The sequence below is a fragment of the Manis javanica genome, chromosome 17 (genome assembly GCF_040802235.1).
Source record: "Manis javanica isolate MJ-LG chromosome 17, MJ_LKY, whole genome shotgun sequence".
In the NCBI taxonomy this organism is placed as follows: Eukaryota; Metazoa; Chordata; class Mammalia; order Pholidota; family Manidae; genus Manis; species Manis javanica.
Window position 1 is genome coordinate 29,504,596 of NC_133172.1, and position 142,845 is coordinate 29,647,440.

The window sequence follows — 142,845 nt, forward strand, 5'->3', positions numbered from 1 at the left end:
CCCTTTTTTTTTTCCTTTTCTGCGAGTGCTTTTTGGAAGCCTAAAAGGGACAGGGACCCCGGTGCTAGGGAGGCAGGGCGGCGGGACTGGTGAGCGGGTGCCTGGGACCGGCACCTGAGGACAAAGAATATCCCGCGTTTTTCCCTGTGGGACCGGTGGGTGGGTGCCTGAGACCGGCACCTGAGGACGGAAGAAATTGCGTGTTTTTCCCCTTTTTTTCTCTCTTTTTGGCGAGTGCTTTATGGAAGCCTTGAAGGGACAGGGACCCCGGTGCTAGGGAGGCAGGGCGGCGGGACTGGTGAGCAGGTGCCTGGGACCAGTGCCTGAGGACAAAGAGTATCGAGCGTTGCTTCCCTGCGGGACCGGTGGGTGGGTGCTTTTTGGAAACCTTGAAAGGACAGGGACCCTGGTGCTAGGGAGACAGGGAGCAGGACCAGTGAGCGGGTGCCTGGGACCGGCAACTGAGGAAAAAAAAAAAATCGCTTGTTTTTTCCTTTTTTTTTTCTTTCTTTCTGTTCCCTCTCTCATTGTTTCTGTTGTTGTTTTGGTTTGGAGAGTGCTTTTTGGAAGTCTTAAAGGGGCAGGACAGGTCACTTAGACCAGAGGCAGGGAATCTGGGGATCTCTGGGCACTCTAACCCCCTGGGCAGCAGGGAGCACAGAGGCCCCTTACGGAGATAAATAGCCTCCTGGCCGCTCCCCATCCAACGGGGCTCCACCATTTTGGAGGAACAGCCTCAGCCAGGCCAAGCCCACAGCAACAGCGGAGATAAACCCCAAAGCAACTGGGCGGGAAACAGAAGCCCTGTCTGCGCACAGCTGCCCAGCACAAGCAACTAGAGGTTGCTAGTCTCCCAGGAAAAGGCTACAAACCAACAAGAAGGGAAGCTCTTCCAGCAGTCACTTGTACCAGCTCTGCAAACTATCTCTATCACCATGAAAAGGCAAAACTACAGGCAGACAAAGATCACAGAGACAACACCTGAGAAGGAGACAGACTTAACTAGTCCTCCTGAAAAAGAATTCAAAATAAAAATCATGAACATGCTGACAGAGATGCAGAGAAAAATGCAAGAGCAATGGGATGAGATGCAGAGAAAAATGCAAGAGCAGTGGGATGAGATGCAGAGAAAAATGCAAGAGCAGTGGGATGAAGTCCGGAAGGAGATCACAGATGTCAGGAAAGAGATCACAGAAGTGAAACAATCCCTGGAAGGATTTATAAGCAGAATGGATAAGATGCAAGAGGCCATTGAAGGAATAGAAGCCAGAGAACAGGAACGTATAGAAGCTGACATAGAGAGAGATAAAAGGATCTCCAGGAATGAAACAACACTAAGAGAAATATGTGACCAACACAAAAGGAATAACATTTGTATTATAGGGATACCAGAAGAGGAAGAAAGAGGAAAAGGGATAGAAAGTGTCTTTGAAGAAATAATTGCTGAAAACTTCCCCAAACTGGGGGAGGAAATAATCGAACAGACCATGGAATTACACAGAACACCCAACAGAAAGGATCCAAGGAGGACAACACCAAGACACATAATAATTAAAATGGCAAGGATCAAGGACAAGGAAAGAGTTTTAAAGGCAGCTAGAGAGAAAAAGGTCACCTATAAAGGAAAACCAATCAGGCTAACATCAGACTTCTCAACAGAAACCCTACAGGCCAGAAGAGAATGGCATGATATACTTAATGCAATGAAACAGAAGGGCCTTGAACCAAGGATACTGTATCCAGCACGACTATCATTTAAATATGATGGTGGGATTAAACAATTCCCAGACAAGCAAAAGCTGAGGGAATTTGCTTCCCACAAACCACCTCTACAGGGCATCCTACAGTGACTGCTCTAGATGGGAGCACCCCTAAAAAGAGCACAGAACAAAACACACAACATATGAAGAATGGAGGAGGAGGAATAAGAAGGGAGAGAAGAAAAGAATCTCCAGACAGTGTATATAACAGCTCAATAAGCGAGCTAAGTTAGGCAGTAAGATACTAAAGAAGCTAACCTTGAACCTTTGGTAACCACGAATCTAAAGCCTGAAATGGCAATAAGTACATATCTCTCACTAGTCACCCTAAATGTAAATGGACTTAATGCACCAATCAAAAGACATAGAGTAATAGAATGGATAAAAAAGCAAGACCCATCTATATGCTGCTTACAAGAAACTCACATTAAACCCAAAGATAAGCATAGACTAAAAGTCAAGGGATGGAAAAACATATTTCAGGCAAACAACAGTGAGAAGAAAGCAGGGGTTGCAGTACTAATATCAGACAAAATAGACTTCAAAACAAAGAAAGTAACAAGAGATAAAGAAGGACACTACATAATGATAAAGGGCTCAGTCCAACAAGAGGATATAACCATTCTAAATATATATGCACCCAATACAGGAGCACCAGCATATGTGAAGCAAATACTAACAGAACTAAAGAGGGAAATAGACTGCAATGCATTCATTGTAGGAGACTTCAACACACCACTCACCCCAAAGGATAGATCCACCGGGCAGAAAATAAGTAAAGACACACAGGCACTGAACAACACACTAGAACAGATGGACCTAATAGACATCTATAGAACTCTACATCCAAAAGCAACAGGATATACATTCTTCTCAAGTGCACATGGAACATTCTCCAGAATAGACCACATACTAGCTCACAAAAAGAGCCTCAGTAAATTCCAAAATATTGAAATTCTACCAACCAATTTCTCAGACTACAAAGGTATGAAAGTAGAAATAAATTCTACAAAGAAAACAAAAAGGCTCACAAACACATGGAGGCTTAACAACATGCTACTAAATAATCAATGGATCAATGAACAAATCAAAATAGAGATCAAGGAATATATAGAAACAAATGACAACAAAAACACTAAGCCCCAACTTCTGTGGGATGCAGCGAAAGCAGTCTTAAGAGGAAAGTATATAGCAATCCAGGCACACTTGAAGAAGGAAGAACAATCCCAAATGAATAGTCTAACATCACAATTATTAAAACTGGAAAAAGAAGAACAAATGAGGCCTAAAGTCAGCAGAAGGAGGGACATAATAAAGATCAGAGAAGAAATAAACAAAATTGAGAAGAATAAAACAATAGCAAAAATCAATGAAACCAAGAGCTGGTTCTTTGAGAAAATAAACAAAATAGATAAGCCTCTAGCCCAACTTATTAAGAGAAAAAGAGAGTCAACACAAATCAACATAATCAGAAATGAGAATGGAAAAATCACGACAGACTCCACAGAAATACAAAGAATTATTAAAGACTACTATGAAAACCTATATGCCAACAAGCTGGAAAACCTAGAAGAAATGGACAACTTCCTAGAAAAATACAACCTCCCAAGACTGACCAAGGAAGAAACACAAAAGTTAAACAAACCAATTACAAGCAAAGAAATTGAAACAGTAATCAAAAAACTACCCAAGAACAAAACCCCGGGGCCGGACGGATTTACCTCGGAATTTTATCAGACACACAGAGAAGACATAATACCCATTCTCCTTAAAGTGTTCCACAAAATAGAAGAAGAGGGAATACTCCCAAACTCATTCTATGAAGCCAACATCACCCTAATACCAAAACCAGGAAAAGACCCCACCAAAAAAGAAAATTACAGACCAATATCCCTGATGAATGTAGATGCAAAAATACTCAATAAAATATTAGCAAACAGAATTCAACAGTATATCAAAAGGATCATACACCATGACCAACTGGGGTTCATCCCAGGGATGCAAGGATGGTACAACATTCGAAAATCCATCAACATCATCCACCACATCAACAAAAAGAAAGACAAAAACCACATGATCATCTCCATAGATGCTGAAAAAGCATTTGACAAAATTCAACATCCATTCATGATAAAAACTCTCAGCAAAATGGGAATAGAGGGCAAGTACCTCAACATAATAAAGGCCATATATGATAAACCCACAGCCAGCATTATACTGAACAGCGAGAAGCTGAAAGCATTTCCACTGAGATCGGGAACCAGACAGGGATGCCCACTCTCCCCACTGTTATTTAACATAGTACTGGAGGTCCTAGCCACGGCAATCAGCCAAAACAAAGAAATACAAGGAATCCAGATTGGTAAAGAAGAAGTTAAACTGTCACTATTTGCAGATGATATGATACTGTACATAAAAAACCCTAAAGACTCCACTCCAAAACTACTAGAACTGATATCGGAATACAGCAAAGTTGCAGGATACAAAATTAACACACAGAAATCTGTAGCTTTCCTATACACTAACAATGAATCAATAGAAAGAGAAATCAGGAAAACAATTCCATTCACCATTGCATCAAAAAGAATAAACTACCTAGGAATAAACCTAACCAAAGAAGTGAAAGACTTATACTCTGAAAACTACAAGTCACTCTTAAGAGAAATTAAAGGGGACACTAATAAATGGAAACTCATCCCATGCTCATGGCTAGGAAGAATTAATATCGTCAAAATGGCCATCCTGCCCAAAGCAATATAGAGATTCGATGCAATCCCTCTCAAATTACCAGCAACATTCTTCAATGAATTGGAACAAATAATTCAAAAATTCATATGGAAACACCAAAGACCCCGAATAGCCAAAGCAATCCTGAAAAAGAAGAATAAAGTAGGGGGGATCTCACTCCCCAACTTCAAGCTCTACTACAAAGCCATAGTAATCAAGACAATTTGGTACTGGCACAAGAACAGAGCCACAGACCAGTGGAACAGATTAGAGACCCCAGAAATTAACCCAAACATATATGGTCAATTAATATTTGATAAAGGAGCCATGGACATACAATGGCAAAATGACAGTCTCTTCAACAGATGGTGCTGGCAAAACTGGACAGCTACATGTAGGAGAATGAAACTGGACCATTGTCTAACCCCATATACAAAGGTAAACTCAAAATGGATCAAAGACCTGAATGTAAGTCATGAAACCATTAAACTCTTGGAAAAAAACATAGGCAAAAACCTCTTAGACATAAACATGAGTGATCTCTTCTTGAACATATCTCCCCAGGCAAGGAAAACAACAGCAAAAATGAGCAAGTGGGACTACATTAAGCTGAAAAGCTTCTGTACAGCGAAAGACACCATCAATAGAACAAAAAGGAACCCTACAGTATGGGAGAATATATTTGAAAATGACAGATCCGATAAAGGCTTGATGTCCAGAATATATAAAGAGCTCACACGCCTCAACAAACAAAAAACAAATAACCCAATTAAAAAATGGGCAGAGGAACTGAACAGACAGTTCTCCAAAAGAGAAATACAGATGGCCAAGAGACACATGAAAAGATGCTCCACATCGCTAATTATCAGAGAAATGCAAATTAAAACTACAATGAGGTATCACCTCACACCAGTAAGGATAGCTGCCATCCAAAAGACAAACAACAACAAATGTTGGCGAGGCTGTGGAGAAAGGGGAACCCTCCTACACTGCTGGTGGGAATGTAAATTAGTTCAACCATTGTGGAAAGCAGTATGGAGGTTCATCAAAATGCTCAAAACAGACCTACCATTTGACCCAGGAATTCCACTCCTAGGAATTTACCCTAAGAACGCAGCAATCAAGTTTGAGAAAGACAGATGCACTCCTATGTTTATCGCAGCACTATTTACAATAGCCAAGAATTGGAAGCAACCTAAATGTCCATCGGTAGATGAATGGATAAAGAAGATGTGGTACATATACACAATGGAATACTACTCAGCCATAAGAAGTGGAAAAATCCAACCATTTGCAGCAACATGGATGGAGCTGGAGAGTATTATGCTCAGTGAAATAAGCCAAGCGGAGAAAGAGAAATACCAAATGATGTCACTCATCTGAGGAGTATAGGAACAAAGGAAAAACTGAAGGAACAAAACAGCAGTGGAATTACAGAACCCAAAAATGGACTAACAGGTACCAAAGGGAAAGGAACTGGGAGGATGGGTGGGCAGGGAGGGATAAGGGGGGGGGAAGAAGAAGGGGGGTATTAAGATTAGCATGCATGGGGGGGAGGGAACAAGGGGAGGGTGGGCTGCACAACACAGAGAGGACAAGTAGTGACTCTACAACATTTTGCTAAGCTGATGGACAGTAACCGTAATGTGGTTGTTAGGGGGGACCTGATATAGGGGAGAGCATAGTTAACATAGTATTCTTCATGTAAGTGTAGATTAAAAATTTAAAAAAAAAAAAAAAAAAAAGAAAGAAAGAAAGAAAGAAAGAAAGAAAGAAAAGGGGGATTACTCCTTAACAGGATAAAACTATTGGTAAATCAAAGATCAATGCATGCTTTAAATATCCTTAATGTTGATCACTTAAAGGGTGTCAGATGATCAGCTATGGAGGTACTCTTTTCTGATAATATTCCTTTCTCTTAATTTAAAAAAAAAAAAAAAAAAAAAAGCAGTTACTGTGTGCTGACCTCCAATGAGTTCTGCACAGTGGTATAGAGGGCATGTCAAAGTGTGGGCAAAGGGTCTCTTTGTTTCTATGCAGAAGATCAAGGCCTAGCTTGGATACCCAGAAAATGAACTAAGATACGATATGAGGAGGAGCTTCCGGCATCAGCACTCTCTGGAGGACTTGTGCCGGGGGATGATCATCAAAAAGCCTCCACAGGGATCCGGACGATGCTGCGGTTGTGGCTGCATCCAGCCCACCGTCTCCTGGACTTGCCATAAGAATGAGGAGGGAGATGTCTAGGCTGGCATGTGCATACAGTGAGACAACGAATTTGACCGGATCTGTACTGTTGGAACTCAACCAGGAGTTGGGAGGGGTGCAAGTTGTAGCACCCCAAAATCTCATGACTATAGACTATCTATGGTTAAAAGAACATATGGGATGTGAACAGATCCCAGAAATGGGCTGCTTTAATTTGTCTGATGGTTCAAGTACAGTTGGACAATATCCATCATATCATAGATAAATTTTCACAAATGCCTAGGGTGCCTAACTGGTTTTCTTGGCTTCACTGGAGATGGCTGGTAATTATAGATTTGCTTTGTTTATGTCACCGTATTCCTATTATGTTAATATGTGTGTGCAAATTAGTTAGTAGTTTAAAGCCTATACATACTTAAGGTACTATACAAGAAGATATGTCAAAGAAATAATCAATCCTCCCAAGTTTCCTCCATATGCTACATCTATAGCTTTTCTTCTTCCTTCCTAATTACAACCCTTAAATAGAATTCGTGCCTCAGATCGAATTTACCGAGTATCATAATTCCTCCAGGTGGTAAAGATACCTCGAGACAAGTGCTGAGCATAGAAGCCACAGGGCATAAATCTGCAAAGAAGTAAAAAGCTAACCTTTGCAAACAATATGGCTTCTCTCTCACTTACCAACTTTACATTTCCCTGTATGGCCCCGGAAGATGACTGGTTAGCCAGAGACGGGTAAGATTCCTCAAGGGAGGAACAACCTAAGACAGGCACAGTCGCAGGGGGGCCATCAGGTGAGAATTTGGGGATCAACAGAGGTGAGGCTCAGAACCTCACCCCCCCTGCTTTGAGAGAAATCTTCTGCATCCGTGGATGTCTTGCTGCCCTTGTCTAGCCTGGATTAATACTTAGTCCATAGGCACACACCTGATTATCTGATCATCTACATTTGCCTTCTTACAGCACTAAACTATGTTTTCTACCTTTATCTTGCATCTACCTACCACTTCAGCATTTTATTAAAAATAAAAATAATAATAATAATAGGAGAAATGTGGGATCAACATATAAATCAAGTACAAAAATCAAACGAATATTCATATTTGACCTGATTGTTTATAGCTCATATTGCATGATCAAAACCGAAAGTTTCTGTGATGACTGCCCTTGTACTGTTCACCATGTAAGAATTTATTCACTATGTAAGAATTCGTTCACCATGTAAGAACTTGTTCGTTATGCTTCAGAAGATTGGAGACTGACGAGAATTAGGCTTGAGATGGATTAATGATTGTACATTGAGCGTTGACCCCCCTATACTGAATTTTATTGTTGTTAACAACCATTTGATCAATAAATATGAGAGATGCCCTCTCAAAAAAAAAAAAAAAAAAAAGTTAAAAAACTATAAAAAAAAAAAACAAAAAAAAAAACTAAGAAGTCAATCAAAGAAATAAAATGGAGCACTAAGTAGTAGGTTAACCCAAAAAATACAGGCAAAGATCAACAGAGGAATAAAAACAAAAGGATAAATAAAAGACAATCAGCAAGCTGAAAGACTTAAACCTAACTACATCAATTAAATATAAAGGGACTAAAAGGAATAAAAAGGTAACTTAACAGTAGAGAATCCCAACAAACATTAACTCAATTAGGTGACCAAGATCAACATCAACAGTGACAAGACATGTTAATTAAAAGACACAATTTTTAAAACATTAAAAAAATTTTTTTATCTTTAAAGATTAAAAGGAGAAGCAACATGCCAATATAAATGTGTCTCATTTAACTATGAAAGAATTGTTATGCAGAATTTAGAAAGAATGTGCAATATATCAATAACAAAAGGACAAACAACCAACTAGAATGATGGGCAAAAGACATAAATAGGCAACTCACAGATGAGAATAAATACACAAAAAAAAATATTTGATCTATGAGTATCAGGGAAGTATGAAATGAAACAACCATCATCACAAAAGCTATTTCTCATTCTTCAGATAGGTAATATTATGAAGTCTGAAAATTGTAAATCTTCATTTATGTACAAATCACATCAGCTCTTTAATCCCAGTGATGGGTTTTAAGGCAATTTGGCATTATCTAGTCAAGTTGAAGATTGTTTTGCTAACATAGCCAGCAGTTCTCCTGAACAAATTCAGCATGTTCAAGAAGTCAATACAGCGTGGCCACAAATTTTGACTGCTCTCTTCCATCATCCTCACAGGTTCTCCCAACCTTTGCTAGCCTTTCATTTCTCAAACTCACTGATGTCAATACTGAAGTTAACGTAGAAAAACACAAGAAAACCACAGAGGATAGAATCTCATGCAAAAGTATTTTTGGTCTGTCTGTAGAAATATTTGTAGCAGCTCTGTTTGTAACATCTTATATATCCATCAACAGGAAAACAGATGAATTGTATAATATGATACAGTATGTTACTCTTCAACAGTAAAAATTAATGAACTAACTTTACCCATCCACCTATGCAAGTATCACACATGATAATTTGAGATAAAAAAAACAAGTTGAAGAAAATATATACACTCTGACAACCATTTGTGTAAAGTTCACACACTTGCAAAACAATATATTCATTTACTGACAAATATATTTGTAGTAAAATTCCATTTCTCCAATAGCCCTGACTGCTTTTTGTGGAGAATGGTATCAGAAATCAAGGTCTGGGCACTAGGTGTATTCTTTGCTACTGGGATATTGTTGCTTCTAGGTCCTCTCAGTTGACAGAGCAGGAAATGTATGTATGTATGTATATTAACCAGTATAGACAGACATATCTACAAATCTAAAAAGCACCTGTGTCTATTTTAATCTAAACATGAGTTCCTACTGCTTCTCCTACTGTAATTCATCACTGTAATCATCATAACTAGCCTTCTCCCCTTGCTTATCTGTAAACTCCCACCCCAAAAGTGAGAAACCTGGTTTGAAGCATTTATTTAATTCAATTCCAGTATATGTATGCAGCAGTATCAGAACTTTCAGCATATAGCTAGCCCTGTGAGAAATAACTTCATCAACTAGAATACAGTGCCTCTAAAAGTAAAGTACAATATGAAAAATGGAAAAAAGCTTAACTTTACTGTGGAGATGCTCATAAACATTACCTCAACCAGGTGACATCAAGGTCAACACCAACAGCGATAAGTCACATTGATGGTATGAGTCCTTGATATAACATATATTATGTCATATGAGACATATGACATGAATGAGAAGGGCATTTTACCTCTGTGGTATTCCTCCCCAAAACCCATAACCCCAGCCTAACCAGACACATCCCAATTAAGCGGTATTGTTAAAATACTGGAAAAGAACTCAAAACTGTCAGGATCACAAAAAACAGTCTGAGATATTCTCATAGCTAAGAGGAGCCTAAGGAGACACAATGACTAAATGTAACATGGCATCCTGGAGGAAAGCTGGAACAGAAAGGGACATTAGGTGAACACTAAGGAAAACTAAATAAACTATAAATAGTACTTAATAATGATGTATCAATATCATAACACATATGCCACACTAATGTAGGATGTTAATAATAGGGGGAACCCTCTGTTCTATATTCACAATTTTTTTGTAAACCTAAAGCAGTCCTTAGATATAAAGTCTGCTTTTTAAAAATGAATGAAAAGGTAAATACCCATTTCAAGATCATGGTTACCTCTGAGAGGGAGAGAAATGAGACCTAAAAGTTATACAGGGATTGCCCAATGAAATTTAGTTATAATGTGAAAGAATGTAAACCCTGGAACTGCTGTCTGCACTCAGTGTCCCTGAGTAATGCAGACCACCCGTGCTACCAGGTCTGAGGAAGGAGAGATCAGTATGGTCTGCAAGGATGATGGGGTTAGGGAAGACTTCTTCAAGCAAGTGAGACAAGACCTGGGTGTTTGGAAGAGAACAGAGAGGAGAGAAGGTGAGATTGAGAGAAATCCAGGTGAGATGCTCAGCTGAGTTTGGGTGTGAGGCACCTTCACAGTGAGGCTCTACTAAGGGAACCATGCGCTGCATGCTTGGGCAAGAAAGTCAAGAGCAACAAGAATGGCAGCATCAGTGAAGGGCTTCAGATCTGCCCTTATGTATGTAGCCAGCAGCTGCTGGACCCTGCATGGGCCCAGCCCTGGGCAAAAGTCCCCCTGAAGAGCCTTCCCCACAAGACCTGCATTTGTCTGTTTACCAGAAAGCCCTTCGCAGCTTCCTCTACCCGAAGTACCATGCCCTGGATTTTCTGGATTTGCTGCAGGAAGACACTGCAGGGCCGCTGGCTGCTGCTGGGATGCTCAGACTAAGTGATTGGTACACATGGTGTGTTGGGGAGGGGTGGGCGGTCTACAGTGTAGCACAGAGAAGACAAGTAGTGACTCTGTGACATCTTACTACACTGATGGACAGTGACTTCATTCAGGGTTAGGGGGGGCTTGATAATATGGGTGAATGTAGAGTAACCACAATGTTTTTCATGTGAAACCTTCATAAGAGTGTATATCAGTGATATCTTAATAAAAAATAAATAAATAGTAAAACCGTGTGAGTTTAAAAAAAGAAAAGTAAAGAAAATGCTGGCCTCTCAGTTTCTTGGATGGATTCTGACTCCTGGAATAAATGCAATCCAGCCCTGGCCAGAGAGGCAAGGTAAGGGGAATCTGGACATGGGCATAGCCTTACGTGCAGTCTTTCCATCACATTCCCCTCCTCTTTTACTGCCACGCATGGGTCATAAAAAGTCAAGCCTGAACCCTACCCACTGCCTGAGGCTTCCCGCTACCTCTGGGTCACTCACCTACCTGCCTTCAGTGTCCTGAGGGCTGCACAGAAGGTTAGTCTGAACAAAGCCAATGTAGGAAACAGATTAGCTGATTAAAAGGAAAGAGCTCACTCCAAGTTCTGAAACCCAGCTGAAATTATTTTGGGGAGATAGAATCACAGAACCCACAAATTAGAAGAACCCAAGAAGACATCAGATGTGACAAATTCAGAGTCTCCAGTGAGTATTTCCTTCTGGCCTATCAGACCATAATTCAACAAGCTTTGGCAATAGACCCTCACTTCTCAAGACCGCTCTCATGCAGTATTTCTGTGAACAATGGGTAACCTGAATCTAGTCATAGAGAAATATTGGACAAACCCAAAGGAACATTCTAGAAAACCACTTGTCTGTGCTCCAAAAATGTTAGTATCATGAAAGACAAAGGACAGGAAACATTACAGACTAAAGGCAACTAAAGGCACAAGAGAGCTAAAAGCAATACATAATCCTGCACTGGATCCTGGACCAGGCAAAACAATGGGGAAATTTGAATATGGACAGTAGGTTATATAATAATATTATATCAACATAAAATTTTCTGATTTTGATAACTGTACAATTTGATAATGATATTGATAATTATAGCTATGTAACAAAGTCTTTATCCTTAGGAAATACATACTGAAGTATTTAGAGATATGCAGCAAAATATCTGCCATTTATTCTCAAATGTGTCAGAAAAATAATAATTATGCACAGTGAGAGAATGTTAAAGCAAATGTGGCAAAATGTTAATTTGTAGATTGGAATGAAGGGTTGTTAGGATTTCTTAGGGTTATTCTTATTACTTTCATGTAAATTTGAAGTCATTTCAGAATAAGAAGTTAAACTTGGTTTTAAAGAAATAGCCCTAAAGGGGATGAACTGTTTTCTTTCTGTGAAACTGGAGGTGATTCTCTGCAACAGCTGCTATGCACTCAGCTGCCATACAGACTAGGTCTATGCCAGCTTCCTGTGCCCTCAGATACGTGAGGACTGTTGTGTCCCCTCTGCTCGCCTTTAGCTTCCCATTTCAATTTCTCCCTTGTCCAGGCTAAACCCACCCAGTCCCTCCAGTCCTGATCTTCCTTCTGAGAGGGTGGGCTCCGCAGCCTGTGAAGAGTCCTTACCTATGACTTTGGTTATTTTCCTTACTTTTCTAGTGGCAAAGAGTCCTGGCAGGAAGCTGTCATCAGCTTGTCTTAAGGGTTTCAGCCTCCAGGGTGCCAAACACAGAGACCAGGCTGCCCTGGCCAGGCTCAGGTAATCAGGGTACATAGGAAATTGGTACCTGGAGGAAATTTCCTTGAGCGCTCCACAGGGAATGCAGAGTTATGATTACCTAAGCTTGGAAGCACTGCAGCTGGAATGGCACTTTGCTAAATTTGGCGGCCCGTGGGGAAAAGGAAATTTTAAATCAGGAAGTCTACTTTGGCTAACATCTCTATCCCCGTCTGTCATGCCATCCTCTGCCAGGAGCAAGGAGCTGCCTAGAGTGGCAAATCTGCTTGCTGACAGTCAGGGTGGGGGTGGGGTGGTGATGAGAGCTGGAAGAGTAAGGGCCTGACAGGCCAGGGCCCCCACAGCCACCAGGACTATGTTCCTGGCATGCCTTTTTTCTACTCAGAGCATCTGTGGGTTGGTAGGAAATTGCAAAAATGTCCCTGGAGTATCCCTCTGCTTGCTGGCAGGGTGCTCCTAACTTGACCTCAAAAGACCTGACAAGGCAGGAGCAGGAAGTCCTCTGTTTAGAGCAGAAGACACAGACTGGTAGATTATGGATCACATAAGACTTGCAGGTGCATTTTACTTGGCCTGCATGATTTTATAATTGCTTTACGTCAAATTAGGAGATATCATATTAAAATAAAAAAAACTTCTAGCCTGTGTTAAAGAATCAGGAGCTCTGTATGCTCATGTGCTACCATCAGCTCACGCTGAGCAGCAGCAACCCATTTTTGCCAGGGTGTACATGCTTTAGTTTGCCACAGTCCTCACCACTCCTTATTGCCCTGACTTTCTGGGTCTCTGGATAACTTAGCACCTATTATCACATTTACACTGCTGTTACCCTTACAGTAGAATTACTTTTTCCTATACTTGTTTCTCTCTGGCAACAGAGGGCAAAATATATCTAAAGGACATTTCAAGAAGAAATATTTTCCACACCTACCCTCTTTGCTCAGTTATGCTCTGTTTCTACCTCTCAAACCCAGAAAATTAACAAGTAACAATATCTTGTTTGAGAATTGAATTCTCAGTTTTCTTAAGTGCCCATTTGGAAGTCCTTCCTTAGGACTCTTCTGCATACATTTTAAATCACAAAATTCTTCCCAGGTAAGGGATTATGGCCCCAATTCTTTTTAATAAATTCATTCTTAATTTAAAGCCATCAAAATTGCCAATATCTGATGGTCTCATGCCCTCCCTCCAACTCCCCCAGCCCCTCCCTCCAGGCCCTAACCAGCCCCCAAGCTCAGAGGAGAAGCTGTGGGAGGCTCCCCTCAGCCCCAGCCTCACCCTCTTGTCTGTCTACACCAGCTGTCTGCAGCAGTCATGTGGTGGCCCCACCCAGAAGGACCTGTGAGTGAGGTGGGGGTTGGAGTTGGAGAGGGAAGTACATGCAGGTGAGGAGTCCAGAAGCCTGGGGGTATGGAAGGGGGTGGAGGGGTTTTGCTCACAGCCTCTCATCTCCAGAGGGCCCCAAATGGTACTGCGATGGGCTCTCCAGATGTGGTCACCCTTTCCATTACACAGATGTTCTGGCAAGATTGAAGGAAGAAGAGAACTCCTTTTTTACACATAATAGTGTACCATAAATTTAAGCTTTCTGAAAAATAAATCCTGTGATTAAATTGTAAACAGTACAATGTGTGTGTGTGTGTGTGAGAGAGAGAGAGAGAGAAAGACTTCATTTATTCAATGTAGGCTTTTGTATATCACAGATTTGAAAATCCTGTCTTGGCATTTCTACTTTTCCTCTTATAATACCAGGGAGATCCAAAAATGGAAGTTCTTTAGGCCTCCCTTAGGCTCTGGGAGGTGCTGGGACCCTGCCTTATCCCGTGGGCACCGCAGCCTGTCCTGGAATGAGAGACGAGGGCCCAGACTAACTGGAAGCTGATTGCTGCAGAGAGGAGCTGTACCTGGGCAGGAAATGCTAGTATCCTGAGGATGACGGAAAGGAGGAAGTGTCAGAAGCCCTGGGGTTCAGAGGTGGTGCCTGTGTCTCCTTCTTGCCAAGGACCTTAGATCCAACTTCCCTTGTGCTGCCTGCTTGGAGCCCTCCTCCCCAACTGCCCCATTCAACTGCCACTCCCACCACACCTGCAAAGGGAACTTTGGGGGACCAACATTCCCTCTACCCACATTAAAGGGCTCTACCCCCTCCCAATATGGACCTGTGGTACAGTCTGATTCCTTCAGTGACATTCAAAGCTCATGCAGTGTGCTTGCACAGCCACCCCCTCTGAGCCTGTCACATCACAGCTTTGCATGAAAGAAGGAGAAAGTCTCCCCTCCCAGCTGGAGGCTTTCCATGACCTGCTTGGGGCAAGGCTGTAGTTAAGTCCCCTGTGTCCCAGGAGGCATGTATTTCCCATGTTCCCACAAAGGTGAGAAACTCTGAGGTCTGCAGAAAGAAGGGGAACCCAATCTTCAAAACACAGAAAATCATATTCATTCATTCCCTATTCATTTAACCAAAAACTTAAAGGCAATTCAAGCCCATTTTTTTTTCTTGAATTAAATGAAAGGTAAGTCCAGGGCTGGCACCAACATCTACCTCTTGCATATACGAGTTTCTTATTTATCTCACTTTAAGCTTGGCAAACCTTGAAGAACAGGTCTTTTCCAATTCTTTTTAAGTGCCTGGCCGTGGTGCCTTGCTCAGAGTTGGCTGAAGGATTCCACAGTGACCAGTGGATGGTTGGGAGTAAAAGCTCTAAATTTAGAAATAACAAATTCATTTCTAAGATTTTTGTTCACTTGATTTCATTAATATCTGATTCATTTTTAAGAATTTGGACACCTTAGAAGACCTCCTGACTTGCGTGGACTGTATGATAAATTTTACTATAGTATTTCAAGCTTGCCCAACCCTCTTTCTACTCTTATCCTGGTCAATTCCTCCCCCTGCTGGCTGTTTCTGGATCCTCCAAGTTCTGCAGATGTATTTCACTGAGGAGGCTCCCCAACCCAAGCCAAAACTTTTCCTGCCCAACAGGGAGGTAGGAAATGGGGAGGATCTCCTGACCGTGGCAGTGTAGGAAGCCAAGTCCTTTGAGAAAGGTTCCCTGGCTTGGGGTGGGCTGGCTGGCAGACTTTCTTTATGCAAGTCTGAGGCGTCCCCTTTTGCTTGCCTCCATTCCTTTCTCATAAATGCAAATCACTGCTAAAAATATCACTTGATATTTGTAGGGACCTTTGTGTATCACGAAGTTCTTCATCCTCTTATCACTTATCTTCACAATCATCCTAGGAGGTCTCAGAAACACAGCACAGACACACTTTCATAATTTCCAGAGTCAAATGCTGTCAGCTTAATGGAATGAGATTGATGAGTAGTTCTCCTCTATGCCTGTGGAAGGTTTGGCAGAGACGGATCTCTACCGAGACACACAGTATTTTGGTATCACATTAAGACCATTTGGCCTGTCAGGCAACAAATTCTGGAGTGGAATGATGGGGAGGGACTGTGGAGTGTCTGCCCAGGAGGGTCCTTAAGAAAAGAACAGACAAGCTCCTGTTTCAGATGGCGCATACACTCACAGAATGCCAGGGCACCAAGCTTCAACTAGAGCATACATATCCCCAGGGCTGGCGCAGGCGCAAGACAATCCACCGGATGACAGGAAGAAAGTGGTAGAAAACCTTCCCATATATTTTTCTCATCCTTATAAAAATTCTACTTTTGTGTATAAATGTTATTAGTATAGTGACCCAGTACAGACCTGTGGTGCAGTCTGATTTCTTCAGTGACATTCAAAGCTCACTCAGTGTGCTTGCACAGCCACCCCTTCTGAGCCTGTCACATCACAGCTTTGCAAAAAAGAAGGAGAAAATCTCCCCAGCTCCAGTTCTACAGGTGGGGAGACCGGGGAGCTGGCCCCTTACCAGGGAAGGGGAGACCAGAAGCAGAACAGTATATGTGGCACATATTTTGTAAGTAAATGTATATGCATGTATGAGGAGCCTGTGTGTCCAGTTACCAACGATGGTGCTCGGTGCTCAGGACTGCTTCTCTAGGGAGTTTTCCCAGCTCTGAAGTTCTGGGAGACCTTTATTCCAAAGCGAGTCTCTGTCTGAAATCCTCCCTATTCCTGCACTTCACCAACATGTGTTCAATAAAACTCTAGAAACATGAGCTCAATCAACCTCAAGAAATGTTTTAATAATTTTTAAAAAGTATTTATGTATGTATATAAAGTTATACATGTACAGAAAAGGGGGAAGGAGAAAGAGAAGGGAAGAGAGACAGAGACAGAGACAGAGACAGAGAGACCTGTCTCAAAGACCCCAGGAAGCACACAAAAATCAGTGTACAGAGTTTTACAGAATCAGTAATATATAATGGTTAAAGAGTAGGAATTCTGGAATCAGATTTGAGCTCAAAGTCTCTATATTTAACTTCCCCAACTATAATCTGAGAACACTACTTTCAAAGCATTGGAAATGAAGTGAGGATTAGATAATTCAAGTGAAGTGTTTACAGTTTCTTAAACATAGTAAATACTCAATCGGTGGTAACTATTATTTGTAAATAAAACTTTTTTATTAGTAGGATTTCATGAGAAAAAAATTGCACTTTCTGGGTTGCTTTTGGAATCTGGTGGAAGTACACTAAGTATCAGCTGAAGGAAGAGAGATGGGGTTTTCATTTTTTCTGTTTGCCTTACAAATTAAGGAGAGAGATACAAGATAAAGACTAAACAAAGTAAATGTCAAATGATTTTAGAAAGTAATTTGGAATTTGAATGTGCTTTCAAAGCAATAAGTGGAAGAAACATAATTAATGAGCCAGTAATGTAGGCATGACACAATTAGAGAACAAGCTCTCTAAAAAACAAAGCATAATCTTAGGCAGAAAACATGAGTTCTGGCCTCAGATCCAACACTTACAGCTCAAAGACCTGAGCAAGTCCTTTGGCTCAGAGAGCTGAGTCTGTGAATACAAACTCACCCCCACAAGTGGAAAAAGACAACCCTCCATTCTCAGGACCAAGAAAACTAAGCTTATTGTGAGCAATTAAACTTTTCCTTTAAATGGTTAGGTCATGAAGATCTTGCAATGCATCTTTTTCCTTCTTTGCTCTGTTAAGGCCCTCAGAGTGAAAACTCTAAGACATCTCCAGCAACTCTTACGGCATGTGTTTTATGTGAAATGGTGTTTGTGGACTCGCTCTATAAGCTCTAAATAATAAACCAGGCACAACCCCAGAATCATGAACTATACTGATGGGTGTAGGGAGAAGGGGTGGGAGTGTTTCAGTGAATGCCCAGTGGGAGTGGGCCCTCATGTCAGAACACAAGTTTCTGGATCAGTACAGTTGTTAGAGGGCAGTAGTACAGATGGCAAAGCATTCAGGAACCAGGGATGTGGCAAGGAACATCACCATTAAATCAGAAAATTGCATTCCTCTTTGCTGTAATGAGAAATGGGTTTGCCCTGATTCTGCTCAGAGTTGCTGCAATGGTGGCGAGAACTGGGAAAGTCAAGGTGGGCCAGGCATCCGAACTAGAAGGAGCTAGTCTTCCAACCCTTCTCTGAACACACCATGCAGATGGTATTGGGGTGAAGCCTTTATCCATAACCCCTGATGCTTACCTGTCCCTTCTTTTCCTGTTTTAGGTTCAAGTCCCAAGCCATCCAGTTAAAGCCAGTGGGGTAATTGTGATCAAAGCACCTCCATTTTCTGAGACAGTTTCCTCTACAAAATCAAAGAACTGAATTATATAAGGGTTCTTAACCTTTTTTGTGCCATAGCTCCCTTTGGTTTTCTAGAATGTTCTCAGAATAGTATTTAAATGCATAAAATAAAGTACGTGGGATTTTTTAAGAAAACCAATTATAATGAAACATGGTTATCAAAATACATATAAAAAACATGATGTTGGATTTTATAATATATATGCTTCTATATTCATGCATTAAATAATATGATCTAACAGTAGGTCTAATAACTACTATAATTTCAAAGCAGTGGTGCACATAAATGATATTTTGAGATATCTGAAACAATTGAAATGAGATTTGAGAATATCTTTGGTTTCTCTTGGTGACAAAGTCTATTACGGTTTGCTACCTCATTCATAGTCAATGGGAATACAAAATTTCAATGAGTTAAAAAAAAAAAGACATCCAAATTCACAGCTCCCTGAATCTAGCTGAGGAGTCCATGGACCACAGGCCAAAAAGACTGGACTGACAATTTATGAAACTGCTTCTCACTCTGACATAGTTGGCTTCCATAGAGTCATTTAAAGGAGACAGAGCATGAAATAGGGGACATGTAGTATCATGGGGTGAAGTTTTACTATCTTGACAGCTGGCACAAGAGTTGTTTAGACAACTGCCTTGATACATCTCTTGGTATAGATTATGAGACCCTGGCGACTTGCTTGGCAGGAAAAGGCAACAAAAGCAAGAACTAAACTGCTCTGTAAAATGCATGTCCTGGAACTGGGAGTTGGGAACAGGGAGAACCCCAGGGGATAATGACGAGCAGCAGGGAGGACCCTGGAGCCTGAGGGGTGGAAATGCAGAGACTCCTGCAGAAGATGGGTGCTTGATATCCCATTGGGAGTTGTGAGTTACTAGAATAGAAACCCCTCCTTTGGCCCAAAATTTCACTGAAGTCATCCACATGTGCAAAGAAAACAAGGGAAAGTGCTGGATTCTCCTTCCAGGTCAATGTGATGGAGAGGAGAGTCTGCATAGCTTAGAGAGATGCTCAGGAGGGTCTGAGTCAGAAGATATCTAAAAATAAAATGTGCTGGAAATACACAGAAACTTTGAGGAGAATATTAGAATGATGGTTTAAACTCTTACTCTCTAAATTACATGGGACAGAGTGATCTTGGAATGTCTGGGTTCCAAGGGAATGGTCCCTGATCAGCAGCATCAGCAACTTCAGAAACTTGCTAGAAAAGCAAATTCTTAAGCCCCACGACAGATCTACTGAATTGGAAAGTAGGGGGTGGAGTCCAGCAAACTGTGTCCTCCAGGCTATTCTAATGCTCATTGCAGTTTGAGAACCCCTACCATAAGGCATTTTCATGCTCATAGTTGCATTCCAGAGTCACGTACCACACAGAAGTCACCCAGTCCACCTTCCCACACCCGCAGAATCCCTGCCAGCACTGAACCTCGTTGGAACGCTCTAGATGTTTGGGGTTATCTACAATGTCCCTCGCCCTACACAGGGGAGAGTTGTCAGAAAAAGCTCCCAGTCCTGAGGAGCTCCCTGCCCCTCAAGGCAGCCACTCTCTAGTGGGACCTTTCCAACGACTTGAACATCCATGATTCTTGGGCCTGGGGCTGCCCTCTGGAGCCACTTGTAGAAGAAGCTCTTCAGGAAAATGAAGACTGAATCTGAGCCATTCCCTCTTTCCACCTGGTCCTTCTCACAACATCACCCCCCGCCCAGTAGCTGTCCTTTGGAGAGCCTCCATTTAGCAGTGTTTCTTTTAAGATGGAGTGTCCAGAGCTGGAAAAGTGGTGGCCCAAGGCAGGGCCAGTGGGGCCACTGCCTCCTTTGATCCACACATCTGCCTGCTGTCCGTGCGGACCACATCACATACCCTATGTTGAAGTTGTCCACTGCACATGACCAGGAAAAGAACTACCCTTGAGGACAGATTAGGGTCTTTAGAACCCCTGGGCACTAAAAATACTGTGGTCTCCTCCACACAGGAATGTAACTGAAAATATAAATGATAGCAAACCTTCAAACAAGTATAAGGAAGTAGTAGAACCAAGTTCTACATTCTCTCATGACAATTATTTTCATATTATTTTTGAAATATCAAATACCAATTTTTAAATTTGTATTACAAAATAATTCAGATGCCCAAAACTATACAACAAATTACTTCAAGAAAAATACATATACTCATCACTCAGCTTAAAGAATAAAATACTACCAATACTGTTAATGAATATATACTATTTTCCAAAAAATTCTGAAGCTGCTTGGAGCAAATGATTTTCAAGTCTTGCTGCACACTGGATCACCTGAAGCTTTAAAAATCCCTTTAAATTTTTATATCTCCATCCCAAACCAGTGAAATCAGTCTCCATTCCAAACCAGTGAAATCAGAACCTCAAAGCATGGCTGTCAGTGTTTCAAAGACTCCTTGGATGGTGTCAATGTGCAGCCGAGGTTGAGAATTGTTCCAGGAAGAGAGGCTCCTTCCAGGGAATATGGGATGGGCCCGGAAAACAGTAGAAATGGGCTCTATTCCTGTCCTCTGACTCAGGACATCTTGCTGTGGCAGATTCTCAGTGGATCTGGATCCGAAAGCACCAGGCCACCCCTCATCTTTGGGAAGAGCCTGCCATCTGCTGGCCAAAAAATATGGCATCTAAATTTGGCCTAAGGCAGTATAGCACAGAGACGACAAGTAGTGACTCTTACAGCATCTTACTACGCTGATGGACAGTGACTGTAATGGGGTATGTGGTGAGAACTTGTTAATGGGGGGAATCCAGTAACCACAATGTTGCTCATGCAACTGTATATTAATGATACCAAATTTTAAAGAAATTTTTTAAATAGATAGATGATAGAGATAGATGATAGATAGATAGATAGATAGATAGATAGATAGATAGATAGATAGATAGATAGATATAGATAGATGATAGATAGATAGAGATAGAGATAGATAGATAGATAGATAGATAGATAGATAGATAGATAGATAGATAGATAGATAGATAGATATAGATAGATAGATGATAGATAGAGATAGAGATAGATAGATAGATAGATAGATAGATAGATAGATAGATAGATAGATAGATAGATAGATAGATAGATAGATAAATTTGGCCTAGGGAGGGATTCGGGTGAAGTACTGCAGTGGAGAGACACTCAGTATGTGGAGCCCGTTCTCACACGTGGTGCCTGCAGTTGTCCCCAGGCAGCTCTGGGAGGGGGCAGGGCAGGGTGATTAGAGTCACCTTCACCTTTCAGATGAGCACCTCTGTAACCCTGCAGAGTAGGATGGGGTGGGAGCAGGAGGGGCCAAGGAGAAAAGGAAAGGGCTGCGAAGAAAGGAGTATACCTGGCAAAGGGATTTTTTAAGAGAGAGAAGACATTCACGTAGGAAACGCCCTAGGAAGAGAAGAAGGTGCCTTGTGAGATCCCCAGGAAGGGAGCAGAAGGTGGTGCGCTCACATCACTGACTCCAGGACTCCAGCTCGCTCCTCTCTTTGGTCCCAGGATTCCAACAGCCCCAGTCACAGTACTTTCCAAAAGGGATTTGTTTGCTGTTCTCTCTGCCTGGAAGTTCTTTCTTGCCCCAGTCCTCATCATCTGAGCAAATATTTGTTCACCTTTCAGGTTTCAGTAAACTGCAACCTCACCAGGAAGCCTGCTCGGGCTGTCCACACTGCCTGTCACTGGGTTCTGAACTGCCTGTTTACTTGTTCACTGCTCACTTACCCTCACTAGATCCCAAATACCTGAGGGCAGGAACTTCATTACATCCTCAGCACCTACCTCAATGCAAGAAACAGAGTAAAAATATTTGTGTACTGAACTGATTTTTCTTATGGCAAAATCAGACTACATAACCTGAAAACACAAAGGAAGTACTTTGAGTGTTTCCTCCTCAATAATGAGGTCTCCTTAGAAGTAAATTGAAAATAATTACCTTTTCAATTTATATATCTATAACCACTCGGGGGAAAGGGGCAGTAAATGATATTTCCAGCTGCCATATGTTATCACTTATTCTACCCATCTGTGCTCCAATCAGTAAACAAACATACAGTGGACAGCTACTGTTTCAGGCCTCACCAGCATCCATATGAATTCCTCTTTCATGTAGAAAGCACACCCCAATTTTGTTTTGGAGAAATGATCCCCTTCATTCTCAGTCCCTGTAATTCAGTGCAGCTGACCTCATCCCCAGGCCCAGCTATGGGCACGTGACTGGGGTCTACTATGTAATTGGCTCATGAATGAGCACACAACTTGGGTTGGCCCAGTGTTTTAGCCCTGGAGCTTTTGCTGGAATCACTGGGTGAACGACCTGGGGCTGTTGAGTTGGTAGGACATGAGCCCAGAGTTGCTGGCAGCGATGCTGCCGCGTTGAGGAGAGAGAAGGCAGAGAGTAAAGCCAAACAAAGGAAAGCAGAGCTGAGAGAAGAGAGGCAGAGTCCACAAGACAGACATCCTTTTGATACTGGCACACAATTTAAAACCTTTTTTTGGACCTTTCCATTACATGAGCCCATAAAGTTGCTTTTTCCAGAAGTCAGTTTGAGGGAGTATCTGTTTCTTGCAGTTGAACGAGTACTCGCTAACATAGAAAGCAGAACAGAGAATGTGACTTTTTCTTACTTTTATTTTTTACAAAAATCAATTCTTCATTTGCAACACTTTCCACACAAATCAGAAAACTACAATACGATTTTACATCATCATTAAATCACTCAACATATCAGTTAAAAGACACATGATGATTTGACTGTATGTTCTCAAATGGTGCTGGAGTTCCTAGGCTTGGGGAGCCACAGAATGGCCTATTCCAGGTTTTACTCCTTCAATCCCTTCGTCATCCCATTGTCAGCACCCCTCAACACATTTCAGCTCCACTTTCAGGAGAAGTAGCCATCTCCACACAAGATCTAGACTGCAGGCCTCACAGCTGCAGCTTTGGTGAGCCCTGGTGAGCTCAGCCGCCAGCCTCTATGCAGTCTCCACTCCTCCTGAGCTCATTGAAGAATTGGCTGTTGCCAGCAGGGCTGCAAACATGGACCCAGGCTTCCTCTGCAGGACCTCAGGCCTGTCAAACTCTACAACCTTGGAGATGGAGAGAGGAAGTGGGGGTGGGGGCAGGACACAGCTGAGCTCAGTCTTGAAGAATTCAAAGGCTTCCTACTGCCCTGGCCTGAGCACCCATCCTCCCACCAGCCCAGGGCTGCAGCTCTCACCTTCCCATTGCTCATGACCAGGATGCGGTCACAATTGAGGACAGTGGTGATGCGGTGTGCGATGACCAGCACTGTGCAGCCCTGGAAGGCTTCACGTATTGTGTGCTGGATAAGAGTGTCGGTCTCCACATCAATGGAGGCTGTGGCTTCATCAATAAGAATGATCTGGTGGATATCAAATAGGGTCAGGCCCCAAGACCTACAGAAAAGTCTACCACTAATTCACTGAGTCCCCTAGCTGGAAAATGAGAGAGATCTGGATGGAATTCAAAGCCCACTTGAGCTCTAGTTATCCCTTACATTATGAAGAGAATGTGTTTCCACTAAGAGTTAACTATTTTTTTAGTGACCAGAGAATTACATTCTTGAAAATGAAAATTTTTCTACTGGTAACTTCTTGTTTTATGAACTGCTTTCCAATTAACAGAGCAATCAATGTTCCCCAAAGAGGGGCATGCACATACCTGGACGGTACATGAGATAGTGTATCCAGTATATGGATAAGCATTTTTTTATTTTAACATTTTTGATTTTGTTTCATTAACAATTTGCATTAGGAAAATGTATGCATGATTTCACAGGAAGTATGATTTCACAAATGTTACTGTTTAAAATGAGGCCCTTTTTAAAAGGGCATCATGAGTAACTCACAGGTAGATGATACACATATATGACAAAAATCATAAAGTGATGACTCAACTTTGAGGAACAATATAGAAAAAAACAACTTTGCTACCAGTGACTAAGTAACTGAAATAAGGACCTGAGAAGTTAAGAAAGCACTACATCTGTATTGCAAATCCTGTTGTTCATCTGTCTCAGCAAAAGGGTCATAGTCTTCCCTCCTCTGAAACCTTCTCCCCTGCTTCTGGTCCCACTGAGCTTGGCCTCCTCTTTTCCCAGAGCTCTGATAATCTGCACCGACAGTTTTTGCATTCACCATGAGCTAACCATGGTCTGTGTGTGTGTGCACATACATGTGTGCAGCTGTGTGCATGCATGTACACAAGTGTGTATGGAGGGGTAAATGTACATGTCTGTACTTGTGTATGTGTGTGTGTCTGTGCACTGCTTTCTTATGAGACAAAATTTGCTCCTAACTAGCTCAGGCAGTCAAATACCCAAAATTACTAACAAAATATTTGGAAAACTTCAAGAAATACTGTCAGATGAAACTTTTTAAAAATAGGTAATTTTGCCCTGGAACAGCTGTTGTCTGACTCCCAGCTCTAATAAAGACAACAGGGTCTGGCATCCAAGTTTGTAAAAGGATGTATAGCAGACAGTTGTTAAATTAAGTTTCTAACTTTTAGCTCCTTGTAGGAAATGCACGTCATGATTTGGATCTAGTGATGGATCATTTCAGCTTAGTTGCTGGATATCAGGGTCTAAGGGAGCTCAGGCTGAGCCCCAACTGCCTGCCTTTCTTACACCACACGTACATGTAGAACAGCAGTCAGTAACATGAACAGACCTGAAAATATGCATGTAAAGCACATACAGCATTGCCCTGTGGTGAAAGGGGAAGGAGCACTCCCCACGGTTTCCCATGCCAGCATCACTCATGGCCACTCGGTGGTCTTACCTTGGAGTTGCGAAGGAGGGCTCGGGCAATGCAGAGCAGCTGCCTCTCCCCCACAGAGAAGTTTCTGCCATTTTCCAAAACTTCTGCTTGTAGTTTTTGGGGGTACTTGGAGACCTGTAATGTCAGGGAGGATGAAATGTAGGCCGTGTAGGCGTGTAGGCCACCGTGGTGACACCTACCTGACCCCGGTGCCTCTCCTACCACACTTCGTAACACCCTTCCCCTTTCCCCACACTCCGTCACAGGTCTGCCTCTTCCCTGCCTGCCCCCTCTGGCCCCCATCTCAGGGTCTCTGCATATGTGAGTTCCTGTGCCTGGAATGTGCTCTCAAAGATCTGTACCTGGCTGCCCCCTCAATATTTGGTCTCAACTCCTATGTCCCATCTCAAAGGAGGCCTTGCCTGGCTGCACCATGGGCAGGAGCTGCTCCCCACTGACATGTCTTGGGCCGCATTACTACGTTTACAGTGCGTGTGCTATCTGAACAGATCATGTGTGTTCGTTTATTTGTTGCCTTCATCTCCTATTGACTGTAAGAACCAGAACAGCAGAGACCTTCCTCGCCTTGCCTTTGCTGTGTCCCTGGAGCCTAGAACGTGCCTGCGGGGTATGAGTGCCATCAGACTTTATTTAGGAATCCCAGATCATCTCATCTCTGTGAGATCGTGTCATCCCCGCCGCAAAGCGGCAGCATGTGGAATATCATGGGAGAGGAGTCCCAGAGGACCAGCACCCCTGTTGAAGAGGCAGGCGAAGACCAAGGTAAGGCCTAGGAGCAACTTACTGTCTTACTCAGTAATGTCTTCTCCAAGACGTCCCAGATCTGCTCGTCTGTGCAGCGGTCAAAGGGATCTAGGTTGAATCTGCCATGTGAGAGAAGGGAAGTACTGAATGACCACAGGAGACCACTAAGCACATGTTCTATACACAGCAGATGACTAATGGTTAGAAGTGGATTACTGGTTTAGAGAAACCATGAAACTACCATGAGTGGTTGTAGCTTTTGCCTTCCTAGGACCTATTCCTTCTGTAGCCAGCAGTCCCCAAGCTTTGTTTGGGGGCCACGTTTTCCCCACCCTCAAGCCCACGTGGTCCAGGTGGGATTCTAAAACCAAGTCCAGGGTGAAGCAAGTGACTCAGGTACAAGCAAATCAGCATGTAGCGATCCCGCACCACAGCGGTTAGTTGGGGTGGGAATGTAGCCAATCAGACTGTGTCTCAGGACTTTTCAGGCAATCCTCAGAAAAGAGGCTTACTCTTTCTCACTGACTGAACAGAGGAGGCTGCAACCATCTTGCCTTGGGAGTGAGACAAATGGGGTCCCCTAGAGCCCTCACTGGAGCCCACAAGAGGCCAAGGCAGAATTAGGAGAAACAAGGGGGACACAGAGCCCTTGAATGATTCCTGGTCATGAGCCAAAAAGGTCTTTTTAGTTTAAACCACTTGGGGTATGTGTATGTGGGTGTGTGCATGCATGTGCATGTAGGTGTGTTAAAATATATATAATATAATATTTAATGTTTTGTCCATTTTTAACTGTACCCTTTAGTGGTACTAAATCCATTCACAATGTTTGTAACCAGACACTAAAACTCATCATCCCAACAAAAACTCTACCCATTAAACAATCTCCCTCTTTCCCCAGTCCCTGAGCCCTTGGTAACCTCTATTCTACTTCCTGTCTCTATGAATTTGTCTATTCCAGGTACCTCATTTAAGTGGAAATATACAATATATGTCTTTCTGTTATGGCTTATTTCACTTAGCAAAATGTTTTCAAGGTCCATTGTGTTGTAGCATATATCAAATTTCCATTCCTTTTTATGGCTGAATAATATATTCCATTGTCTATATATAGCACAGTTTGTGTATCCATTCATCTATTGATGCATATATGGGTTGTTTCCACCTTTCAATCATTGTGAATAAGGCTACAAACACTTGCATACAAATACCTGCTCAAGTCCCACTTTCAACTCTTTTGGGTATATACCTAGAAGAGGAATTGTTGGATCAGATATAATTCTATACTTCACTTTTTGAGGAACCATCATATGTTTTCCACTGTGGTTTTTTACATTCGCACCAGAGCATCCTCACCAACTGATAATCCTTTCTCTTGCTTAGTTTTTTTATGATAGCCATCCTAGTAGGTGTGAAGTGGTATCTCACTGTGGTGCTGTTCGTGGTCTCTTGCAGAGAAAGAATCCTAACTTATCATCCAGGCAACCAACATCAGGTCGGGATCTATCTAGACTTTATACCCATTAAGGTTGGCACGTGCCTTTGGCATAGGCAACATTGTGAACATTTCGCTGTTACAAAACCACTCAGTCCTGATTGAAACCTGTTCTTGATATCTGCTTTATCTTTCCCCACTTTGTATTGTATTAGAATACAAAGGCTGGATTGTATTAGAAAAGCAGAAAGTAGAATGTCTTATCTGCGCGGTACTTGATAGTCCCCAAAGCATTTTCTCAAATGGGCTCATTAATATCCTTTCCTTCATGGGATGGGTATACCACATTACTGATGAGCAAATTTTGGTTTATCAGTGTTAAATGCTTATTCCAAGTCACACCACAAGTCAGACTGAAATACAGGCTGGAATCAAAGACCCTCAGAAGTAGATGAAACTCAGAAGTAGGAGTAGAGAACCCAGATCTCCTGTGTTGCAGTCACTCTACCTCCTGCTGCAAGAGGGGAATATAATTGGTTAAGGGGTTAGAGTATCCCTCATCTCCACCATTCACTTGTGTGGCTCCTTTTCCTAAGTTCAGTGTCTTCACCTGTAAAGGGGAGATGGAACATTGAAGTATAGGGCTGACACATATAGCTGCTCAGTGAATGTTAATTCATAGTTTTACTAGTCCTATACCAAGCACTATGGACTTGATCAAGCTCTACATTAACACAGAAATCTATCATTAAATGTTATCTCATTGCCCTAAAACAACACAATCATTTAAAAATTCTCTGTTTGTACACATATTATGTACTTTCTCTAGAAAAACATTCTCCTCTTTTTCTGCCAGGCATGCTCCTACTTATCCTTCAAGACCCTGCTCAAACTTCTCCTCTGTGAAGCTTTTCTGGATTCACCCACACATTTATTTGTCTTACTTCTGGGCTCCCTTAACATTTTGTTCATATCTCTGATATAGCAATTACCTCCTTGTATTATAATTTTTTAGGTCTTACATCTCATAACTCCACCCTGACTACACTATGAACTCCTGTCAGGGAAGCAGGGGCAGTGATCATTCACCAAAGTGTCCCCAGTCCCTAGCACAATGTGTCCCTGGCAGAGGCTCAGAAAAGGTAAGTTAAATTGGTGAAAGGATGAAGAGTAAATGAATGATAAGGGAATGAATAAATGAATGAATGAGGTCTGGGGATCAGTTTTCCTAAGAAGCCCCTTAAATGTCCCTGAGACACAGGGGTCTAGCTTCATTTTTAATGCACCAGTCTTCCCCTGACTCCCTGCCTTGGTGTCCGCCGATAGCTCCCATGCACTGTCAAGCAGGGGCACAAATCTGGATAAAGCTCAGTCACAGAGTTGACTTCTGAGGAAACAGAAAGTGTGGAAAAGAGGTTGAAAGATCCAATTCTGTCTACTTCTCAGGGCAGACTGCCTGGATTACTTCTCATCTCTTCACTGACTGGAATGTGTACCCTATGAAGAAGCACTCCCCAACCTCCAGCCTAAAATGCTCCATTGGCTTTATCCAGTGGGTGGAGAGTGGAGAGTGGAGAGTAAACCTCATCCAGACATGCAGGAATACGGCCACCACAGTGCAAATGCCAAAGAGGGAACTGAAATCTGACTAATGCCATCAGGTTTTCAAAAAATGAAAATTATGCCTTGTTTTTGTTTATGGTTTACAAAGTGCTCTTGTGTCTATGAGGGCCTCATTCAATCTTCAAGGACACTACAGTGGGGCAGGCCAGGTAGGCAGCAGTGGCCCAGTGTGCCAAAGACAGATCAGAGGCCCAGAAATTGGGGCACTGGCCACCAGATAATCAGAGGCAGAACAGCTCTGGCTTCCAGGTCTTGCAACAATCCTAGGAGCCTGTCTGCACCCGGATGGCCTTTGGCCCAGCACATACCTGATGGATCCTGAGAGCAGGACAGGATCTTGAGGAATGACAGAGAACTTGGACCGCAGGTCCTCCAGGCCAATGCTGCAGATGTCCACACCATCGATGAGAATTCGGCCTGCTGTGGGCTCCACCAGGCGGAAAAGAGCCACACCCAAGGAGGACTTACCTGTTGGGCAAGAAACAAGCAGGGCTTCAGCTTCCTGAGTCTGCACTAGGAGAAACACAGGTCACTCCTGGCAGTCACATCTGACTGGGTTCCCTCCGTGCCCCATCCTTTGTCATCATGAGCACTAAGAGAGCAGAAGGTTGAGTCTCTGTTCCAAGTGATGCCCAAAACCATGAGAAACTTTCTTACAGCCCAGATTGGAGATCATGAATGGAGCTCCTGGATTAAACCCAGCCACATATATGTTCTGTTTCACAAATACAGTGTTAATGTTAGTTTTTAAATTCTTTTCCAGCATTAAAAAAAATTCAAAGATCCTATATGCAAAAATTCAAACTGCATGCTTCTCTTGAAACTCAGCAGAAATGGCAACCCTGGTCCCATATGCCCCCAGTCAACAAGCAGCTGGAGCTAAGTGCAGCCAAAGCCTAGAGAAAAACAGTGTTCTCCACCTAAGCACACCCTCCTGTCATCACACCCCAGACTCATTTCACTCATCTTCATTACTTTCCAGGCCTCAGGGGCATCTGCTCTAAAAGACAAGTCAGTATCTGTCTATTCACCTCTCTGTTCTCACTGCCTGACAGATGAGAGAGTGCTCGATAAATACCTACAGAATGAATACACTCAATGGGACCAGTGTCTACTGAGGGCTTCTCTGGGTCAGAGCCCAGCCCTCTCCAGCCAACTGCAGGTAAAAAACAGAAAGAGCAGAGCACAGTGAAGACTGCAGCTGAAAGCAGTGAGTCCAGCAGGGACCCGAGGACGCGGAGGCCCATGGAGGCTCCAGCCAGCCCAGGGGCTACCAGGAGGAGGCAGCCCCAGGGCGCACAGCCAAGACTGAGCAGTGTCCTTGAACGGTGCAAGAAGTGGGAAGGAGTGACACTTGGGCCAGATCTCCCAAAAGCGACTGGAGAGGAAGGGAAGGAAAGAAGTCAGAAAAGAGAGAGAAGGAGCCTGAATGGAGAGTTCAGGAAGGGAGGAGAGGGGAGGGGAGAAAGGAAAGCAGGACCCAGGTGACACTCCTTGCCCTGCTCTTCAGGCTAGCAGAGCCTCTGCACTGCTCCTTGCTTGAGGGCTCCTCCCAGCACCTTGTTCAAATGTGGGCTTCAGAGCCCAGGCCACTGTAGGTCAAGGACCCACCAACAACTCTAACACCACCCCTTGTATTCCGTCCATGAAATTTACCACGACCTGTAATTATCTTCTCTATTTCCTTATTTGATGACTTGCTTCACATCTGTCTCCTCCACTGGCATCTCATGGCAGCAGGGACTTTGGGTTTCATTCCCCAGCATCTGGCACAAGGCCCAGCACAAAGTGAGGGCTCAGTAAACACCTGTGGGGTGACTTAGCAAACACACTCCCCAAATAGGTCCAACACCCAAAGGCCACAGCTGAGGACGGGGGATGCCCTGGGACACTCAGCTCACCAGAGCCCGTCCTTCCCACGATGCCCACCACTTCTTGGCCACGAATGGTCAGGTTGATGCCTTTGAGGATAATAGGCGTGTTGTCTCTGTATTTCATCTGATAGTCCTGGAATGTGATTTCCCCATGCTGCGGCCACCCATGGGGACAACTCATGCCTTCTATATGTAAAGGAGCCTCAGGAACACACATCTCAGTTTTGAAGAAAGAAAAAGAAGTCAGTGGTTATCATTAATCTCTGCCCATGTCCGGCTGACCCACCAGCCTACAGCTTCTGGGTGTGTGACCCACCCCAGCCTGCCCTGCACCATGGCCCAGCCACTGGTGTGTGATCAGAGGCCCATGCCGCCCACCCACTACTCCCGTGAAATGCACATAATTTCATCCCCAAAGAGTGAGAAACATATAGCTAGCCCCTACCAACATAGAGAACTTTTTCTTCTAATTTTTTGTGTGAGGCTCTAAAGAAACAGAATCCAGAATAAGGATAATAAGGGCAGCAGAGCTCACTGACCCATGTAGGCCACATCTTATAGTTCAGAGTCCTTGTGCAGACTTTCTCTCTAGTCTCATCCTACAAGGTAGGCAATTTTAGATGCATTTCACAGGCAAGGAAACAGAGGCTCAAACAGGTTAAATGACTTGCTTAAGATTACAGAGCTGATGGGAGGATGACTGAGGACTGACACCAGGGCTGCCTGAGTCTAAGCCCACGACTCCGCATCAAGTTGGGTGTGTTGGGAGGAAAGAACGATGTAGGAGAAGCAGGGCCCCCTGGTTGCAAGTCCCAACTCTACTGCCAATGCAGTGTCACAACAGCATCCCTTGTGTGCAATCAAAGTTCTTGATTCACAAGTTCCACTCATGTAATGGGGGCAGGAGGCCTGGCTTTAAAGGGCTCTGCCAGCCCCAGGCTGTGTAATCATAAGAAAGATGGTCAGCCTGACCAAGCCTCAGTTTCCTCTTCTGGATAGTGGGGATAAAATTCAATCAACCTGATTCCATGAGATAATCTATATATAGTAAAATTGCACTTTTACTAGAGGCCTGGCACTGTGCTACGTGCCTTACATATTATATCACTTAATCTTTGTAATAATCCAATGAAATAGATACCCTGATCTGTCCCATTTCAGAGATGTGGAATGAGAGCCTGAGTAAGTTGCCCAAGGTTACTTTACACAACAAGGCTTGGACTTGAACCTAGGCCATCTGGCTCAAAAAATCTGCTCTTAAGTACCATGACATAAATAAAAGAAATACTAATACCAAGTATTATTATTTTTGTACTTGAGCAAATCTTTCATTTCTAAAGAGGGCCGATTGTTCCCTCTACACCTAGGATTGCTGTGAGGGATGTGGTCAAATGAACCAGTGGATATGAAAGAGCTTCCAAGATATACGCACAGGTCCAGAGAAGATGTGGGGGATGGGCCAGGAACTCTGGTTGCTTTCTGGGGTAACTCTCAGGCCTCCAGTGCTTGCAAAAGCCACAGAAGCTGAGCCCCAGGCTTGGATATGGAGCCTTCCAGAGCAGCCCAGAACAAACCCTGCATCCTCACCTTCATGTACTGAAGCATCTTCTCCATGGCTGTGAAGTGCGCCTCAGTCTCTGAACCAACCCGGACAGTGGCCTGGAAGTTGGCAGCCAGCTGGAACAAAGGAGAAGTGTCAGGAGATCAAGAGGCTGCTGAGTTTATTCTCAAGCTCTCAACACTCCTGAAAATCACCCGTTGCCATTCCCCCAAGTGATTCTTCAAACCAAGACAATTAATTTCTGGAACAGAGATGTCTCTGGTGCCACCTGAGCCCTTCTGAGATTAGCTGCAGCTGTGGTGGGCAGCTATGAGCGAGTACCCTACTGACACTGGTCCATCTCAAGTACCATCTGTGCGTCTTTCTGTCTTCTGCTCAGAGCTGTCATCCACACCACAGAAGCCCACCCAGCCCATGCACAGTGCAACCCGGAAACACAGGGGCATTTAGGCCCTGTGGAGCAAGCCTCAACTAATGGGGAAAGGAGATGGTAGATAAAAGTTCGTATCTCTCAGCCTTTCGCAGATAATCCTGAGACACCCTCTATACTTCTTAGGTGATCCCAGTAGAGTACCGGTGACCTAGAATAGCGACATCAATGATACACTATCATGATGGAGTTCCTTCGTCCCGGTCTCACTATCCTACTCCCTCAGTCCTGTTTCCCAGGAGCATGTCCCAAGTAATTTGCCTGCACCTAAGTCCTTGTCTCAGGCTCTGCCTTCAGGGAAATCCAGGCTAAAAGGAGTCTTGGGGACTCTCAGGAGGTACCACAGATGGGGAAACTGAGCCCAAAGGGAGGAAATGACATACATAGAATCACCTGGAAGCTGAAGGCAGAGCTGGGACTGGGACCCCAGCCTTTACACTCTCCATCCCCCTGTCCCAAGATATGGGCAAACAGGCCATGCAGAGGGTGCTGGGCATCAAGTTCATTTAATACACTTCTTGAGGGCTATATGCCAAGAGCTAAGCCAGGCTCTGTGCCCAAAGTGCAATAGTCACAGGCCCTGCCCTCAAGGAACTCCAAGCTGGATATGAAGACAGACAGGTCAACAGAGAAAGGCAGCACGGAGGGATGTGCTCCACAGCGGGCATCGACGTCAGGTGCCATCAGGCCCAGAGGGCAGCCACCCAGATGAGGGCTACAAGGAAGGATTCCTGGAGGAGCTGGCACTGTACTTTCATTTTTAAGGAGAGGTGGGGTTTAGCAGGCTAAAAATGGGTTCCAAATAGAGGGGACAAAGTCCTGAAAGTAGTAAGATAGGAGGATACATCCAGGGCCATACCTACCACTTGGCTATGGCTAAAGCAAAGGGTATGAAAAGGGGAGGGAAAGCCCTATATAAGTCATAAAAGGGGGACACTGTCTTAAAATGGTACTAAGTTGGTAAAGGAGGCCAGGGAGACTGCCTTTTCTCCAGTCAGTATACCAGAAAGCTGGTTCCTTAATCAATAGCTGGTCCCTTCTTCTTCCTTGCTAGCACAACTCCCATTATGTTCAGGCGTCTGGCAGCCTGGTACTCCACGGAGGCTTGGTTAGTTCAAATCAATCATGTTGATTTCACTTCTCCTGCCAATGACTATTTGAAGTGTGAGCTATGATATAATTCTGGCCAATGGAGCATGAGGAAGAGCCAGATAGGAGTATTGTGAGAAACTGCTCCTTGTTGTTAAAAAAGGACACAAGGAAAAAGTTATCTCCTCTTCAGCCTTAGGCAGGTATTTGCATGAGGACATTGCTTGGGGCTGCAGCAGCCATTTTGTGACCTTTAGTAGACAATCCTGACAACAAAACCAAGCTGTGGATGCCAGAGCAGAATGATAAATGATCTTAGGTTCATTCTAGGCCCATAAATTAACCAATAGAGAATGACCCGAACCCAGCATTCAGGTTGTATCAGATAATAAGTTCCCAGACTGTCAAGGCCATTTTGAATTGGTTCCATAGCTTGCTTTGGCTTGCAGCCAGAAGCATCTCTGGCATTTATACTGCATAAGGCTACACAGCAACGTGGTGTGGGATTCCTTTCCCAAAGCTTGCACATAATTTCCTTGGAGTGCACGCAGATGTCAGTGAGGCACCAATCTGATCAGAGGAGGAAAGCATGTTGCAGTCATGGGCCAGATTTGGGGTACCTGGAAGGTAGGGTCCACAGTGTAGGTCTGGTGCATAAGGAGACAGAAATTCTCTGAAGATTCTGAACAGGGCAGTGAGATGAGGGAAACTGTAATTAAAGATCACTCTAGTAAGAATGAGGAAAGTGGATTGGAAGGGGTTCACGAGAGGGGAGGAGACTGGGAGGTTATTACCCAGGATAGAGATGAAACACCCGAACAGGGCAACCAACAATAAGAAAGAATGAACACAAGGCCATTTCAAAGCAAAGCAGGCAGAGTTCCTCATTAGTTTGCTGTGGTGGAGTAAGCCAGGGAGACTGAGCAGGCACCTGCATATGCACAGTGCACTCTGGGGCTCTGCCTACCTTCCCTGGTACCAGCACAGAACAAGCTTGCCCCAAGCTTTGCCCTACTGGCCCAGGCCACACAGCGGCCAGAAAATATTTCTGGCCTTAGTGATTCTAAGTCCCCTGTGGCACCAGTTTGGTGCCTCTCCTAAGCTCTAGAAGGGTTGGAAGGCTTGGAGGCAACTCTGCACTAGTGCAGGTGTGCATGTGCGTGTGCTCATGTGTGTGCATGTGTCAGAGAGAAAAAAGAGAGAGTGCAAATGTAACCCACTATGGACAAACCTGTCTCTTCATAGCTGTGGGAACATAGGCATTACTTAACTCCCAAAGTTCTAGTTTCCTATCTGTAAGCCAGAACAAGAACAGCTAACATTCATTGAGTGTTTATTCTGGGCCAAGCACTATTCTAGGTGTTTACTGTGCATTAACCTCACAAGTCTGTGAGTTCAAAACTGTTATATCTCGCTTTTACACATGAGGAACCCCAGACACAAGGAGGGTATCGACTTCCTCTGAGTCACACAGCTAATGATGAGCAGAGCCTGGTTCAAACCTGCACATCCTAAATGTGCTTGACCACATCCTTGACTTCCCCATATCTCATGGGATGTAGTGAGAACTCAGTAGAAGAAAGCACACCACCAGCTTCACATAAGCTCCCAGAAATCCCACTGTTCCTGCAGTAGTCAGCTGTATGAGAGTGTGACACTCCCCAGCCAGCTGCATGGACAGCTCTGCACACACAGGCCTGGACGTGGATGTATATGCAAAATGTGTGGCTGCTGCATGGGCTCAACAAGGAACAAATGGGTCCCTTTGCATACCTGAAAGAACACCTCTGCCCTGGGGCACATGAGATCTAAAGCCAGTTGGAAAGTCACACAATCCTGAGCAGACAGTTAATGAGGGCCCCGGGGGAGTGCCCTGGGATGTGCAGCCACGGTGGCCCAGGTGGCTGCTGAGCTGGCCTCTGTCCTCACAGCCCTTAATGGATGACCCTTCCACAGGACTAACTCAGTGGACATGAACCTGGATCAGCCAGTCTCTCTTCACACCCCAGTTGCTGAGCATGGAGGAACTTGACTGTGAGGTACACACACTGTTACATCAGAAGCCCCTGCAGAACCTGTTTTTTAAAATTAGATTTCAAGACCCTGTGCCGCCAGGCCTGACCTTAAATCCTTGTATCATGCTCTAGAGTGTGATCCCCCCTTTGGCCTCACAAGGGGCCCAGGCTGAATAAGCCTGAGAGGCTGGGGCCAAGCACTTGGTTTCAAGTCTTATGCCCTTTGAAGTTTAAGAAACCCTGTTTCAGGGGAGGACAGAGACACCTACCTTTTAACCCAGAAAAGCTTGACAACTGAATCTGGTATGAACAGTAAAGTGAAGAGATACTAGCCAGGAAGCCAAGAGTCTGGTTGTGCTTCTACTGCAGTGTCCATTTGAACAACTCCTTTCCCACTCCAAGCCTCAATTTCCCCATCTGCACATAAAAGGATTGAACTCTGTTGCCTGTGGGCTCCCTTTTAATCCCAATATTTTATGATTCCATTAAATACCTTTAAATACAGACTCCCCAGTTCAGATGTTTCAAGGAAACAGAGCAAAGCAGCAGATTCAGAAGGACCAAGCACATAGTTCATAAGATCACAAATGGCCAAACCTAAGGTGTCATCCAAGTCCCATGAACCCCCGGATCTGCCCATGGGCTGCAGGCCAAGCCCCCACTATCTAAGAATCCCTCCCTCACCTGCAGGATGAGACTGATAGCCATGGCTTTGTAGGAATAGGGAACAGAGGAAATGCCAAAAGCTACAAAAAAAGCCACAGCCAAGGTCACCAGGTTGGTCACAAGTTCCAGTCTCAGTGCAAGCCATCTCATGGAAGCCAGAAACATCAGCAAGTAGTTACTCTGGGCGTCAGTCAGTCTTTTAAACCTGAGAAAGAAAGGACACCCTGAAAACCACATGCGTCTGTCTAACCCAGGGATTCCCCAGGAACGACGGTGGTGGCTTCCTCTGGCATCTGGCTCCCCACTCCCACCAACAGGACCTCACTTTTCCTTGGGGGATTCTTCCCTTCCCCTCTCTCAGCCACAGAGCTGACCTGACCCCAGATCTTGTGAGTAGGCTCTGACCAACATAGGCCTATCAGCAGGTGCTCTTCTCCCGACCTTGATGACTGGTTCATGGATGGGTAAGTTACCCCAAATGGGCCAAAGAGTGAATATATGCCAGGACTTCTGAGTGAGTGAAGGGAAGTGGTCCCCTCCTAGTACCTATCCACCTCAGAGTAGGGGCTGTGTCTGTCTTGCTTACTGCTGTATCCCCAGTGGGTGCTGAGCATCTGGTAGGTTCTCAGTGTTGACTGAATGAATGCATCGCTCCAGGATCCCCCCAGTCCTACTGTCTAAACAGCCCCTGGGTGTTCTCCAATGCCACAGGGAGAGTTCTGTGGCACCACAGCTCACCCAATATTCTGGTTAACTGAGCATACACAATCCACCATGCCCAACTCTTACAGGCTTCAAGGCCAACTCAGATGTCACCTCCCCAAAAGTCTTCCCTGATCCCCCAGGTGCAGATCATCTCTTTCCCTTCTGAACTCTTACGGCATTTTATCTGCTCCTCTCCTATGCTATCATATTCAACCCTATATTATTACAAAAGTACATGTCTGTGCCTCTGTCTTCCACCAGACTGTGAGCTTTCTACCATTCAGCACAGATCATGTTTGATCGATCTTTCCAAGTAGATAGGTTCATATTAAACAATTAAGTCTGGCCATAGAACTTTTTTGTTTTTGTTTGTTTCAACAAACATTTAGAAGGTAAATCTACAGATGTGAATAGTGAAGGAAATTCTGTTATATGGAAAGCTATTGTTACTTTTTATTTTATAAAAATTATATACATGTTTGGAAAAGAAAGAAAAAAACAATGAAAAGAAGTGCTGACAGTAATGCTACTTAATATTAATTATATTAATACATGGATGCAATATCCACAGGTCTTTCAGGTTTACAAATATTTTCCATATCACTTACATTTTCTATTCTTATAAGAAACATCATCTTACCAATGAGGTTCTGAAGGCTGCAAGAAATAAATAGAATAAAGCAATGCTGTCTCTGACTTTTCCAAAGGTCACACTATTCCTGGCTGCTCTATTTCCTACTTTCCTGCTCTCCACAACCCCCATGGTTCCTGCCATCTGTGCCTGGCAGCAGAAAGACTCACTCATTGATGAAGTCTTCAGTTTTTCCATAGACATGGATGGAGCTCAGGCCATGCGTAGACATGAGGATGTGGGAGAAGAGAGGGGAGTGGCTGTAGGTCTCCAGTCTCTTGAACATGTTGACAGCCCTCTTGAACAACCTTCATAAAGAATGAGAGTGAGTGACCTGGGCCAGCCACCTCCAGGACCACCCAGCTCTAGGTTGGCCCCAGCCTTGCACCCTAAGTCACAAACTATGTCCATAAGCAAAGAAGATCCCACTCACAAATAATAAAAGAGGCAAACAGTGGCTAAAATGGCTCCTATCAGCAGGATATATGGAGAGAGCACGATGGCAATCAACAGGATAGAGATCACCATCAAAAGCAGGAGTAGGAACTCTTCAGTGACAACAGGCAAAGGCTGGTCCAGCTTATCCAAGTCCCCTGCAAAGCAGTTCAGGAGTCGTCCTACTGGGGTTGTGTCAAAGAAGCTCATGGGGCAGTGCAACACCTGCAGGGACAAAAGCAACCCAGATCACGAGAGAAGCTGCAGGACTCGCCTGGGACTTGATGAACATATCAGTTATCCTTGGGCTCCAAAGAGGTGAAGGATGCAGCCTAAGGAACGTCCAGAGGAGACAGCATAGAGCAATGGTTAAACGCATGGGCCCTGGAGTCAATTTTCCTGGGTTCCAATGCTGACTGACTCTTCTACCTACTGCTGTGTGACCTTGGGCAAGTTGCTTTACCCTCTGAGTCTCAATGTCCTCATATGTAAATTGGGGATAATAACAATGCTTCACAGATTGGTGGTGAGGATTGTACAACTCTGCAAATATACTAAACACCTGAGCTATACAATATAAAAGGGTGGATTTTATGGTTATGTGAATTATATCTCAATAAAGCTGTTGGAAGACAGAAAGAAGAAAGATCTGTTCAATAAAGTGTTGGAAGAAAGACGGAAGGGAGGGAGGGAGGAAGGAAGGGAGGGAGGGAGGGAGGGAGGAAGGAAGGAAGGAAGGAAGGGAGGGAGGGAGGGAGGGAGGAAGGAAGGAAGGGAGGGAGGGAGGGAGGGAGGAAGGAAGGAAGGAAGGAAGGAAGGAAGGAAGGAAGGAAGGAAGGAAGTAGGAAGGAAGGAAGGAAGGAGGAAGGAAGGAAGGAAGGAGGAAGGAAGGAAGGAAGGAAGGAAGGAAGGAAGGAAGGAAGGAGGAAGGAAGGAAGGAAGGAAGGAAGGAAGGAAGGAAGGAAGGAAGGAAGGAAGGAAGGAAGGAAGGAAGGAAGGAAGGAAGGGAGAGAGGGAGGGAGGGAGGAAGGAAGAAGAGTTAACACACTGAATGTGCTCAGAATAGTAGCTGCCTTCTGGTAAGCATTCCATTAATACCAGTTCTTCTTATTTATTTTCTACAGATGGGACCATTTCCATTCAGGGTCATCAAAAATTAGTAGCAGCAATTCCACTACAATTGCATATGACTTGGCATCTTGGATAGAATTTAACCATGACTACCCCTTCTTAAAGGTGGTATCCCAGACTGATCTCTAAAAGCAGTTGACATGAAGCCCTTTGGAGCCAAAATAACATACTAGAAGGGCTCTAACCAAAGCATCTAGTTCGGTGTTCTCATTACACAGATGAGAAAACTGAAGCCCAGAGAAGGGGAAGCAGCTTAGTGATTTGCTCAAGCTCATCCAAGTTATTAATGGCAAAACCGTGACCACAGCAGGCCTCCCAAGGCTTCCCCAACCCCCAGCACAGCAACACCCTTTACAGAAGGCATTTCTTAAAGGCTCATGGCACAGAGCAGCTGACCAGCTGACCATCTGCATTTCCCCATGTATTTCTCTAGCCATAACACATGAAAGACGTGAATAGAAGTTAATGGTATCTACTAAGGCCAAACTAAAGGAAGGAACAAAAGGCGGAGCAGGGAGGAGGAAAGCACATTTTGACTAGTAGTAATTATTTGAATCCTGAAGTGTCCCTTATAGCAGCTGTCACTACAGATACTTGGATACTGCTAAGCAAGTGCAGTTCACATTTATGTTTGCTCTCTAAGGTGCAAGGGGACAAAGGGAGAGACAGATTGTCAGCTTCTTCGCCTTTTCTGCCTCTATTAACTTCAATTTTTATCTACAGAATCTTTTGTTAAATACATGAACAAAAGCAATAAGAATTGCCACAATCACTTTGAGAAATTAAGAGCAGAACATTCACCCCCTCAAGGACACTGAGCTCTCCTGGGCAGTGAGGGGGCAGGGAAAAGGGGCAAATGAGCAGAACTCAGTTCAGCTGTGGCAGGAGTTAAGCCATCTGAGAGCCCACTGTCACTCAGGATAAGGGATAAATCTTGGGGACACAAAGGAAAGGGTTTTTGGTTGCCTCCTAAGTATCAAAATAATCTGGTTTTGGGTTTTGTTTTTGCAACTGAGCTGATTTTCTCAGAGATTTTATTGGTCCTTTATTAGTGATTATTGAAAAGACAAAGGCAAATTTAAAAGCAGTATGGCCACTGAAGAACTAGAAAAGGAAAGCATTTTAAATGTGAAACATTTTCAAATGGAAAAAAACTTGAATATTTCTCAAAATTAAAATATGAATTATCACTTTGAGGCCTGGGAACTGGATAGTTCTAGAATATTGGAGTGTGGATCCAGAACATTAGAAACTGTCTAGCATCGCCAACACCATAGCCCAGGCCTTAAGGAGAATTTTTCTCCTACTTTCTGGTTTCACCAAGCTAGTTGCTTTATCTGAGATGTATGGAAATGCCTCTGCTTCATCTTCCCCAAATTGAAACACTTTGTGTCAACAGTTTCCATCTAGTCTACAAGGAATGATGGGTGCCTTCCTCACCCTCCAAGAAGCCCTCTAATATACCTCTGAGCTTCAGCCTTCCTGAACTCAAATTCGGGACCCCAGATATGCTCTGCTTCTCTTCTCCTAATCTTGAGCTGGCCAAATCTGATTGAAACTTCAGGTCTTAGCAGAAAGTTCCTTCTTCCAGGGACCCCCTCCTTCCTTCCACCATCCCCACAGTGGGGTTAGGTGCCTATTATGTTCTTATGGCAATATTTGCCCCATTCCTTAGGTGGCTTTGGTACCACATTACAACAGTCTGTTTTCTTGTCTGTCTCTCTCAGCAGACTGTAAGACCATGATAGCCCAAACCATAACTACATTGTTCATTTCCTGTAAGCCTAGTGCCCAACACAGAGCCTGGCACATATAATATTTAATAAGTGAGGAAAGAAGTGTGATACCATAGATAATTTGGTATCCTAACCATAGCACACAAGAGATTTCAGTTTTCTCATAAGTAAAATGAGAACAATACCCACCCCAAAGGAACTTGGGGCAGTTATAAGCAACTCTACATGTGGCAGTGCTCAGACAATTGGGACCAGCATTGATATGACTAATGACCCTCCAGCAAGGGACACTGAACTTTTAGAATCATACTTCCAGCAGCAGAAAAGCTTCAATTCACTACCTCATTCTTTGGACTGCCCCCAACCATTTAGTGATCCAGTGTACACTTGCAACTATGTGACATTCTGGAAAAGGAAAAACTGTGGAGACAGTAAGAAGATCAGTGGACATCAGAGGTCTAAGGGAATGGAGGGATAAACAATTGGAGGGACTTTTAGGGCAGTGAAACTCTTTTGTACGATCCTATAATGATGGATATATGTCAGTATACATTTGTCAAAATCCAAGGAATGTACAACACAAAGAGTGAACTTTAATGTAAACTATGGAATTTGAGCTAGTAATAATAGTAATGTATCAATATTGGCTCATCAATTGTAACAAATGTCCCACACTAATGCAAGGTATTAATTATAGGAAAATTGGGGGTGGTGGGGGTGGTGGAAAATTCTCTATACTGTCCATTCAATTTTACTTAAACCCCTTCCCAAAAAACAAAGTCTAATATTTAATAAAACAACCAGGCACGGTCAGGGTTCAGCCTGTGGCCACACCCAGTATCCAGGCCCATACCTTGTTGAGGAGCTTGTTGTGCAATGCTGTGGATGCCTTCCGCGTGACTTTGGTAAAAGTCCATGAGGAGCAGACCCCTATGCAGATTAGGAGCACGACACTGAGGCCATATACCAGTTGGTAAAAGAGCAGATGGGGATTGTCCCGTATGTCACCTGGCTGTGCAGAAGTCCTGTTGCCCTCTTGGCTGGTATTGGTCTTCAAGAAAGAACAGGGGATGTGGCATAGTAAGAAATGTCTTTGGTCTTTGCCCCTGATTCCTAGCACAGAGCTCCTAAAACTCTTGTAATTTCCTAAGTGATAGGGGTGCTAACTGCAGCTTTTATTCTAATATTTCGCCTTTGACTCTGGTTCATGACACAAGAGCTTCTAAGACCCTTGGAGGTTCTGGAGCAATAAGAGGGTTTTTCTATAGCTAATGAGATAACTGGTGGCTGGAGCCTTGAGATGGATTCAGGAGTGGGGCTAGTCAGAAGAAAGACCAAGCCATGAGTAGAAGCTGGGAACTCTCAGCCCCATCCCCCATCCTCCAGTGGGGGAAGAAGGGCTGGAGACTGAATTCATAATCAGTGATGCCTATGTGATGAAGCTGCCATAAAAATCCCTAATGCACAGGGTTCAGAGGCTTCTGGGGTTGGTGATCATACCCAAGTCCCAGGAGGGTGGCTTACCCCAACTCCATGGGGACAGAAGGTCCTGCACTGGGACCTTCTGGACCTCATCCCTTGTACCTCTTCACCTGGCTGTTCATCTGTATCCTTTATAATGTTCATCTATATCCTTTATAGATGCATCATTTATATCCCTTATAATAAGCTGATAAAAGTATTTCCCTGAGTTCTGTGAGCATTCTAACAAATTATCAAACCTGAGGAGGGGGTCATGGGAGCCCCCAATTTATAACTGACCCATCAGAAGCGCAGGAGGTCTGGACTTGTGGTTGGCATCTGAAGTGGGGTGGTCTTGTGGGACTGAGCCCTTAACCTGTGGGGTCTATACTATCTCCAGCTAGTTAGCGTCAGAACTGAATTGAATTGTGTACATCACCTGGTGTTCTGGAGAGCTGGAGAATTGGTTGAGGTGGGGAAAAACCTTCTCACTGGGTATCATAGTGTGGGAATAGAGGAAAACAGTGAGTCTTCTTTTTTAGAGGGTCAGACCCCTTAAGTTCAGGGTGAAATTCAGCAGGGGGGAGAAAGACTTCTTTCTAGGGCCACATAAGACTTAGTAACTGGTACAAGGTGAGACTATATGTTGCACCTTCCTACCTGGAACTTTTGCTTCTCCTTTCCTCTCCCTGCCCGCTGGATCAGGCCCTCATTGCCTGTCCCCTGGACCACTGTAACAGCAGTCAAACTGGTCTGTCTCTCTGACTCCAGCTCTTCCCTCCACTCCATCACCAAATCTATCCTGATTGTTCTAAGTCAGCCTCCTGCCCACTTTATGACTTCCTTTCATCCCTCTCTCAATGCATTTTTGTCCCAAAGCAGCATGCTTTCTAATGAGGCCTCTTTTTTCCAACAGGGTAGAAAACTGCTTAATAAATTACTTCCCTCTAGGGTGTTAGTAATTTACACTAGATTATCATTCAGCATCAGCCTGGTCCCTTCTATATTATCTACTATGATCCAAAGGTGAGCTTGAGGACTCTGTTTCCCAGACTGTCTGAAAGCACGTCTCAGATTAGAGTCTGCCAAGGAGACACTCACAGGGAATCTAAAAGCTGGAAGAGAAGAACCCATCACATGCTGGTGGCCACTGTGGGCAGGTGTGAGGGACATGCAGCTTAGCGAGTGGTTTGCAGACATCCTTCTCAGAATTAGCCACATCGGTGCAGCTTGCTGCTGGAATCACTGGAGCCCATTTCCCCTCTCCTCCAGCCTTTCCAGTGGTTGTATCGCCTCTAATTCCTATATGAAACCTTTGAAAGCTCTAAATACTTCAAGTGGCTTCTGCTGTCTGATGAAACTGCCTGACACATGGCTCAGAAGTTACCCAAGTAGAACATTGGAGAAACTGGCCAAGTTCAAGTCCTGGCACTGTAATGTCCCAGAGTAGGTTCCTGTTCCTCTACGCAGTTCCCTCATGTGTAAAGTGAGGCAGTGATTACCTCCCTTGGAACATGGTTATAGGAAGACTAACACACTAAGCAGGCACACCAGGCTGAGAACTGCAGAACTCGCAACACAGAACAACTCTGTCCAAACCCCTGCACTAAGAGACTTGCCCACACCCCACCATGTCCCTAAGAGGACCCCAATGCCCCCCACCCCACTGCCACATAATTGAAATGGCTGCCTGAGGAAGCTCACATGCTGCAGGAAAACTTAGTTTGTTCAGCACCTAATCATATGGCCCTGACTCCCTTTCTCAGAGCCCTTACTGAAAAGGGCTCATAATTGTGAATATGTATCTCTTGCAACTCAGAAGCATCTCTCTCAAGGACCTGAGAACCAATCCTTTGAGATGTAATCATCAGGAAGACAAGGACCTCAGCCTCCTCACCTCTGTGGGAGGATAGACTGTTCTGCTAGCAGACACAGCTGCATAATCGCATTACACTTGCCAACCCTTTGCAGTTTTCACTTCTCTGAGTCTAAGGAGCCCCAACACTCCCCTGTCCCTCATTCTCCCTTTAAAACACCCAAATCTAAGATTCCTCAAGGGAGGAACAACCTAAGACAGGCACAGTCGCAGGGGGGCCATCAGGTGAGAAATTGGGGATCAACAGAGGTGAGGCTTAGAACCTCACCCCCCCTGCTTTGAGAGAAATCTTCTGCATCCGTGGATGTTTTGTTGCCCTTGTCTAGCTTGGATTAATACTTAGTCCATAGGCACACACCTGATCATCTACATTTGCCCTCTTACAACACTAAATTATGTTTTCTACCTTTATCTTGCATCTACCTACCACTTCTGCATTTTATTAAACATAATAATAATAATAATAATAATAATAAGGGAGAAATGTGGATTCACATATAAATCAAGTATAAAAATAAAACAAATATTCATATTTGACCTGATTGTTTACAGTTCACAATGTGTGATCAAAACTGAAAGTTTCTGTGATGACTGCCTTTGCACTGTTCACCATGTAAGAACTTATTCACTATGTAAGAAATTGTTCACCATGTAAGAACTTGTTCATTATGCTTCAGAAGATTGGAGACTGTTGAGAATTAGGCTTGGGGTCGATTAATGATTGTGCATTGAGTCCCCTATACAGAATTTTATTGTTGTTAACAACCATTTGATAAATAAATATGAGAGATGCCCTCTCAAAAAAAAAATTAATGTATTTTAAAACCATTTCAATTTACCTATTATTATTATACACCCATATATTATTTGGGCATCTTTTTATAGTTGTCAGCATTTCACATGATTTCTGCAGGTTTTCTCAATTGAACTGCAGAGCAAAATTTTGAACATAAATTTTAAAAAATATTATTAAAAGTATCTATTTTTATTTCTGAAAAAAAAACACACCCAAATCACCTTTACACAAATCAGAATGGAGCTCAGTTCTTCCACCTGCTCTCAGTGGTGACTGAGTAAAATCTGTTCTCCTTGCTTTGACTAATGTCAGCCATGTTTATATTTGATGTGGCCTCCCAGCCCCTAAGAAGTGCAGAGGCATACTTTAAGTAAAGCCTAGCGAGAGAACAAAGTGCTGCTGGAGGAAAGAGTCACTAAAGTGCAATGTAAAATCTTCTTGGGGAGCTGTTCATGGATAGAAACTTCTTGGTTTTGTCCTGGCAAGACTGCGTGGGTGACTGCTCATTCCGTGAACACAGGAGGCCAGAGCCGGGAGGGAGCCCCTGTGTTCTGGCTCTCAGAGACTCTCTCCAGACCTCCTCTGCTTGGCAACTTGGCAACAGTAGTCTCTGGGCTTATCACTGGGTCCCGTAACCCCTGCTCTGACCCCATGGAGTTAGATGTCACTCCACTCCACAAAGGCCAAAGAAAGGCACCCACTCCCATTATGATACTCACCCCGGAGCCCTGACCCAACCAATAGCTCAGCCACCAGAAGTTGAAGGTCAGGAGGAAGATGAACACCACCATGAGAAGGAAAGCCATGACAGAGACCATGTAACCTGTGAAGGGAGAGGGAGGTGACACACAGGTGCCACGAGAAGGTGCATGGCCACTGCTGACAAAGCTGCTTGGCCATCCCAGGCCCTTGCATCTCCCTGACCCCCACCCACCTTAGAGGACTTGGAAGAAGCAGGTTCCAAGGTTAAAAGGCCTGGGTTCAAATCCTGCCTCTACTTCCTATAAGCTATGTGCCCCTGGGCACAGAAGCAAATGTCAGTGACATTCTACTTCCTTACCTAAGAAATGGTGATAGAATCATACCAGCCCTAGGGGGCCACTCTGAAGATGACACGAGATAATGTGTGTCAAGCACCCAGCCCAGTACCTGGCACATAGGAAGTATTCTACAGAAGTTAGTTCTCCTATGCAGGTCCTGAAGGTTCAATTTTCAAAACTGAAATAAAATTGAAACAACAGCTACCTTTTATGTGGTATGTACTTCTATGTACTCTGTGCCAGGCATAGTATTAAACATATGCATTATTCTGAGTCCCAAATTTCTATGCCTATTTACTGAGTCTGCAAGCAGGAAAGAAACTTGCCCAAAGTAAAAGAATTGGTGAGTGGTGAAGCTACGGTTCAAAAAAGCCGAGGATGGGAAAACCCAAGGTACATTCCTTCCTTGAGGATGTACCTCTTGCCCCAGCACTCTACCCACCTATCCAGTCTGTGTCCCATGCCTGTGCCCTTCTCCTAAATTCTACCCTTCCTTAAGACCTACTTAAGGGCCATCTCTTCTACAGTGACATCTGAGACTTTGCCTGGCCACAGAGATCTCTCTTACTACCTGGTTGATGCAAATGCCATCATTCTCCAGCTGGATTCCAGGGTTGGTTCTTAGATGACCTTATACCCCCAGCCCTTCACAGCATGGCACAGTGTCTGGCCCATAATGGGTACTTTGTAAATATAGATCAATTGGTCACTGGATTCATTCATGCATTCCACAAGAATTTGTTCTTCCTGCAGGGATGCCCCTGATGGAAGGAGATGGGGTGGTGGTTTCTGATGCACAGCCTACCTCTTCATCCCCCAGACAGGCAGAGAGAAGACACACCTCACCCGTGTTAGGTTTCAAAATCAATGGAGAGTGAAAAGTTGGCATGGAAACAAAATTACTCTAAAGAAATGTGTTAAATCACTCAAAAAGTATCATATACATAGTTTTGTGTTTATAACATGCTACAGTTATGTTTGTATAAACAGTATTAGACACCACTTGATAAAGCAGTAACTTTGAAATTTCTAGTAGCCATCCACCATCAGAAACATATTTTGATATATACCAAAAATAAGAGCTTCACCATTGTTACTGTATGTTAGGCGTACAGATATTTGCTATTCTTTTCCTTCTCATTTCTTTCAGTGCTGCTTACAATCCAATTAATTTATTTCACAACCCAGTAGTTAGTCAGTACCTGCAGTTTGAAAAACACTTAAGCAAAGAGTACTGCTATGATTATATTTTCTTATTTTCTGTATTCTTGATGCTGTGGCATTTGGGTTCTTGATCCTGGAAAGACTGCCCCTCCCAGTCCTACAGGTAGCAAATGACTACCTGTAAGCATGCTTTTGATACATAAACCAACCAGTTCACAGTCCATACCCCCAACTATCCTTTATCAAATTCTCACACCCCAGCCAATGTTCTCCCTGACCTAGATCACCCCTAGGTGAGGTACCAGATAACTAGGGACCACCTCTATAGCCCAGAGACCCCCCAAAATCATTCAAACTAACCAATCCTAAGCTTACTCAGTACACCTACCATGCCTTTCCCATTCATTCCCATAAAAACCAGTGGGCCATGCTCTCCCTTCTTGCCCCTCTGCCTCCTGAACAATGCTGGTGATTCCCCGTGACCCTGCATGGTGTGCCCACCTCCTGTTTCTAGGAATGTGTACATACAAACTTCTCCTTTTGTGACAATAATTGTCATACCTGATTAAAACAAATCCCAGGTACATTTTAACCTAAGTATGTATAAAAACATAACCTCCAGCATTGACTATGGTGGTGGAGTTACTGTAAATGAGTGTAGTTGGGACTGGGATTGTGCAAATTAGATCCATGAACAGCATGACTCTCCTGGGCCTCCCTATTTCCCGTGACCTCACACACTCCAGTCTGACCCAGCTTCAGGGACAGGGCTGGTCAGAGAGAAAGCCTTAGGTCTGGTAGGGCAGCTGACAGACCATACCTCCAAATGCCTGGATGTAGTGGTGGTAGACACTCCATTTCTGGGACCCTTGTTCCATGTTCTCCTTCTTTGTAAGACGATTTTCCAGCACTGGATCCGAGTAAGAGAAAAAGGAAATGGTATACCTCCCAATCCCTGGCATCTTCCAAAATCAGGAGGAGTCCTTGCAAAGCCTTCTGCCCCTGGTTTCCATCCTTTTCCACCTTCCTCACCTTCAGCTGCAGTGCTCACCCAAGTCTGACCCTAACCAGCAGGTTTTCTATGGAAGACTCTGCCAAAGGTAAACTTTGACCCAGACTTCAGAGCCTCCAAAGGGGGTTCCTCCCCAGCCACCCAGTAAATCCAGAGGGCCTTCAGTTTCCAAGAGTTTGATGGGTCCCAGAGGCAGCAGAAGAGAATGAAGAAAGCAATGATCTCAGACCAGAAAACTGGGTGACCAAATTGTCATCACAATACTGTGCACCTCAGCAAATCACTTAGCATCTCTGTTACCTCATCTGACAACTGGCAGGCCTGTAGATAGTTGCTAAGATGCTTTGCAGTGATACACTTCTAAAACAACTCCTCAAAAAAAAGCTGTGACATGAGCCCAGGCAGATTCTCGGCATAAAGCTGGGCAGGGAGACTGGTACTTAGAGATACCAGTAGATGCTGCTGGTGACACAACAAAACAACAGCGCTGTGGGTGATGTCTGTGGCTCTTGCCTCACACTCTCCCTTCTGCCTCACAACACCCCAACTGCTCCTGGGAAAGAGCCTCTCTTCCTGCAATTTGAATCTTGAGACCAATCGCACTAGGATGGAAAATATTTGGAGTAGGTTTTCTTCAAAAAGATTCTACACCTGTTCCTGGTACTTAGACTCCAAAGCTGCTGAAGACTGGTTCTTCAACTTTTCTTCTCATTCTGTGATCTACACTGTTTCTTTCCAGTTGTTTTTCTGCTCCAAATTGTTTTCTGACCTTCACAGCTAAAGACGCTGCTGGTGATCCAAGCCTACAATGTACTAGGCACTGTGCTGGGGCTTCCTTACACCTGATCTTATCTAATCTCCACTACAACACTGCAAAGTAAGCACAGTTACTGTCACTTTTGCCAATGAGGGTTCTAAGAGGTTAAGGCCTTGTTTGGCCAAGGTCATACAGATTTATAAGCCACAGAACTGTAATGCAATCTAGAGCTTGTTTTACTTTAAAAATAGAGGTCTTTCTGTTTTAATTTTCCATCTCAGGAAAGAGCAGGGCCATGAGCTTCTGAACATCTGGGACTGGGTCCAATTCATGACTGATTTCTAATACCTTTGCTTTCAACATCTCTCAACAAAGATGTAATGAATGAATGCCTAAATACATAACAAAGTTTAAATTTATGCCACTCCAGGCCAAGCTACCCCCATTCTGCCTCTGCCTCTATACATCTTCAGCTGTGCACCCCCAAACACTCACTTCCTGGATCCCTCATGCCTCCTGACCCCAACCCTCAACTACTTGGATCTCTAGCTTGTGTAAGTGATATCTGGGATCCCTAACACTGATGGCCATGGCCTGGTCTGTGGTCCAGGAGGAACACCAGAGCCTCTGGAGGACCCAAGAAGCTATGCAGATGTTCTTACCCTGCTCTCCGACACCATTACCAGCACCGTCACCAATAGGCTCTTCCTGGCAGGTGTTCTTGGCCTGACCTTCTACCTGAGACCCTTCTGCTGTCTTTACTGCGTCCTGCAGCATGTCCTGGGGAGAAAGCACATGCCATCAATGCAGGGTGTGTTATTCCCCACAGAGAGTGAGGTGGATGGAGTGGAAATCACCTGTGTGGTTTCTCTGTGCATCTTCTGGATGAGTTGGGCATATTGCCTCTTTTTCTGTATTAGCTCACTGTGAATTCCTTTTTCACAGATTTTCCCATCTTCTAGCAAAATGATCTGGTCACAAAATGCTAAATACTGGAGAGTCAAAAGAAATAAAGTCTTCAGTAAATATATCAAACATGTTCAACTTCACTATTCAAAATTTAAATCATGATAAAATGTTTTTTATACCACCAGGTTGGCAAAAATTTAAATGTTGGGCGATCCCAAGTGTTTGGTGACAACTGGAAGTAAAGAGAAGTCTCATAAAATGTTGGGGGCATTGTAGATGGGTACTTTGGAAAACAACTTGACAATATCTAGTAAAATTCAAGATTTTTCAAGAATTATGAACCAACAATTTGACTCCTGAGATTCTACCCTAAAAAATTCACAAATGTGCATACACTGAAGCATTTTTCATAAAAGTGAAAACTGGGAAACAACCTCTAAGTCCATCCTATAGAAATAAATTCTGGTATATTCAGATACTGGAATATTATACCTGTGAGAATTAAATGAATTTATATATGTCAACATCGAAGATCTCAAAAATACAATGTTCAGTTAAAAAAACAAACTACCAAAGGACCCAGTTTGAAAATATGCAAAAGAACACTTTATCATGTCTAGAGATTCATGCATCTGTTGTAAAGGTATGAAGACAGGCAAGGGAAGGATGTACAGCAAAGTGAAGCGAGCATGAGGGAGGAGATGGAATTTGGTGTGAGTGGGGCCTGTGTTCGATTGTGTCATGTGGGTGGTAGATACACGAGTTTTCATTACATTATATTCTAAACAGTTTTTGTGTCTTAAATATTTTATACCAAAAAAAAAAATACTAAGGCCAAAAAAGAAGAGGGAGAAATTATAATGTCTTGAGGCCAAAACCAAGTATGAAAGAAAACAACTAGGCAAGAGGCCCTGTGAGAGGCAGCACCCAGTGCAGCCATTACCCCTGGGTGAGGAAAGTGAGTCTCAGGAAATTCTTCTCTGAGGGACTTTTTTTCTTTTTTTGTAGGTTCAAAAGCAGGGGCCTGCCCATAAAATTTTGAAGATAAAGGAAACCTTAAAATGTGGTTTCAATTTTTATGAGCCATAGAAGTCTTTTACCATCCCATCTTCTCCATGTGGAAAGCAGAGGGGACCCAAGTTCTTTACAACACTCCCTGAATTTGGACTGAGATGAAGGGGTAGCTGCTGTGAGACTGTTATTGAATCCATAGCAGAATCCATGGCAAAGCCTTGAGGATCTACATCATCCATCAGTCATGGCCAGAGCCCTGGAAGGGCAGTCACCTGCAGCTGGTGGGTCACCAAGACCACAGTCTTCCCCCTGAGGGTCTTCTTAATGCACTCCTCAAAGATGTGCTTCCCCACTTGGGCATCCACGGCAGACAGGGGGTCATCCAGCAGGTAGAGCTCGCGGTCAGAGTAGACAGCTCGTGCCAGGCTGATCCTCTGCTTCTGCCCCCCAGAGAGGTTGAGGCCCCGCTCCCCAATCTTTAGAGAGGCAACCAAAGGCACTGTGACTAGAAGGTGAGCACAGCCAGTTATGCTCAAACCAGCACAGTGGGCAGATGTGAACACTACGAAACACTCCTGAACACCCAATGATTTAGACTTGGCACCCCTGGCATTTAAACAATATTTTTCAAAATTTGCTTAGTAGTGGATGAAAAAACCGACTTTCAGTTAATTAAAATTTTACAACTCTTTATTAGATACAGTTTTTCTAAACCTATAGACTTCTCAGGAGACATAAGAAACCTTTAACAATTCAGGTAAAACAAATCATTCCCAGGAAAACAGCACCTCCTTACATCTTATTCTGGTTTTAAACCTCCATTGATTGTTACTGTCAACTTGCAGAATGGTGGGCCCAGGAGCCTGGGCTGTCTAAGACTGCTTGCACTGTGCACAACTGCTCAACAGGACGGAGATGCAGTGCTGGGAGGGGCTCTACCAGTGGGCTGTTGTGTAGAGAGACACTTGACACAACAACTTAGATCAGAGTAATAGACAGTAACAGGCAACCACAGTACTGGGCAGCATGTTCTGGGTCCCCTTGCAGACTAGCATGCCAGGCAGCTGCTGGCTGGTTCATCCCTTAGTCAAGTGCTGATGATAAAGGAGTCAGCATCTGAGTACCACTCCCTGCCTTATCATGAACTCTTGAGGTCTCTGTAGAAAAGAATCAGATCTTATCTAGTGGCAGGGTGACTTTTAGTCACTGCTCTGCCCCCAGTTTACCACCAAGCTGTTTGGCCTGGCCAAAGCTCAGTGTTCCCATCCAGTCACTCACTCAACAAATACTTCCTAAATGCCTACTGTGTTCTTCTAATGATAAGCTAACATCTACTCTTGCCAGGCACTGTTCAAAACACTTCTTATGCATCAACTCACCTAAACTGGGAAGCAACCAGATAAGGTCAATACTCTTAGTCATACCATTTTAGAGACCAGAACTTGTTCTTCCTACTGAAGAGACAACCATGAACAAGACCACTGAGCTCTCTGCCTGCAAGGATTTACAATCCCATCTTTAAAAGAAGGGTATTAAAACAACTGACCTTCTAGGGTTCGTGAGGCTCCCCTAAGACAATGCACTCAAGTTGCTAGCTTATCAAGGCAACAACACTGCTTTTATCTTACAAGGGTCTTGTGTAGACTAAAGGCATCTACACATATGAATGATTGGGAAAAGATAACAGTCAGAAATCAGATCAGATGGTTGATGTTTCCACTGACAAAGGAGACACTGAGCAGAATGTGGCAGAGCAGGTGGGTGGAGCAAAGGCAGGATGGATGGGAGGTTTCTTATCATCACAGGGTCTTCGCTCTTGCTCCAGAGGGAGGACTTGAAGGTCAGCTCCCCATCCTTGTGAGGTAAGGGAGCATCTTTGCCAGCTCTCACTGTAAAATGTGCCTCACCTTCTCTTGCTCAGTGTGGTAGGCTCTGAGGCAGCAGCTGCAGAGCCAGCTTAAGCTGCTTTCAGAAGGAAGAACTGGTGTCCTTCTGTACCTACCTAGGGAGGCAGCCTGAGGGTCCCAGAAAACCAGTACAAAGGCACTGTCACAACAGAGCTAGGGGCATTCTCCTCTTTTGCTCACCTCTGTCATGTCTCCAAAGGGCAGAATTTCCAGGTCCCGTTCCAGGGAGCAGCAGTGGAGCACCCGGAGGTAACTGCAAAGGACAGGGAGCTGAAGGGACAGGTGGCTGGCCCTCCAGCCTTCCCAAGTTTGGAAGGGAAAGGTCTTGGGTTTCATGCTAAGAAATCTGGACTTGATCCTACATTTAATGGTAAAGCATGGGAGGAGTTTTGCATTTCCTTCCTCCCTTCATTTTTTTTAAACCTAATACTTGTAAAAAAGAAAAGCAAGCCTTCCTCCCATCTTTGACCTTCAGTTGCTTTCCTCAGGAACAGCCACTATTCTAGTTTCTTATGCATTTATTCAGCAATAATCTAGTTATAGATGTCTGTGTATAGCACATATGGGTTTATTTTGGTTTGACAGCACCACAGTATTTCATTATATGGATGCACCATAAATTATTTAATCAGTGCCCTCATGATGGACATTTGGGTTATTTCTAGTCTTTGGCTACTGTAAACAATGTGTAGTGTAAACAGTCTTGTATATGGGTTTTTGGGTTCATGGGTGACATTATCAATGCATTAAATACCCCAATTCAAAGAGTTAGTACATTTTTATTTTTGATCAGTAATTTAAAACTGCCCTATGAGTTGTATCAGTCTAAAAGCAGAGCAATGACAATACGACAGCTATGTTTTAGGGTAAGTGCCCAGGAGGTGGAACACAGGGTAAAAGAGAGTGGGAGAAGCCTAGAGAAAGGGAGCCAAAGGCAGGAGCAGTAGGAAGAGTTCACACAAAAGATCATAGACCAGAAGTGGCAGTGAAGTTGGGAAGAGAGAAATGCAAGAGGTATTTAGGAGAGAGAGTTGCTGATCAATTCGATATGGAAGGTATCAGAGTGGGAGGCATCAGACTCACTGGGGTACAGTTCAGTGATGCCGTGAAACCAAACTGGACAATCTGGGAAGAGAGGGAGGCAAGACAGAGACTTGGTCAGCAAGGTGCTTATGAGTTGGTATTGGACCTGACGTTAAGGCACCCAAAGGAAAACCAGTGGGAGACAGCCAGTTTATAAACCTGCATATCTATGCCACTCGGTGTAGTTCCTGGGGGCGGGGGCAGATTACAAAATAAAGCAAACAGTTAAAGGAGGCCAAGTACACCACAGCTGGAAGCACAGCTTTAGCATTCAGGGAGGTTTTCACAGATCTTCCACTGAATAGACTTCACTCATGATTTCCACGTGAATATGTCAAGTAGGTCAACCCAGACACTGGGAGGGAGAGGCTGCAAAGGGCAAAGAGGAATACTGGTGGGAGGTGAGCGGCCCACTGGGCCATGAATCCAAACTCATTTCCTTGCATTGCACAACCTCATCACACATTTGTTTGACCCTTTGTCATAGAGGTCAGGAATTAATTAATACAAAGCTTTAAAGTAACATTTTTGGAGGTGAAGGGTTATTTGGTTATAATAGTTAAGTGTGAAGTTTCTGAAAGAAACTAGGCCCAAATCCTGTTTCTATCATATCCTCCCAGCTGTGTGACTTTGGGCAAATCATTTAACCTCTTGGGGCCTCAGCTAACTCATCTAGAAAATAGATACGGTGATAATCTCTTTCACATTAAGGAGGAAATATGTCAATGCATGTAAGTGAGCAAAGAAGTGTTGGCAGTTGTCAAATTACTATTAGCTACTGGGATCCCTCCCCAGACAAGCCACACTCCCCCATGTCCCTCCCTGTCCTTCCCAGAGCTTACCGGGCCTTATCGTACTGGCCTCCCATGAGGATGTTCTCCCTGACACTACCTGCGATGATCCAAGCCTGCTGTGGGACATAAGCCAGGCTTCCGTGCACCCCCACCGAGCCCTTCAGCAAGTACATCTGCAGCAGAGTGAGTCCAGCCTCAGAACAGGGCAAACAGACCCTACCTGGCTCAGTGGCCACAGTGCCCCCCCCTCCATTGCTCTCTGTGACCCTGGGGGTTCTTCTATGTAAAATGGGACTTTCAACACTGTGTTATTCCCACTGATGAGTCTGAAGGAAGGCCCTGAGGATGGGGGCAGCAGCTGGAGCTAAGCCAGGCCAGTTTCCTGCTGGGACTGAATCCACACTGCAGACTTGTGGACCCCCCACTGCTGGGGTATGAGTAACAGTCATTCCAGCCTTCCAAGAGTGACTCGCCCCCCACCCCCTCCTCCCTCCTCCTCCTTCTTTGTCCCTCCACATTTCACTCCTGCTCCTGTCTCACGTGGAACACGTGTCCCACTCTGAGTTTGGCTTCATGAAGTTATTTCTATTATCATATTAAACTTTGAGACACCTTGTATCATCACCCTGATAGCTGGTCGGTTACAAAGCAGGGTGAGGAAAGCACAGAGAGCAGCTGAGGACAGATGTCCCAGTGATGTCAGAGGCAGCACTCCCAGTGGGAAGAAGAGAAGAGAGGGCATTTATAACTCACCTCCCTTCAGTGCATGCTCAACTGCCTTCGATTTATAAACATTCTAATGCTTCAGACCCCTTAGAGGAAGAAAGTGGTGGTGTGACTTACTGGGGGGAGCCTGAGCTTAGGAGCTCCTGGACTGCCTGTCAGGGGACATCCATGTAGTCACAAACTACTTACCTCCCCCAGGATGGCTGACAACAGGCTGCTCTTGCCACTCCCAGTGTTGCCACAAACCCCTAAAATGGTCCCCTGCAAAACCAAGGAGGAAAACAGGGTATGGGACAGCACAACCCTCCTGCTTGCCCAGGGTGGATCCATTGTTTGAACACAAAATAAAAAAAGAGAACAAAATAATTACCCCTAACCCAAAACCCCAAGCAAAGCTCAAAGGAGCTTTGAGTTCAGTCTATGTAGGTGGGATGGGGCAACATCAAGTGAAGGAAGGCACATGGGAGTGGAGGAGAGGAATTCATGGACAGGTGGTCCTGTGGGGCAAAAAACTCAAATTCCAGATCTGCATATATTTCATTTTATGACCCTGGGAAAGTTACTTAGCCTGTCTGCACCTCAGTTTCTTCATCTGTAAGATGGGAATAATGAAGCCAGCCTCACAGAATTCATGCATGCATTCATCCATTTACTAAGTCATTCATCCATCAAATAGGACTTGAATTTTTTTCAAGTACCAAGTAAGGAAGAAAAGAACTCTCATTCTACATTCTAGTGAGGGAAGATAGACCATGAAATAAATCAGCAAACAAATAATATCAGATGGTGATAAATGACAGAGTTGAAAGTTAAAGCATGATAGAGTTGGAAGTTAAAGCAATTTTAGTTGGGTTGGCCAGAAAAGGCTTCTTAAAGCAGGTGTCATTGCAGCTGAGACCTGAATGACAAGAAGGAGCCAGACACAGGAAGATATGCAGGTTCCAGACTAAGAGGATGCGAGGAGCAAAGATCCTGAGACAGGAACAAGGTTGATCATGAAAGAGCTGAGAGGGCTAATATGGAGGAAATGAATGGGAGAAGAGGTCAGAGATGTGCACAGAGTGCTCAGAAAGCTGGGCTCTATCTTAAGTGCAGTGGGAGTCAGTGAGGAGCTTGAGCAAGAGAGTGCTGTGCAGTGGTTTGTTTCAGAAAGATCCCTCTGTCTGCTGCATTGTGGCACATCATAAGAGGGCAAAAGTGGAAGTAGAGAGGCTGGTAAGGAGGCTCCAATAGGAGCTGAAAATAGCATGACAGGGGCTGGGGCTAAGGCAGTGGTGGGGGCCATGGTGAAAGGCAGCTGAATTCACAAGACATGTGTTCAAGAAGAGCTGACAGGCCTCACTGACGGATTGGGTTGGTGGGAGGTAGGAAAGGAGTCAAGTTTGGCTTCCAAGTCCTCAATCATTGGAAGGACATTGGTACCATCTCCCATGATGGGGAAGAGTTGGAGAATGGGTTAGAGAGGGTGAAAATCAGGGGTTCTTTTTTGTCCCTGTTTTGTTTGAAGTGCTTGGTAGGCATTGAAGAGGAGGTATTAAATAGGCAGCTGAGTCTAAAGCTCAGAGACTTTAAGGCTAGAGATGATAGTAGTTTAAAGCATGGAATTCCAGGTGATCACAATGGGAAAAATTATAAATAATAGATACTAGATATTAACATCTATTACTATTGCATGTTAATATTAGATATTAATATCTTTTCTACATATACCTATTGCCACTAGATATTAATAGATAATAGAGAAGTAGGGACATGAGATCTGAACATAGCAGGGAAGCTAGCCCTTTCAAATATATTAAAGAAGCCAGATAGAGTGAGTTTATAGCATAACCAAACTGAACCGTGTAGGATAGCGCTAGGCACATACTAGCAACTTAATAAATGTTAGTTTAGTTTTCTTTCCCATCCTTTCTCTAGGTCCTTGGTCCCTCCAAAGACCAGCATACATATAGCATACTATTCTGGGTCTTGCTATTACAAAAATATTTTAGATGATAAATTGATTCACATGAAAGTATGAAAGACTTCCTATATTTGCCTTCCATGAAAAATTTGTATTTTAAAGAGAGACTTGGAAGGGCAATTTTTATCCAAGGTAATGGTGGAGTACCAGGCCAACCTCCCAGCCTCAGGCCCTAAAGTCTGGCAGTTGGCCTGGATGAGACTACCTTTGACACCACCAGGTTTATCTTCTGTAACTCTGGGTCCAGACTGTTCCCTTTGTCCTCTGGCCTGAGGGCACCTAGTGGTGCCTGAGGCCTGGTCATCCTCTTGGAGGTGTGTCCATTCCTCTTCAGCTCCAAGGCTTCATTGACAATCCTGGGAAAGGTCTGTCGCCATGACAAGGTAGCCTCCTTTAAAACCAGTGCTTTGCTGGGGTTTTTCAATGCCTGGACATATAAAACAGGGCTCTCCTGGAGGAAAAATTTCTGTACAGACAAAAAAGAAAGGGAGGGAAGAGGGATTCAGTTCTTTAGCCCAGTAGGAACATGTGCCCATTTAGCTGACCTGCCCATTTGGTTTTACAAACTTTTAAACTATGTAATTTTTCTACTGAAATTTAACTTACAACTATTAAAAGTAACATGGTCTGCCCATGCCCCCCACTGTGGGAAATGCTTTTTTGGGTCATACATTTCAAAGTGTGACCATCAGCAGGTCACCTCTCTCTGCATTGCCATTTCCCTCCCTGTAAAAAACAAGAGTTGAACTACATGAGTTCCAGCATTTAAAAAGGTTGGTGGGAAGTATGATCTTATTGAATTTAATTATATCCACTTGTTTTTACCTGGAGATATGCTTAGAAAGATCTAGGAGGATACTTACTAACATTTTGGATGATGATTTTATCTGTAGGTAGTGGATGCTGAGTTTTATTGTCTGTACCTTTTTTGCATTGTATGAACTTTTTACAATGAGCACATAGTATTTTACAAAAACAACAAAAAGCTATTTTCAAAAAGAAAAAGTAAAGGTGGTCTGCTTCTTTTTTTAATTGTACCTCAGGTATATTGAATTGGATTAATCATAACATTAGATAAAGGCATACAGTCATCACTGGGAATTTCATGGTGCCCTTTACTTTGTTTAGTTAGTTGGGCATTTACTTACTTAGTTATTTTTAAGAACATAATGAATATCCACAAGACCACCACTGAACTCAAGAACCATAACTTTTATCTACTATGGGGCCCTTCCCCATTTCATCCCCTGCTTGGTGTGAATGAAGCCCTCCAAGCCTTCCCAGCCCCAGGAAAAACCACCATCCCAAACTTTGGGGTTTTCATTCCCTTGCTTTAAAAATAATATTTTTATCATATGTAATTTAATTATTTTAATTTTATTAAATAAAATTTGAGTAGCATGCTGGCTTAATGAGTTAGTGTGGTAAGCACAAATTTGGATATGAATGAATGCTTATTGGGAGCAAAAGCAGGGTGTCCTCAAATGCTCTAAGTAACTTCTCAATCTTTCACTTGTTTTTCTGATTAACAGCACAAAGGAAAAAGAATCTGGAGACCCCTGTCTCTGGTACCCCCACCACCACCCTGAAGGCCTTCTTCACAGTCACAGTGTGCAAGCCTCTGCAGCTCCCAGCAGCGAGCTCACCTTCTACCTGTGGCCACCTGCAAGGAGGGGTCCTCCCTGAAGGCTCACAGCTTTCTTCTCCCTGTCCCTGGAAACCGGTTTGCAGGTGTTCAGGAGCCAAAGGGCACAAGGGACTAGGAGCTGGGTTACAAGCCCAGGGGCAGAGAAAAAGAAGGAATCATGGCTTCAGGAATCATTCTTCCCTTTTCAGCCTGGGGATCTCAAAGTCAAATGCCCACAGGGCCAGACAGAAAACTTCAGCAACTGGAGAGGGGGCACTCAAGATGGTGGCGTGAGTAGGGCACAGAAATCTCCTCCCAAAACCATATATAGTGAAAATACAGCAAATACAACAATTCCTTAAAGAGAGACCAGAAGATACAGTACAACAGCCAGGCTACATCTACACCTGCGAGAACTCAGCATCTCTCAAAGCCGTGACCTGGTGGGACTCAAGCACTCCCCACACCCCAACTCACCAGTGGGAGGAAAAGAATCAGAGTGGGGAGGGAGTGGAAGCACAGGACTGATAAATAACCAGCTCTAGTAATCTGCACCAGGAACACACATTGCATGGTGTACTGGATATTAGAGAGACGGAAAAGTAAAATCTGAGACGGAGACTGCGAGCGGGTCTCCACAGCTGGATCCCCTGGGACAAAAGAAAAGCAGGTGCTTTAAAAGTCTTAAAGGGACAAAGGCTCAACAGGTGGACAAAATCATCCCCGCACACTCAGCACAGCAGGCTGGGAATCTTAAGGAACTTCAGGTACCTAACCCCCTGGGTGGCAATGCAGCTCCAAAGCCCCTCACAGCAATGAGCAGCCTGCCATTCATGAATCCCTGCCAGCACTGCAAGCAAACCGGCTGACCCACCATTATTGCAGAACAGTTGGGGAGCAGCCCCGTCCACAGCAACCACACAGAGTCTTCTCCCAGCACACAGCTACCCGGGCCAGACCCAGAGTCTGCCGCCATCACACAGCAACATGGCACAGACAGAGGAAGCCAGGGCAAACTCCAGAGGGCACAAAGGAGCACCGTTCTTGCAGGAGAACACACACTGCATGCCTGTGTGTGCCCTAGGCAAGAGCCGAGCTGCCCATGGCAGCTCAGGGAATTGACCCAGAGACTGCTACCGGAGTGCAGGTAACTGGCACAGGCAGCACAGAAGGGCAAGGTGACCAGCAAGCAGGAAGAGACTTTGTTCTCCCAGCTGACACATGTGCCACTTGCCGGCGATCACTTCTATCACCATGAAAAGGCAGAAGAACCTGGTCCAGTCAAAAATCACTCAAACAATATGAGAGAGAGGGCCTGGCAAGATAGATATAACCAATCTAACCTGAAAAAGAATTCAAAATAAAAGTCATAACCATGCTGATGGAGCTACAGAGAAACATGCAAGAGCTAAGGGATGAAGTCTGGAGGGAGATAACAGAAATAAAACAATCAATAGAAGGACTTAAGAGCAGACTGAATGAGGTGCAAGAGATTGTTAATGCAATAGAAATCAGAGAACAGGAACACAGAGAAGCTGAGGCAGAGAGAGATAAAAGGATCTCTAGTAATGAAAGAATATTAAGAGAACTGTGTGACCAATCCAAATGGAACAATATTCATATAATAGGGGTACCAGAAGAAGAAGAGAGAGTAAAAGGGATAGAAAGTGTCTTTGAAGAAATAATTGCTGGAAACTTCCCCAAGCTGGTCTCTCAGACCATGGAAGCCCACAGATCTCCCAACATAAGGGACCTAAGGAGGACAACACCAAGACATATAATAATTAGAATGGCAAAGAACAAACACAAGGACAGGGTATTAAAGGAGTCATAGAGAAAAAAGATCACATACAAAGGAAAACCTATCAGGCTATCATCAGCCTTCTCAACATAAACCTTACAGGCCAGAAAAGAATGGCATGATACATTTAATGCAATGAAACAGAAGGACCTTGAACCAAAAATACTGTATCCAGAAAGACTATCATTTAAATTTGAAAGAGAGATTAAACAATTTTCAGGTAAGCAAAAGTTGAGGGAATTTGCCTCCCACAAACAACCTCTACAGGGTATTTTAAAGGGACTTCTCTAGATGGAAGTACTCCTAAGACTAAATAGATGGCACCAGAGAAAATAAAATCACAGCAAAGAAAGCAGACCAATCAAATGCTAATTAAAGGCAAAAAATAAAATCAGTATCCACAAAAGCACTCAAGGGAAACACAAAAGAGTACAGAATAAAACACCTAACATATGAAGAGTGGAGGAGGAAGAATAAGAAGGGAGAGAAATAAAGAATCATCAGACTGTTTATAATAACATAATAAGTGAGTTAAAGTTAGATGGTTAGATAGTAAAGAAGCTACCCTTGAACCTTTGGTAATGATGAATCCAAAGCCTGCCATGGCAATACATATCTATTGATAATCACCCTAAATGTAAATGGACTGAATGCACCAATCAAAAGACACAGAGTAATAAAATGGATAAAAAAGCAAGACCCATCTATATGCTGCTTACAAGAGACTCACCTCAAACCCAAAGACATACACAGACTAAAAGTCAAGGGATGGAAAAAGATAGTTAATGCAAACAATGGGGAGAAAGAAGCAGGTGTTGCAGTACTTGTATCAGACAAAAGAGACTTCAAAACAAAGACAGTAACAAGAGATAAAGAAAGACATTATGTAATGATAAAGGGGTCAGTCCAACAAGAGAATATAACCATTATAAATACATATGCACCCAACACAGGAGCACCGACATATTTGAAAATAATACTAACAGAATTAAAGGAGGAAATAGAATACAATGCATTCATTTTAGGAGACTTCAACATATCACTCACTCCAAAGGACAGATCAACCAGACAGAAAATAAGTAAGGACACAGAGGTACTGAGCACCACACTAGAACAGATGGACCTAACAAACATCTACAGAACTCTACACCCAAAAGCATCAGGATACACATTCTTCTCAAGTGCACATGGAACATGTCCAGAATAGACCACATACTAGACCACAAAAAGAGCCTCAGTAAATTCAAAAAGATTGAAATTCTACCAACCAACTTCTCAGATCACAAAGGTATAAAACTAGAAATAAATTGTACAAAGAACACAAAAAGGCTCACAAACACATGGAGAATTAAAAACATGCTCCTAAATAATCAATGGATCAATAATCAAATTAAAATGGAGATCGAGCATTATATGGAGACAAATGATAACAACAGAACAATGCCCCAACTTCTGTGGGACACAAGGAAGGCAGTTCTAAGAGGAAAGTATACAGCAATCAAGGCCTATTTAAATAAGGAAGAACAATCCCAAATGAACAGTCTAAACTCACAATTATTGAAACTGGAAAAAGAAGAAAAAATGAGGCCTAAAGTCAGCAGATGGAGTGATATAATAAAGATCAGAGAAGAAATAAATAAAATTGAGAAGAATAAAACAATAGAAAAAAATCAATGAAACCAAGAGCTGGTTCTTTGAGAAAATAAACAAAATAGATAAACCCCTAGCCAGACTTATTAAGAGAAGAGAATCTACATACATAAACAGAATCAGAAATGAGAAAGGAAAAATCAAGATGGACACTACAGAAATACAAAGAATTATTAGAGAATACTATGAAGATATATATGTTAACAAGCTGGGTAACCTATAAGAAATGGGCAACTTTCTAGAAAAATACAACCTTCCAAGATTGACCAAGGAAGAAACAGAAAATCTAAACAGACCAATTACCAGCAACAAAATTGATTCTGTAATCAAAAAACTACCAAGAATAAAACTCCCAGCCCAGAGGGATTCACTGCTGAATTTTATCAGACATATAGAAAAGACATAATATCCATTCTCCTTAAAGTTTTCCAAAAAATTGAAGAGGAGGGAATACTTCCAAACTCATTCTATAAACCAGCATCACTCTAATACAAAACCAGGACAAAGACCCTGCCAAAAAAGAAAATTACAGACGAATATCCCTGATGAACACAGTTGCAAAAATACTCAACAAAATATTAGCAAACCGATTTCAAAAATACATCAAGAGGATCATACACTATGATCAAGTGGAATTCATCTTAGGGATGCAAGGATGGTACAACATTCAAAAATCCATCAACATCATCCATCACATCAACAAAAAGAAGGATGGTACCCCGCCGGGCTTCTTTCACTGAGCATAATATCCTCCAGCTCCATCCATGTTGTTGCAAATGGTAGGATTTGTTCTCTTCTAATGGCTGAATAATATTCCATTGTGTATATGTACCACATCTTCTTTATCTATTCATCTACTGATAGACACTTAGGTTGCCTCCATTTCTTGGAGCTGGAGGATATTATGCTCAGTGAAAGAAGCCAGGCTGAAAAAGACAAGTATCAAATGATTTCACTCATCTGTGGAGTATAAGAATAAAGAAAAAACTGAAGGAACAAAACAGCAGCAGACTCACAGAACCCAGAAATGGACTAACAGTTACCAAAGGGAAAGGGACTGGGGAGGATGGGTGGGAAGGGAGGGATAAGGGGGGAAAACGACATTATTATTAGCACATAATGTGGGGTAGGGTATACAGGGAAGGCAATATAGCACAGAGAAGACAAGTAGTGATTCTATAGCATCTTACTATGCTGATGGGCAGTGACTGTAATGGGGGGTATGTGGTGGGGACTTGATGATGGGGGAGTCTAGTAACCATAATGTTGCTCATGTAATTGTATATTAATGATATCAAACAAAAAAAAGAGAAAAAGAAAGAAAACTTCAGCAACTGAAGCGAGAGTCAGAGACACCCTGTTGAGCAAGGGGATTTAGAAAATAAGTGCCCGTCCAAGGAGCAGCCCTGTGCAGCCCCAGCCCCTGGATCCTTTGAGGGGAAAGAGCCCCTTTGAGCTCTTTGCCCTCATTCACCCTTGTTGCCCTTTCCTCTCCCACCATAACTACCCATCCCATCCTTTCTGCTCTCTAGTCACATACTCTCTGACTTCCAAGCTGTTTCTCCAGCCACTCCTTCAGCAAACATCCCTACCCACCCTTTGCAGCATAGATGGTAGCTTTCTCCTCTCTGCCCACCACCACCCTGCAGTGAAAACAGGCACAGAGGGGAGGGAGACCCTACTGCACCAGCAGGGAGTAGGCAGGCCACAGGGGGCCCTGATGGCAGCAGCGAGAGTTAAAGAGCATCTGGGGCTGTTGAGAAATGAAGGACCTGTGTCACTTAGACAAGCCAAGTTCATTCCAGCCTCAGGGCTTTGCACTTGGCACTTTTTCTGCCTACTCATCATCACTCAGCTCAAAAGTCATCCTGGCAGAGAGGCCTTCTCTGACAGGCCTACCCAAAGGAGCTGCAGCCTCCCATACCCAAGCTCTAGCACATCACCCTGGTTTATTGGCGTCACAGATGTCCATGTGATCTGACACTCTTTGTTTACCATTTATTTGCTTGTTCTCTGTTTCCAATACCAGTTTGTAACTCCCTGAGAGCAAGACCCTGGTGATCGTACTTGCTATGGAATTCACAGTGCCTGGTAGGTGGCAGGAGTTCAATAACTGTGTTTTGAATAAATTAATAAATGAATGAATGAATGTTTAGGGTGAGGACTACACACCTTTAAGTGAAATGACTACAGAATATCTTTTTAAAATTGGTTTAGAATTTTAAACTCAGATGCCTATAGGGACAAGAGAGCTATATAAAGAAGTGAAATAGACCATTACTAAGATGGTAAATAGTAAGTAAAACACAGTCCCAAAGTTTGATGTGAAATAGGGCATGATGGAGACTGCAGCCAACTGCATCTCAATGCTCAGGCTAAGCGGGACAACTATCATTTCAGCTCCAGCTGCTTGTGGCCATGGGAGAGTAGGGTTCAGCATTTCCAAACCTTCTGATTATTCAAAAGATCCAGCAGAAATCTGGTTTTCATATAAAATTTCCATGTTTTTAAATACAAGCAATAGATAACTATTTGTTCATAAAACCATCAGGGTAACGTTACACAAACCTGCACAGGTCTGCAGACTGCCTATCTGAGACCTGGTTTGGATGACTATCTTAAGATTTCTTTGGGGCCTGGGAGCTGGCCTGATTCATCTGTCTTCTCAGCCCCCATATCAGACTGGGCACAATCCCTCTCCACCTGGGCTGGACTCTGACTTGGCCCAGGGTCAAATTCAGGAGGGTTGAAGGCAAATGAGAACTCAAGCAGAGGACCATACAAACTGTCCTCTGACCACTTACCTTGAGCCTCTCTGCTGCAGTCTTAGAACTTGTGAGAGCTTTGATTACAAAGGGTGCGAAGAACACTGACAGCCTCATGGGGTTCATGGCAGCCGCCGCTGCGAAGGCCTGGATAGGAGGGGAGGAGGGAGTGAAGGCTGCAGCCCTGTCCTCTTCCCTCCACCCCGTGAGACTCCCCTCCACAGAGCCAGATTCTGCTGCTTCTGACAAGCTCATCCTTCATTTGACAGAGGTCAAGCCCGTATTTGGGGGAGACTGGGAAAAGCAGAGAAAAGAGCACCATTCTCCAAGTCTCCAAGTCTGCAGGCCTGGTGACAGCTGCTCCCAGCTAGACCCCAAACACTCCAAGAGGGGCATCCTGTTGTAGCTCAACTAAATTCTGTAACTTTGGTGAGGTCACCCCCACTACCAACCCCAGCTCAGTTTCCCCACTGACATAGTGCCAAAAATCATAAAGCCAGTATAGGAATAAAATTTGGGAAACACTGAGAAAATACGTGTGAGAGCTTTGTCTCCCATTGAGGTAGCTTGGTGCTATTATTCTTATGAAGATTACATTTCTTCTTCTTTGCCTTAGATGCTCTTTTCTTTTCTAATACTTAAAATATTCCTTATGCTTCATGCATAATCCATTCCTCTCTCTCTCCCCGAGACCTTCCCTGACCCACAAACCTCCTCCAGCTCTTGGTCCCCAAATGTGATCTTCCAATTCATGCCCCATTTCCACCCCCTCCTTCTTCCAGTATAATCTAAAGATAACTCCAACAGAGCAGGAATGCTTTGATCTAATCCTGCAGGGTGTGAGTGCAGTGTTGACTCTAAAGTTTTCCTTATATAGTCCCCTCTTTTATCCTTGAACTGCTCAGGAGTGTTTCTCTCATGTGTCCCTGGGTCCAGTGGAGGTGACCACCCTCTGGAGCATAAATGAGCCCTTGGCTCTAGACTGTCAAATGCTCCCCATCTTGCTTTGGGTGCAGTCTCCTGCCCTCTTCCCCCAGCTAGATTCCAACCTCTCAAAAAGGGGCATCCTGTCTTTTTCTCCTTAAAGAATTAGGATTCCTAACACTAAAAGGCAGCTTATGCTTCCCAGGTCCAGGGTCGGAACACAAAGCAAGAGAAGAAGTTATTCCTTTTTATTTAAGGTGTATTTTCAGAGCCCTATTTTGGGATCAAAAAACTCCTTAATTTAGGATTCTCAACTTCAATCTGCATATCATTATCACTGGAGTTTTGACTACACATTTCACCTCCCTTGCATGCCCGAATAACTGTCATCCCTCCCTCCTACAGCTGCTATTCAAGGGATGTCAGTTTCTCAGATGGAAGAAAGTTTGAACATCCTAAATGTTTGCAAAATCAAAATCAACTTACCCATTTACAAAACCTTCAGATCTTGAGGGGCATGGGCAAGGAAAGGACACATGAGAAAACTTCCTGTCAGGTGAGGGGACAGGAAATAAGGTGCCCCAAATACTTACTACGGAAGCTGTAAGTTCCATTTGCAAGTATGTGTGGATGAGGATCATCACTGCTGTGGACACTGTGGGGGCTACAAACAAGGTGGAAATGGTCAGGCTCTGAATATACCCAGACTTCTCCAAGAGTTTCTTCTCCTGTCTTCTGAGATCTAGGAGGTAAAAAAAAAAAGAAGAAGAAGAAGAAGAAATTCACTGAAATTAACCATAAGAACGTTCTCCAAAGAGCACAGAACCATCTCCAGAGCATGAAAGACATTCCCAAAAGGTTTGGCATGGCATCCTTAGGCTCTGAGCAGAAAGCCAGATTTTCTGTACCTTTAATTATTTTTGCAAATGGTTTCTCCCATGCATACATTTTTATCAGCTTAATGCAGGTGAGAACTTCACTGGTCACACGAATGCGCTGGTCACTGACTTTAGCTGTGTGATTCTGTATCTTGACGACCATTCTGGTCAGGAATACCTGCAGTCAGGATGCAGTAAGACATCTTTTGATGAGGGTGGGAGAGTTCAGCCTGGCACAAGTACAGCAGCTAGGACTCTTTCCAAAGGCAAACTCCAGCTGCAGATTGAATACCTGGGTTTAATCCTGAACTGTTTGAATCCACTGTGACTCTAAATTCAGGTCCCTGCTGAAGGCTTTCCAGTGGAAGCCTCTCAAGGCCATCAGGGCTTAGAGCACCTGCTTCACACACCCTGGGGGTCTTTCCTCAGTCCCAAACTGAGTTAGGCCATAGCTAACTAAACAGAAATGTGATTTCTCTGCCTTTGGGAGCCCTAAGTCTCCTAACAATTACAATCATTTTTTATCAGAATACCTGTGTTGTGGAGAAAAACACTCAATTTCCATAATTGAAGCACAAATAAACCAAGAGTCACTTGCTATTTTGCCAAATATTATTTCACCTGAATATTTGTTAGCAAATTTGCTTCCCTTCCCTCATTATACTATGCTCAGTGAAATGTTAAATATTGTCTGCATTATTACATTGGCACATTCTGGGTAGAAGAGAAAGAACAAAAATCTAACATAAAGAGTATCTACTGAGCAAAGTCCATGAAGCAGTAATCCCTTGAGGGGAACTTCACACATCATATTCACCGCTTATTTGGTCAATGTTGTCCAGACAACAGCTTGAGGCAAAAATTGAAGCTGAATCTTGACCACAATGGAATGAACAGTCAACAAGAGTCAAGTTCCTACTCAGAAGTGCTCCATATTCCAGAGCCCAGGAACTTCTGGGGAGTGTCCAACACCAAACAGTTCCCAAAGAAAGACTTTACCTCGAGTGGTAGAAGCAGGATATAGCACAAAGTGGCGAATAGCGCAGTGGGTCCAAGAATGAGGCAGGAGGTGACAGTGCAGGCAATCAGCAAGAAAAAGATGAGGCAGCTTAGAGGGCCATAGTACACCCCTTCAAACAGGTAGTTTACGTCGCTGGTGAAGAAGCTGATGACCTGAAAGACAGCAAGTCCATGGCACAGGTATTACCTCTCAAAGTGCCCCAAAGGAACTACATATATGCATGTGGCAGGTGGCCTCGCCATGCCTTCTCCCAGCAGGAAGGCTTGAGAAGCAGGATGATACAGATAGATATACCAAGTTCACAGCTCTCCTCTTACTAGCTGTGTGACCCTAGACAAATTACTTTTCACTCTGAGCTGCAGCTTCTCCACCTGTGAAGCTGGATTATACCTACTTCATATGATTGTTGTGAGAATGTCAATGAGATATAAAATATCTGCACACATAGACTGTGCTCAATAAGTTATGTTTTACTATGCCATTGCTACATTTACTACTAATATCCAGATTTCATTGCTACATTTACTACTAATATCCAGATTCCAGAGAGTTGCTTCTAGTATTCTATTCTATTCTATTCCATTCATTTGGCTACTTATAATAACTGATATTTTTTAGCAGGAGCTGACTTATTTTCTCTTTCTCCTTCTCCTGCTCCTTCTTTTTTGCTATAGACTCTTCTGCCCCTTCCCAACATATACTGGCTAATTCAAAGTTATATAAAAGCTAACATTCCAAATCAAGGAATATTTAAGGAACCAAGTCATTAATGTCTTTTAGAATAATACCCAATCTGAATAACCTTAAGAAGTGATTTCCTTTCAACTTTAACCTTATCTCCTTCCAGTTTCCAGGATGTACTCCAGAGTAAGAGTAAGCCTTCTAAAAAGTTTAAAGTGCATGAGGGAGTATAATTTGGTACGGACACTTTGGAGGGCAATTTAACAGTTCTTTTAAAATTAATAATTGCATAAACCCCGTGAGCTGGCTGTTTCATTTCTCTGTTGAGAAACATTCACATGTGCTGGAGGAATCACATGCAAGGATGTTCATGCATCACTGCTTACAGTAGCAAAACCCTGGAAAAATCCAAAATGTCCATCGGTGGGGAAGTTAAAGCATCCACCCAAGAAATACGAATAATGCTGAGTCCTGGAGCAAAGTGTCAGAGATCGTGTTCCACACTTGTCATTTATTAGTTGTGGAACCACAGGCACATTACTCAGTCTCTCTGCACCTTGGTTGTCTTATCAGTAAAACGGGAATAAGACAACCTGCTTCATAGTGTTGATGTGACAGTTTAAGGTAATGCATGTGAAATGCTTTATTTTGGCCCACTGAAAGTGCTATATGGGATGTGGGGAAAATAGGTGAAGTTAACCAAAAGTTAAAAAGTCCTAGTTATAAGATAAACAAGCATGGTGACTATAGTTAACAATATGGTATTGTATTATCTCAAAGTTACTAAGAGAGTAGATCTTAAAAGTACTTATCACAAGAAAAAATTTATAACTATGTGAAGTGATAGATGTTATCTAAACTTATTGTGATAATCACTGTGCAATATATACGTATATCAAATCATTATGTTATACACCTTGGTCTAATACAATGTTATATGTCAAGTATACCTCAATCAAAATGGTGGGAAAAAGAAAGTGCTATAATTATGAGTAAGCATTAGTGAAAATGAAGATCTCTATGTGCTGACATGGAAAACTAAGACATAATGAGGAAGAGAGAAAAAGCTACGAAACAACATAAACAATGTAGTACCACTGGTGTAAAAACTCACTCCCAAAACGATTGTACATTTCTATTGGTAAAACCTAGTTGCAGAACACTATGTAGAACTTTACGTAAAAACATACACACCAAATACAATATGTGTACCTAATCTGCATGTGTACCTAACTGTACTTTTAAAAAGTCTAGGAAGGACTCAAGCCAAATTGATAATGGTGATTATCTCTAGGCATATGAGAAATGACCCAGTCTAGGATGTCATCTATGCTATTTTATTTTGTTTCCAAGGAGAATGTATTCAGGTGTATTTTTAATTAATTTTAAAATAAAATTTTTGGAAGCAACTGTCTAGAAATCCTAGAATGTGAGCAACTACTTCCATCTCCATTTCAAATTGGGCCATCCTGTCTTACTTATCTGTGAAGATGTTTGGGGAAATTGGGTCTTGCATAGAGCAGATGCTCAGAACAGAGGCACAGAGAAGACACCAAGGTAGGTCTCAGTGCAGAAGCTCTCTTTACTGAGGCAAGTACGTGCACTAATTCAGAGCCTGGACTCTGCAAGCAGGCTCTGCTGTTTACCAAGCATGTGATCTTGTACAAATTTCCTACCGTCCTTGTTTCAGTTTCTGCCTCTGTGATGATGGGAATGATCACAGAAACTACTGCATTTGAAGGCTGTTGGGGACTGACTGAGCTAGCTAAATAAAGCACTTAGGACAATGTCTGGATTAGAGGAAGTTAGCAATTACTACGATGATTTTCCTGAGATAAACAGGGGAAAGGACTGCTATGGATCCTAATTTCGGTCAAGTGCAGCCTCCATGCTCAAGGCCTACCAGATTAATGGTACAATTTAACACTTATAAATCACCGCCCCCTTTTTACATGCTTCATATCTACTAACTCATTTAATCCTACAAGACAACAATCCTGTAGTGCTACAACTATTCCACAGTTTCAGAGAGGCTAAACAAGTTGCCTAAGTTCATGAAGCTAAGGAAATGGTGAAGAATAACAGTAATGATTAATTATAAATATCTTCTGTTTGTTACTGTGGGTAAAATTGCAATATTTCCAGAATGTCTTGCCTGGCCTTAGTGCATCTCCATAATAATAGGTATTTCCAAGGGATGGAGAGAAGTAGCCATCTCCATATCAATAGATGATTACAAGGGCAAGGGCATATCTGGACCAGAGTGGATGGGTGGGGTCCTTTCTTCTGAGTCACAAGATAAGTGGATGACTGCTTGTAAGAAATAAAAGGGTTTCTCCCACTTTATTTCTCCCTTTGACTGATTTCCGTTTCAAAGGTATTTTGCCCCTGGAGTTACAATTACCAATTGAGTTTAAGAAAAGCGTCCACTTGATGGCAATGGTTAATTCAGAAGACATTTTCTGAACATTTGTCCTGTGTAATTCAGATGTTGGGCCTTCTGAGGCTATAGCTTAGTGAATCTGAAATGGTTCATGTCTTTGAAGGAGGCTTATAATAGTGGGGCAGCCAGATTAGTGGAGCAGCTTGGTGGGAAGTGGGGTTTGGCGATGCAATCATGAAGGACAGGATCTCTGAACTGGGTCTTGAAGGATGAATGGGATTTTAAAGGGGCAAGGGGTGGAGATGACATCAGCAACATTGCCAGGCAGTGGACATGCCTGGTGTATTTGAAGACTGGAGGCTAGCTCAGTCTAGCTGGCAAGGAGGTAGCCTACCTGGGGCAACAGGAGAGGGGGGGTGTGGGTAAAATTGTAACATTTCCAGAATCTCGCCTGGCTTTAGTATATCTGCATATCAACAGGTGCTCAAAGGTGGAGAGAAGTAGGGCTTTAGTACATTTGCATCATTCCACAGGGGTGGACAGAAGTTCATCCCCGTATCAATGAGTAAACCTGGGCAACAGATAATTTAAGGAGGACTGCTCTGGCCAAGCCCATACATTCAGTGAAATTATCTATACCTGAGAAGTGAGGGGGAGGGCTGGTTTTGCTTCTGCCGGAGCAGGAAAGAGAGAAGGGCCTGAACTGCAGTTTGTAAGCAATAAACAGGTTTTAAACTTTATTTCTCCCTTTGACTGATTTCGGTTTTTAGAGGTATTTTTCCCCTGGATTTCCTCTCCCCAGATTTACAGTGTGGGAGGAAATGACACTGGAAAGTCACAGATCATAAAGGGCTTTGGCTTGAGGGTAAGGAACCAAGGCAGTGCTGCCTTTTCCAAAAATTAAAATGTCTGTTTCAGTATAAAAGTAATCCCCAAGGTAACCAGTAAACAATAGAAAAATAGGGCAATTAAAATTAAATATGTAAAGTTCCAATATCTCCCATGACTCCATGGGTCATAAATCTACACATTTTCCACCAATCTGTGTCAATATTTGTGTTATTTGTAGGGAGAGCAAGGGCAGGAGCTGACATCTCAATAACAATAACCAGGCAGTTTTAAGTATTTCTCTTACTGATAAGAAAATTAACACTCAGAGAAGTTATCTGTGATTGCTTATCCCTAGAAGATTTCTGCAAACCATCAAGTCCTCCCACACTCTCCTCTCAGAACTGGCTGAGGGGATGCACTTTCCAATGTGCTTCTATGCAGGATTTGTATCTTTTTGCTCACTGATGTATCTCCAGGGTCTGTAACAGGGCTTGGACCAGAGCAGTCCTCCTTAAATATTTGATTAATGTATAGATAAATCCTCAGTCTTCTGAATGCTCGTGACATCTGCCTTTTTACTGGTGACCTGCTTCTATGACCCCAGAGGCAACTTTTGATGGTTATCAACACTAACCTAGAAATTATTTCCTTTCTCTTTCTTCCTCCTCTCCTAACTCCCCTTTTTCCCTCCCTTGGACCCCAGAGCAGGATGTCTGGAGGACAAATGGGGAAGTATGGCAGTTCCAGACACTTACCTCTCCCACTGTGATGTGTGTTAGAGACTTAAATTGCATTAGCTTCTCAAAGGCAAAGGAGAAAATGGCTGTACGAAACCTGATACCTGTGCGCTGGTTGAAGACCCAACATGAGCACAGACTCAGGGTCTTCATACATTCAGTGAAAAAAAGGGCAAAGCAGAGGCCCACTCCATAGACAATATTCCCTGACTGCTCTTCGGAATATTCCAGGATCTTTGGTATAACCAGCATCTAAAAGGAAATAGGAGTTTGGGTCATTCAGACCTCCCAATCCTTTCAGGCAACAAACATCAAGCATGATCCCAGGGTTAAGGCTAAATTATCAAAATGAACTCAAGCACAATCCTGCCTTCAAGAAGGTCATAATCCAGGTAGAAGAGACTTCAATGTCCAATACCCTGTAGCTGGCCCTCACAAGATAGGACACACACTAGTGGAGTGATTCCAGAGTTTAAAAGTAGCTGTTTATAAAGGTGTGGACAGAATTTAGGAAATCCAACAAGGGATGGCAGAGCACCATGGAGCTAGTGATAGCAAGGAATTGTAACCTACCCAGACCCAAGGTTAGATGGTAGGATGAAGTTACTGGAACCCAGAAGGAGAAAATAACACAAAAAGGGCCCCTCACAAGAGGGGCCAGTCACCAACTCCATGATAGGGAATAAGGCAGCCTGAGAAATAAGTATCCTGCCTTCACTTTCTCTTCCCTCCAGTCTCCTGGTAGAGTCTCCCATTGGTCAAACCCAACCAGAAGCAGAGGGCAGGGGCACCCCACTAATGGAATCCATACAGATCACACACTAGGGTTACAGGGCCGCATGGATGATGGAAAGTGGATCTAGAGGGACAAATGGGAATATCCAGCATACTGAGCCACTAAGTCACTTATCAACTGTTGTTTCTTCCTGACCTATCTCCATTTTCCTCTTAGTTGGTAATAACACTTCAGTTTCTTTTGGGGAGACTCTCACCTGCCCTTTTGCATGCAGTCTAGACCAGATGGGCACTCACAGTGTTCTACCATCTGCAAGCCAGCTAGTGAGCATATGACCCCAGCTGAGATAGTCAGCTTCACTCTCTGCAATCAGAATTCTGGGCTGAGGAAACGGAGGACAGGAAGTAGAGCTAATTCATCCCAACCATGGTACACAGAAGAGACCATTAGTTCCTGCCACCTACACTCCCAGAGTTGCTCAGCCATTTCTCAAATCACCTTGCATGTACTGAGCCAGGCCATATTCTAAGTTCTTTACATACTTGTCTCATTAAAATTCACCCTATGAGGTAGTAACATTATACCCTCCAGTTTCCACATGAGGGTTTCCATGAGGTCTACTGCTGAATGTCATGGGGTTCCTTGGGGAAACTAAGGCACAGATAAAGTAAACAAATTGCCCAAAGTCACCCAACAATTAAGAGGTGAAGCCAAGGTGTGAACTCAAAACAGTGGCTGCAGAATTCATACTCCTAACTACTACTAGCTCGGCTACCCCCAAAAGGCCTCCCTCTCCTGAGTAGCAGCTGACAAACAAATACATCCCCAATTCCTGGCATGGACTTGAAGATGTTAATCTCTAAAGCCTGGAGTTCCCCTGACCTCACCAGGCCTGCCACTTACTGGCCCCAGAACACTCGCAGCAGAGACGCAGCAGCCCAGCAACGCATCGAAAATAGCCCTTGTTCTTTGGAATCTCATCATCACTCGAAGCACTGAAGCTTTTTTAATCCCATGCCTTGAGACTTCTTCTTCCCAAAGGCGGCAAAGCCTTGAAAGAGGAAAATTGAGCCAAATGAAATCTCTCTGCATATGTCACTTGAATGTCCCAGGTCTTGCTAGCCTAGGAGCACAGAAAGTCTGAGATTACAAAAGTAGACAGAACGTTAGATGGAATCTCCCCAAATACCCATTCCTCAGCTTCAAGAATTCTCAACATTTGACATTTTTATTTCATCTCTCCTCCCCTCCACTTTTCTTAATAGAGTATTTCATGCAATCCCAGATATATCATTTCATCTGTAAATGCTTCAGTCTGTACTTCTTTAAGATAAAGCTTTCAAAAATAAAAACATAGCAACTGTAATAACAATAGTTACTAATCTGACCTCCAAAAAGTCCCTTCATTTAATTCAGTAGCTATTATTAATAACAATCAATTGTTACACTTAATGACATAACAATAATTCCTTAATGGTATTGACAAGTCTGCACTCAAATTTCTCAAATTACTTCAAATTATGCTTTTACAGTCAGTTTGCCTAAATCAAGATCTAAACGAGGACCACACACTGCATTTAAAAGACAAATCTGATAGACCTGTCTCATTTTAATCTGTAACCATTTCTCCTCCTCTGCATTTTCTGCCATTTATTTGTTGAAGAAACTGGGTTATTTATCCTGTAGAATTTCCCACATTCTGAATTTGACTGACTGCATCCCTGTGGTGCTGTCTAACACAATCTCCTATCCCCTGTAATTCTATTAAACTGCTAGTTAGATCTAGAGGCTTAATGAAATACAGTATTCAGGTCAGTTGGCAAAATACTTTTTTTTTTGAGAGGGCATCTCTCATATTTATTGATCAAATGGTTGCTAACAACAATAAAATTCTGTATAGGGGACTCAATGCTCAAAGTACAATCATTAATCCACTCGAAGCCTAATTCTCATCAGTCTCCAATCTTCTGAAGCATAACGAACAAGTTCTTACATGGTGAACACATTCTTACATAGTGAATAAGTTCTTACATGGTGAACAGTGCAAGGGCAGTCATCACAGAAACTTTCAGTTTTGATCACACATTATGAACTGTAAACAATCAGGTCAAATATGAATATTTGTTTTACTTTTATACTTGATTTATATGTGAATCCCACATTTCTTCCTTATTATTATTATTATTTTTATTATTATTTTTAATAAAATGCTGAAGTGGTAGGTAGATGCATGATAAAGGTAGAAAACATAGTTCAGTGCTGTAAGAGAGCAAATTTAGATGATCAGGTGTGTGCCTGTAGACTAAGTGTTAATCCAAGCTAGACAAGGGCAATAAAACATCCACGGATGCAGAAGATTTCTCTCAAAACGGGGGGGTGAGGTTCTAAGCCTCACCTCTGTTGATCCCCAATTTCTCACCTGATGGCCCCCCTGCAACTGTGCTGTCTTAGGTTGTTCCTCCCTTGAGGAATCTTACCCATCTCTGGCTAACCAGTCATCTTCCGGGGCCATACAGGGAAATGTAAAGTTGGTAAGTAAGAGAGAGGCAATATTGTTTGAAAAGGTTAGCTTTTCACTTCTTTGCAGATTTATGCCCTGTGGCTTTTATGCCCAGTATTTGTCTTGAGGTATCTTTACCACTTGGAAAAATTATGATACTTGGTAAATTCGATACGAGGCATGAATTCTATTTAAGGGTTATAATTAGGAAGGAGGCAAAATACTTAATAATGATTTAATGTATTTTCTTTTTCATCACATCAGAAGATGTACAATGTCTGCTGTCCCACTATTCATAATGTTAAGGTAGATCAGGGGGTTAAGGAATGTTGGTCTGATTCATTCATTGCCAAGTTCCCCATCACTGATGACCATTGCCTAGATACACTTCCATTACGGCTAACAAAATGGTGATTTTTCTATTTATCATTCTTTCTGTATTTAGTAGCTTGAATTTTGCTATAACTTTCCCTCATCAACTATTTTATTGCCCTAGAATATGGAATATAATTAGTTGAGGAAAGAGCCTGGGACTTTGAATAATGTCACTCTTTCTTTTATACACCAATTAAGATCCATAAAACCTAGAACTTTGACCTCCAAAAAGTGACCTCATTTATTTTGAAGTTCCCAAAAGGGTGCCCCAGTGTTGGACAACCCAACTGATAATGTGTCTTTGACATTCTGAGCTAATGATGTCTAGGATGTTTGTGCTACACCAGCAAAACAGGAATCCCCAAAATATTTCTTTTTTGCATCAAAGAAATTATCATGACAAAAATTAAAATATTGATTTTCTTATACTTCTTTATTTTGCATTACAGTTGAGGCAGGAGCAGGTGACTGGACAATAGTCACTGTGGTGTTTAGGGTTTCCAGAGTCTTAATCTGGCCTTGGATGCCTCCCATGCAGCCACAATCCAGTCTGCCAGCTACAGTCACCATGCTGGCATCTGCTCTTTTACTTCCTGCTCCTGCTCCCATATGTCTAGTCCAATGTCTGGAAAGTGGTTACCACTGCCCATGATAAGACTCTCAAGAACTATGCCAAGGGACTCTAGGCTTTCCCTAAAGCTTCCAGGTCTTACAAAACAAGAACATGGTGGACAGAATGGCTCCCTTTCTGGACCACCCTTCGTCCCCAGGACCCAACAATAGCACTGCTGGTGCATGTTCTCAGACAGCTCTGTCAGCTTCTGGTTCTTAACCTCTGCCCAGAATCTCACCAAGTCTCTCATGGCAAGCAGTTCTAGCCCTTTTATTCTTTACTCCTCCATGGCATGGACACTCATGCCCAGCCTAGAACCAGAAGGGAACAAATACCATCAGAATCTTTCTGTCCTTTCCTTCCCCTACAATCAAAATTCCAGGCTGCTTCTTCCTTCCTGAATTAAAAAATAACCATGCCATCCCATGCCCAAAATGCAGAGGAGGAGAAATGGTTACAGATTAAAATGAGACATAAGAGGTCTATCAGATTTGTCTTTTAAATGCAGTGTGGACTAGATAACTTGGGGGGTCTGGGTCCTAGCTCAGCAAAGCAAAAATGTCCCCATGACACCTGCATGTGTTTAAGGATTTTATTGCTTGTGGGCAATATTACTTAAGTCAAACTATGGGGCAACCTCTTCTCATTCCAGCCCTAGCCTGCACATAACCCAATCCAATGAGACAACAAGCTCTGAAGTTGGAAGTTGGCTTTACTTCGACTAAACAAATATAAATCTTCCAGAGCCTGCCCACAGCTCTCCTGGCAACTCTATCAAGTTCTGGCTATAATTACCAGACTCAGATTCAGAAGACTTGGTTTCAAATTTTACCTTCTCCATTCACTAGCTATGTGATTCAGGGAATCTCATTATTTCTCTTAATCCTCAGTGTCTTCACCTGTAAAGTGGGGAAAATAACATCTGCCCTGTTCATTTCATAACCCTGTTGTGATGATCAAAGGTGATAACGGAAGGGGCAATACTCTATAGTTACAGAGCAATAAAATGTGAAGAATTATGATGGTGATAATGAAGATAGTGGCAGATCATCATGATCTGCTGATAGTGGTGGTGATGATAATGGCTGGCAGTTTGTCAGCAAATTCCCAAAGTAGCTCTTCTGAAAGATTAGGGAAGATGTACCCTAGTAGTCTGCCTGTTACATTGTAAACATATAGAAAGAAGCCTCTCTAAAGGTGTGACTGCATGGATAACTATTTTTTCAAAAAAGAGCCTAAAAGTGGAATAACTGCAAAAGTTTGATGAACATTGTGGATTTACAACAAAAAAGGCAGACTCCATGAACTAGAAGTGAGAAGATGTAAATTAGGAAATCTAGTACCCTTAATGGTCAGAGAAGAACGAGCTAACTTTGAACTCTTTGCCTATTACGCTTTAAGCATTTCCCTGGTGCTTTAAACTGAATTCAGCACCACTTTTGATTCTTAAAACAGTCCTATGAAGGACCATGAGATACACTTTATGATCCACTATTTTATACATACAGACACAGGGCCCTGAAAGGGAAGGTAAGTAACTTATCTGACATCATAGCTGGTAAAAGGAGAGAGTCTGATCAATATCTGGCATTAAGCAAGAGGTGTTCCCTGGAAACTTTTTGTTTGTTTTTCACTGAATAAATCTGAGAAGCAATGGGTCAAAGTTTAAATGGTTTCTGTTTTCTTAGTGCCATAAATACATTAATTTGCTTCATAAATCTCCGAGTCCTGGCTATAATATACAACATTTGACCAACTCCCCTTCCCCTGACCACTGAATGCTCTTTCAGGGAGCTCTTAGGGGATTACCATTTCGTGGAACACATTTGGAAGATACTGTTCTACACCTGGTATCTCTCATGAAGAAGCTAGAGGTAGGAACAGGAGTACAGAAAAATTCAAATTACGTATGCACTCCCCACCCACACACACATTTAATCCTCATCTTCCTTTGTAAGGAGGGTGGTACAGGTAAGTGAATCACACAACTAGTCAGTAGGGACTCAAAGATTAAGAGACTAGATCACTGACCTACAATTTAATGATTAGTGATGCAGATAAATGCCTGATCCAGAAGAAAAAGCAGAACGAACTAGAAGCAACAATTTCTCACTTTTTTGAGGTTGGGCCCTTAGAAAAATCTGACCAAAGAAGTGAATTCTTGCTCCAGAAAAAAAAAATGTCTGGCCCATATATATAAAATAGGTACCAGGAGATTCATGAATCCCAGATTAAGAACATCCAGAGCAGACTGAGGCCTCTTGCTACAAGAAGAAAGCAGTATTCTTTGGTTACGTGAGCACAGACCCTACCAACTACTCCCAAGCATCTCTGGTCACCAGCCCCCACCAAAGACATGGTCTTCAACCAACCCAATGCCTTGCCCAACATGACTTTACCTTTTGCCATTTTGGGCTGAGGCATCATATACGGACAGTGGGGGGATGGTGTTCTCATCTAAAGGCTTCTGGAAGCCTTGGATCATCAGTGGGGTGAGCCATGACAATGTGAGGTAGGAGAAAAGGCCAGCATCATCCAGAGGCTGAGGGGAAGGACACCTAGTAGAAAAGTCACAGGCAATGTGGTCATCCTTATGATATAGGCTCTAGAGATACAAAATTAAGTCAATGGCAAGATTTTGAGGGGATGAATTATAACTATGTAAAAACCACAGGGTGGTCATCTGGATGTACAAAACATGTATTTTTTTCTTTATTATTTGTGATAGTTAAAAACCAGAAACAACAAAAACACTCATCAATATGGAGCGATTTTAAAAGAAAGAAAAGAAATATGGTATATCCATACTGTGGAAAACAATGCAGAAGTGTCCAAAAACAGAGTTGATCTATATGTAGATATGGACAGAGGCTCTAAGTACATGAAGCAAGAAAAAAAGGCCACCTGCAGATAAAGAAATTCAGCATATTTTTACTCATAGTAAAAAAGTAAGAAATGAGGGAAAGCAGAAAATAATATATAAAAAGTCAACCACTGTTAATAATTTGATATAAATATGTATATGTTTGTGTGTGTATATATACATATATATATATTTAGACATTTATATCAAGTTAGTAGTAGTAGTTAACTTTGAGGAAGGGATTGGAATTGGCAAAGGAACAAGACAGATTCTCATTTTAATTTTTCTGTTTTGTCCACACAACTTTCACAAAAACAATAAAAATGAAATAGAAGGTCAATTGGAATGATAAGGCCATATGTCTAGGATTGATTCACAAATAGAGAAATAATGATTGGATTAAGATGTTGGGGTTGTATACAATTTCTGCTTTTTTTCCCAAAATTGCATTTAATACTATGTGTTTCAACATGAAGAAAATTCAATTAAAATATAAAGATTTGGGGTGAAACCTGAGAAGACAAAAATGCCAAACTCATGGGATGTTTTTCTTTTCTTTCAGCCATGGGACTTTCTCTCCATCCTCCAGCTTTTTATGTCCTCACAGCCTACCACCAGCCGTGGCTATGTTTTCTGAGTAAGGCTGCCAGAGATGTTGGAAGGAAAGGATAAAGGGAGAGTAAGAGATTATACCAGATGCATGGGGCCATCTGAGATCACAAAGACAGTGCAAGAATCTATGACACAGTGGCAATATGCCACCTGACAGACACAGTCTGCATCCCTAAGATGAGGCTGCCCAGGCAAAGCACCAAGGTTCTTTGTTCTTGGTGGAGATAAGACCAATGCAGTGGAACAGTGTAGCTAGCATTGCTAGGAGATCAGATTTTTAAAAAATAAGAAAACAAATGCAGTTTACTGATAAATAAAATCTTAGCAAACATGTTGGAGAGAAGAAGAAATTGTAAATACAAAGTGGATTCCTGGTGATGAAATGCTAAGGAATCAGACCTGAGAGTGTTAAGGTCCTGTAGATACATAATGAATAAATGAATGTATGCATGGTTCTTGGGAGGCCCCTGAAAGCAAGTTTACATATGTTAGAAAGACCTTTGGAGATGGCTACTTTAAACTATGGTTTACTGCATTGAAGGATATACTGAATTTCCTTAACTCTCAAGTTTAAGGGAAACAACAAAAAGCATCTTTAGCTCTTTCAATGGCTCCCCTTTTCTCTTAAAATGAAGACCAACATACTTAATGTGGCCTGTGGAGACATGTGTGGTGCTTCAGCATCTGCCTCCCTCTGTAGCTTCATCTCGTGTCCTGCCCATTAGCACTCATAAGTCTACAGTCGCACTGTTCTGGACACTCTGTGTTGTGTTCCTTCCACTTGAAGGTCAGACCTTTGCACATACTGCTGCCTCTGCCCAGATCATCCTTCCCTTACTCTTCCCTAGTAAGATCTTATTCATTATATAGGTCTCAGTTTCAGTACCACCCAGAACCTAAAAAGTTGTAACTTTTCCACTGTTCCTCAGCACCCTCACACTTCATAGTACTGTCCTCAAAGAGCTGGTAGTTGCATATTTATTTCCAAGTTTACTTGCTTGCTGTCTTTCTCTCCCACATGCCATCCATAATGGGTAGGGATTGTATCTGTCTTGCTCACTGCTGTTTCCTCTCAGTCTAGTACAGTGCCTGGCATATGGAGGTGCTCAATGAATCCTTGCTAAGTGAATGAAAGAGCCAACTCTGCCTCCCTGCTGTTCCTCAGAGGATGCTCTAGAGGTATTTGGCTGTGGTGGGTGACATGACTTTGTTGGGACATGGGAGGTGTCTTTGGGAAGTACCTAGGTATAAGGGTCTGAGGACCATTGCCCTATTGGGTACTGCCCCTCACCTCCCCATCAGGACTCACTTTGGCTTGGGACGGAAAGGAATCATGGTTTCCCGGGCAGCACCATACTTCCCGCGAGGGAGGACTTCTGCCTTCCCTAGTTCCTCGGGCTTCCTCACCTGCTGGAAGTCACCTTCAAGAGTGTAAGTTTTCTTTGGAAATAAAAACAAAAGAGTATCAGTTTCAGACATCATAAATACTGCCCTGAGGCAGTGTTGGACCAGCCACCCAGGAGAGATTGATCTTTCCATATCCAGCTTCCTAAACAAAGGCTGCCAGAGTCAGACATAGAAAGACAAATACTGTGTGGTCTCACATATATGTGGAATCCCAAAAAAAAAATCAAAAAAGAAGTTTAAAGATCTTATTGATACAGAGAACAAATTGGTGGTTGCCAGAGGTAGGGGTTGAGGGGTTGGCAAAATGGGTGAAGGGGGTCAAAAGGTACAAACTTCTAGTTATAAATAAATGAGTCGTGGTGATGTGAAATACATACAGCATGGTGACTATAGTTAACAATACTGTACTGCCTATCTGAGAGCTGCTAAAATTTCTCACCACATGAAAAAAAGTTAAAACTATGTGTGGTGATGGATGTTAACCAGACTTACTGTGGTGATCTTTCACCATAAATACCAACATCAAATCATTATGTTGTACACTTGAAACTAATATAGTGTTATCTGTTAATTATATCTCAATAAAAACAAAAAATAAAAGAAAAGCTGCCAGACAGGGAATGATCACTGGGCTAAGAATCAGGACAGCCAGGTCCCAGCCTGGCTCTGCCTTGCATTTGCTGAGTAACTCTGAGCAGGTCATTGGGTTTCCATCTGTCAATAAATACAGTAGACAAGATTAAAGGGTGCCATACTTAATCACCCATAGAGTGTGAGACCATGTCACCCTCTGAGGGTAAACCTACTGAAAAGAAATCAATACATAAAAAAGAAAATCCAAAAACATTGCATGTTACTCTTTTGATTAAGTGGGAAACAACTAAAATAAGACAGATACATCATTTCTAGGACCTCAGATAGAATTAATAATACTATCTCAAAAGCTTAGCAAGGGATCAGTGGGAAAAAATTCAGGATAGTGGTCACCTCAGGTAGGGAGAGTTAGGGAATGAGATGGAGGAAGACCAGCAGCTGTATGAGATTATCCAGGTCAGAGATGGTGAATTGGTGGTGGGTTTTCAGGTGCATATTGCATTACTATAGGTGAATACATAGACAAATAGGTGATAGATAGACGGACGGACCATGAAGGTGTGTCATGAACAAGGATTATGATTCATCCAGTTGTGGAAGGCTGAGGTTCATTAAAAAAAAATCAAAGGACAAAATTCTTTTACCTAATTTATGACTATTGGGAGTACCCTGTCAACTCAGTTTCCTGGTATTTTGATACAAAGGAGATCTACTTACATAGCTAAGTCCTGAAATCACCTCATTGCCTACATCCAAGCCAAGATTCACGAGGCCACCAGAAGAGTTGGGGACCCAGTACACCTTCTTCCTGGTCATTTTCAGGTGTCCTGCCAATTCTTTGTTTCCCCGAATCAAAGAATCTGAAAAGGCAGCAGGTAGGGACAGCTTAGATCCAGCCCTGAGCAGCCAGGAAAGAGGGCCATCACCCCACAGAGAGTGTGCCAGGGCCATGCAGAGACTTGGACCATTTTCAAAGCACCTGCCCTTCCCTCACCTGGAGTGGGCTTGGCTCTCTTTTTAAACATCTACTCAGGCTTCAGAACAGATCACTTAGGGAACCCTTCTCTAACCACCCACTCCCAACTCTACAACCTATATCTAAGGCCTGCTCATAAAACCATGCTTCTTCATTTTTTTTTTTGAGAGGGCATCTCTCATATTTATTGATCAAATGGTTGTTAACAACAATAAAATTCTGTATAGGGGACTCAATGCACAATCATTAATCAACCCCATGCCTAATTCTCAACAGTCTCCAATCTTCTGAAGCATAACAAACAAGTTCTTACATAGGGAATAAGTTCTTACATGGTGAACAGTGCAAGTGCAGTCATATCACAGAAACTTTCGGTTTTGATCACACATCATGAACTATAAACAATCAAGTCAGATATGATTATTTGTTTGATTTTTATACTTGATTTATATGTGAATCCCACATTTCTTCCTTATTATTATTATTATTTTAATAAAATGCTGAAGTGGTAGGTAGATGCAAGATAAAGGTAGACAACATAATTTAGTGCTGTAAGAGGGCAAATGTAGATGATCAGGTCTGTACCTATAGACTAAGTATTAATCCAACCTAGACAAGGGCATCAAAATATCCACGGATGCAGAAGATTTCTCTCAAAACAGCGGGGGTGAGGTTCTAAGCCTCACCTCTGTTGATCCCCAATTTCTCACCTGATGGCCCCCCTGCAACTGTGCTGTCTTAGGTTGTTCCTCCCTTGAGGAATCTTACCCGTCTCTGGCTAACCAGTCATCTTCCGGGGCCATACAGGGAAATGTAAAGTTGGTAAGTGAGAGAGAAGCAATATTGTTTGAAAAGGTTAGCTTTTTACTTCTTTGCAGATTTATGCCCTGTGGCTTCTATGCCCAGCATTTGTCTTGAGGTATCTTTACCACTTGGAAGAATTATGATATTCGGTAATTTTCGATATGAGGCACGAATTCTACTAATTAGGAAGGAAGAAGAAAAGCTATAGAAGTAGCAGACAGAAGAAAACATGGGAAGATTGATTATTTCTTTGACATATCTTCTTGTAGAGTAACATAAGCATGTATAGGTTTTAAACTACTAATTAAATGGTGCACATACATTAACATAATAGGAATATAGCTACATAACAAAAGCAGACCTGTAATTACCAGCTATATCCAGTGAAACCAAGAAAACCAGTTAGGTACCCTAGGCATTTGTGAAAACTTATCAATGATATGATGGATATTGTCTAACTGAATTTGAATAGTTTGAGAAAAATCAGACAAATTAAAACAACACATTCCTGGGAACTGTTCACATCCCATATGTTCTTTTAACAGTAGATAGTCTATAGTCACACGATTTTGGAGCACTGCAACTTGCACTTCTCCTAATTCTTGGTTGAGTTCTGACAGTATAGATCCAGTCAAATTTGTTGTTTTACTGTAAGCTCAGGCCAGCTTAGATATCTCCTTCATTCCAATGGCAAGTCCAGGAACCGGTGGGATGACTGCAGCTACAACTGCAGCAGCGCCAGGATCTTTGTTGAAGTTTTTTGATGTTCATCTTCTGGAATGACTCTTCTTCCAGAGGATGTTGATGTTGGAAGTTCTTCATATCGTATCTTAATTCGTTTTCTGGGTACCATGCTTCTTCTTTTATCCCAGTTTGGAATTTTATATTTATGTGGATCATTATTTGTTTAGAGTTCATTTCTGCACTAAACAGAGATCCTCATGAGACTAGGGATGTGTCTGCTTGCTCACTATTAGTGAAGATAGCAAGTGCTCAATAAACAAATGAGGAATGGATGGATAAATATATGAAAGAAACATGATTTTGCCAGTTTCTGACTCTTGCACGTCGCAGACTCAGAGAAGTGGATCTGGGAAATTTAGGAATAATTTAGGAAACATAAATAACCAAGGAATTAAAAAACATTAATATATGTTTTTCCTTTTGTCTTTGAGTATGTGATTCACATCCAGAACATCTAGAACATGCCTGGAGCAGAGTGGGGATGGTAACTAGGAATATTTCTGAAGGGATGGAAAGGGAAAGAATGTGCATAACAGGGCAGACTTCATCAGGTGTGCCCAATGCCTCACAGGGCCTCCTGCTCACAAGGGCCCCAGGCGTGGTTTAAGGCTCTGCTATTACCATCTTGAAATAGGTAATAATTTTGAACAAAGAGCCCCACATTTTCTCTTTGTATTGAATGGGCTCTACAAATGATGTAGTTGCTCCTGGTGTTCAGATACAGCTTTTGACATTCAAATAGTGGCATGTGCTTCAAGTAAATAGACTTTCAGGCTGGCCCATTGTCCTGGGAGAAGATTCTCTAAATTCCTTTATCCCACTCCTCCTATTCCACTAACTTTTAGCAAATCACAACCAAATATAGTAGACTCAGTTCATAGAATTCTGCTATAAAGCATTCAAGAAAGACTCCCCAGGCAGGGAACCAGGCCATGAGGGATACCTGCCATGCAATTGTAAAAGTGAATCTTTCAGGGCTGATGGAAAAGAGGAGAGTGTGGTGTGTTCGGTAAGAAAGACTCTTTGTGCTAGTACCAAAGAGGCACGTTTTCTGGCTCCAGGGACAAGCCTAGGACATAGACAAATTAAAATAAAATTGGCATAGGACTTCCAGGCAAGATGGTGGCATGAGTAGGAAAGCGGAAATCTCCTCCCAAAGCCATATATATTTTTGAAAATACAACAAATACAAGTATTCCTAAAACAGAGACCAGACGATACAGTACAACAGCCAGGCTACACCTACACCTGCAAGAACCCAGCACCTCACAAAGGGGGTAAGATACAAGCTGCGGCCTGGCGGGATCTGAGCACACCCCTCACCTCAGCTCCACAGCTGGAAGAGAGGAGTCAGAGCAGGGAGGGAGTGGAAGCCCAGGACTGCTGAATACCCAGCCCTAGTCATCCACACCAGGAGCGCAGACACACAGTGCGTGGTGTGCTGGATACTAGGGAAATGGAACAGTAAAATCTGTGAGCGGGTCCCCACAGCTGGTGCTCCTGGGACAAAAGAAAAGCGAGTGCTTTTTGAAAGTCTTAAAGGGACAGGAGCCTCACAGCTGGACAGAAGCATCTGGGCACACTCAGCCCAGCAGCTGGGAAGTCCGGAGAACTCCAGGTGCGCTTAACCCCCTGGGTAACAGTGCAGCTCTGAGGCACTTCATGGCGATAAACAGCCTCCCACCCATTCGCCTTCTGGCACAGCCCCACCATAGCAAAACAGCAGCCTGAGGCCGGCCACACCCACAGCAGCCGCACAGAGCCGCCTCCACAGCTGACCGGGCCAGACGTAGAGGCCCCGTCAGCACGCAGCCACCCAGCACAAATGGATAGGGGTTGCCCTTCTCACAGGAGAAGAAAGTGACCAGCAAGCAGGAACAGACTTTGTTCTCCCAGCTGACACAAGTGCCAACTGCCCATGACCACTTCTATCACCATGAAAAGGCAGAAGAATTTGATCCAGACCAAAATCACAGGGACAACCCCTGAGAAGAAGCCTGGGGAGACAGACTTAACCAATCTTCCTGAAAAAGAATTCAAAATAAAGGTCATTACCATGCTGATGGAGCTGCAGAGAAAAATGCAAGAGCTAACGGATAAAGTTGGGAGGGAGAATACAGAAATAAAACAGTCTCTGGAAGGACTTAAAAGCAGAATGGAAGAGAAGCAAGAGGTTGTTAACGGAATAGAAACCAGAGAACAGGAAAGCAGAGAAGCTGATGCAGAGAGAGAGAAAAGGATCTCTAGTAATGAAAGAATATTAAGAGAACTGTATGACCAAGCCAAATGGAACAATATCCACATTATAGGGGTACCAGAAGAAGAAGAGAGAGAAAAAGGGATAGAAAGTGTCTTTGAAGAAATCATTGCTGGAAACTTCCCCAAGCTAGTCTCTCAGACCATGGAAGCCCACAGATCTCCCAACACAAGGGACCTAAGGAGGACAACACCAAGACATATAATAATTAACATGGCAAAGATCAAAGACAGGACAGGGTATGAAAAGCAGCCAGAGAGAGAAAAAAGATCACATACAAAGGAAAACCCATCAGGCTATCATCAGACTTCTCTGCAGACACCTTACAGGCCAGAAGGTAATGGCATGATATATTCAATGCAATGAAACAGAAGGGCCTCAAACCAAGAATACTGTATCCAGCAAGATTATCATTTAAATTTGAAGGAGGGATTAAACAATTCTCAGACAAGCAAAAGTAGAGGGACTTTAACTCCCACAAAACATCTCTACAATGTATTTTAAGGGAATGATCTAGATGGAAGTATGCCTAAGGCTAAAGAGCTGTCACCAGAGAAAATAAAAACACAGCAAAGAAAGTAGATAAACCAAATACTAAATCAAGGCATTTGTCCAGGAAACTACTGACAGGGAAAAGTAATCCAAATGAAAATTAAGGAAATGCAGACGTATGTAATGGATATGTTTGCAGAACATGAATTGCTTATCTTAGTGTGACTGGAGCTCAGCCACATATTAGCTTGTACCACCTTTCAATTCTATAAAGCCCACATCCGTTTCTGTGACTGGCCAGGGAAATTCCCTTCAGAATTGCCTTTGGCAGTCCTTGAGAAGTTCCCTGGCTTTCCAACTGCCTCTCAGGAAGAAGTCAGAGTGGAAGTTTATTCACTTTAATTAGTGGTAAGACCATCAGTGCAGTAAGGATAGGGACCAGGACATGGTTGGGAATATAACAGAGGTGAAACAGATGCTTCCAGCCCTGTGCTCCCCATCCCCAGGGGACCAAAAGTCATGATTATAAGCTTTATTTAGACATAGGTCATTTGCATATGGCAAAACAGTCTGGGAACAGGAAAGGATCCAAGGTAACCTGTGGCAAGGGCTTTCTGGAGAAGCTGATTTATTTCCTCATTGTCTTTACCATTTAACAGCAGGGCCTAGTGTCCAAGATTAGAAGGTGCTCCAGAGGGCAAAGAAGGTCCCCAGAGCAAAGGGGCAGATGGACCCATAGGGAGATTATGAGCAGTTGACTCAGAAAATCAAATATAAGCCTGATTTATCTAGTTTGTTTTGGCTCATTGGCTGGCTCCTGCTGGATGTGAAATGCTACTCCATTTTACCTACACCCAAGGTTGGACCTGAAGGACAGTGGGGGAGATCAATCCCTCAAGTGGACAGGACTTTGAACAGCATATCTGGAAGTATACTTTTTCTAAATAAAAAATCCCAGAGGTCCATATCTGCATTGATCTATGAGCAATGGTTAATCACATGGCAAGAAGGTAAGGACAGTTACAAAAATAACATGGTTGCTGAGTTCCTCATCAAGAAATTTGGGAAGAATTATATGTTAAGAAATTGCAGAATGAGAACCAAGTGAGAGCGTATTTGTTTTCTGTGTGAATGCTCACAAAAGAGTATTTACTGCAGAAGAGATGCTCAGAAGGATATCTTACCCATCCTCTTAAAAATCAGAAGGACAAGCTTACTTATCCTGGTTAGCTTCTTTCACTAATTACCATAAGACCTGATCAATAGGCTCACAAGGCAGCTGGGATGGAGACTGTCCCTGTATCAGACAGCTTCACCATCACTGCCATCAATGGGACAGTCTCAGAATTGCAGAGATCACTGTCATTACCTGATAACCTTATTCCTCTGGAAGACTGGGAAATGATTCAGTGGAACTTTGTGTTTGATCCCTTTCTTTTCTAAATTGGCAACTCTTTTCACTTGAATAAAAATTATGAGGGATATAGTTGTGTCATCTCTGGCCACAGTGCTTCTCTTAGCACTGTGTTTTGTAGCTTTATTGAATACTAATTCATTATTATGATATCATACACAGCACTGGGTTTTTGAATAAATAATTCATTTTATAATAACAACAACAAAATTAATATCAATGATGGAGTGACTCATGTCTAAGGAGTTTGTTTTACCAGAGTTTTCTCAGCAAGAATAAACTGTTTTCATGAAAAGTTGAAGTGACCGTTTGAAGAGCTAGTGATGGCATCATTATAAGCTGTAAGTATATTGTCCTACAAAATATGGTGTATGTAATTATCTGTTTGTATGTGCTGGAATAAGCAATTTTGCTGGATATGGGTAAATTTCTCCTGTACAGTATTTGATACTATTTCTTCCACGGACACAACACATTGTTCTGGTGTTCAAGCTTTGTAAGTGGTATTTCTTAATGATCCTCTAATTAAAGTTTTTGTTTCCAATCTCCAGAAGTCTGCTCTTCTGGTTTAGAGGTTTAATTCACTCAGAAAATGAAACACCATTTCTGCACAGGCATCATGCTATTTTAGATCCATATGCCACTTAATCAACAAGAAAAGAATATATTTACTGTACTGTGTAAGATGCTTAATCATAATTATCAAGAAGGAGGAGGCAGGGAGGAGTGTGTTCTGAAAATGTGATCCTCAGGTAAATCGCTCAACTCTTTTATAACCTGTGATAAATACAAAAGGCAGAAACACTAATGGTTCAAAGTATCTAGTAATAAAAACTCAGGTGCTGAGATGCTGGCTGATGGAAAAGACAACACAGACTATGTGGCAGAAGAAAAATATAAATACCAACTATAGCCCTGTGAACAGAAACGCAGATATTAGTAACTGAATATGTTCTCCCTTTCTTTCAAGAACATCTATATTTATAGCTATAGTTATGTTTTTGTGACTTTTCCCTAATATAAAGACTATGAATATTTTCCTCTTTGCCTCATTATGGATATAGGATTTGCTTTTCCTTTTCCTTAATACGCTATATGTGGTACATTTTTGACAGTTGACTTGTAAATTGGTTTCCTGTTTATAGAAACTTGAGGCAGAATTTTTACTAAATAAGCAGAGAGAGGATATTTGATAGATATTGATGGTGCACTGGGTATCTTTGGCTTCACCTGTAGCACAGATGAGCATTTATTCTATATAAAAAGCTATGAATGGAATTTGAGTAGCTAAAGGGATGTTTGGAGTTTGGAATTTGATGTAGTCAGTGTAACTGATATGTTAATTGACACTCATAACCTTTCTCTTACCTTCTATTTCTAAGGTTGGAAAGCTCAATATTGAGTCTTTCAGCTTCCCTTAAAACTAGAGTTGTGAATGTAACTTAGGTACTGTATTTATAACTTGGCAATGAGGTAGATCTATGTTTCTGGAATATTATAGGTTGTTCTCTCAGAAATTAGTGTTAGAATAAATTGGACTCCATGTCTTAATATCTAATTACCAACCTCATATTCTAAGAAAATGATGACTACTGTCACTTTCCTGTCATATAAAATATATATACACACATGCACATATATATTTAGAATGAGATGTTAGCTGTGAGATTTTAAAATTTCTCCTACAGCTAACTGTTGAGTATATTAACAATAATATAACCTTTCCTGTAGTAGTCAGGAAAGGCTAATTCATACTGGAATTTTTTTAAAAACCATGACATCATTTCTAGCCAGGATGTAATAACTGGGGCAAGATTTGTCCTATCTCAAGTGACTGAAACACTGGGAAACACGCAAAACAATGGCTGTCAGGACATTAGACATCAGACAATGGAGGAGATTAGTTGAGTCCTGTGCCTTACTTAGTTTACTGCCTTTAGACATGTCCAGGCTGTTGGTCAAGGCTCATACAGCAGGAGCCCAAGCACGGCCAGAAACTATCGCTTACTTGAGAAGAGACAGATAGGAATCTAAGCAGGCTATGATGGTTAGGATTTGCAAAGAATATAAGATGGGAGGTTGCTGCACAGAAGGGGAGCCCCACACATCTTCAGAGGTTCCCCCAAAGAATTCACCTTAAGTATTGGTCAGTGCATGCATGAGAGGAAACTATCCAAAGACATAAACAGAACTTCTGGAAGGTTTAGAAGAAAACAGCCTCTGAGGCTCACAAAGTACCAGAAATGATGTCTGCTATCACCAATCATACTGGAAAACTTAATAATTTATGGGGTATCAGGTGGAGTGTTCAGAAGATCTTGCCTCGGTAATGGGGAGAAATTAACCCTAGACTAAATGCTCATCTGTTCCTAACACAGTATTAAAACAAGTTTAGAAAAGAGCAAACCATTTTCGGGATTTAATGATATCTCTGAACCAAGCTCAAGAATATTTGTAGAAATAAAAATTTATCCATCATTCAAGAAGGGAAAATTCATATTATCTAGTGTCAGACACACTGTTTGGGGTCATACAAAGGTGCAGGAATATATGGTGTATAATGAGCAAAATCAATCCTTAATCATTAGGGAATAACCTAGAGATCATTAGACCTATTAAAATGTGAAAAATTAAAATGACTAGCCATATCAAATGTTGGCAAAGATGTGGAGCAACTGGAAATTTTATACACTATTGGTTAGAGTGTAAAATGTAGCAAAATATTTATGATGAATTAAGCAATTATACTGAGTGGAAAAAAAGATAGATAAAAGGAAGCATGTATTGTATTTCATTTATGTAATTATTCCAGAAAATACCACTATGTAAGTAACAGAAAGTAGATCTGTGGCTTTCTGATATTAGAAGGTGGTCATGGAGGGATAAAAAGGAGGAATTACAATGGAACACGTGGAAACTGTTAAGAGTGGGGATATGTTTTTATCTTGACTGTGGTATAGTTTCATGGGTATATACAGACATAAACACCAATGTACACTTTTTGTACATGAGTTATTATGTTAACTATACTTCTGTAAAGCTATATTTTTAGAATATCTTAAAACTTCACTGCCTTAAAACAACAAAATGTCCACAGGAACAAGAAAAGCAGTGCTGCGATGCACACGTTAGTGTTAGTGTGCATGCAAACACTTACAGTAGTTGTGCTGAGGTCAGAGGTGGGCTGGCCAGATGGGTCATAGAGCACTCAAGGATTCCAGTTGACTGAGCTTTCACCACGTATGTTTCATATCACCAAAGTAGAAAGAAAATAATGTGCCAAATAAGACATTTTTTGTCATATTTTATTCACTGAAATGAGTCATGGGCCCAGAGCCAGCTTCAGTAGGAAGAGAAATTGAGTGCTTGTGAAGATCACTAAGAGCTACTAGAATCCATCAAATACCAGATTCACTGTCTATTTGCTTATAAAATTCACTCAAGCTCTGTGCAGGGGAAATAATTTACACAGTCATCATCATGATCAAGGATCAATTTTTTGTTGATGTACTGTAATTTCTTTATCATGGTATAAAACAAGGTAATTTTATATTCTGGATGAACTTTCTCTTCATCTGGAGATGTCACAACTAAAAAAATGTATCTATATGCTGACACATCCTATATACTTGTGAAGCTCATACAGCATGATTCCAGACGTGTTAGTCACTGGTCCATAGAAATACCATAATCTCTGTGAGTATATATAGGATGTTCTTGATTAGTGTTGAAAGGCCTGAAATTGAGTTTCAATATTATGTATCACTATGACATCAGAAGCATAGAGGGCCACAAACAGCCTAACCACATGTCTCCTCCCCAACTCTACTCCTGCGAATGAGGCCCAATAGCCAAACAACCCTCCAGGTGCAGTGCCTATTTACTTCTCTGTAGCAAGTTTCAGTTCTCTGGCAGCCGGCAAATTTTTCAGACAAGCCAGTCACATTCTACTCTAAGTAGGAAGCACTCTATCAGCTTGCTAGTACAAAACCTGTTTCTCACGGTTCCTGCTTATTTACTCTGTCCCTAAGTATAAATGCCATGTGGCCCTGCATGGCACGATGTCTTCCTCTCTTGTAGCTTTGTATGTGACAAATAAAATAATAATTATGTATTACATATTTTAGTATATAATGTATATATATAATTCATGTAATATGTATATTATTATATGAAATTAATAGTCTTTGATCTCTTCTGCCCAGTATCATGTGTCATGTATACGGCCATTCCCATAACCCTAAAGGAGAAAGGCCTCCTTCAGCAACAGGTCGAAGAGGAAACAATCCAAACAATTAGTCCCGATTGTGCTACTATAGAAGGTCTCCTTTATCCATTTTTATCCATGATCTCCAGCTACCTGAGTGTCACATACCTGTGGGAGGTACACCTTTGCATGATATTTTGGTCACTTCCGAGGTAAGCATCAGTTAGTACATCCTTTGGGGTTATGGCCATTAATTTTAGCCATTCTTACCCATATTGGAGGCCTATGGGTAAAATTGTAATATTTCCAGAATCTCTTCCCTGACTTTAGTGCGTCTGCATATCAGTAGGTGTTTTAAGGGATGGAAAGAGGTGGTATGTCTACATATCAATAGGTAATTACAAGGGCATACTATTAGAACTGGAGAGGTTGGGTGGTGCTCTCTGCTGCTGCAGCCTGGTCAAGAAGAGATGGGATGACTGCTTGTAAGAAATAAAAGGGTTTCTTAACTTTATTTCTCCCTTTGACTGATTTCACTTTCAAAGGTATTTTGCCCCAAGATTTTCCCCACCAAAAGTAAATTTAATTTTCAAATAGTTACAATTTCTTTAGTCCAGACTGTGGATAATTTGGAAATATAACTCATTCTATACTTTCTTGGTAGTATTTCTGAAATATTAATTCTTATTTGTTTGCTTTGTGTCACCTCCACACTCTAGAAGCCACACTCATATTCACTTTAACACACAATTCTCATACTTGCTATATTTATTTTATTACCCCCATGTTTCTCTCTCTTTACCTGTAGGTACATATCAGACTTCAGTAAGAGGGGCATATCCTCATTTTCTCTTCATGGAGGTATTTTCTCCAACTGAAATATAAGTTGTTTACCCACTTTCAGTGTCCTCATATTCTAAGAAATATAATCAGAGATTTTATCAACGAGGCAATGTATATAACCTTAATAAAATATTTGCTACAAGTTGCCTTTTAGTTAACCTGTCAACTTTATACTTTACTATTTAGAATTAAGAAGAAATAATCTTCTTTGATCATATAAATTACTAGGCTTGTGGATTATATTTGTTGTCATTCATAGTTTCAAACTAGCTATTATTTTCCTGAAATCATACTTTTCTTGTTTTGTTTGATAAACTCATCAAAAAGCAACCAACACATACTACCAAAAACTTCTTTCCTGTCCTTTTCCCCAAAATTTGCATGCTGATTACATATTTAACGTATTTTCTACGTTATTGTTGGTAGCACTTTTATCAAATGTTTCAGTACTGGTCTCTGAGTTTTTCATGATATACTTAATATGCTACATGAAATGAGTATCATCTTTCTACCTTTCTACCAGTTCTTTCCCTACCTGTCCCTACCTGTATTACTTCCATGTGAGGACTTCACCCACTAGAATATAACTTGCACCCTCAGTTTTCTCAATGCACACTCACCACAAGCACACACAAAGGAGTGGACATGGTGACTCATCTTACTGTGGTAGCTGTGCAATCATATTGCTGTACAGTTTAAACAATGTTTATGTCAATTGTGACTGGAAAAAATAAGTAGTGGTTGTTGAATTATAGAGTGTTGAATCCATATAGTTGAATACTCTACGGATTGAATCTCCTCAATGGTGGAATAAGGACTTTATTTTCTGAGTCAAAGGTTAGAGATATTACCTTACTTATTTCACCTAGAGATATGTATATTTATTTTTTCATTTTATTTAAGCATGGGTTCATCCCTAGTAATGTCTCCACTGTCATCTCTCTTATTCACGCATTTTTTTCATTAATTCTAACAATAATATTCCTGTCAGACATAAATTAAATTCTTATGTTTTCTTTTATTTGGCACCCCATACTATTCAGTAGAACTCTAGGAAATATAGCTTCAAGCACTATGAGGCAGAAACCATTTTGCATGAGAAGTCCCCACATAGAACAAGCATAATAGGTAAAGTCACCAAGCTTCAGCCAGTTTGATGTGTTCCACAAGTGTACTTCGGAATATTTGTCTGCTTCATTTGGACAGTTAATTATGGATTCAGTGTCTAATGTGTCAAACAGAACTTTGAAAGGATGAAAATAGGATATAGATTTAAACTTACAATAACGTAAAATTCCATTTACATGAGTTATTTTTAATGATGTAAGAATGTTCATTGGAGTACCAAAAATAAATGTTTTTCCACAACCACATAGACTATATCACCCAGGCTTAAGTGAGGTATAGTATAAATTATAAATTTGAATCTCCAAATCATACTCATTGTATCTTCAAAGCAGAGTTTCACATAAAATGTTACCAAGATCAAAGTGATATAACATTAAAGAATATTGTTCATCTTTCTTGTTAAGATCAAAGAAGGTATGATTTCAAATGCTGAAAAAGAAGCTTATACTACCCCCTCAGGAGATTACATGTCAGATTTTTAGGTTGGAAGAAAAAATTAATTAATATTGATTAATACTGGTCTGGAATTGGTAGGTGATTACCAAGTTGTAAGGCAGCAAAACTGAGCACAACAAAAAAGATAAAATGTCAACTTGATAATACAAATCTAGGGGTATTAAAAAAATCTCATAAAATGATTCCACCTTGTATTGATGAGGAAATGGCATGATTAATTATATTAATGACACCATTTATATGTTCAATCATGTTTTCTTCTTTATGCTGAATTTCTGTATTATTTTCAAACCTAATATTAAAACAGAATTCCTAATAAGTTAACTTTTTATAGTGAGGAAAAATATATAAAAGATTGATAAATAAAACCTCTAATAATATTAAAATTTTCCAAAGGATGTGATGATTATAAGGAATTGTAAGTAAAAAAAAAATCGTAATTCCACTGAAGTGAGATCTGTTATCATGTAATTAGACATTTTAAAAAACATCAAACAATATATATCTATACATGCAGCTTCTTTCAAAGTTTTTATATTTCCTGTAAGGTAATAATCATGGGAAATTTTCTTTTAGATCATTTTAGAATAAAAAATATAGTCCTAATCTCTTCCAAATCACTATTCCATGTTTTGTTCATTTACAAAGTAATAGAAAAATTGTGTCCATTTAGTCAGAAAAAGTGAATTTATTTTATTTCTAAAATTATTGATACAGGCAAAAATAATTAGGATATTATTATCAGCTACAAAGGTTAACCTCCTGCCTTTATTGAATCACCACTTTAAAAGATCAGCCCATACAAATATCATTCCTTCAGGTTCTGGCTGCTTAAATTCCATTTTGTTTTGGTTTTGCTCTCTTAGATCATTTGTAATCACTTCAAAGGAAGTTGAATTCTATATTTAAGAAACCATTTTTATTGAAAAATTAAAAGCATACACAAAAAGGAATAAAACGCAAGTGTACAGCTTAATTAATTTTCACAAATGATCATGCACATTTCAGTAGATACCAGATAAAGGAACAGAAACCCCCAAATGCAAGTGTCCTTCTTCGCGTCTGTTGTCAATACCCTCCTCAAGTAATACTCTGCTCTAAACTCTATTATAAAAAATTATTTCCCTTTGCATTTGAGGTTTAAGTAGCATAATAATTTTGGGCTCTCTCATGTTTGAGTTCTTTGGGTTCTACATTATATGTTAGATTCATCCATATTATGTGTTGTTATAGCTTGCTGGTTTTAATTATATAAGGTGTACAATGGTAGACATATACAACAGTTCATTTATTCCTTCTACTGTTCATGAGAATTTGTGTTTTTGCTGTTTTAGGCTATTATAAATAGTGCTGCTGTGAACAATCTTGAACATGATATTGATGCTGGGGTTCTTGTTTGCAGAGTCGAAGAATGAACTTCGCCAACAGTGAAGGTAGGAGAGCCAGGGAGACTTTTATTGAGAGATAAGGTGAGAGGAGACAGAGCTCCTAGCCTGAGCCAGAAGGGGACAAGAGAGCCCGTAGTGGTGCATTGTCTAGGGGATTTATAGGCGGTTGAGAAACAAAGAGCTAGGGATGCAGACCCACCAAATGGTCTCTAAATGTTTATCTTTGCAGAGACACTAAGTTTCTTATCAGTTTTCTGGACTATTTGCAGAGTTAACATAAGAAATTTACTGCTTTGATTCTTTCTCAGAATAGTAGTTTCTTGGTTTGGGAGTATATCAGTCAAGGCTGCTTGTCTTGCTTTTAGGGTGAGCTGAGTTATTGTTTGTTTGTTAAATAGTAAATAAAAGAATCTTACTTCTTATTTTTAAGATGGAATCTTTCTTGCCCTTCATTATGTTATTTATGGCTGGGCCTGCCTGTTACATTAATTACCCAGGTTATATATTACTTGATTAGGGGCTGGAGGAGGAAAGAACATCTGGGTAAAGTTAAAGATAAACTGGGCTTTTTAGCAGGCTAAAGTAACTTTTGCAATAGCCTCATTTAATTGACACAAACAAGGCATGGGCCATGCTGAGGTATTTTCTTATCTGAGGGATGTTCAAACATTCCAGGCCAGGTTATTACTGGCTTTTTAGTTTTAACTAATCTTTATGGAAGAATGCTTATATTCTTAGTTTGATATTTTAGAGAATTAATGTGACTCTGACTTTGCTTAATTGTTTAATAGGGAGTTTTGGTAGGGGTCTTTTTCCAGAGGCCTTCACCCTACTCTGACTACACCCACGGTCCCTGTCTCAATATATGGTGAATACATATATATATCTTTCTATTAGAAATAATCTACAATCAATGAACATATACATACATCTCTGGAAGAGATTATAATAATTGCTGAGTCATAGGATATGAGTAGGTTAACTTTAGTTAATATTGTTAAAGGAATTTCCAAACAGCCCATCTATATGCACCATAGCAGTGGCAAAGAGGTTTGCTTGCTCAGTGTCTTTATCACTACTTGGTTGTCATTCTTTCTTCACTTAGCTTTTTGGATGGGTGTGATCAATTTTCATTTTCCCAATAACTAATAAAATAGGAAAAACATGTATGTACATATATATACACACCTTTTGGAAATTCTCACTTCTAAAGATATTTTCCTAGCGGTTTGTCTACCATATTGGTAAGTGAGAGTTCTCTAAATATTTCATGTTGAAACACCATGTGGGGCATGAGAATTCTAAATACTTGCTTCAACTCTATGGCTTATATTTACAAAAATTTTAAGGTATCTTTTCATATTCAATATTCTTGATTTTAATATGGTCCAATTAATAAACATTTTCCTTTTAGAAGTAAACACTTTTTATTTGTTTTTTTAATGTCTTCTCCACTTTGTAAAGATAGTTTAAGATTATTTCTGTAAGCATTACTTCTGAAAAACATCTACTGGACTACCTTTTTAAATATGAGGTGAGATAGAAAGTTGGGATCTTTATTTTTCTATAGACTTAAAAATGTTAGCTACTATAATTTATTTAAATGATCTTGTTTTCCCAAAATAGTGTGTAATAATACTTTCATAAGTCATCTAATATGGGTGAGTCTGTTTCTGGATTCTGAATTTGGTTTACACTGGCCTATATCTTGGTAAATTATAATGTACACTACATAGCTCTGTTTATGTTTCTCAAGAATCCCTTTAAAGTTCTTTTCTCTCTTCACTTTAATCTGAATTAGAATAATTTTGTCCTTTGATACACACACATACCAAGTAACCACAGAAAACTGGTGAAATTTTGTTTGAGATTGTGTTGATGAATACAGAGAAAATATCATCTTCAAATATTGAATATTCAAACTAAGCATCTATTTTTTTAGATCTTTTATAAATTCAAATAATATTTTATAACTTTTAAAATAAACTATCTACACATGTTTATCATATTTATTCTGAGGTATAAATTGTTATACATTGTTGTACTTATTCCTAGGTATAGAAACCCATTTGTTGGGTTTTAATGCTATTATAATTGAAATTCAGTTATACTTTCTAACATTTTTTGTACAATTACAGGTGATTTTGATTATTGACATTGTATCTAGTGACCTTACTAAATTCACTTATTAATATTGAGTGGTTTTTGCAGACTTTTTAAAAATTCTATACACCATATTGATGTTGTCTCTAAATAATGACAGTTCTGTTTTTGTACTTCAATTCTTTGACTTTAATTCTTCTTATTTCTTTATATGAACTAAAATTCTAAACAATATTAAATATAATTGGTGATAACAAGAATCCTGGTCTCATTGTTAATCTTAGGAGACGCTCAATAATTCTTGATAATTTTTAGGTTTATCATTATTCTCCATAATTTATCAAATTAAGGAAGTTAATTTCTATGACCTGCTTTTTTACATAATTTTTCATTTTCATGAACTTGTCAAATCTAGTCAAGCACTTGTTTTTCTAATATGGTAATCATATCATTGTCTCTTTTCTTTTTTTTATTAATATTGTGAATTAATTGGATTGATTTATCAAGCAAAATTACTCCTGCATTATAAGAATAAATCCTAATTGACAAGATTGTTTAAGACAAAATTTTCAGGAAACAGTAATATCTATTCTTGTAAAATCTTTGTCAAATTTTGGCATCAATATTATGTTGGCTTCCTAAAATTAGTTGTAAATGATTCCCTCTTACTCTAGGCTCTGGAAAATCTGGTGAAAGTCTACTGATAATGCCCTCATTAAACATTTAGAAGAATTCAGATAAAGACTTCTGATCCTGAAGTACATTTTAAAAACACAACTTAAAGGATGGCTTCAATTTTTTAAACAAATATAAGATTATTCAGAATTTTTCTTTTTGTGTTTATTTGGATAATCTTTATCTTTCAAGGATGTTTCAATTTTGTATGTTATCAAGATTATTAGTAAGATAATTGGTTATGTATTATATTAAAATATCTATGAAATAGGTTTTTTGGAGTTAATTGATACATTTGCCAGTAAATGTCAAAGCAGAATTAGAGAATATTTACTTTCTCTAGTATATGAGAATACAAAAATAGATACAAATAAAACTATAGAAAGAATAAATAGATCAGTCATCAGGAATTCTGGGGGGCAGTTGTGAAGGGTCTAACAGGTGAATCACAGAGGACCATTTTTATGGAGGTGAAACTATTTTGTATGATACTGTTATGGTGAACACAACACATTAAGCAGCCATAGAAATCCATAGAATTTTTACAGCACAAAAAGTAGGCCATAATATATGCAAATTTTTTAAAAACACCATTTAGGAAGTTAGGAGTTCCCAGGAATTGGTGGTGAAATATGATAAAACAATGTAAACCTAGTATAAATGTATGAAATAATCATACATCTATTCTTATACCAATATGGCCCTGTCTTGATAATTATAGCTATGTAGTAAGCCTTGAAATCAGGAATATGTGCTTCCCCCAATTTTTTGTTTATTTTTAAAAGTTATTTTCTGCTTTTCTTGGTATCTTTCATTCCTGAAAAAAAACAAGATTTGATAGAAACTGAATTGTATTTGTAGATCAATTTGGACAGTAATGTCATTTTCACATTATTGCCTTCTGAATCATGTCTTTTTGTTTTGAGGAGGAAATCTTTAAATTTCTTTTAACGACTGTTTTACAGTTCTCAGTATAAGTTTTGCACTCCATGTGTTAAATTTCCTCATAGTATTTAATATTTGTGATGTTATTGTAAGTTGAGTAATTATTTAAATTTCATTTACATACTGTTCATTGCTAACTTATAGATATGATAGATATTACTGACTTTATTCTACAACTTTGCTGGTTTTTAAGTCCTGATAGTATTTTTTCAGTGTATTCCTTAGGATTTCTTATACAGAAGATCATGTTTTCTGAATAGAATTTATTTTCCTTCCTTTCTGTTCCAAGTGCCCCTTATATCTTTTTCTTATCTAATTGCTGTCATGGATCTTTCAGTGAATGCTGAATGAAAATGTTGAGAAAAGACATCCATGGATTATTCCCAATATTAAGAGAGAAACATGTGTTTACCATTAATAATGATACTAGCTTGGATTTTTCGTAGATGCCTTTTATCAGGTTAAGGATGTTTCTTCTAATTCTAGTGGGGGTTTTTTTGAGTATTTTTTTTCTTTTCATGAAAGCATGTTGGATTTTGTCAAATGGTATTTCTACATCTATAGACCGATGGCTAGTCATATGTTTTTGTACTCTATTTTACCAATATTATATATTAAATGAATTGATTTTCTGATTTTTAAACAACCTTGCATGCCTGGTATAAACCCTGCTTGTTCACAGTGTATAATTCTTTTTATGTGTTGATGGTTTAAATTTGTTAATATGTTTCTGATGTTACTGTGTCCATATACATAAAAGATACTGCACAATAGTCCTTTTGTCTTCTGGGTCTCTGTCTAATTTTAGAGTTGAAGCTATATGGGCCTCATAGAATGAATCTGAGATTTTCCCACCTATTCTGTTTTTTGGAAGGGTTTGTGAGGTGTTGGTATTAATTCTATTTAAATTCTATCAAAATAGAATTAATAGAATGTAAACATGGCCAAATTCACCTATGAAGCCATCTGGACCTTTTTTAAAAATTCATTTTAATTACTAATTCTGCCTTTGTAATCATTATACACTCATTCATTTTCTATATTTACTTGTGCTGTGAAAGGGAAGCTTAGCCTCTCTGCTGCAGCTGCCTGGTTTATGGCTTCTAAAGCTCAAGAGCAAAGGGCAGGTGAGATGTCAGATGACCTGTGCTTCTTGGACTGAAAATGTAGCCCTAGCCTGGAAGCTGGGTAAGTGGGAATTCCATTTTCTTGGCCATATCCACCCAGCATACAGTTTCCAGCACACTGAGCTGGGAGTTGACATGGAAATCTGGTTATGGCCTAAATGCTAGAGATTCTCATTTCTCTTAAAGAGCTATTAACTTAGCTCTTTTTGAATAAATATTTCTCCATATGCTCTAGGTCCTTAGGGAAGTTTTTACAGACTTTAAACGTTTGGTGTTTTTGTAGTTTAATATTAGCAGCTAAACGCTTGTTTCACTGGGGAGAAGTTTCGATGAGCTCCTTGTATCACCATTCTAAAATTCCTGCCCAATAACCATTTTAAGGGTAGAATCTTTAACATATTAAATAAGGCATAGTTTAGAAAATATAAATACACATTTCCAGTATGATTTTTAGAACAGTATAGATATTTCTCATTCCTTTAAAGACATGTGTATATGTGAAGGAGTTTGAGGTTCTTAGTATTAGAATACTATTAATTCTACTTGCGAAACTATAGAGGAAAGGAAAAGAACAGTAATACATCATAGAGGAAACTTCCTTTAGATTGAAATCTTAATGGAATATTTTCCAAGCATGAGTGCACATGTGTAATTATTTTACATAATAAAATACCAATTTTTGAACACTAATAATATAATGCCACTAGCATAACAATTAAAGCATTACCTAGGATCTGACAACTTGAATGTTCTAAATAAAGTACATAAAGTAAAATTCTAAAATGTACATACATTTATAAAAATACTTAAGGATAAAATTGAAACTCCCAAGTGATATTGTTATGAAGTCCAAGCTCATGCCACTTGCCACATGACATACCAATAAGTTCAGAGAAGACAGTGGGGCAAGGAAAACTTCTTTATTCAGGAAGCCAGCAGACAAAGAAGATGGACTAATGTCCTAAAGCACCACCTTAACTTAGAGTTGATTTCAAGCTGTGTTGGTGGTAGAGTGGTGAGCATAACTGCCTTCCAAGCTTCTTATATTAGGGAGGGGGGAACATGAGGGAATTGAGGTCAGGAGGTGACTAGTCAACCTCAGACATCTAGATGTCTGCAAGGGTGTAAAGATGGTTATGAAACTTCTTGTCCTTGGTTAATCGACTCTAATCATTTTGTTGATGTGGATATGGCCATGATATTCCTATAACTTCTTGATAATCTAGTTGTCATTTTTGTACATATTTCTTTATCTCTTCAAGGGAAGTGTTTCAGGTAAGGGTCTGGTAGCAACAATCTTAAGCCATGAGAAAAATTCCTTTTGATGATTAACAATGTAAACAGTTGCAGGGCTGAGCAAAAGCTTTTTGACCAAAAGATTAAGTCCGCAGAGGAGACAGGTAAATATGAAGGCAGAGTGCCAAGCCTTTTCACTTTGTTGCAATATTATGAAATAGACCTTATACAAATAACTTAAAAATCATATTGTAGTCTACTTAAGTTCTAAATTTAAAGCTAGAATTTTCTATGTAATGTATCTTTCATGAAAGGAAAATATAACTATCTTACTGTTAAAAAGAACAGCAAAATTTTAAATTATTTTTATAGTCTATATTTGCAAAGTAAATACTGGCTTATATTAAAAAAGCCAGGCTTATATAAACAAATAAGTAATCATTTTAGTGAATGGATGAACCTTTCTAATATTAGATATTATGGTCAAGAATTAAGTTATCCAAGGCCTCATTCCTTGATCAAAATATTGAGTGAATATAGATGATCTGGATAAGAAATTTGAGTAAATACCACCACAAGTTTTTGAAATTCAGAAACATATCCTGTGCTGACAAAAAATAATTGCTATACAAACAATAAGTCACTATCTATGAAGAGTTAAATTATAATTAAGGCATGTGGCATAATTTACCTTTAACAGAAGACATGCCCCAAAGATTCATGTATATGTTCATATATAGCCACCTACCATACTTGAAATAAGGACACTAGATTGTATCATTGTACAGCCAGGGTTTCAATATTACTACTTAATATATAAGCCACAGTGATCAACAATTTTTTAAGATCATGTCAAATTCTCCAACTCTTATGGACAGAATGAACATCATTGTTTGCCTGTTCCACTAGTTATTATTTATTTCACCAGAAAGTATTTCATCTCTTTGGAGTTTTATAAGGATATACAGTGCATTGAGATTTTGTGGGGGAATTATATTCTTGGAATTATGTGATAGCACCAAAACAATTAGCATTGGTCTTTGAGGTCAAGCGCCCAATTAATACCTGCAAAAGAAGAACACAGGAGTCTCACAAACTTTGAAATCAATTTTCTGGAGTTGTAAGAGTATTTTTTCTTGGTATTTTGTGGCAAATATATTCCTGTATCTTGATAATTCCAGTGCAAGGATATTTTTATTGATTTATCCATTGCATATAAAAATGTATCATTATTGGTAAGATTAATATACATCTTAGCTTTATATCACATTTTAAAATTGGTTGTACTAATGATAGCTTGGGAGAACTGAGTTAGGGTGATGATTTTCTCTATCAAATTCTAGACCAAAACAAGTAATAATTACTGGTAAGATGCAAGATAGACTAATAGAGAAGTATATAAACTTAAATTTGTTGAGGAAAATTATGACCAAATTTATAATTTAAAAATACATGTAAGACGGGGATGGAAGTGCAGTATGGAGAAAATAATCCATGGTTCTCTAACATCTTTCTATGTTGTTGGATAGTAACTGAACTAGTTGGGGTGAGGACTTAATAATATGTATAACTGGAATCACTGCGCTGTGTACTTGAAACCAATGTAATATTGTATATTCACTATACCTCAATAAAAAATACACAATACATATGACATATAGATAAATGTAATCCTAATGATCATGGCACAAGTTGGCTACTTCCTATGGTCACTTGCTTGTAATGAAGATTCTATGATTTTACAAATTATTGATCAGGAAGTGTGCTCATAAAGGTGTTGTTGATCCCAAGGCAATGTTTGGCTAATTATGGTTTACCAAACTCGTTACCAGTCTAGCAGACCTCCAACAAATAGCTCCCAGGCACTGTTTGGATTGGAGACTTACAGTGCCTCATAAATTCAGCTGACGCAACAGTCAAGAAAAAAACAAAAACACATGAAAAATGTCTTCATACATACAGTAATCTTAGAATTGTGGCTAATGACTCTAAGGTCATATGAGTTTTTTGATGTGGCTCTTGAGCTGGGAAAGACTTTTATTTTTATATTATTTATAATTGTAAGAACTAAAAATTAAGAATGTGTAATGCAGACCAAATACCTAAACTGTTTATTATGTGGCCCTTACAATAAAATTGCTAACCAATGAGACAGAGAAGCAATAACAATACCAAAGCATGTAGCAAGAGAAAGCGGGTTAATGTCAAAATATTTACCAAATTTTATACTTCCAAACCAAAATGTTTAATGACCTTATACAAAGACCTAAGTCTTACTACTTACCAAACATTATACTTGAAGCAAAAATCAAGTTACTTAATACAAAAACCTGAGCCTGACTACCTTATGCTAATAACCAAGTCCAATTATTTAACACATAGTGCACCTTAAAACCAAAAGGCCTGACTTACTTCATACAAAGATCTCTGCCATTTAATCACACTTCACAATGACATGGGTCTAAAGATCTTATGCAAAGACCTGTTTGTTAGAAACTGTGTTAAACAAACTAAAATCAAACTCTAAAGCTTCAGTCATTGTTGAATCAAAATCACCTGGGTAGCAAAGTGGAAAGGAAAAAGGATTCAGGCTCTAGAAGCTTAGTGCCCATCTTGGTGCAAGGACACTCTAGGAGACTGCTTGGCAAACAAAGTTCTTTCGGAGGATACATAGAGGTAGAACTGGTTTATAGTTGTACTGGAGAAGCTCTGGAGATTCCTAAATGTATGGGTTTTTTGGATTTTTTGTTTGTACTCTTGGCCAAGTTAAAGGCTGTGGGATTCATGATGTGAAAATTCCACAAATAACCCCCAGGGTCAGTTTCTTGGTTGATGGTTTTCAACTGACCTAGCTGGCTAGACAATCTGGCTTGATTATATGTCTAAAAGGGGCATAGAAACAATGCTGGAAAAATTCTGTTTTCATCTCTTCCAAATATTAAGATTCTACACACAGATCTTAGGAATTCAGTCTGAAAACAGAGGACAGTCCATATGTTAATGAGGATCCTGAGGAGGTTGCTCATGTTGTTTGTAGTATCCCCAATCCAATGGTTTACTGAACTCTCTTTACCTTGCGGGCACCATATCCTCTGTCTTTTAATAAAAGTCTCCTGTGAGTATGTCCCATGGAGTTTGATAAGTCTTTTCAAATATACAAACTTCAGAGTCTTTGCATATAATCTCAGTATCACTTCCAGAATTGTCAAAGGATTGTGAGACCATAGCTTATTATCTGAAAGATAAAGCTGAATTTATAACTGAGAATTATTTGCAGAAGTGTGGGTGATTGACTGTCATTCAGAAGAGTGCTTATTGGATTGTATTTTTACTGATTACCTGACTTGCAGAAATGTGAGGATGTCATTGATTTGTGCTCACTGAGGTGATTTGCCTTTGAAGGAATATATGCAGTCTTGGTAATTTTTAAATGAAGCATGTATGTTATCTATGTTTATATATTACATATGTGTGTTATGTAATATATAAGCAAAATATATGGTATATAATATATATTATATGTTATATATGTGTTATATAGTATATACATGAAATATGTGTTCTATAACCAAGACATAGAATGTTATAGGGCAAATACTGAGGAACTATGTATGTTTATCTTATTTACAAAATTTTCATGCTTACAACTGAAGAATTATAGGTGTCTAGCTTTAAGAATATTTGATAATTTAAGATATTTTCAAGCCATTCTCATATGATTTTTTAAAATTTACTTGATATCTTTTGACTGTTTCAGCACGTACTATCATTTTTACAAATTTTTATCTATTGACAATGATAGTAATTGAAATTGTCAGGAATATAAAGAATGATATTCTCAACAGGAAATGACTCTGTTTAAACAAATAAAGTAAAAAATAAAATAAAATGAGAAGATTACAAGACCAGAGACTTACTTCTTAATATGCCATAAGCTAGCAGGTTTAAATATCACTCTGACACTTTTTCCACATATAAAAATTTATAAAAATGACATTAAGACTAAATAAATTCTAATTTCTCTGTAAGCTTTAATACACATTAATCCTAAAATCAGTAGAAACTATCTGGACATAAAATGTGATGATCTGAAAAATAAGGGGTTAATTTCACTCATTGTAATTAAGGAAAGAAGCAAGTGCACAAGCAAGCTGATTTATTTGCCCAGATACTGCAGGGGAAAAGGCAAAGGCACACAGAAATGAGCTATAATAGAATTATTCAAATTTATCTGCTTTTATGTTATGAAATATCTTCAACAGCTAACACTCTAGACTTAGCTGCTTAAACTAAGCACTGGAATCAGCTTAATGCTGCATTTAATGCATTGATCAAATCTGACACATGGAAAAACATCAACCTCTTCTAACATGCATTGCTTGGTCTCTTAAAATGTAACAGCCATACTTATCTGAAGGGAATAATTTGTTACATTTCACAGCATATTTCATATAGTAAAACAATCCTCAATATTCCATTGTAATACAGGGCTTTCTCCTAATCCTTGTCACTGTACCACCACAAACACACATGCTTGCTCTGGCATACTTATGGGGGTAGATTGTTGGGATGATAGTTTATATTCTGTTTATTTTATGTCATCATGACGAAAATGTTCAAGGAGAGTAAAATCTAAATAAACTTATCCAGACAGTGAGCTGGTATTATTTTAGATATTGAAGACATTTTGTATTAGTGCATGTTCATACAGTCATTAGAGTAATTAAAAAGGAAGATTTCATGTGTTTCAAAAATACAAACTCTGAACTCTCTTTATAACCACAGTGGCTTATCAGGTTTACTTTTTTCCAAGTAGTCACAAGAATAGAATTGAATTTAAAACATGAATTGCCAAAAACTTAACCCTACATATTTAGTATTGTTGGAAGATGGAATATTAAACTTATATATACAGTATAGCTTTAAGGTAGAATATCATTAAAAGTGTTACTTAAGCATTATTTATGGCAGAAACTAAAGTTAGATTTTTTTAAATAAAGAACTTTAAAAGCTGTTAGCAATAAAATGATCAGTAAAGTTAAAATGTGATATGATTCACATATGAAATGAAATTGGCACCTCATTGTCTGCCATACATAGCAAGTTAACACAATAATTGAGTCTATCATAAGAAATTCATTAAAACAATCCTGCAAAAGAAAAGAAGCAGAATTGAATGGCAAGTGGAACACTGAACCTCTCCAGCATACACACTGAACCTCTCCAGCATACACACACACACACACACACACACACACACACACACACACACAAATAAATTGCACTTAAATATTACTTTTAGTTTTTTATATTAAGAAATATATGGAGAATTCAAGATGGCAGCATAAGAGATGAGACAGAGAACTCCTCCCAAAGCCACATATATTATGACAATATACTTCACACAACTAATCCTAAAAGAGCAACAGGACAGAAGGCTTACATACACCTGGAGAAGACAGCAGACCTCACAAAACAGGGTAAGATACCAAAGCCTTGATCCGGTGGGACACAAGCCCTACCCCACCCCAGCTCACTGGCTGGAGGAAGAGAAAGGGAGCTGGAAGGGGTGGAAGCCTAGGACTGCTGAATATCCATCCCTGGAGATCTGCTGTGGGAGCACAAACCTACATTGCATGGTGCTCTGGAAATTACTGGGGTTGGAAGGATAAGACAGGCAGAATACTTGGAGAAACTTAGATTCCAGCCATTTGTGGAGGACAGGGATCCACATCCGGTCACTTGGGGGCAAAGGAAAGGTGGGTGGTCTGAGAGGCTTCCTAGTAGCGAGAGTGCTGCTGAAGGGGTGGGGTATACATGGAGTTTGTTGTGCAGGAGAAGGGAGAGGTGGACAAGGTTGTCTGGGTGCACTCTGCCCAGCAGGTTGGGAACTTTCAAGGGCTTCAGGTGCTCCATTTCCCTGGCTGGCTAGTCAGCTCTGAAGCCCCCAGCTGTGATACACAGCCTGATGCACCATCCTCCTAGCTTGCTGGCACCAGCTCGACACTGGCAGTCCCTGCCCATGGCAGCTACAGACAGAAAGCACAGAAGCTTACACCTGTGTGCTGGCACACTGGTTCTGACAGTGGAGACAGGCACTGCAGACAGGAAGAGGGAAACAGCTTTTTCCTCCCCCAGGTACCAGCGCTGCTCCCCTGTGACCCCTAATATCACTCCAGGGGCTGAGCAGCTCCAGAGACTAGAGCTTCTGGGCACTAGAGGGCGACACATACAAATATGAAACGTCAAACTTGGTTCAAAAAAAAATTTCACAAACACCAGAAAAAGAGCCAAATAAAAAGGAGCTCACCAATCTTCCTGAAAGGGAGTTCAAAATAAAATTATAAACATGCTCATGGAGGTACAGAAAAATATTCAAGAACTCAGGGATGAATTTAGGATGGAGGTTCAATCATCAAGAAATTACATATCTGAAATGCAACATAAAATGGAGGGATTTAAAAGCAGATTAGATATAGTAGAAGAGATGGTAAATGGAATAGAAATTAGAGAATAGGAATACAAAGAAGCTGAGGCACAAGGAGGAAAAAGAATCTCTAAGAATTAAAGAATATTGGGTGAACTGTGTGACTAATCCAAACAGAACAATATTTGCATTATAGGGGTACCAGAAGGCAAAGAGAGAGAAAAAGGAATAGAAAGTGTCTTTGAGGAGCTAATTGCTGAAAACTTCCCCCATCTGGGGAAGAAGATAGTCTCTCAGGCCATGTAGGTGCACAGATGTCCCAACACAAGGGACCCAAGCAAGACAACACCAAGACATACGGTAATTAAAATGGCAAAGATCAAGGATAAGGAGAGACTATTAAAAGCAGCCAGAGAGAGAAAAAAGATCACATACCATCAGGGTATGATCAGACTTCTCAACAAACCTTACAGGCCAGAAAGGAGTGGCATGATGTATTTAATGCAATGAACCAGAAGGGCCTTGAACCAAGATTACTTGAACCAAGATTACTTTATCGGGCAAGATTATCATTTAAATTTGACGGAGGCATTAAACAATTTACAGATAAGCAAAAGCTGTGAGAATTTACCTCCCACAAACCATCTCTACAGTGCATTTTGGAGGGACTGCTATACATAGGTGGAAGCGTTCCTAAAGTTTAATAGGTGTCACCAGAGGTAATAAAACCACAGTAAAGAAAGTAGAACAGCTAACTACTGAGCATATGCAAAAGTAAATTAACTATCCCCAAGTCAATCAATGGATAGACAAATAGTACAGAATATGATACCTAATATATAAAGAATGGAGGAGGAAGAAAAGAAGGAGAGAAAAAAAGAACATTAGATTGTGTTTGTAATAGCATATTAAGTGAGTTGTTAGACTCTTAGATAGTAAGGAAGTTAACCGTGAACCTTTGGTAACCACGAATCTAAAGCCTGCAATGGCAATAAGTACATACGTATCGATAATCACCCTAAATGTAAATGGACTGAATGCACCAATCAAAAGACATAGAGTCACTGAATGAATAAAAAAGCAAGATGCTTCTATATGCTGCCTACAAGAGACTCACTTTAAGCCCAAAGACATACACAGACTAAAAGTGAAGGGATGGAAAAAAATATTTCATGCAACTAAAAGGGAGAAAAAAGCAGGAGTTGCAGTACTTGTATCATACAAAATAGACTTCAAAACAAAAAAAGTCACTAGAGACAAAGAAGGACATTACATAATGACAAAAGGGTCAATCCAAGAAGACATAACCATTATAAATATCTATGTGCCCAACACAGGAGCACCTACAAATGTAAAACAAATACTAACAGAATTAAAAGGGGAAATAGAATGCAATGCATTTATTCCAGGAGACTTCAACACTCCACTCACTTCAAAGGACAGATCAACCAGACAGAAAATAAGTAAGGAGACAGAGGCACTGAACAACACATTAGAAAAGACAGACCTAACAGACATCTATAGAACTCTACACCCAAAAGCAGCACAATGCACAATCTTCTCAAGTACACATGAAACATTTTCAAGAATAGATCACATACTAGGCCACAAAAAAGAGCCTCAGTAAATTCAAAGAGATTGAAATTGTACCAAACAGTTTCTCAGATCACAAAGGTATGAAACTAGAAATAAATTACACAAAGAAAATGAAAAATCCCACAAACACATCGAGGCTTCACAACATGCTCCTACATAACCAATGGATCAATGACCAAATTAAAACAGAGATCAAGCAATATATGGAGACAAATGACAACAATAATTCAACACCGCAAAATTTGTGGGCTGCAGTGAAGGCTGGGCTAAGAGGGAAGTACATTGCAATACAGGCCTACTTCAGGAAAGAAGAACAATCCCATATAAGCAGTCTAAACTCATAATTAATGAAACTAGAAAAAGAAGAACAAATGAGGACCAAAGTCAGTAGAAGGAGGGACATAATAAAGATTAGAGCATAAATAAATAAAACCGAGAAGAATAAAACAATAGAATCAATGAAAGTAACAGCTGGTTCTTTGAGAAAATAAAAAGAAATAGATAAAACCCTAGCCAGACTTATCAAGAAAAGAAGAGAGTCTACACACATAAACAGAATCAGAAATGAGAAAGGAAAAATCACTACAGACACCAAAGAAATACAAAGAATTATTAGAGAATACCATGAAAAATCATATGCTAACAAACTGGATAACCTATAGAAGAAATGGCCAGCTTTCTAGAAAAATACAACCTTCCAAGGCTGACCCAGAAATAAACAGAAAATCTGAACAGACCAATTACCAGCAATGAAATTGAACTGGTAACCAAAAACCTACCTAAGAACAAAACCCATGGGCCAGATGGCTTTACCACTGAATTTTATGAAACATTTAGTGAAGACCTAATACCCATCCTCCTTAAAGTTTTCCTAAAAGTAGAAGAGGGAATACTTCATCATTCTATGAGGTCAGCATCACTGTAATACCACAAACAGGCAAAGGATCCACAATAAAAGAAAATTACAGACCAATATCCCTGATGAACATAGATGCAAAAATACTCAACAAAATATTAGCAAACTGGATTAAATAATACACCAAAAAGATCATCCATCATGATCAAGCAGGATTTATTCCACGGATGCAAGGATGGTACAACATTTGAAAATCCACCAACATCATCCACCATATCAACAAAAAGGACAAAAACCACATGATCATCTCCATAGATGCTGAAAAAGCATTCAACAAAATTCAACACCTATTCATGATAGAAACTCTAAAAATTGGGTATAGAGGGCAAGTAGTTCAACATAATAAAGGCCATATATGACAAACCCACAGCCAACATTATACTTAACAGTGAGAAGCTGAAAGTTTTTCCTTTAAGATCAGGAACAAGACAAGGATGCACACTCTCCGCACTTCTATTCAACATAGTACCGGAGGTCCTAGCCAAGGCAATCAGAGAAAACAAAGAAATAAAAGGCATCCAGATTGACAGGGAAGAATTTAAACTGTCCCTGTTTGCAGATGACATGATATTGTACATAAAAAACCCTAAAAAGTCCACTCCAAAACTACTAGATCTAATATCTAAATTCAGCAAAGTTGCAGGATACAAAATTAATATGTAGAAATCTGTGGCATTCCTATACACTAACAATGAACTAGCAGAGAGAAATTAGGAAAACAATTCCATTCACAGCTGCATTAAAAAGAATAAAATACCTAGGAATACAACTAACCAAGAAAGTGAAAGACCTATACTCTGAAAACTACAAGACACTCATGAGAGAAATTAAAGAAGATACCAATAAATGGAAACACATCCCGTGCTCATGGATAGGAAGAATTAATATTGTCAAAATGGCCATCCTGCCTAAAGCACGCTACAGATTCAATGAAATCCCAATCAAAATACCAACAACGTTCTTCAACGAACTGGAGAAAATCATTCTAAAATTCATAAGTAACCACAAAAGACCCCAAATAGCCAAAGCAATCCTGAGAAGGAAGAATAAAATGGGGGGAATTATGCCCCCAACTTTAAGCTCTACTACAAAGTCACAGTAATCAAGACAATTTGGTACTGGCACAAGAACGGACGCATAGACCAATGGAACAGACTAGAGAACCCTGATATAAAACCAACCATATAAGGTCAATTAATATATGATAAAGGAGCCATGGACATACAATGCAGAAATGACCGCTGCTTCAACAGCTGGTGTTGGCAAAGCTGAACAGCTGCATGCAAGAGAATGAAACTGGATTATTGTTTAACCCCATAAACAAAAGTAAACTCAAAATGGATCAAAGACCTGAATTGTAAGTCATGAAACCATAAAACTCTTATAAGACAACACAGGCAAAAGTATCCTGAATATTAGCATAAGCAACTTCTTCCTGAATGCATCTCCTCAAGCAAGGGAAACAAAAGCAAAAATGAACTCATGGGACTACATCAAACTAAAATGTTTCTGTATGGCAAAGGACACCATCAACAGAACACAAAGGCATCCTACAGCATGAGAGAATATATTTGTAAATGACATATCCAACAAGGGGTTAACATCCAAAATATATAAAGAACTTACATGCCTCAACATCCGAAAAGGAACTAACCCTATTAACAGCTAGGCAGAGGATATGAAGACACAGTTCTCAAAAGAAGAAATTCAGATGGCCAACAGACACATGAAAAGATGCTCCACATCACTAATGATCAGGGAAATGCAAATTAAAACCACAATGAGATATCACCTCATACCAGTAAGGATGGCCAGCATCGAAAAGACTAAGAACAACAAATGCTGAAGAGGATGTGGAGAAAGGGGAACCCTTCTACACTGCTGGTGGGAATGTAAGCTAGTTCAACCATTTTTAAAGCAAAATAGAGGTTCCTCAAAAAACTAAACAGGAATACCATTTGACCCCAGAATCCCACTTTTTGGAATTTACCCAAAGAATACAACCTCTCAGATTCAAAAAGACACATGCACCCCTATGTTTATTGCAGCACTTTTTACAATAGCCAAGATATGGAAGCAATCTAAGTGTCCATCAGTAGATGAATGGATAAAGAAGATGTGGTACATACACACCATGGAATACTATTCAGCCATAAGAAACAGATCCTACCATTTGCAACAACATGGATAGACCTGGAGGACATTATGCTCAGTGCAATAAGCCAGGAGGAGAAAGAGAAATGCCAAGTGATTTCCCTCATTTGTGGAGTATAACAATGAAGCAAAAGTGAAGGAACAAAATGGCAGCAGACTCAGGGACTCCAAGAATGAACTAGTGGTTACCAAAGAGGAGGGGTATGGGAGGGCAGGTGGGGAGGGAGGGAGAAGGGGATTGAGGAGTATTATGTTTAGTACACATGGTGTGGGGGATCATGGGGAGAACAGTGTAGCAGAGAGAAGGCACATAATGTATCTGTGGCATCTTACTACACTACTGAACAGTGACTGCATTGGGGTATGGGTGGGGACCTTATAATATGGGCAAATGTAGTAAACACATTGTTTTTTCATGTGAAATCTTCATAAGGGTATATCAATCATACCTTAATAAATAAAAAAATAAATAAAATAAAATAAAATAAAATAAATAAAATAAAGTAGAAAAATAAAATGAAATAAAATAAAACAAAATAAAATAATATAATATAATAAAATTAAATTAAAATAAATAAATAAATTATTTCATCAGGGAGTCAGATATCTTCCACGGTCTCTTGGGCCTTGACAGTCTTCAGCTCTCAAACAATATGCATGTCCCAACAGCACACACCGTGGGCTGCCTGCCCTGGGTACTGCTCATCGAACACAGGAAATCCCATTTCGGGTCTCACTTCTAATGTGTCATAAGCCACTGTGTCTTTAAAAATAATTCTCATGCTCTGTTATTCTTGAGTGCATTGCTTATGTCATGGAAGCAAAATAAAATGTATTTATTTCCTGTGTTAAAAAAAAAAGACTAAGAACAACAAATGATGGTGAGGATGTGGAGAAAAGGGAACCCTCCTACACTGCTGGTGGGAATGTAAACTAGTTCAACAATTGTGGAAAGCAGTATGGAGGGTCCTGAAAACACTAAAAATAGAAATACCATTTGACCTGGGAATCCCACTCCTTGGAATTTACCGAAAGAATACAACTTCTCATATTCAAAAAGACATATGAACCCCTATGTTTCTTGCAGCACTTTTTCAAATGCCCTAGATATGGAAGCAACCTAAGTGTCCATCAGTAGATGAATGGATAAAGAACATGTGGTGCATATACACAATGGAATATGATTCAGCCATAAGAAGAAAACAAATCCTACCATTTGCAACACCATGGATGGAGCTAGAGGGCATTATGCACAGTGAAATAAGCCAGGTGAAGAAAGACAAGTACCAAATAATTTCACTCATCTATAGAGCATAAAAACAAAGGAAAAATGGAAGGAACAAAACAGCAGCAGACTCACAGAACCCAAAAATGGACTAACTGTTACCAAAGGGAAAGGGACTGTGGAGGGTGGGTGGGAAGGGAGGGCGAAGGGGAACAAGGGGCATTACGATTAGCACACATAACATGGCGGGGGGGCATGGGGAAGGCAGTATAGCACAGAGAAGACAAGTAGTGACTCTATAGCATCTTACTACGCTGATGGACAGGCACAGTGACTGTAATGGGTTATGTGGTGGGGACTTGATAATGGGGGGAATCTAGTCACCACAATGTTGCCCATGTCATTTTATATTAATGATACCAAAATAAAAAATAAATTAAAAAATTAATTTTTTTTAAAAAAGAAAAGACATGGAACAACAAATGCTGGCGAGGATGTGGAGAAAGGCAAACCCTCCTACACTGTTGGTGGAATTGTAAATTAGTTCAACCATTGTGGGAAGCAGTATGGAGATTCCTCTAAAAACTAAAAATAGAAATACCATTTGACCCAGGAATTCCACTCCTAGGAATTTACCCAGAGAAAACAAGATCCTATATTCACAAAGTTTAGCGCAGCACTATTTACAATAGCTATTTACAAAAGATATGGAAGCAACCTAAGTTTCCATTAGCAGATGAATGGTTATAAAAGTGCTACATATACAGAATGGAATATTATTCTGCCATAAGAAAACAAATCCTACCATTTGCAGCAACATGGATGGAACTAGAGGGTATTATGCTCAGTGAAATAAGCCAGGAGGAGAAAGACAAGTACCAAAGGATTACACTCATTTGTGGAGTATATCAACAAAGCAAAACTGAAGGAACAAAACAGCAGACTCACAGACTCCAAGAAGGGACTAGTGGTTACTAAAGGGAAGGGGGTGGCCAAGGATGAATGGGCAGGGAGGGGGAAGGAGATGAAGGGGCGTTATCATTAGCACACATAATGTAGGGGGGTTACAGGGAAGGTAATACAGCAGAGAGAAGACAAGTAGTTGACTCTATAGCATATTACTATGCTGATGTACAGTGACTGCAAAGGGTGTGTGGAAGGGACTTGATAATATTGGTGAATGTAATAACTACAATGTTGCTCATGTGAAACCTTCGTAATGGATATCAATACCTTAATAAAAAAATAACAAGTATGTGCAAACTCTGAATGCAAACAACATTTGGGTCATGATGAATATCTTCAAACACTATTTCAATTTCAAGGAATTCATGCCGGTATAAATCATTTGATGCTTTGTAAGAACTGAGCCATATGTTCTCACATTCTCTTCATTCAAACTGTTTCTTGGTGGTATATAATTGCATGGCCTACTACACATATATTCTGTAATATCTGTCTCCAGTATGAATTCTATGATGTACTTTAAGCATTGAATTGAGCCTAAAGAACATGCCACATTTGTTACATTCAAAGCGTTTCTCAGCCACATGAATACTCTCATGTACTTTAAGGCTGAACTGAGCCTAAAGGACTTCTTGCATTTCTTACATTCAAATGGTGTCTTATCACTGTGAGTACTCTGATGTCAAGTAAGTCACCCATACACACTGAAAGCCTTTCCACATTCCTTACATTGATAGGGTTTCTCACCGGTACGAAATCTGTAATGTATAGTAAGATGGTGGCTACACCTAAAAGCCTTCCCACGCTTTTTACATTCATAGGGTTTCTCACCACTATGAATTCTCTCATGTCTAACAAGATGTGAGGCATGAGTAAATCCCTTCCCACAATCTTTACACGTATAGTGTTTTTCACCAGTATGAATTCTGTCATGTTGTGTAAGGCTTGAGGCTTGACTAAAGGCCTTCCCTCACTCCTTACTTTCATGGGGTTTCTCACCAGTGTGAATCCTCTTATGTACTCTTAAGGTCTGTAAGATGACTAAATGCCTTTCCACATTCCTTACATTCATAGGGCTTTTCACCAGTATGAATTATTTGATGTACTCTACAGTTTGCATGACGACTAAAGGCCCTCCCACATTCCTTACATTCATATGGCTCCTCTCCATTCTCAATTGGTTGAGACATAGTAAGAGATGAATGTTTTGTATAAATGTTCATTTTTCCTTAGCTCTTTATTTTATATCTGGCTTCCAAATCTAAAATAAGAAAAAAAAGTTTTATTGACTAGAAAATGTTGTGTTGTAGAATTAGAGAAAAATAGAAAATGTCACCCTTTACATATAAAGACTCTAAAATACAATTATAAAACTTGAAAAAATAAAAGGAGAGCTTAGAAAATATTTATGCTGTAGTGCTGATAAATGTTTAACAACCAGCTCTACACACAAACACAACACATCCAATCATGAGGCATTTGCCAATGTCAATGGTGTAAATACTCCCACCATGGGTAATTCGAAGCTATGAATATCACTTTATCCAAACTTAGAATTATATGTAAATTCTTGAGACTAGTGAGCCAGCACATCCACCTCTAATATACTCTTACTATCTAATATATAAATATATACATATGTGAAATTGAAAAAGGCAACTATTTATACACGATCATTTTTCAATTACAATTCCTCTACAAATACATGTTTCTATCACCACGGTTCATTCTCTCCTACACATAGCCAATCCATCTGGAAATCCCCAGAAGAGTATGTCAACCAATTTTTTGACATATACCAGGTATATGCACCAGTCTTAGAGCACTTTGAACATTTAGAGAATTTGGACAAAAGGGGGGACCTGATTATATGACTCTAGAGGAAGGGTACCAGAAATTACAGGAGAAAGAATTGGCAGTTGTGGGCTGAAGAATCAAAGTGTACATGAAGCAATATCTTGAGCAAAGTTGAAATTGTTTAGTAGGGGCCTATGACTCGGAATTAAAAAATATCTTCTTGTAACCAGAGTATGGTATGTATACTATACGTTGAAATAATAACAACACTCTTCAAAATAGAGTAGCAGTAGAATTTAATAACAAATATTAGAAAACTAGAAGTGCTTCCATGTGGAAATGGAAATGCCCTTTCAAAAAATCCTGGAGCACTATGGGAAGAAAAACTGAAATGGAATTATTCAAGTAATTTGCTACACAGAAAATAAGCATCGATTAGAATCTTGGGTAGTTAACTTCACCACTCAGAGAACTTAAAAGTTAAATAATTATCTCTATGAAAGAAAGTGAGTTAAGATCAAATAAATCAAAGAGCTAGCACTTTAAAAATTTGTTAAAGAAAATATTAGGTAAACCAATCAAAAAAGGAGAGCAAAAACAAATAAAATTAAGATATGAAAAGAGGAAAATAAGAACCACTGAGGAATTTAAATTATGAGTACTCTATGAATACTTTTGAAAGTTTGGATAACTTTCTAAGTAAATTCACCAATACTGATCACAGAAGAGAAAGCCTAAATTGACCTTGCTATGGAAGAAACAGTAAACAGCTGCCAGAAAAGACAGTTACAATAAGCACACTTTACACTTCTATTGTAATTTGTCAACATATAGGTATAAAATATGGAAATGCAATAATAGTAAGAAAATTTAATACTCCACTTACATCAATGTATAGACCATTCAGAGAGTAAATCAATAAGGAAGTACTGGTCTTAAATGAGTTGGATCAAATGGACTTAACACATCTATACAGAACATTCCATCCAAAGGCAACAGAGTACACATTCTTCTGAAGTGCACATGGAACATTTTCCAGAAAAGATCATGTTAGTCCACAAAACAGGTCTTAAGAAATTAAAGACGACTGAAATTTTATCAAGCACGTTTTCTGGTCACAATGGTAGGAAATTAGAAATGAAAAACTCTGGAAAATTCAAGTATGTGGGTTGAACAATATGCTCCTGAACAACCAGGTCAAAGGAGAAATCAAAAACGATCTTGAGACAAAAATGAAAATACACCACCAAGGGCTGGTTCTGTGAAAAGATAAAATTGACAGGCCTTTACCTAGACTTATCAAAAAAAGAGAGAACTGAAATAAAATCTGAAATAAAGAGATGTTACAACTGACACCACTGAAATACAAAGGATTATAAGAGACTATTTGAAAAATAATATGTTGGCAACCAAGAAGATACGGATAAATACCTGGAAACACACAATCTAGTAAAACTAGAAGAGGCAGTAGCTTGAGCTCCCGGCGGGCGTCCCGCTTCTCACTGCGGAGCTGCCACGCTCTCTCGCCGTCGATCCGCCGGGCTTCCTCGGCCTCCCCCTTCAGGGAGCGTGCCGCGCTGGCCCAGGGGTCATACTCCCGCAGCGCCTGCGCGGTAGCACGCCGGCCCTTCTGCTCGCTCATGTGCGCACGCACGCACGCACCCTCCCGCCCTCGCTACCCCGAGGCGACGCTAGCCGCCGAGTCCCCGCCGCCCAGGCCCCACCTCCGCGGCGAGCTCGATGACCCTCTGGGCTGGGGAGGCAGCGGGAGCGGGCGGCTGGGGTCGCCAGGAAGAGCGAGGCGGGCGCGGGCGCGGGCTCGGGAGGCGCAGGAGGGAAAGCCAACCCTCCCGGCCTCGCCCAGATGCCCGCGCCTCCTTCCCTAGGAAGCGGCGGCCCGCCTCGCCCCCCGCGCCGCCGCCGCCGCCGCAGCCGAGGTTCCCTGAAGGTCTGCGCCCGGTGGCGAGAGCACAGTCACCGGGGCGTCCCTGCAGCCAGCGGCCGCCAACGGCTCCACGCGCCCGGCGCGCCCACCTCTCGCCGCCGCCTGGCACCGCCACCTTGGCCCTGCCGCGCCCACCGCTCGAATGGCGCGCCTGTAATTGTGAGTTTTTAAGTGCTGCTAGATAATTCTAAAATTAATCGCTTTATAATTGAGATATATTGACATATCGCATTGTGTTAGTTTTAGGTGTACAACATAATGATTTGATACATGTATTACACATTGTGAAATGATTAGAGCAGTAAGTTTAGTTAACATCCATCACTATATATAGTTAGGATTCTTTCCTTCTTGGGATGAGAACTTTTAATATCTACTCTCTCAGCATTTAAACATACAAATACAACATTGTTAACTATATTCACCATGCTATATATTACATCCCAGGACTTCTGTGTCTGGTAACTGTAAGTTTGTAACTTTAGACCTTCACTCACCAAATTGTTCTGTATATGTATGAATTCTCTCTGTTTTGTTTTGTTTTAGCTTCCGAATGTAAGTGATATCATTCAGTATTTGACTTATTTCACTTAGGGCACATCCATGTTGATACAAATGGCAGAATTTCCATTTTTTTTTGTAACTGAGTATTATCCCACTGTGTGTGTGTGTGTGTGTGTGTGTGTGTGTGTGTGTGTGTGTGTGTGTGTGTGTTATATACACACACGCAACATTTTCTTTGTTGATTCATCCATCAGTGGACACTTAAATTGTTTCTATGTCCTGGCTATTGTAAACAATGCTGCAGTGAACAGAGCAGATATTTTAAGATTGTGATTTCACCTCCTTTGGATAAATACTCAGAAGTGGAATTGCTGAATCATGTAGTAGTTCCTTTTTTTATTTTTTACTGAAGCTCCATACTGTTTTAGATAGCAGCAGAACCAATTTACATTCTAACAGTGAACCAAAAGGGAACCCTTTTGCCACATCCTCCCCAACACTTGGTATTACTTGCCTTTGTGATAATAAACATTCTAACAGGTATGAGGTGATATCTCATTGTGGTTTTGATTTGTATTTCCTTGATGATTTAGTGATATGAAGCACCTTTGCATTTAGCCGTTGGCTATTTGTATGTGTTCTTTGGAAAAATGTCTGTTTACATCCCTGCCCGTTTTGTAATTGGGTTGTTTGGTGGCTTTTTTCCCCTACTGAATTATATTAAGTCTTCCTATATTTTAGATATTAATCCCTTATCAGATATGTGATTTGAAAATATTTCCTCTCAATCTATAGATTGTCATTTTATCTTTTTGATTGCTTCCTTTGCTGTACAGAAGCCTTTTCGTTTGTTATAATGCTACTTTTTCTTTTTACTTTTGTTACTTGAACTTGCCTCTTGGTATCAAATTCAAAAAACCATCAACAAGACCAGTGTCAGTGAGCTTACCCTCTATGTTTTCTTCTAGGAAGTTTATGATTTCAGGTCTTAATGTTTCAGTCTTTTATCCATTTTGAGTTGATTTTTGTGTATTGTTTAAGATAATCGTCCAATTTCGTTATTTTGCTGTCCAGTTTTCCCAAATATTTGTTGAAAAGACTGTCCTTTCCCACTGTATATTCCTGGCTCCTTTGTTGTAAGTTAATTAACCCTCTATGACTGGGTTTATCTCTGAGCTCTCTGTTCTGGTTCATGGATCTAGGTGTCTGTCCTGTAGTGTTTTGATTATTATAGCTTTATTAACATAGTTTGAAATCAGGGAGCTTGATGCCTCAAGCTTTGTTGTTCTTTCTCAAGATTGCTTTGATTATTCATGCTTTTGTGGTTTCATACGCATTTTAGGTTTGTTCTGGTTCCATGAAGAATGCCACTGGGGTTTTGATAAGGGGTTACATTGAATCTGTGGATTGCTTTGAGTAGTATGTGATGGTAATTGCTTCATCACATTCTAACTCATTCTATGAGCACAGACTCTTTCCGTTTCTTTATATATTCTTCAGCTTCTTTCATCAGTGTCTTACAGTTCTCAGCATACAGATTTTTCACCTCATTGGTTAGATTTATTCATGAGTATTTTATTTTCAATGCAATTATAAATTTGAGTATTTTCTTAATATCTTTCTCATAGTTCACTATTAGTGTGTAGAAACACAGCTGCATTTTGTATATTGATTTTACATTCTGAATATTACTGACTTGATTCAGTTTTTTGTAACAGCTTTTTGAGTCTTCAGGGTTTTATATATATATAATGTCATATACAGATAATGGTGGTTATGCTCTAGTTCATTGAAGAATGCCATAGGTATTTTGATAGGGATCGCATTGAATCTGTAGATTGCTTTAGGCAGGATGGCCATTTTGACAATATTAATTATTCCTAGCCAAGAGCATGGGATGAATTTCTATTTATTAGTGTCCTCTTTAATTTCTTTTAAGAGTGTATTGTAGTTTTCAGGATATCAGTGTTTCATTATCTTGGTTAGATTCATTTCTAGGTATTTTATTCTTTTGATGCAATTGTGAATGGAATTTTTTTCCTGATTTCTCTTTCTACTAGTTCATCATTAGTGTACAGGAGTGCAACAGGTTTCTGTGTATTAATTTTGTATCCTGCAACTCTGCTGAATTCTGATATTAGTTCTAGTATTTTTGGAGTGTAGTCTTTAGGGTTTTTTATGTAAAATACCATGTCATCTGCAAACAGGGACAGTTTGACTTCTTCCTTACCAATCTGGATGCCTTGTATTTCTTTGTTCTGTGTGATTGCCGTGGCTAGGACCTCCAGTACTATGTTGAATAACAGCGGGGAGAGTGGGCATCCCTGTCTTGTTCCCGATCTTAGATGTAAATCTTTCAGCTTCTCCCTGTTAAGTATGATGTTGGTTGTGGGATTGTCATATATGGCCTTTATTATGTTGAGGTACTTGCCCTCTGTACCCATTTTGTTGAGAGTTTTTATCATGAATGGATGTTGAATTTTGTTGAATGCTTTTTCAGCATCTATGGAGATGATCATGTGGTTTTTGTCCTTTTTGTTTATGTGGTGGATGATGTTGAAGGATTTTTGAATGCTGTACCATCCTTGCATCCCTAAGATGAATCCCACTTGATCATGGTGTATGATCCTCTTGATGTATTTTTGAATTCGGTTTGCTAATATCTTGTTGACAATTTTTGAATCTGTGTTCATCAGGAATATTGGTCTGTAGTTTTCTTTTTTTGTGGTGTCCTTGCCTGGTTTTGGTATTAGAGTGATGCTGGCTTCATTGAATGAGTTTGGAAGTATTCCCTCCTCTTCTATTTTTTTGGAAAACTTCAAGGAGAATGGGTATTATGTCTCCTCTATGTATCTGATAAAATTAAGCAGTGAATCCATTGGGCCCGGGGTTTTTTTCCTTGGGTAGTTTTTTGATTATTGATTCAATTTTGTTGCTGGTAATTGGTCTGTTTAGGTTTTCTGTTTCTTCATGTGTCAGTCTTGGAAGATTGTATTTTTCTAGGAAGTTGTCCATTTCTTCTTGGTTATCCAGTTTGTTAGCATATAGATTTTCATAGTATTCTCTCATAATTTTTTGTATTTCTGTGGGGTCTGGCATGATTTTTCCTTTCTTATTCCTGATTCTGTTTGTGTGTGTAGATTCTCTTTTTATCTTAATAAGTCTGGCTAGGGGTTTATCTATTTTGTTTATTTTATCAAAGAACCAGCTCTTGGTTTCATTGATTTTTTTTCTGTTGTTTTACTCTCCTCAATTTTATTTATTTCTTCTGTGATCTTTAATATGTCCTTCTGCTGACTTTTGGCTTCATTTGTTCTTCTTTTTCCAGTTTCAATCATTGTTAATTTAGACTGTTCATTTGGGATTGTTCTTCCTTCTTTAAATAGCCCTGGATTGATGAATATTTTCCTCTTAGAACTGCCTTTGCTGCATCCCACAGAAGTTGAGGCATTGTACTGTTGTTTTCATTTGTCTCCATATATTGCTTGATCTCTGTTTTAACTTGGTCATTAATCCATTGATTTTTTTCTTTTGAGTTTTTTTCTTTTTTTCTTTTGGTATCATTAATCTACAATTACATGAGCAACATGTTTACTAGACTCCCCCCATTGTCAAGTCCCCCACATACCCCATTACAGTGACTATCCATCAGCATAGTAAGTGATCCATTGATTATTTAGGAGCATGTTGTTTAGCCTCCATGTATTTGTGGGCCTGTTGGTTTTCTTTGTACAGTTTATTTCTAGTTTTATTCCTTTGTGATCTGAGATGTTCGTTGGTAACCTTTCAATCTTTTTGAATTTGCTGAGGCTCTTTTTGTGGCCTAGTATGTGGGCTATTCTGGATAATGTTCTGTGTGCACTTGAGAAGAATGTGTATCCTCCTGCTTTTGGGTACAGAGTTCTGTAGATGTCTGATAGGTCCATCTATTCTAGTGTGTTGTTCAGTTCCTCTGTGTCCTTACTTATTTTCTGTCTGGTGGATCTGTCCTTTGGAGTGAGTGGTGTGTTGAAGTCTCCTAAAATGAATGCATTGCATTCTATTTCCTCCTTTAATTCTGTTAGTATTTGTTTCACTTATGTAGGTGCTCCTGTGTTGGGTGCATAGAAATCTACAATGGTTATATTCTCTTGTTGGACTGAGCCCTTTATCATTATGTAATGTCTTTCTTTGTCTCTTGTGACTTTCTTTATTTTGAAGTCTATTTTGTCTGATGCAAGTACTGCAGCTCCTTCTATTTTCTCCCTGTTAGTTGCATGAAAAATATTTTTCCATCCCTTCACTTTTAGTCTGTGTGTGTGTTTGGGGTTGAAGTGAGTCTCTCCTAGGTAGCATATAGATGGGTCTTGCTTTTTTATCCATTCTATTACTCTGTGTCTTTTCATTGGTGCATTCAATCCATTTACATTTATGATGACTGTGATAGACATATACTTACTGCCTTTGCACACTTTGGATTCGTGGTTACCAAAGGTTCAAGGGTAGCTTCTTTACTATCTAACCATCTTAACTCAACTCAGTATACTATTATAAATACTTTCTGGTGATTCTTTATTTTTCTCCCTTCTTTTTCTTCTTCCTCCCCTCTTTATGTGTTAGCTGTTTTATTCTGTACTGTTTTGTGTTCCCCTTGAGTGATTTTGTGGATAGCTGATTTTATTTTCCATTTGGTTGTTTTATTTTCTTTGCTGTGGTTTTATTTTCTCAGGTGACATCTGTTTAGCCTTAGGAGCACTTCCATCTAGAGCATTCCCTTCAAAATACACTCCAGGGATGGTTTCAGGGAGGTAATTTCCATCCACTTTTGCTTCTCTGTGAATTGTTTAATCCCTCCTTCAAATTTAAATCGTAATCTTGCTGGTTACAGTATTCTTGGTTCAAGGCCCTTCTGTTTCATTGTATGGAATATATCATGCAATTCCCTTCTGGCCTGTAAGATTTCTGCTGAGAAGTCTGATGATAGCCTGATGGATTTTCCTTTGTAGGTGATGTTTTTTCTCTCTCTGGCTGCTTTTAATACTCTGTCCTTGTCTTTGATCTTTGTCATTTTAATTATTATATGTCTTTTCTTGGTGGTGTCCTCCTTGGGTTCCTTGTGTTGGGAGATCTGTGGACTGCCATAGTCTGAGAGACTATTTCCTTCCCAACATTGGGGAAGTTTTGAGCAATTATTTCTTCAGAGACACTTTCTATCCCTTTTCCTCTCTGTTCTTCTGGTACCCCTGTAATGCAAATATTGTTCCGTTTGGATTGGTCACATAGTTCTCTTTATATTCTTTGATTCCTGGGCATCCTTTTATCTCTCTGCCTCAGCTTCTCTGTATTCCTGTTCTCTGATTTCTATTGCATTAACAGTCCCTTACATCTCATCCAGTCTGCTCTTCAATCCTTCCATTGTTTGTTTCACTTCTGGTAACTCCCTCTGGAATTCATCCCTTAGCTCTTGCATATTTCTCTGTAGTTCTATCAGCATGCTTATGATTTTTGAGTTCTTTTTCAGGAAGATTGGTAATTTCGGTGTCACCAGGCCCTCTTTCTGGTGTTTGAGGGATTTTGGACTGAGCAAGGTTCTTCTGCCTTTCCATGGTAATGCATGTGATCACCCGTGAGTGGTTCATGTGTCATCTGGGAAAACAAAGTCCCTTCCTGCTTGCTCGTTGCCTTGCCCATCTCCGCTGCCTGTACCAGTAAACCACACACAGAGAGCAGCCTCTGGGTTAATCCTGGGCAGCCCTCAGGATGGCCTAGGGTACTGGCGGGGGCTGCAGGTAAGTAGCGTGTGTTTGCTGCGAGAATATAGCCCCTTTGTACCTTCTGGATTCTGCGCTGGTCTCCGCGTTCTGTGCCAGTCAGCTGCGGGCAGGGGCAGCCTCTGGGTCTGACCCAGTAAGCTGCGCACTGGGAGAAGCCTCTGTGTGGTTGCTGTGGGTGAGGCTGCTCCGCAGCAATGGCTGGTTAGTTGGTTTGCTTGCAATGCCAGTGGGGGTGAATGAACAGCAGGCTGCTGATCACTGTGTGGGGCTTCGGAGCTGCCTTGCCACCCAAAAGGTTAGGGTACCGAAAGCTCCTTAAAGATCCCAGCCTGCTGGGCTGAGTGCGCTAGGACAATTTTGTCCACCTGTTAAATCCCGTCCCTTCAAGACTTTTAAAGCACCCACGTTTCTTTTGTCCCAGGGCAGCGGGCTGTGGGAACCTGTTTTCAGTCTTAGTCTCCAATTTTGCTTTTCTTTCCCCTAATATCCAGTACACCATGCAGTGTGTGTCTATGCTCCTGGTGCAGATGACTAGGGCTGGTTATTTAGCAGACCTGTGCTTCCATGCCCTTCCCACTCTGGTTCTTTTCCTCCCACCAGTGAGCTGGGGTTGGGGGAGTGTTCGGGTCCTGCTGGGTCATGGCTCTGTATCTTACTCTTTTCGTGACATATTGAGTTCTTGGAGATGTAGATGTAGCCTGGTGGGTGTGCTGTATCTTCTGGTAACTCTTTTAGGAATAGTCATATTTGCTGTATTTTCAAAATATATATGGTTTTGGTAGGAGATTTCCGACACCCTAGTCAAGCCGCCATCTTGAGAATCCCTCTACTTGCCTACTGTTACTTCTGTGATGAGTGCCACACCTGGAAGGGTAATCCCAGTATAGGACCATCCATTTCTTACCTACTGCATTCTTACAACAACTAATATATTTTTTAAAACAAAAATCCATTCTATTGCTCTAACAGCATTGATTGGAGGGTGTAAAATGGGAGCATTTACAACCCCCCAATTACTTCCCATGGCACTTGGAATTAAAAATTCCAAATTCCTTATCATGGCTTCCAGTGTGACTCGGTCCCTCTTGTCTCTCTGACCTCAAACCCCCTCTCCTCCTTGCTTGCTCCTCTCTAGCCACACTGTATGAATTTCTTCTGGTCCACTCCAGACCTTTCCACAGTTTTTTCCTCTTCGTGGAATGCTCTTACCCTGATCTTCACCTGGCTGGCTCCATCTTGTCTGTCATTCATGTCTTACTTACATGTGTCATCTCAAAGATAACTTATCTGACCACCCACTCTAAGTAGCCACCCAGTCATCCTCTACCAACTGGTCCTGTTTTAGCTCTTTTCAACATCCTTACCACTGTCTGCTATGATCCGGATTGTTCACTGTATCTCCTTGCCCTGAGAATGTAATCTCCAGGAAGACAGGAACTTCTCCCAACTTGCATACAGCTCTATCCCCCATGCCTAGAACATCCCGGGACCCCAGATGACACCCAATAAAGATTGTCGGATGTTCAAGTGATGTTAAAATAAGTGTTGTCTTACTGTCACCAAAATGCATTACAAGGATGGGTAGTCAATTATAGTGATAATTGAGATGAACAATGAGAAACCCTGTCCATTATACTCTTGGGACCAAGTCTTCTCTACCAGGCAGTTAGAGCTTCATTAACAGAGCAAATATTTATTGAGTACCTATCACATTCGTGGGTCTGTGTCAGGCAATAGGTCTATAATAGTGAGCAAGAAAAACTCAGTTCTTGTTTTTTCAAAGCCCGCATGGATGAGTGCTTATAGCCGTCAAAAGGAAGAAAATCTTGCCCTTTTAGGCCATTGCAGAGACGTTGGCTTTAACTCAGAAAAATGAGGAACCATGGAAGGATCTGAGCAGGACAGAATCTGCCTTCTTTCGAAAGGATCACTCCGGTGGCTATGTGACAAATTAGAGAGGCAAGGGTGGGAATAGGGAAGCCAGTTGGGACTGTGGTTCACAGGGTAAATAGGGGAGGCCCCCAGGACACCCCAGCAAATTCACCAGGGTGCCACAAGATACTTCAAAATTTTGAAGGATACACAGCAATACTTGCCATCTCTCAGATACAATGTGAGCTTCTAGCTAGTTCAGTAGTTTACAGACTGAACATCAAATCATGCTATTGTCCTTTCAGTGCTGTCATATTTTTGTGAAGTGGGTTTTTGGTAGTCGCTGTAACAGAAAGCAAATACTGTTTGAAAATCGATCTGAAGCAGGAAGTGAGGCTGGCACTTCAATTTAATTCTAAGGTTTGAGGAGTTGTACAGTGCCCAACAATCACACACTTTCCATTGGCCAGGTAATTAGGGTTAAGGTTGAAATAAAAATATTTTTCCTTTTATATTATTATTTCTAAGTGTCTACTTGTTGTTGCTATAACATACTGTATTACTGGATCATGTTTCCTGTGGCTGCTCTAACAAATCTCCACACCTCAGCGGCTTAAAAAAGCAGAAATTACTTTTTACAGTTCTGGAAGCCAGAAGTCTGAAATCAGTATCACTGGGACAAATTTAAAGTGTCATCAGGTCTGCACTCCGTCTGGAGACTCTTGGGGGAGAGTTCATTCTTCACCTCTTCCAATTTCTGGTGGCTGCTGGCATTGCTTGCCTGGTGACGGCAACACTCCAGTCTTTGCCTACATGATCACACTGCCTTCTCCTCTTCTGTCTGTATCAGATTTCCTTTTCACCTCCATTTTATAAGGACATATGGTTGCATTTAGGGATCACCCTGATAATTGAGGAAAGCTTCCCCATCTCAAGATCGTTAATTTAATCAATATGCAAAGACCCTTTTTCTAAATAAGGTGTTGATATTATGGGTTTCAGAGATAAGGATCTGATCTCTGGGTGGCCGTTACTCAGCCTACTACAAGCATGAATACTTGTTAGATCGTTGGCACCTAACTACTTAATAAATGGAACTATAAAGTATTTATTTTAGCCTAGGGGTGAGATACCAAAGGCTCTGAATCTAGAAAGTTTGGGAACCTCTGAGATAGGAGGCTCTCCCAAGTAGTCCAGGTAGAAAATGATGTGGGCTTGAACTAGAGTGAATGGGGAAAAAAGTTTTGGACGTGGGAAAGTTCTGGAAACAACTAGAAGGTAAGGCAGATGGAATTTGCTGATGTTCCGGATGTGTGGTTTGGAGGGAGAGAGAGGAGTGAAAGGACTTTAAATGTTTGTGGCCTGAGCAGTTAAAAAAAAGGATTGCCATGAACTAAGATGAAGAAAACTGAACACGGACCAGTTTTTTTGCTGGGGAGGAGGACAGATTGGAGATTCCATATTGTACGTGTTTAGGAGAGTAGATACAAGGAGAAAGAAAAGAAGGAGGGCAAAGATACAGGTTTTTCCAGACTCCCCACATGCCCACAGGTTTATTTCACCCCTCGTGGTGGCCCGATGTTCCTCAACTCTTGAGCTAGTTATGTTGTTTTGTTTTGACTTCTTCAAAACATGGACAGAGCAAATGCAGACATGAGGTGCCATGTAAGACAGAGGAGACTCAGAAAGCCTCATCTGACCCAGAGTCCTAACAGGAGAGGGCAAGAGGAGCTCTTCTTTGGGGAACTGAAAATCACAGGGCCTCCATTGTAAAATAAGTATGTTAAATGATGGAGTGGAATTGCAGAAAGATGGAGTCAGGAGCATAGTTTTTGAATCTCCCAAACCATCCCATGGAAATAGATCAACCAAAACCCGACACCCATGGGCAGCACTTACCATGAAACCAGGAATCCCAAACATGAGGGTGGGCTGACCACCATCATCAGCCACAGACCTACCTGGAGCCTTGGTGTCTGCTCCAGAAGAAGTGGCAGATGGGAGGGTGGGCATGAGGGCAGGAGGCCTACAGAGTGCCAGCAGGTAGTCACTAGAAAGCTCTGTGGGCCAATTTGAGAACAGCAGCAGACTGTGGGAGGTTTCCCCAACCGCAGAGTGAGTTAAGTCCAAGGGACCCAGGACAGAGTCCGCAGGGCTGGAGTAATCCAGCCTCTCTACATCTCAAAACTGAACGGCCAGACCTCCTTTCCAGGCTGTGGCCCACACAGAGGAGAGCTTCTCGGAGGAACACCAGACACAAACGAAAATGTCTTGATGAGAGCAGGGGAGGAGAGCAGAGCCAGGAAACATCAGAAAGCAAGCCACCATGTTTTCTTACTTAAAAAAAAATTTTTCTTTTTTTAATTTAATGGGCAGAGTTCCTGTTTGGGATGATGAAAAAGTTCTGGAAACAATAAATGATACCCACGAATGTTTGGTATTGCTTGACCTATTTCCATGAAAGGGTTTGGAGGAATTCAAAAACTATGCTGCTACCTCCATCTTTCTGTAGTCCTGCTCCATCTTTTGACATAATTATTTTAAATTTGGACAGTGGTGATGGTTGCACAATCTTGTGACTACTTAATGCCACTTTTGTGCACTTAAAAATGGTTAAAATGGTAATTTTGTGTTATGTAGATTTGCCATAATAAAAAAAATGAAAAAAGAAGATAAATCAGAATTAGATAAGATTATAGAACTCAGGACTGAATTTAAACATTTTTAAAATTTTCGGAATTGAAGGCTGAATTAAAAATAATTCAAGAATGAATGAACATAATGGATAATACCTGAGAGAAACAAACAAGAAAGGGAGGAACTGTTTAAAAATAAAAAAGATGATAAAAAGACTTTTAGGGAGGCATCACGGGAAGATGGCGGCGTGAGTAGTTCAGAGGAAATCTCCTCCCCAAAACATATATATTTATGAAAATACAATAAATACAACTATTCCTAAAAGAGACACCAGTGGATGCAGTACAACAGCCAGGATACATCTACATCTGCGAGAACTCAGCATCACACTAAGGGGGTAAGATACAAGCTGTGGCCAGGTGGGACTCAAACACTCCCCCACCCCCAAAACCCGGCGGGAGGAAAGGAGTCAGAACGGGGAGGGAGTGAAAGCTCAGGACTGCTAAACAACCAGCTCTAGAAATCTGCACCCGGAACACAGACACAAGGTACACGGGGTGCTGGATATTAGACAAACGGAAAAGCAAAACCTGGGGGCAGGTCCCCACAACCAGCGCCCCTGAGACAAAAGAAAAGCGAGTGCTTTCTGAAAGTCTTAAAGAGACAGGGACCCCATAGCTGGACAAAGTTGTCCCGGCAGCTGGGCAGTACCAGGGAAACTTAGGCACCCTAAACAGAGGCAGTGCAGCTCTGAAGCCCCTCACAGGACTAGGCAGCCTGCCAGTCGTTCCTCCAACTGGCGTGAACCCCGACACACAGGCCCAATAGCAGGTGAGTGGGAGCGTGTGCCTGGGGTGGAAGCACTAGAAGGAATGGAGAGCAGATCCGTGCACCGCAGGGCTAGCCCGCAGCAGCATAACCGAACAGCCCGGGCGTGGCTCACGCACACTGGCAGGAGTGAAGCCCGAGCCCAGTAGAAGCCTGTGCAGAAAAGCCCCGCGCGCACCAGCAGCGGAGCCAGAGGGAGCAGGCACGCTCCCAGGAGCCGACCGGAATCCCAGCCACCCGGGCCAGACCCAAAGGCCGCTGCTGTCATGCAGCTGCCCGGCAGGGTCGCCGCTAGCATAGAGGAGTGCAACTGGTGTGTCTGCTACTCCCTGCAGGGCTCCGCGCTGCTCTGGTGGACACCCCACCCACAGCAGCTTAGGAGATTAACCCGGTGGCTGCTCCAGGAGTACAGGTAGCCGTCACAGGCAGTGGAGAAGGGCAAGGCATCCAGCAAGCAGGAAAGGACTTTCTTCTCTCAGCTGTCACACCCACAACCTGCCTACAGCCACTGCAATCACCATGAAAAGGCAGAAAAATCTGGTCCAAACCAAGATAGTTACACCTGAGAAAGGATCTGCAGAGGCAGACCTAACCAGTCTCCCTGAAAAAGAATTCAAAATAAAAATCATAAACATGCTGACAGAGCTGCAGAGAAATATGCAAGAGCTAAGGGATGAAGTCTGACAGAGATTACAGACGTCCAGAGGGAGATTACAGAAGTGAAACAAACTCTGGAAGGATTTATAAGCAGAATGGATAAGATGCTAGAGGCCATTGATGGAATAGAAACCAGAGAACAGGAACGCATAGAAGCTCATTCAGAGAGATAAAAGGATCTCCAGGAATGAAACAATATTAAGAGAACTGTGTGACCAATCCAAAAGGAACAATATCCTCATTATAGGGGTACCAGAGGAAGAAGAGAGAGAAAAAGGGATAGAAAGTGTCTTTGAAGAAATAATTGCTGAGAACTTCCCGAAACTGGGGGAGGAAATAGTTGCTTAGACTATGGAGGCACACAGAACTCCCAAGAGACGGGATCCAAAGAGGTCAACACCAAGACACATAATAATTAAAATGGCAAAGATCAAGGACAGGGACAGAGTATTAAAGGCAGCCAGAGAGAGTAAAAAGGTCACCTACAAAGGAAAGGCTATCATCAGACTTCTCAACAGAAACCTTACAGGCCAGAAGAGAATGGCATGATATATTTAATGCAATGAAACAGAAGGGCCTTGAACCAAGGATATTGTATCTAGCACGATTATCATTTAAATATGAAGGAGGGATTAAACAATTCCCACACAAGCAAAAGTTGAGGGAATTTGCCTCCCACAAACCAACTCTACAGGGTATCTTGGACTGCTCTAGATGGGAGCACTCCTAAAAAGAGCACAGAACAAAACACCCAACATATGAAGAATGGAGGAGGAGGAAAAAGAAGGGAAAGAAATAATCATCAGACTGTGTTTATAACAGCTCAATAAGCAAGTGAAGTCAGACAGTAAGGTAGTAAACAAGCTAACCTTGAACCTTTGGTAACCACAAATCTAATGCCTGCAATGGCAATAAGTACATATCTTTCAATAATCACCCTAAATGTAAATGGACTGAATGTACCAATGAAAAGACACAGAGTAATAGAGTGGATAAAAAAGCAAGACCCATCTATATGCTGCTTACAAGAGACTCACCTCAAACCCAAAGACATGCACAGATTAAAAGTCAAGGGTTGGAGAAAGATATTTCATGCAAACAACAGAGAGAAAAAAGCAGGTGTTGCAATACTAGTATCAGACAAAATAGACCTCAAAATAAAGAAAGTAAGAAGAGATAAAGAAGGACATTACATAATGATAAAGGGCTCAGTCCAACAAGAGGATATAACCATTGTAAACATATATGCACCCAATACAGGAGCACCAATATATGTGAAACAAATACTAACAGAATTAAAGGAGGAAATAGAATGCAATGCATTCATTTTGGGAGACTTTAACACACCACTCACCCCAAAGGACAGATCCACCAGACAGAAAATAAGTAAAGACACAGAAGCACTGAAGAACACACTAGAACAGATGGACCTAGTAGACATCTATAGAACTCTACATCCAAAAGCAACAGGATACACATTCTTCTCAAGTGCACATGGAACATTCTCCAGAATAGACCACATACTAGGCCACAAAAAGAACCTCAGTAAATTCCAAAAGACTGAAATCCTACCAGCCAACTTTTCAGACCACAAAGATATAAAACTAGAAATAAATTATACAAAGAAAGCAGAAAGGTTCACAAATGCATGGAGACTTAACATGCTCCTAAATAATCAGTGGATCAATGACCAAATTAAAATGGAGATCCAGCAATATATGGAAACAAATGACAACAATAACACAAAGCCCCAACTTCTGTGGGTTGCAGCAAAAGCAGTCTTAAGAGGAAAGTATATAGCAACCCAGGCATATTTAAGGAAGAAAGAACAATCCCAAATGAATAGTCTAATGTCACAATTATCGAAATTGGAAAAAGAACAAATGAGGCCTAAGGTCAGCAGACGGAGGGACATAATAAAGATCAGAGAAGAAATAAATAAAATTGAGAAGAATTAAACAATAGAATAAATCAATGAAACCAAGAGCTGGTTCTTTGAGAAAATAAACAAAATAGATAAACTTCTAGCCAGACTTATTACGAGAAAAAGAGAGCTAACACACATCAACAGAATTAGAAACGAGAAAGGAAAAATCACAACGGACGCCACAGAAATACAAAGAATTATTAGAGAATACTATGAAGACCTATATGCTAACAAGCTGGAAAACCTAGGAGAAATGGACAACTTCTTAGAAAAATACAACCTTCCAAGACTGACCCAGAAAGAAACAGAAAATCTAAACAGACTAATCACCAGCAATGAAATTGAATCGATAATCAAAAAACTACCGAAGAACAAAACCCCTGGGCCGGATGGATTTACCTAGGAATTTTATCAAACATACAGAGAAGACATAACACCCATTCTCCTTAAAGTTTTCCAAAAAATAGAAGAGGAGGGAATACTCCCAAACTCATTCTATGAAGCCAACATCACCCTAATACCAAAACCAGGCAAAGACCCCACCAAAAAAGAAAACTACAGACCGATATCCCTGATGAACGTAGATGCAAAAATATTGAACAAAATATTAGCAAACCGAATTCAAAAATACATCAAGAGGATCATACACCATGACCAAGTGGGATTCATCCCAGGGATGCAAGGATGGTACAACATTCGAAAATCCATCAACATCATCCACCACATCAACAAAAAGAAGGACAAAAATCACATGATCATCTCCATAGATGCTGAAAAAGCATTCAACAAAATTCAACATCCATTCATGATAAAAATTCTCAACAAAATGGGCATAGAGGGCAATTACCTCAACATAATAAAGGCCATATATGATAAACCCACAGCTAACATCATACTGAACAGCGAGAGGCTGAAAGCTTTTCCTCTGAGATCGGGAACAAGACAGGGATGCCCACTATCCCCACTGTTATTCAACGTGGTAATGGAGGTCCTAGCCACGGCACTCAGACAAAACAAAGAAATACAAGGACTCCAGATTGGTAAAGAAGAAGTCAAACTGTCACTATTTGCAGATGACATGATATTGTGCATAAAAAACCCTAAAGACTCCACTGCAAAACTACTAGAACTAGTATCGGAATTCAGCAAAGTTGCAGGATACAAAATTAACACACAGAAATCTATGGCTTTCCTATACACTAACAATGAAATAATAGAAAGAGAAATCAGGAAAACAATTCCATTCACAATTGCATCAAAAAGAATAGAATACCTAGGAATAAACCTAACCAAGGAAGTGAAAGACCTATATCCTGAAAACTACAAGACACTCTTAAGAGAAATTAAACAGGTCACTAACAAATGGAAACTCATCCCATGCTCGTGGCTAGGAAGAATTAATATCATCAAAATGGCCATCCTGCCCAAAGCAATATACAGATTCAATGCAATTCCTATCAAATTACCAGCAACATTCTTCAATGAACTGGAACAAATAGTTCAAAAATTCATATGGGACCATCAAAGACCCAGAATAGCCAAAGCAATCCTGAGAAGGAAGAATAAAGTTGGGGGGGGGAATCTCACTCCCCAACTTCAAGCTCTACTACAAAGCCACAGTATTCAAGACAATTTGGTACTGGCACAAGAACAGAGCCACAGACCAGTGGAACAGACTAGAGACTCCAGACATTAACCCACACATATATGGTCAATTAATATATAATAAAGGAGCCATGGACATACAATGGGGAAATGACAGTCTCTTCAACAGATGGTGCTGGCAAAACTGGACAGCTACTTGTAAGAGAATGAAACTGGTTCATTGTCTAACCCCATACACAAAAGTAAACTCCAAATGGATCAAAGACCTGAATGTAAGTCATGAAACCATAAAACTTTTAGAAAAAAACATAGGCAAAAATCTCATGGACATAAACATGAGTGACTTCTTCATAAACATATATCCCTGGGCAAGGGAAACAAAGGCAAAAATGAACAAGTGGGACTATATCAAGCTAAAAAGCTTCTGTACAGCAAAGGACACCATCAGTAGAACAAAAAGGTATCCTACAGTATGGGAGAACATATTCATAAATGACAGATCCGATAAAGGATTGACATCCAAAATATATAAAGAGCTCACACACCTCAACAAACAAAAAGCAAATAATCCAATTAAAAAATGGGCAGAGGAGCTGAATAGACAGTTCTCTAAAGAAGAAATCCAGATGGCCAACAGGCACATGAAAAGATGCTCCACATCGCTAATCATCAGAGAAATACAAATTAAAACCACAATGAGATATCACCTCACACCAGTAAGGATTGCCATCATCGAAAAGACAAACAACAAATGTTGCTGAGGTTATGGAGAAAGGGGAACCCTCCTACACTGCTGGTGGGAATGTAAACTAGTTTAACCATTGTGGAAAGCAGTATGGAGATTCCTCATAATGCTCAAAATAAAAATACCATTTGACCCAGGAATTCCACTTCTAGGACTTTACCCTAAGAATGCAGCACCCCAGTTTGATAAAGACAGATGCACCCCTATGTTTATTGCTGCACTGTTTACAATAGCCAAGATACGGAAGCAACCTAAATGTCCATCAGTAGATTAATGGATAAAGAAGAGGTGGTACATATACACAATGGAATATTACGCAGCCATAAGAAAAAAACAGATCCTACCATTCGCAACAACATGGATGGAGCTAGAGGGTATTATGCCCAGTGAAATAAGCCAAGCGGAGAAGGAGAAGTACCAAATGATTTCACTCATATGTGGAGTATAAGAACAAAGGAAAACTGAAGGAACAAAACAGCAGCATAATCACAGAACCCAAGAATGGACTAATAGTTACCAAAGGGAAAGGGACTGGGGAGGATGGGTGGGAAGGGAGGGATAAGGGCGGGGAGAAAGAAAGAGGGCCTTATGATTAGCATGTGTAGTGCGTGGGGGGCACAGGGAAGGCTGTGCAACACAGAGAAGACAAGTAGTGATTTTACAACATCTTACTACACAGATGGACAGTGACTGTGAAGGGCTATGTGGGGGGTACTTGGTGAAGGGGGGAACCTAGTAAACATAATGTTCTTTCTGTAATTGTAGATTAATGATACCAAAATTAAAAAAAATTAAATAAAGACTTTTAGGGAAATGGCAATCTGAGAGGATTGGCAAAAAAAGGACAATTCTGAAAAGAGTAATGCAAATACATGCAAGAATTTAGTATACCATAAAATGACATTTCATATCAGTGGGACCGTAAGTCAATCAGTAAGTTGTGATACACACATGTTAGGGTATAAATAGTTTCACAGGAAGGATCCACAGTGTGGCAAAAGTAGATATCTCTCTAAGGAAGCAGGGAAATGGGTGGCTGAGGAACTTAGGGAAAAGGATGAATTTATATTGATTCCCTTTTGTAACTTTCTAATGCTCTGTCACACAAAAATCTATTACGTCTCAAGTCTGATGCCTGAGTTCAAACCCCAGCTCCTTCCGTTACCAGTTCAAACTTGGGCAAATCCTCCTCGCTCTCCAGGCTTATCTCCTTATCTGTGAAATGGGGTGAACAACTTAGCCTGGTGTTGCGGCACAGAATAAACTCTCAATAAATGTATTTTACTAGTAGAAACAACCGAAATGTCCAACAGCAGATGAATGGAAAAACAATTATGGTAGAGCCACACATACAGTCATAAAAAGGAATGAACTACTGACATATGGTACAACATGGATGAATTTTGAAAACATGAGGCTAATGAAAGAAGGCAGACACAAAAGTCACTGTATCATTTTATATATATGAAATGTACATACAAGCAAATCCACACACAGAGAAAACAGAGTAGAGGCTGCCAGGGTCTGCAGAGAGGCGGGAATGAGGAGTGCCTGCTAATGTGCAAGAGGGGTTCTTTGGGGAATGATGAAAATGCTATGGGTTAGATAATGATGATGGTTGCACAAGCTTGTGAATGTGCTGAATGCCACTGATTTTACTAAAGTTTCTAGAGGTGAATTTTATGGTTTGTGAATTATATCTCAATAACTTTTATAATGTAAATTACCAATTTTCCCAGAGTGATTACCTGCTGTTCTCCTCTCCCCCTCTCCCACACTCCATTCCCTTTCCTCTTAGTCCTGCACCCACCCTAAGTAGCCGCCTCTGGACCATCCTGAGCCTTGGGCCTCCAGTTGGTGGCAGGGCAACCCAGCACGTGCACACTCCCATCGCTCACACCTGGAAGAAGTGGATGCTTCCAGGGAGATATTTCTTGTGAGCTTAGGTGGTTAGTGATGTTTAGAGCGGGCTGCATGCGCCAGGTTGAGAGGAGGACCATTCCTGTCAAGATAACATTTAGGCCCGTCCTGAAGTTTCATCTGGTCCGCCATGAAGCTCCAGGTGCCATGCTCTGAAAGCCAGGTTGGCCGCCTAAGGGCACCTGAAATGCCAAGGACTTCACAGGCATATAGCCCTCAAATTGAGGCCTTGCCCCTCCCATGCAATGTGACCTCAGTCCATTGCTGAACCTCACTAGTGAAGTGGCACAGTGATACAGACAGTAGTGTGCTTTCGGGCCTGGTGTGCAGGTGTTGAGTAAATGGTGATTTAAATCCCAGGCCCTGCTCTGGCCTGGCCTCCTGCTGCAGCAGTTCGCTGGGCTCAGCCCTTGTTATCAGCTGCCCCCAGGTATAGCTCTGAGCCCCTACCATTCATCTGGCAGATTCCTCTATGATTTGTATTTGCCTCTCCCAGCCATAATCATACATGGATTAGGCAGCCCAAAGTTTTGGAGTTGTGTCCTGAATCCCTTGTTTTCTAAAATACTTAACCTGGTGGTCATGAGACATGATGTCAGCCGTCATGAGAGACATTGTACATTTCTCCTGGTGAACCCAGACGCATCTCCTGCCATCTTCAACTATTCAAAGGTTAACTCTGACCCTTAGCCCTGATGCGCTTCTTACTTCTGCCATTTCCCGCACACCAGCTCCTTTTTATAAACCTGTAACCTCTCTCCCCCTTTTGGCCTTCCTGACCCTAGGCTGAGTTCCTTCCTCCCTCCCCAGTTCTTATCCCTTTTCCCTTACGTGCCATCCACCTTGTAGGTCTTTCTTTTTCATACAGGCTCTCACCCCCACTCCCACCAAAGAGAAACCACAGTTGAAAGCATATCAAAACTCAAAAGGCTTCTTTGTTACTCATCTATTAATTCTATTACATGTATTGTTTTAAAATCTATCAGAATAAATAGAGAAACATATCTATCTACCTGTGGAAACATATCTATCTAACTACATGTGGAATCATATCTGTCTGTCTACATATGGATACTTATATCTATGTATGTGCCACAGACTTATATCTATCAATCTACAGCTGTTAACCAAAGTGGCACCAACAATCCTATCAGCTCTTACATTACATAGCCATAGTAGTCAGCAATTTCCATTTCCTTTTCCCTCTCGATGAAAAACTGTACTTTCCCCGCAAAGGTGTATTTGGCAGCATTCTCACACTCTTGTTGAACCCGCCTCTTCATAGCCTCCCACTCTGACCTCTGCTCTTCTGTGATGGGCTTTGACGTTACTGGTCCATAAATATCAGGTTTCCTCCATGGACAGGGTTGGAAGCAGAATTTTTGGGGTGGAAGCTGGGTTTGAGGCTTGGGTGGAGGCTCGTACTGGGGCACCGCAGTGGGAATGGGCTCCTGCTGGAGAGAAGTACAAGATGATATTCTGTAGGGTACAGGTCTAGAAGCAGCAGACTGGGTGACCCTAGGCTGGGTAGAGTTGGTCAAGTGTGGTTGGGTTGAGTTGGTCAGGACTGGACCCAGAGATGAGCAGGCAGGACCTGTCAAAGATGCACGTGCTTGCCGGGATGAACCAACTGCAGTAGGTTGAGCTGCATCAGTAGATCCAGGCCGGGTAGAAGAAGCCAAATCTGGCCGGTGTGAGGCCAGAGACTGTGGCCTCCAAGGAACTCGATGAGCTTGAGGCTTGTCCTCAGTCAGAAAAGGCAGGGGCACCAAGTTGACCTTCCCAGGAGGTGACCATTCATCCTGGGATGGAGATGAACACTCTTTTTTGACACTGCCATCTGGTTTCTGGGCTCTGGCATGAGTTTTCCCAAGGCCTTTACCCTCATATGGAGTATTCAGCCATGGTTTGGTGGCCGGTGGTGGCTGGGGGTCTTTGGGGTTCCTTGAATTTCCCAAGGCCTGGGAAGAAGAGAATCCAGTTTCCTTATCAGTCTTCTTCCCCAGTGCATGAAAAACCTGCACAGGCTCCAGCATGTACATGCCTAGCGTGCTTCTAGGTTTTTCAAAGTTCTCTTGGCTTAGCTCAGGTTGGTTTTTCTTCCGCTTCATCCTGGGAATGATTGGCTTTGCTTCTGCCCTGACTTTGCTCCTGGACTGCTTACCCTCTTCAGCTTGCTTGGAGTTGCCTTTTCTGTCCTCTCCTCCTACTTTCTCTTTTCACCTGGTTTAGATAGAACACTGCAAAATGTGTGGATATTACTTTTTGAACATCATTAAATTACAACATAGTAAATTTGAAACACTAGTGGAGGGAGGCCACTACAGATGAGACACATCTCAGTGTATCCTGCCAGTTTTCTACACCACCTCGTTTTCTCTGTTTTTGTGGAAACACTTTCAAGATGCCTCTGATTTCATTTACTACATGGGTGCCCTTAAAGACTCAATATTGGAAGAGAAAGGGACCAGAGAAAACCAATCTGCCATCCTAATGTAACAGATGCAAAAACCAGATTTTCTTGGAGAGTCAATCAATGACTTGTCCAAAGTCACACAGCTAGTAAATGTCAAAGTCAAAAGTGAAACTAGGTCTCCAGATTTCTAGTTCAACACTTTCTCCCATTAATTCATGCTATTTTAAACCTGCTACTAAATTTAGGGGCAAAAATATCTAATGAAAATCTCTTAAGAGTTTCTTTCCTTACCTGAGATGGTCAGAGAAGAAGGGGAAACACCAACTGTAGATCCAAGAGATGAGGAGATGCTAGAGGATGTCTGAGTGGCTGAAGCCAAAGAGCACGTGTGTCCAGTATGAAGACTACTGGTCACTGGTCACTTGCAATGCTCCAAGTCTATTTACAAATAACTCCGTGGAAACCCCAAGATTCTACAGGTGGTGATAGGTTGGTGGGAGAATGATGTCACAAGCAGGCAGTTTAAAGGTACGAGGTAGCCAATAGGGAGGTCAGATGCCCAACAAGAAGACAGGATTGGATGGAGGCAGTAGTAGGTGAGCTAAAACAGCACCTAAATGGCTGAGCTCTGTGAAGGGGGAATCCTACAGGTCAGGTCAGGTGTGATAGGCCCCCTTTCCCCCCAGGATCTTATGTTAGGGAAATCATCTCAACATTTCTTATGGATATTCATGAACATTAAAAACTAATAATTATTTATAATACATTTTATGGCATATACTACCCATTTTAAATTATATGTACTGTTAATTAATATCCTTAGGAAGGAGCAACATTTAGGTTGAACACTTAACAGTTGTTCTGACATAGTATCAGTTGATCTGCTTAATGTACTTGCCCTTTTTTAGAAGCACAAGAGGGGATTGAAGAGCTCTTTTTGTAACTTGGTCCAAGAATTGGATGAATTTATTGAGTGCACCTTGTGAGGAAAGGTTTGGTCCAAGGATCTTTCCATTTGGTTTCCTCTCCTTGACGCCTGCCTTCCTGTCAATGCCAGGTTGCACTTGCATCTCTCTTCTGCTTTCCTTATATTCTTCATTATAGGCATTGTTTGTGGGACAAGCCTTGATCTGGCATCCCCCATAGCCCATTATTGCAGGCACTGTCTATCAGTGTAGTACGATTCCACAGCATCACCATTTGTCTCATCTGTGCTACACTTTCTTCCTCATGATCCATCCCACACCATGTGTACTAATCATAATACACCCCAATCCCCTTCTCCCTCCCTCCCCACCAGCCCTGCCCCACCCCTCCCCTTTG

General features: G+C 41.1%; 1 protein-coding gene across 2 annotated transcripts; it reads right to left on the minus strand.

Annotated features, from left to right (window-relative positions):
• Positions 1–23,076: 23,076 nt before the first annotated feature.
• ABCC11 (ATP binding cassette subfamily C member 11) lies at positions 23,077–120,814 on the minus strand. Of its 2 annotated transcripts, XM_036996521.2 has the most exons (30): positions 120,145–120,814; positions 83,555–83,697; positions 82,146–82,276; positions 79,761–79,919; positions 74,777–74,924; positions 73,156–73,389; positions 68,484–68,657; positions 67,515–67,662; positions 67,200–67,348; positions 65,722–65,829; positions 58,045–58,305; positions 56,066–56,137; positions 55,199–55,323; positions 53,454–53,526; positions 51,639–51,842; positions 50,301–50,435; positions 50,106–50,223; positions 48,495–48,584; positions 46,190–46,293; positions 42,191–42,388; positions 38,469–38,695; positions 38,206–38,343; positions 36,718–36,904; positions 32,526–32,615; positions 30,966–31,155; positions 29,373–29,532; positions 26,047–26,125; positions 25,263–25,376; positions 23,678–23,842; positions 23,077–23,546 (listed from the first exon to the last, which is right to left on the minus strand). In XM_036996521.2, the coding sequence occupies exons 1-30, from the start codon at positions 120,353–120,355 to the stop codon at positions 23,433–23,435; spliced, it is 4,449 nt and encodes a 1,482-aa protein (XP_036852416.2). In that variant the 5' UTR covers positions 120,356–120,814; the 3' UTR covers positions 23,077–23,432. The 2 variants fall into 2 exon arrangements, with proteins under 2 accessions (XP_036852416.2, XP_073082927.1); XM_073226826.1 differs by lacking the exons at positions 36,718–36,904; positions 38,469–38,695; positions 42,191–42,388; ... (17 more) ...; positions 83,555–83,697; positions 120,145–120,814 and having other exon boundaries at positions 38,206–38,252.
• Between the last annotated feature and the right edge of the window lie 22,031 nt (positions 120,815–142,845).

Excerpts from the sequence above, each read along its gene's own strand:
- ABCC11 (XM_036996521.2), bottom strand. The coding sequence starts at position 120,355 with ATGAGCGAGCAGAAGGGCCGGCGTGCTACCGCGCAGGCGCTGCGGGAG. Across the intron at positions 51,843-53,453 it reads CCTTTGGAGACATGACAGAG|ATTGGGGAGCGGGGCCTCAA; the intron begins GTGAGCAAAAGA and ends GCCTCTCTAAAG. Across the intron at positions 32,616-36,717 it reads CTATCAGTCTCATCCTGCAG|CTGGCTGCCAACTTCCAGGC; the intron begins GTGAGGGAGGGA and ends CCTTTGTTCCAG.